At 43.0% G+C, this 144,179-nt stretch overlaps 3 protein-coding genes across 35 annotated transcripts in view; 2 read left to right on the plus strand and 1 right to left on the minus strand.

Moving 5' to 3' along the window:
- Positions 1-20,938: 20,938 nt before the first annotated feature.
- Positions 20,939-32,494, minus strand: SSR3 (signal sequence receptor subunit 3). Its single transcript, XM_068112371.2, has 5 exons — positions 32,104-32,494; positions 29,578-29,704; positions 25,315-25,413; positions 22,304-22,435; positions 20,939-21,500 (listed from the first exon to the last, which is right to left on the minus strand). Exons 1-5 carry the CDS (start codon positions 32,240-32,242, stop codon positions 21,434-21,436), a joined length of 564 nt encoding a protein of 187 aa, XP_067968472.1. The 5' UTR covers positions 32,243-32,494; the 3' UTR covers positions 20,939-21,433.
- A 683-nt stretch (positions 32,495-33,177) lies between these two features.
- Positions 33,178-85,488, plus strand: PM20D1 (peptidase M20 domain containing 1). 5 transcript variants are annotated; one of them, XM_068112376.2, is made up of 13 exons: positions 33,178-33,248; positions 42,173-42,514; positions 44,100-44,332; positions 44,936-45,022; positions 45,176-45,309; positions 58,455-58,574; positions 58,805-58,880; positions 62,231-62,292; positions 77,174-77,252; positions 77,389-77,460; positions 78,829-78,991; positions 80,758-80,857; positions 83,278-85,488. In XM_068112376.2, exons 2-13 carry the CDS (start codon positions 42,238-42,240, stop codon positions 83,405-83,407), a joined length of 1,533 nt encoding a protein of 510 aa, XP_067968477.2. In that variant the 5' UTR covers positions 33,178-33,248; positions 42,173-42,237; the 3' UTR covers positions 83,408-85,488. The 5 variants fall into 5 exon arrangements, with proteins under 5 accessions (XP_067968477.2, XP_067968476.2, XP_067968478.2 ...); XM_068112375.2 differs by lacking the exon at positions 33,178-33,248 and adding an exon at positions 33,416-33,575; XM_068112377.2 differs by lacking the exon at positions 33,178-33,248 and adding an exon at positions 33,547-33,662.
- Positions 85,489-98,133: 12,645 nt separating this feature from the next.
- GIGYF2 (GRB10 interacting GYF protein 2) overlaps positions 98,134-144,179 on the plus strand; it is a 333,184-nt gene continuing 287,138 nt past the window's right edge. For 20 of the 29 annotated variants that reach the window (XM_078775741.1, XM_078775746.1, XM_078775751.1 and 17 more), the window contains exons 1-5: positions 98,421-98,495; positions 99,234-99,301; positions 122,270-122,399; positions 126,274-126,369; positions 142,311-142,419. In XM_078775741.1, coding sequence (XP_078631867.1) covers positions 98,436-98,495; positions 99,234-99,301; positions 122,270-122,399; positions 126,274-126,369; positions 142,311-142,419 — 463 coding nt within the window. In that variant the 5' untranslated portion in view covers positions 98,421-98,435. Of the gene's footprint in view, positions 98,231-98,420; positions 98,496-99,233; positions 99,302-122,269; positions 122,400-126,273; positions 126,370-142,310; positions 142,420-144,179 lie in introns of those variants that run through there. The other 9 variants (XM_078775747.1, XM_078775759.1, XM_078775749.1 and 6 more) reach the window with 1 other exon arrangement.

The following is a 144,179-nucleotide window of genomic DNA, read 5'->3' on the forward strand; positions in this document are numbered from 1 at the left end:
TTAAAATCAATAAAAGATTATCACAAAATATTTTCATAATCAATTGGCTAATCGCATAACTAAACCACTAGTTCTTCATCCGAAGATGTATCTTTTAGAAATTTAATTAAATAAGTCATTTATAAAAAATTAAATAATTAATTGATTACTCAAAAAATAATTAATCGATTAATCAATAAATAATTAATAGATGAAATGATTAATCAATAAATCAAAAATATCCTTGATAGCCACATCACTTGGTCACTCATGTCCAAATATTAGCTTCCCAGCTCAAAAGGTGCCTGAGATATTGGCCAAATGAGAAAGAAAATAAATAATTGATTAATAATGAAAATAAATAAATAATAATCATAAAAAAATTAAATTATTAATCAATTTGGTCAGAGAACACATAAACTACCACTATTTCATCAGAATCTGTAACTTAAAAAAAAAAACATTTTTTGTCATTAATCGAATAATTAAATAATTCATCGATTAATTGATTAATTAATAAATCAAAAATATCCTTTGCAGCCAAATCACCTGGTCATTGGCATGTCCAAATATCAGCTTCCTAACTCAAAAGGTGCCTGAGTTAATGGTCAGAAGAGAAAGGAAATTTGATTAATTAAATAAGTACTTAATTAATCGCTAATAATTAAATAACTCCTCAATTTATTGATTAATCAAAAAAAAAAAAAAAACGTTTTTGACAAAGCACTTTCTCACTATTGTGCCAAAATTTCAGCTTCCTAGCTCAAAGGATGGCTGAGATATCGCCCGGACAAACAAACAAGAAAGAAAACAAACAAACAAGAAACCAGAGTGAAAACTGAGTACTCTCTTTCAGCGTGCGTCACTGCCGAGCCCCCTTTGGTGCCCGGCAATGACGATTTGCAATGCCTGGAGATGGCATAGGAAAGGAGCGGTGTACAATAAATAAATAATAATCATAAAAAAATTAAATTATTAATCAATTTGGTCAGAGAACACATAAACTACCACTATTTCATCAGAATCTGTAACTTAAAAAAAAAAAAAATTTTTGTCATTAATTGAATAATTAAATAATTAATCGATTAATTGATTAATTAATAAATCAAAAATAGCCTTTGCAGCCAAATCACCTGGTCATTGGCCTGTCCAAATATCAGCTTCCTAACTCAAAAGGTGCCCGAGTTAATGGTCAGAAGAGAAAGGAAATTTGATTAATTAAATAAGTACTTAATTAATTGCTAATAATTAAATAACTCCTCAATTTATTGATTAATCAAAAAAAAAAAACCGTTTTTGACAAAGGACTTGCTCACTATTGTGCCGAAATTTCAGCTTCCTAGCTCAAAGGATACCTGAGATATCGCCCGGACAAACAAGAAAGAAAACAAACAAGAAAGAAAACAAGAAAGAAAACAAACAAGAAAGAAAGAAACCAGAGTGAAAACTGAGTACTCTCTTTCAGCGTGCGTCACTGCCGAGCCCCCTTTGGTGCCCGGCAATGACGATTTGCAATGCCTGGAGATGGCATAGGAAAGGAGCGGTGTACAACAAGTACAGATACATTCAAAGTACACCGCCCCCATGCCAAATAATTATATATCCTACAGCGCGGCATTGCCGGGGCGCCTCTGGCGCCCGGCAATACCGCAGTGCGGCTCATTGAGGCTGCATTGGAAGGGAGAGGTGTACGCTAATTGATTGATTAATTGTATAATTAAAATCAATAAAAGATTATCACAAAATATTTTCATAATCAATTGGCTTATAGCATAACTAAACCACGAGTGCTTCATCCAAAGATGTATCTTTTAGAAATTTAATTAAATAAGTCATTAATAAAAAATTAAATAATTGATTGATTAATAAATAAATAATTAATCGATTAATCAATAAATAATTAATCGATTAAATGATTAATCAATAAATCAAAAATATCCTTGATAGCCACATCACTTGGTCACTCATGTCCAAATATTAGCTTCCCAGCTCAAAAGGTGCCTGAGATATTGGCCAAATGAGAAAGAAAATAAATAAATGATTAATAATGAAAATAAATAAATAATAATCATAAAAAATTAAATTATTAACCAATTTGGTCAGAGAACACATAAACTACCACTATTTCATCAGAATCTGTAACTTAAAAAAAAAAAATTTTTTTGTCATTAATCAAATAATTCAATAATTAATCGATTAATTGATTAATTAATAAATCAAAAATATCCTTTGCAGCCAAATCACCTGGTCATTGGCATGTCCAAATATCAGTTTCCTAACTCAAAAGGTGCCTGAGTTAATGGTCAGAAGAGAAAGGAAATTTGATTAATTAAATAAGTACTTAATTAATCGCTAATAATTAAATAACTCCTCAATTTATTGATTAATCAAAAAAAAAAAATACCGTTTTTGACAAAGGACTTGCTCACTATTGCGCCGAAATTTCAGCTTCCTAGCTCAAAGGATGGCTGAGATATCGCCCGGACAAACAAGAAAGAAAACAAACAAGAAAGAAAACAAGTACACATACATTCAAAGTACACCGCCCCATGCCAAATAATTAAATATGCTGCAGCGCGGCATTGCCGGGGCGCCTCCGGCGCCCGGCAATACCGCAGTGCAGCTCATTGAGGCTGCATTGGGAGGGAGAGGTGTACACTAATTGATTGATTAATTGTATAATTAAAATCAATAAAAGATTATCACAAAATATTTTCATAATCAATTGGCTAATCGCATAACTAAACCAGTAGTGCTTCATCCGAAGATGTATCTTTTAGAAATTTAATTAAATAAGTCATTTATAAAAAATTAAATAATTAATTGATTACTCAATAAATAATTAATCGATTAATCAATAAATACTTAATAGATGAAATGATTAATCAATAAATCAAAAATATCCTTGATAGCCACATCACTTGGTCACTCATGTCCAAATATTAGCTTCCCAGCTCAAAAGGTGCCTGAGATATTGGCCAAATGAGAAAGAAAATAAATAAATGATTAATAATGAAAATAAATAAATAATAATCATAAAAAAATTAAATTATTAATCAATTTGGTCAGAGAACACATAAACTACCACTATTTCATCAGAATCTGTAACTTAAAAAAAAAAAATTTTTTTGTCATTAATCGAATAATTAAATAATTAATCGATTAATTGATTAATTAATAAATCAAAAATATCCTTTGCAGCCAAATCACCTGGTCATTGGCATGTCCAAATATCAGCTTCCTAACTCAAAAGGTGCCTGAGTTAATAATGGTCAGAAGATAAATGAAATTTAATTAATTAAATAAGTACTTAATTAAACGCTAATAATTAAATAACTCCTCAATTAATTGATTATTCAAAAAACAAAAAATACCGTATTTGACAAAGGACTTGCTCACTACTGTGCCGAAATTTCAGCTTCCTAGCTCAAAGGATGGCTGAGATATCGTCCGGACAACCAAGAAAGAAAGAAAACAAGAAAACAACCAGAGTGAAAACTGAGTACTCTCTTTCAGCGTGCGTCACTGCCGAGCCCCCTTCGGTGCCCAGCAATGACGATTTGCAATGCCTGGAGATGGCATAGGAAAGGTGCGGTGTACAACAAGAAAGAAAACAAACAAGACAAGAAAGAAAACAAACAAGAAAGAAAGAAACCAGAGTGAAAACTGAGTACTCTCTTTCAGCGTGCGTCACTGCCGAGCCCCCTTTGGTGCCCGGCAATGACGATTTGCAATGCCTGGAGATGGCATAGGAAAGGAGCGGTGTACAACAACCAGAGTGAAAACTGAGTACTCTCTTTCAGCGCGCGTCACTGCCGAGCCCCCTTCGGTGCCCAGCAATGACGATTTGCAATGCCTGGAGATGGCATAGGAAAGGAGCGGTGTACAACAAGTACAAATACATTCAAAGTACACCGCCCCATGCCAAATAATTAAATATGCTGCAGCGCGGCATTGCCGGGGCGCCTCCGGCACCCGGCAATACCGCAGTGCAGCTCATTGAGGCTGCATTGGGAGGGAGAGGTGTACACTAATTGATTGATTAATTGTATAATTAAAATCAATAAAAGATGATCACAAAATATTTTCATAATCAATTGGCTAATCGCATAACTAAACCACTAGTGCTTCATCCGAAGATGTTTTTTTAGAAATTTAATTAAATAAGTCATTTATAAAAAATTAAATAATTAATTGATTACTCAATAAATAATTTATCGATTAATCAATAAATAATTAATAGATGAAATGATTAATCAATAAATCAAAAATATCCTTGATAACCACATCACTTGGTCACTCATGTCCAAATATTAGCTTCCCAGCTCAAAAGGTGCCTGAGATATTGGCCAAATGAGAAAGAAAATAAATAAATGATTAATAATGAAAATAAATAAATAATAATCATAAAAAAATTAAATTATTAATCAATTTGGTCAGAGAACACATAAACTACCACTATTTCATCAGAATCTGTAACTTAAAAAAAAAATTTTTTTTGTCATTAATCGAATAATTAAATAATTAATCGATTAATTGATTAATTAATAAATCAAAAATATCCTTCGCAGCCAAATCACCTGGTCATTGGCATGTCCAAATATCAGCTTCCGAACTCAAAAGGTGACTGAGTTAATGGTCAGAAGAGAAAGGAAATTTGATTAATTAAATAAGTACTTAATTCATCGCTAATAATTAAATAACTCCTCAATTTATTGATTAATCCAAAAAAAAAAATAGCGTTTTTGAGAAAGGACTTGCTCACTATTGTGCCGAAATTTCAGCTTCCTAGCTCAAAAGATGGCTGAGATATCGTCCGGACAAACAAACAAGAAAACAAACAAGTACACATACATTCAAAGTACACCGCCCCATGCCAAATAATTAAATATGCTGCAGCGCGGCATTGCCGGGGCGCCTCTGGCGCCCGGCAATACCGCAGTGCAGCTCATTAAGGCTGCATTGGGAGGGAGGGGTGTACACTAATTGATTGATTAATTGTATAATTAAAATCAATAAAAGATTATCACAAAATATTTTCATAATCAATTGGCTAATCGCATAACTAAACCACTAGTGCTTCATCCGAAGATGTATCTTTTAGAAATTTAATTAAATAAGTCATTTATAAAAAATTAAATAATTAATTGATTACTCAATAAATAAATAATCGATTAATCAATAAATAATTAATAGATGAAATGATTAATCAATAAATCAAAAATATCCTTGATAGCCACATCACTTGGTCACTCATGTCCAAATATTAGCTTTCCAGCTCAAAAGGTGCCTGAGATATTGGCCAAATGAGAAAGAAAATAAATAAATGATTAATAATGAAAATAAATAAATAATAATCATAAAAAAATTAAATTATTAATCAATTTGGTCAGAGAACACATAAACTACCACTATTTCATCAGAATCTGTAACTTTAAAAAAAAAATTTTTTTTGTCATTAATCGAATAATTAAATAATTAATCGATTAATTGATTAATTAATAAATCAAAAATATCCTTTGCAGCCAAATCACCTGGTCATTGGCATGTCCAAATATCAGCTTCCTAACTCAAAAGGTGCCTGAGTTAATAATGGTCAGAAGAGAAATGAAATTTAATTAATTAAATAAGTACTTAATTAAACGCTAATAATTAAATAACTCCTCAATTAATTGATTATTCAAAAAACAAAAAATACCGTATTTGACAAAGGACTTGCTCACTACTGTGCCGAAATTTCAGCTTCCTAGCTCAAAGGATGGCTGAGATATCGTCCGGACAACCAAGAAAGAAAACAAACAAGTACAAATACATTCAAAGTACACCGCCCCATGCCAAATAATTAAATATGCTGCAGCGCGGCATTGCCGGGGCGCCTCCGGCGCCCGGCAATACCGCAGTGCAGCTCATTAAGGCTGCATTGGGAGGGAGAGGTGTACACTAATTGATTGATTAATTGTATAATTAAAATCAATAAAAGATTATCACAAAATATTTTCATAATCAATTGGCTAATCGCATAACTAAACCACTGGTGCTTCATCCGAAGATGTATCTTTTAGAAATTTAATTAAATAAGTCATTTATAAAAAATTCATTGATTACTCAATAAATAATTAATCGATTAATCAATAAATAATTAATAGATGAAATGATTAATCAATAAATCAAAAATATCCTTGATAGCCACATCACTTGGTCACTCATGTCCAAATATTAGCTTCCCAGCTCAAAAGGTGCCTGAGATATTGGCCAAATGAGAAAGAAAATAAATAAATGATTAATAATGAATATAAATAAATAATAATCATAAAAAAATTAAATTATTAATCAATTTGGTCAGAGAACACATAAACTACCACTATTTCATCAGAATCTGTAACTTTAAAAAAAAAAAAATTTTTTGTCATTAATCGAATAATTAAATAATTAATCGATTAATTGATTAATTAATAAATCAAAAATATCATTTGCAGCCAAATCACCTGGTCATTGGCATGTCCAAATATCAGCTTCCTAACTCAAAAGGTGCCTGAGTTAATGGTCAGAAGAGAAAGGAAATTTAATTAATTAAATAAGAACTTAATTAATCGCTAATAATTAAATAACTCCTTAATTTATTGATTAATCAAAAAAAAAAAAATACCGTTTTTGACAAAGGACTTTCTCACTATTGTGCCAAAATTTCAGCTTCCTAGCTCAAAGGATGGCTGAGATATCGCCCGGACAACCAAGAAAGAAAACAAACAAACAAACAAACAAGAAAACAAACAAACAAACAAGAAACCAGAGTGAAAACTGAGTACTCTCTTTCAGCGTGCGTCACTGCCGAGCCCCCTTCGGTGCCCAGCAATGACGATTTGCAATGCCTGGAGATGGCATAGGAAAGGAGCGGTGTACAACAAACAAACAAACAAGAAACCAGAGTGAAAACTGAGTACTCTCTTTCAGCGTGCGTCACTGCCGAGCCCCCTTTGGTGCCCGGCAATGACGATTTGCAATGCCTGGAGATGGCATAGGAAAGGAGCGGTGTACAACAACCAAGAAACCAGAGTGAAAACTGAGTACTCTCTTTCAGCGTGCGTCACTGCCGAGCCCCCTTCGGTGCCCAGCAATGACGATTTGCAATGCCTGGAGATGGCATAGGAAAGGAGCGGTGTACAACAAGTACACATACATTCAAAGTACACCGCCCCATGCCAAATAATTAAATATGCTGCAGCGCGGCATTGCCGGGGCGCCTCTGGCGCCCGGCAATACCGCAGTGCAGATCATTGAGGCTCCATTGGGAGGGAGAGGTGTACACTAATTGATTGATTAATTGTATAATTAAAATCAATAAAAGATTATCACAAAATATTTTCATAATCAATTGGCCAATCGCATAACTAAACCACTAGTGCTTCATCCGAAGATGTATCTTTTAGAAATTTAATTAAATAAGTCATTTATAAAAAATTAAATAATTAATTTATTACTCAATAAATAATTAATCGATTAATCAATAAATAATTAATAGATGAAATGATTAATCAATAAATCAAAAATATCCTTGATAACCACATCACTTGGTCACTCATGTCCAAATATTAGCTTCCCAGCTCAAAAGGTGGGAAGATCCAATCAGATCAGAGATCAGAGATCCAATCAGAGATCTCGCGAGATCTCGGAGACGGTGGGAGGGATTTTCGAAGCTCCACACGGTCTCCACGTTTTTCGAAGTTAAGTCTGTTCACAATTGTATTTTGTCGAAACTGTATTTATCTTTCGGTGTGTGAAGTTATTGTGTGCAACTTTGGTTGTTTCTCGGTGTTTATCTTTCATAAATTGATCGTCTGTTTGCCGTGTCGTGTCTTGAGGCCTTGTACAGTGTGCACTGTACAACCTTGAGGCTTTGTTTTTCTCTCAGCGGTCCGTCGTTTGTGATCCAATAACTTTCGTTCTCTGTATTCCCAGGCTTTTCACCCATAGCCGACTTCCTTGTGTAAATCTCAACTCAAAAAAAAAAAAAAAAAAAAAAAAACAACAACAACATTTCCTTCTCTGTTCTCATTCGTTTATTCATTCTTATTCGTTCGTTCGTTCTTCGACCACGTGTTTCTCCCCCATTTCCCCAGATAGTTTTCACTCATTAACCTTCAATGTTTACACTTTCCCCTCAAGTTATGTATTCCGTCATATTTTATAACACCTTTTTCTTCTTCTTCTTTAAAAGGCTGCTTTCGACTTGCTCACCAAATCAATTCATCCCCAAAAAAATATCCATCTCCTATAGTGCCTTTTTTCTACATTCCCTAAACTCTCCTGCACTCCATCCTCCATCCAGCGTCCTTAAACGTATTTTTAACTCGAAGGTCACAAGAAACTCATTTTGCAATAAATGTTCGTTTCCCATAAATCGTACACTTTCAAAAATCCAATCTCACCCCTCCCCTCCAAATCTTCCCCATAACCCCTCCCCTCCAAATCTTCCCCATCACCCCTCCCCTCCAAATCTTCCCCATCACCCATCCCTTTCAAATCTCCCCCCTTGCCCCCTCCCTCCTAAACTACCCCCTCACCCCTCCCCGCCAAGACGCCCCCTCGCCCCTCCCCTCCTAGACTCCTGCCTCACCCCACCCCTCCAAATCTCCCCCATATCCCATCCCTTTCAAATCCCTCCCCTTGTCCCTTCCCTCCCAAACTCCCCCCTCACCCCTCCCCTTCAAATCTCCCCACCCTCATTGCTTCTCAATTTCCCCCCTCTCACTCCCCCTCCTCAAAGCGTCCTCCCCGCTTCTTCCCCCTTCAAACTCTCACCTCCATCTCCCCCAACCTTCTGCCTCGCTCTTCCCCCTCCTCAAATAACACCTCATTGTGGCTCACCCAATCACCATCAAACCTTTTGTCCGCCCCATCCTTCCCTTTCTCCGAGCTATTCTGAAATCTCTGACACACCTTCAACAGCTCTCCCTATCTCTTCCACCTCTTGCACATCTTACCCTACCCCTCCTCCCCCCTGTTCTGTATCTGATGCTCCCCCTTCCTCTTCATTAACGGTATGGACCTCAAACATCCGGGGCCTTCGTTCAAACTTAACTGATCTCTCCATACAGGTTGCTTCTGTCAAACCAGACGTGATCTGCTTAACAGAAACTTTCCTCCTTTATGATGTCTCTGATTCCATAGTATCTCTCCCGGGCTACTCCCTCCTCCGGTATGATAGACCTGAGCCTCGTCCTGGAGGCGGGGTTGCTATCTTTATCAAAAACTCTCTTCCTCACTCGCCCTGCACTGCACTCTCTCCACCTCACCCCCAGGAATACCTCTGGCTACGGCTTCCCCTTCGCTCCCACCTCTTGTTCATATGTGTGTTGTACCGTCCACCAAACAGTGATGACTCCATCTACATCTCGCTGTCTGATGATATGGACCAACTTCTATCTACTCATCCCAACTCTCTCTTCCTCATATGTGGTGATTTCAATTGTCACCATGCCAGTTGGCTGGGTGTGGGTACCTCTCTCACCAGCCATGGCTCTTCAGCAAAGGACTTCTGCGACTCACTGGGACTGACACAATCTGTCAATTTCCCGACCCGGATCTCAGTCAATGGAACATCTTCTCTTCTGGACTTGGTTATGACTAACTTCCCTGAAAATGTCTGCTGCTCTTCTTCTGCTCCGATCGGATCATCTGATCATGTCCTTGTTAAAGTGGACATCTCTCTGACCATCCTGAGGGAGCCTGCTCAGCGTCGACGAGTCTGGCATTTCACTCAGGCCAACTGGCACGGTCTTCAAGCAGCCATCAATCATCTGGACTGGTCTCCCATCTCTACCACCTCTGACATCAACTCATCCTGGGAATTCTTCCAAAGTAAATTGCTCTCTCTCATGCACAGATTTATCCCATCTCGTCTTCAGTTGTCATACCCTTCCTCCCGCCCATGGTACACGGAATCTTGTGGTGAGGCTGTTGCCCAGAAACAACTTGCCTTCGTCTCCTGGAAAGCAAATCCAACGGAAGGAAATCTCATTTCCTTTCACAAAGCCCGAAACAAGTGTGTGTCCACCCTCAGGAGAGCCAGGAAACAATATCTCTCCGTTCTCAAGACCGAACTCTCTTATCTGTCTCCCTCTTCCAAATCCTGGTGGCGTCTGGTCAAATCCGTTTCTGGTGTTTGTTCCCCCTCCATCCCCTCCCTTACCTCAAACGGCTACACAGCTGACTCCGCACGTGAAAAAGCTGAATGCCTCAACTCTGTGTTTGCCTCTAAATCTTGTGTCCCAAACCCATCCCTCTCTGTACCCACCATACCCAGTCGTACCCTGCTGCTCCTGGACTCCGTGTCCTTTCCTCCTGACAAGGTGGAAAAGTTTCTGTCAACCCTCGACTCTGATTCTGCAACTGGACCCGACGGCATCAGCCCACGGGTCCTAAAATCCTGCTCTGCTGCTCTATCTCACCCTCTCTCTGTTCTCTTCACCCTCTCTTTTGCTCAAGGTCAACTGCCATCTGCTTGGAAATCAGCCAACATCACCGCTTTGCACAAAAAAGGTGCAAAAACCTCCATCCTCCGTCGTGCGAAGTCCTTCCTCGGCACACCTGAGCTCCTCACCACATACAAGGCTTTCATCCGCAGCTCAATGGAATACTGTTCTCCCCTATGGGCCGGTGCTCCTGCCTCACACCTAGCTCGGCTTCACGCTGTTGAAACCAAAGCTTTCAGAATTATTGGAATCTCCCGCGATGAAGCTATCTCTGAGGGCCTTTCACTCACTCACCGCAGGCAGGTAGGTGGTCTTTCTGTCTTCTACCGACTCCTCTCCGGCCTTGCACCCCCAGCTCTCTCTGTGCTCTGTCCCCCAAATATTCCTACAGGTCGCACAAGATCTGCCAGCAACCCTCTGATGGTTAAACTGCCGAAATCTCGGCTCTCTGCTCACCTTCACTCTTTCATTCCTCTTTTCTCCCGCCTCTGGAACAAACTCCCTCACTCCCTTCAATCCCACTCCTCCCTCCAGGTCTTTAAAACAGCTGTTCACCACCATCTCTTATCTTCCCCCATCCAAAACCTTGATCTTTTCTACCCCCGCTAATTCACCCCAGATCCACCTTGTTTGAAATTCCAACTTCTTTCCTGGAAGTCCTGGCAGTGTCCATATGTTTTATACCTCTCCCACCGCCCCCTTCCCATGCCCCCCCCCAAAGCCCTCGCCCTCTCTCAGATCTCTCGATGTCTCCATGTCTCTTGGTCCCTGCTCTCAAATGTTGTGTTTGTGTCCTTCCCCCTCTCTCCCCATCTTGTCTACCGCTCCCGATGTTATATGTTTTATGTGTCGGTTTGTCTTTCTGTGTGATTAATGTTCGCTCTTTCACGAGCCTCGATCTTGTATACAACAACAACAACAAAAAAAAAAAAAAAAAAAAAAAAAAAAAGGTGCCTGAGATATTGGCCAAATGAGAAAGAAAATAAATAAATGATTAATAATGAAAATACATAAATAATAATCATAAAAAAATTAAATTATTAATCAATTTGGTCAGAGAACACATAAACTACCACTATTTCATCAGAATCTGTAACTTAAATTTTTTATATTTTTTTGTCATTAATCAAATAATTAAATAATTAATCGATTAATTGATTAATTAATAAATCAAAAATATCCTTTGCAGCCAAATCACCTGGTCATTGGCATGTCCAAATATCAGCTTCCTAACTCAAAAGGTGCCTGAGTTAATGGTCAGAAGAGAAAGGAAATTTGATTAATTAAATAAGTACTTAATTAATCGCTAATAATTAAATAACTCCTCAATTTATTGATTAATCAAAAAAAAAATACGTTATTGACAAAGGACTTGCTCACTATTGTGCCGAAATTTCAGCTTCCTAGCTCAAAGGATGGCTGAGATATCGTCCGGACAAACAAACAAGAAAGAAAACAAACAAGAAAGAAAACGAACAAGAAAGAAACCAGAGTGAAAACTGAGTACTCTCTTTCAGCGTGCGTCACTGCCGAGCCCCCTTTGGTGCCCGGCAATGACGATTTGCAATGCCTGGAGATGGCATAGGGAAGGAGCGGTGTACAACAAGAAACCAGAGTGAAAACTGAGTACTCTCTTTCAGCGTGCGTCACTGCCGAGCTCCCTTTGGTGCCCGGCAATGACGATTTGCAATGCCTGGAGATGGCATAGGAAAGGAGCGGTGTACAACAAACAAACAAGGAAACAACCAGAGTGAAAACTGAGTACTCTCTTTCAGCGTGCGTCACTGCCGAGCCCCCTTCGGTGCCCAGCAATGACGATTTGCAATGCCTGGAGATGGCATAGGAAAGGAGCGGTGTACAACAAGAAAACAACCAGAGTGAAAACTGAGTACTCTCTTTCAGCATGCGTCACTGCCGAGCCCCCTTCGGTGCCCAGCAATGACGATTTGCAATGCCTGGAGATGGCATAGGAAAGGAGCGGTGTACAACAAGTACACATACATTCAAAGTACACCGCCCCATGCCAAATAATTAAATATGCTGCAGCGCGGCATTGTCGGGGCGCCTCCGGCGCCCGGCAATACCGCAGTGCAGCTCATTGAGGCTGCATTGGGAGGGAGAGGTGTACACGAATTGATTGATTAATTGTATAATTAAAATCAATAAAAGATTATCACAAAATATTTTCATAATCAAATGGCTAATCGCATAACTAAACCACTAGTGCTTCATCCGAAGATGTATCTTTTAGAAATTTAATTAAATAAGTCATTTATAAAAAATTAAATAATTAATTGATTACTCAATAAATAATTAATCGATTAATCAATAAATAATTAATAGATGAAATGATTAATCAATAAATCAAAAATATCCTCGATAGCCACATCACTTGGTCACTCATGTCCAAATATTAGCTTCCCAGCTCTAAAGGTGCCTGAGATATTGGCCAAATGAGAAAGAAAATAAATAAATGATTAATAATGAAAATAAATAAATAATAATCATAAAAAAATAAAATTATTAATCAATTTGGTCAGAGAACACATAAACTACCACTATTTCATCAGAATCTGTAACTTAAAAAAAAATTTTTTTTTTGTCATTAATCGAATAATTAAATAATTAATCGATTAATTGATTAATTAATAAATCAAAAATAGCCTTTGCAGCCAAATCACTTGGTCATTGGCATGTCCAAATATCAGCTTCCTAACTCAAAAGGTGCCTGAGTTAATGGTCAGAAGAGAAAGGAAATTTGATTAATTAAATAAGTACTTAATTAATCGCTAATAATTAAATAACTCCTCAATTTATTGATTAATCAAAAAAAATAATACTGTTTTTGACAAAGGACTTGCTCACTATTGTGCCGAAATTTCAGCTTCCTAGCTCAAAGGATGGCTGAGATATCCCCCGGACAAACAAACAAGAAAGAAAACAAGAAAACAAACAAGAAAGAAACCAGAGTGAAAATTGAGTACTCTCTTTCAGCGTGCGTCACTGCCGAGCCCCCTTTGGTGCCCGGCAATGACGATTTGCAATGCCTGGAGATGGCATAGGAAAGGAGCGGTGTACAACAAACAAACAAACAACCAGAGTGAAAACTGAGTCCTCTCTTTCAGCGTGCGTCACTGCCGAGCCCCCTTCGGTGCCCGGCAATGACGATTTGCAATGCCTGGAGATGGCATAGGAAAGGAGCGGTGTACAACAAACAAACAAACAACCAGAGTGAAAACTGAGTACTCTCTTTCAGCGTGCGTCACTGCCGAGCCCCCTTCGGTGCCCGGCAATGACGATTTGCAATGCCTGGAGATGGCATAGGAAAGGAGCGGTGTACAACAAACAAACAACCAGAGTGAAAACTGAGTACTCTCTTTCAGCGTGCGTCACTGCCGAGCCCCCTTCGGTGCCCAGCAATGACGATTTGCAATGCCTGGAGATGGCATAGGAAAGGAGCGGTGTACAATAAATAAATGATTAATAATAAAAATAAATAAATAATAATCATAAAAAGTTAAATTATTAATCAATTCGGTCAGAGAACACAACCACCATTTCATCAGATTCTGTAACTAAAAAAAAATAAAAATTTTTTTGTCATTAATCGAATAATTAAATAATTAATCGATTAATTGATTAATTATTAAATCAAAAATAGCCTTTGCAGCCAAATCACCTGGTCATTGGCATGTCCAAATATCAGCTTCCTAACTCAAAAGGTGCCTGAGTTAATGGTCAGAAGAGAAAGGAAATTTAATTAATTAAATAAGGACTTAATTAATCGCTAATAATTAAATAACTCCTCAATTAATTGATTAATCAAAAAACAAAAAATACAGTTTTTGACAAAGCACTTGCTCACCATTGTGCCGAAATTTCAGCTTCCTTGCTCAAAGGATGGCTGAGATATCGCCCGGACAACCAAGAAAACAAGAAAACAAGAAAACAAACAACCAGAGTGAAAACTGAGTACTCCCTTTCAGCGTGCGCCACTGCCGAGCCCCCTTCGGTGCCCGGCAATGACGATTTGCAATGCCTGGAGATGGCATAGGAAAGGTGCGGTGTGCAACAAACAAACAAACAAACAAGAAAACAACTAGAGTGAAAACCGAGTACTCCCTTTCAGCGTGCGTCACTGCCGAGCCCCCTTCGGTGCCCAGTAATGACGATTTGCAATGCCTGGAGATGGCATAGGAAAGGTGCGGTGTACAACAAGAAAACAACCAGAGTGAAAACTGAGTACTCCCTTTCAGCGTGCGTCACTGCCGAGCCCCCTTCGGTGCTCAGCAATGACGATTTGCAATGCCTGGAGATGGCATAGGAAAGGTGCGGTGTACAACAAGAAAACAACCAGAGTGAAAACTGAGTACCCCGTTTCAGCGTGCGTCACTGCCGAGCCCCCTTCGGTGCCCAGCAATGACGATTTGCAATGCCTGGAGATGGCATAGGAAAGGTGCGGTGTACAACAAGAAAACAACCAGAGTGAAAACTGAGTACTCCCTTTCAGCGTGCGTCACTGCCGAGCCCCCTTCGGTGCCCAGCAATGACGATTTGCAATGCCTGGAAATGGCATAGGAAAGGTGCGGTGTACAATACATCCTGGCGAGGGTTTGCAATCTCCGATTGCTCTTTTTCTTGTTATTAAATGTTTTCGATAGCCCCTATCTTTTTGTGCAGTGGTAAAACGGGAGATATGCATTTACGAGGGCTATAACGATGTCTTCTTCTTCCTCCTTCCATTGCACTGCCACAAGCGACACCTCCCATAACCTGAAATCCACAGCCAATGTAGGTTGGTTTATTGCACATTGAAGACAGTATTTAATTTGGCCTCCGTATATTGTTACTGACACGGAGTTCAGGGTTTACCACAACGGGACTTCTCGGGCTCCTCACAACTACCAGTCACAGATAACTCCATAGTCCGGCGTGTTGCTAATCAACCACGAAAGCCAATCAGATGACCAAATCTCCCAGGATCCTCCGTCTGACACCGTTTACCTGGGGTGACGTGGGCCAACCTAACTGGGGAATCGTGCCCTCACTATGTACTGAACTTATCTCATTTAATCAGGTGCTGCTGAGCGAACTGCCCAGTATGTAGCAGCTAATGTGTGGGGCCATTAAATTGGGGAAAAACATCCCGGCTCACTCTAGTGCGGCCTATGCTAAACCACCAGAGGGAAAGACATCACAGACAACTTGGGAAAACATGTGTTGGGGGGGGGGGGGGGGCGGTTATTATTCATAAAAAGGGGTGGGGGTGAGGGTGAAGAAAATTATGTGGTACATTCAAAGCAATAAGGTTTATTCACAAGGTACAGCAGACATACATTTACTCGTGTTTTGCAGCAAAAGACAAACAATGGGGGAGTATTTGTGTGGTGCAGCAATGCACAGAGCAAAACGACACAGCGCAGTTCTTACCCTGTTAATAATCCCCTCAGACAATCTTACCTAAATTAACATGACATTGGCACCAAATCAGACATGTTTCCAAAGGGAAAAAAAAGTTGAGAGGGACAGAACAGGGCGAGGCTGGATCAACTTCAGGCTGAGGCTCACTGTGTGAGGACTGACGAGCCTGTCACTTCCTTCCACTGGGGGAAAGATAATGGGGAATATTTCTGGTTGAGCTCTCTTCGTATTGACTTTTTCCCTGGTTGGCGCTTCTTCCCCGTTCCTTGGGTAGGTTGAATGCCTCAGGTTGGCGCTTCTTCCCCGTTCCTTGGGTAGGTTGAATGCCTCAGGTTGGCGCCTTCGTCCTGGCACATCCTGCACTCCATCTGATTTCCGTCTGAACTCTCAAACTGTCGACTGTCTGACCCCGGGTTGTAGATTGTAGACTGTCTGTGTTCCACTGTCTAGACCGATGTGTAACTCCACCTTATATGCGTCTGGAGGTCGGTGGGGGTCCTGCCCTTTCTAGGTGTGGCCGCCAGGAGGAAAAGTCACGCGCCACCCTCTTCGGACCGGGCACGGCATGTCCATTGGCTCAGATGAGCCTCTGACGACATCTTCTCCGCGAGTTGGTCGATCCCGAATTGATTGCCTTCATTGATTTTTAGGATGGGCCACAGTCTGGAGCTCTTCACTTTACATTGGGCAGACTTGTGTCGCTCCTCGTTCGCTGCCCGAATGTCGAGAAGGGCCCGGATGGCATGGTAGGCAACTAGAAGGTTGTCGCTGATGATAGGGAACCATGGGAAGGCTAGTGCAAGTTTACCCGAGTCTTTTGCCATGGTGTCCTCGTGTAATGCAAGATGTTGTTTGCAGCGACGAGGAACAGGCAGGTGTTTGAAGCATTGCAGTGGTCAAATGGTTGATGTTATGTGGTAGTTGGATGGTAGTTGAGGCGACGTGGTTGAGCCATGGTTGAGAAAGCGTGGATGAATGGTGAGCAAATAAAATGCAATGGTGGATGTTGGTGTTTTTTTTTTTTTCTCGTATAGTACTCGTAGGTCAAGAATCGTATAGGAGCTAACACATAGACCATATAACAAAGGAAGCAGGAGACAATAAGGGGCGAGAGAGGGAAGCACAACAACAGTGGGGAGCAGGGACAGGGCTAGGGTGGAGGGTACATGGGATAAACAAGATGGCACTGTAAGGACTTTTAGGAAAGAAAACAGAATTTGTAGGAGGTGGGTTTGGGGTGTATTAACAAGAGTAGAAAGGATCAAGGTTTTGGATGGGGAATACATATGAGATGGTGGTGAACTGCTGTATAAATGCTTTTGCTGGTTTCCAGGCAACAGTCCAGCCATCTGTTGTGAAAAGCAAGCCCTATTACTTCCTGACATTCCCTAGCCCTCCAAACAAGATGGTTGTACATGAAGTGATGTGTAGGATTGTTGCAGCAGCAGAATGTAAGAGCCGCCCTTCATTCAGTTAGTTGGTGACCAACCTGCGTATGCCCTCATAGTGCAAATCAAGTATGAACACCCAGCACAATTCAGCATTATCTTGCCGTCTATGGGCCCTTTTCACTTACACTGCTTTCATTTCTGCAATGGATAAACGTTTCCATGGATCAGGACTTGCTGACATTCTTGTTGCAGCCGATGTCATTGCAAATGTCATTGTCAATCAAATCAAATCAAATCAAATGTCATTGGAAATCGGAACCTACAAATGTATATATATATAAATTGTTGATTTGTGGTGAAACAGTGAAATTTTGTTTAGAAATGAAGTAACTTTTAATTCTACATTATTTTAGTTGTTCTTTTTGAATTCCTTGACCTAAAAACATATATTTATGCACGAAAATCATCTTTCTAACTTAATTAGAAGTGGAAATATGGCCAAATCAGTATTATTGGTGGCCATCTTGGATTTCACCCTCTGGTGGAGTTAGCCCACACTTTTGCGAGGGGTCCCCCGGCTAAAAATTTTTAGTATTGCCTAATCATTCAAAATATGCCTTCAAACCATGGTCCTGAGAAAATGGTCGCGGAATCTATTAGCTGGTCCCCTACTATAATATTCTTAAAACACAAGACCTACCCTTTGTGGCATAGTTCCTTAAATGTTTCTTTTTGAAGGAATATTGTTATTAATTGCACACCCCACTGGAGGGCATTAGGGAGCCGACAACCAGTACTAAACATCTCCAGATCGAAGCATCTACCCAAGACAGGGCACTGTTCCATCCAGGTTGCTGCCAAAGCAGTCCTGAACCAGGACTGAAATGTGGAATATGACCGAGGTACTGGCACACAATTGCATACTCTTTTCAAAAGGTTCTGTGGGATATTAAAGTCGACAAATGAATGCTGGCAGATGGGATAGCCAAATGAAAGTCCCCTCCAAAAGGATGGTGTACTCATTACTGAAGTGCAATGTTCTGCCTCAGCATGAAGAATCGCCACAGTGAAAATCGTATTATAATAGTGCAAACGTATATGGTTATAGTCAGGTTGCCAAAATGTTGACCATGCAATGTTAACTACTGCGAACCTTTTTCACGGCAATGTGTTCTATATAGTTAGAAGAGTCAAATTAGCTTTGTTGCTACTTGTGCAACGTTGAGCATTTCTCAGAATTCAAGATGGCGGCCGCCGCCATCTTGGATGTTGGCCAATTTTCAACTTTTGATCTCGATGAACTAGAGGGTCGTGTAATACCTCTTTCTAGGGGTTTTAGAGTATGGGGAGTCCATTTCTGGGGTTATTTTTTGGATACTAGTGTTGCAGAACCACTTTCCGCACTTGTGCTGGCGTTGAAATCCACTTTCCGCACTTGTGTTAGTGTTGCAAAACCACTTTCCACACTTGTGCTGGCATTGAAAACTAGTTTTCGCACTTGGGTTAGTGTTGCAAAACCACTTTCCACACTTGTGATGGCATTGAAAACCAGTTTTTGCATTTGGGTTAGTGTTGAAAAGCACTTTTTGCTCGTGCTAGTGTTGAAAACCACTTTACGCGCTCTGGTTCCGTCATGTCTTATGAACAATAACAATACATTAAAGTTTCTTAGTTTCACCTTGACATTGACCCCATATCCAAAAAATAACTCCAGAAATGGACTCCCCGTACTCTAAAACACCTAGAAAGAGGGATTACACGACCCTCTCGGTCATCAAGATCAAAAGTTGAAAATTGGCCAATATCCAATATAGCGGTGGCCGCCATCTTGAATTCTGAGAAATGCTCAACATTGCACAAGTAGCAACCAAGCTAATATTTGACTCTCAACTATAAAGAACACATTTCCGTGAAAAACGTTCGCAGTAGTTAACATTGCAGGATCTCATAAAGGACATATAAGGGCGGCAACTAGACTATGTCGATATGTTTAAATATGCGACGAAAACGTCTTCTTCTTCAAATAATTACCACCTTCTCAATTACGCTTAGACTGCTGAGACCCCTCAGACCTTTGACGACGCTTTAATTCCCCCAAGACCCAAAAGACCATGAAGACCACAAAGACCCCGATGACCCAAAATACCACCATGACCCAAACGACCATGAAGACCCAAAAGACCACCAAGACCCAAAATACCCTTGAAGGCCCAGAGGCTAAAAAAGACCCTGAAGACCCACAATACCCTTTAAGGCCCTGAGGCTCAAAATACCCAGAAGACCCAAATGGCCCCGAAGACCCAAAATACACAAAAAGACCCCAATGACCCAAAAGACCACGAAGAACCAAAAAGACCACCAAGACCCAAAAGACCCAAAACACCCCAAATACCATTGAAGGCCCAGAGCCTAAAAAACACCCTGAAGACCCAAAATACCCTTGAAGGCCCTGAGGCTCAAAATACCCTGAAGACCCAAATGGGCCCGAAGACCCAAAACGCCCCGAAGACCCAAAACGCCCCGAAGACCCAAAACGCCCCGAAGACCCAAAACACCCCAAAGACCCAAAACACCCCAAAGACCCAAAACACCCCAAATACCCTTGAAAGCCCAGAAGCTAAAAAAGACCCTGAAGACCCAAAATACCCTTGAAGGCCCTGAGGCTCAAAATACCCTGAAGACCCAAATGGCCCCGAAGACCCCAAACACCCAAAATACCCTTGAAGGCCCAGAGGCTAAAAATACCCTGAAGACCCAAATGGCTCCAAAGACCCAAATGGCCCTGAAGACCCAAAACGCCCCAAAACACAAAACACCCCAAAGACTCAAAAGACCCCCAAAGAGCCAGAAAACCCCAAAGACCCAAAATACCCTTAAAGGCCCAGAGGATCCAAAAGACCCTGAATACCCAAAATGGTGCCGAAGACCCTTAAAGACCCAGAGGAACCAAAAGACCCTGAAGACATCAAAGACCCCAAAGACCGAAGCCCCAAAAGACCTGAAGATATTTGACGATGGGAACTGTTTATTTTTAAGTCTTAGATTTGGTGGAGGGTATTGAGAACACGTCAAACTTGGACAGAAAGCTGTTGATTACATATGCAAATTTTAATACAACACTCCATGTTCATAAGGATGGTCCGAAAAATGAAATTCCAAATTTTAATCTCGGCTGTAGTCGCCCGTTAGGTATTGCCCAATAACTATTTGTGCCAAATCTTAGCTTATTTCGGTAACATTTAGAGGTTGCACCACAAGTTGACTTTAAAATAACTGAACAAGATGTTGCTTTGTGCAACAGCCACGCTTCCTGTAAATTTTAGCTTTGTCTGAAGCAAATCGGCCGATAACTTTTGACACAAGGCTAAAACACTGATCACAACCCCAAGAACAATGCTTGCGATCCAAATTTGAAGGAAAAAAATATATTGTATAAAAAAAATAATCTGGTGTCACCTCCAAACTAACTCCGATCTCATTGCTTTTTGGGCTGTCAAATTATCTGATATAGAGGAACAAGGGTGCATACAGACAACAGAGGAATTTAGATTTTTTTTTTTAACACTTCATTTGGACCATCATAATGTTCATGCTCCCTCACCTCTGACCCTCCCCGTCCCTCGAGACATCTAGCTCTGACGGGCATCCCAGCTAGTAAGAAATAAAACCGACAAATGAAAGTCATTGTTTTATTGTTAGAAAATAAACTTGTACAGAACACTGAGCAAAACAAATTGGTCACAAACATATTTAAAGGGTCAATGCTAGGTTAAATTTCAATGCAAATGAATGGGTTCAATAAAGTTGACTCAAACAACGAGGCAACATTATCCTGACAATTTATTTTACGTCATCTAATATTTTGATAGACATTTCAGGATGATCCTATTCATGTGATTGGAGATGGAGACTTTCGACTATCCTTATTTCTTCATCGACAGCACAAATGTAACTCCATTTTTCATTTCTTCTTCACAGTATTATCATCCCTTATGTAATCCGTGAATGTTTATATGCATTGCAAAAATTTACTCTCGGAGAAACTCTTTAAACTGTGCATGTGCTTTCAGGAGACTGTCAAAGGATACACAGTTGCACCCACCCCCTGGACTCAGGAAGGCTCATGCAGAGAAGCTGCCACATGTTCTGCAGTGTCGTGAAGAGGCTACATCAACAACCACTGGTAGACAGGAGGGCAATCAGCCCGGCTGATAAACCCATGGAGAAAATGTAATTACTGGGTCAGTGCAAATTAAGGATAACACTGAAATAAAAAAGTCTGGAAATAAACAACAACAACAACAACAAAAATGCACTCGTTATTAAACAAAAGAAATCAAACCTAATGGAAGAGATGCATGAGAGAGGGTGGAGGGTCAAAAAAACAACCAATTTTTTTTTTAAATCACCGTCAAACAATTAGCGTAAAAAAAAAGAAATCTTTTTGCACGCAAATGTTTTAAAAAAAGAAAAAAGTTTAAATGACCATTGCCATGATGTCAGTGGGTGGGAAAGAGAAAATGGCCACTTTAAAGCAAAAAAAAGCTGAAATCTGCTTATTCATAAAAGTCGGTCAATAGTCTCTCTAACCCAATAAATGTTAAATGCGGTCAAGATGAGTAAGGGTTGGCCTATGTATACTCACCGATGAGCTGTTTAGCCTGGATTTGAATCTCGACCCAGCTATAAACTGTCAACCTCGTGTTTCTCGTGCAGGGCGAGGAATCAATGTGTGCCATTGCTCGGAGGGACGATAGACTGGGAGTCCCATTTGCTAGCAGACGTTAAAGATCCCACAGTGTACTTCGCAAAGAGTAGGCGAGCTATCCCGGCACAATGAACAAATTACAAATTCCTACCCTGGGGAATTGCATCAGCGGCACAACCGCACCCTCCCCGGCCAATGACGCCAATAATAGTCATGTGCTATAGTGTAATCTCCTGATTTGCAAACTTTCAATAGGGCAGCAAAACAAAATGCAAAATACTACACGTTCCATAATGGTGTGATAAAACAATATATATTTTTGAAAAGGATACATCATTGGATTGAAGTTCTTGAGAATGAAAAATGAGACGACAACAACCATAAGCAGGAAAAGTATGTTGTTGTAAAAGATTGAAAAAGCAGTCGCCTCAAAATCTGCAACCTCGTTCTTCTTCCACAGGATTCTGAAAAAGTTAAAAGTTCATCAATGTGCAGACACCAACACAAGATCAACAAAATATAACTCTTGCAACGTCATTTCCCAGCAATTTTGAGAGGGGAGTGGCCTGGGAAGGAGCCACGCGTTGTCATTTGGGGTTCCTGATCGGCTTTAAAATGTCACGCTTCACAGAAACTCGAGGGCGTCGGAAGGTAAGCCATAGCTACCTCCACAGAAATCACTGACAAACTCATTCACCTGCATTGGCTGCTTAACATTTGATAATGATCATAACTCACAATCCTCACTTTTAAAAATATGATATTCTTTAATTTCTTGAAAGTAATGCTTGCAAGTTATTAAAAACAAAAAACATTGACAAATACACAAGCTATGATCAGTTTAAAAACAGCAAAATGCTAAGTAATAAGACAGTGCAAGACGATCTAGAGATGCGTTTTTACAGAATTTAACCTTTCATTTTGGAATGCAATAGCAAAAATTGATTTGTCCAGCAAATCTAGGGTATTTGGTAGGATAAAAAAAAAGTTTGATTTTAATCAACACCAATGGGAAAGGGTCAAACCCAAAGCCATGAGGGGCCACCTTGTTGAAAATGCAAAGAAGGAAGATGCAAAAAATATATAGTAATTAAATGAGATACAGAGGCCCAGTCTTAAGTTTATAGAAGTCGGGAACATACTGCTAAGGAGGCTGTTTCAAAAAAGGTGTTGAAGGGGGAGGAGGGGGCGGCATGGCGATTAGAATGGAGGTGAGGGAGGGTAACACAGAAAGGGTGAAGAGTTGAAGTTAGACATATGGGAACAGATCGAATCAGAGGACAGAAACAGATTTTGACACTGACTGTGATAGATGTAGTAGCAGGAGAAGAGGCACAATGAAGAGACTGCTCGACAGTGGGCTAAAGGTTGGAGATTGCTGGACAGACTAAGTAGGATCGTTAATCAGTCAGCCAGCTTTGGCTTGGACATGATATAGAATACCGATGGTTGATGGAGGAGCGCCTCCCCAGACATGGGAGCAGTATGCCATCAATGATCCAACATGGAATTTGCAGAGGGTGAGAAGCTGATGGAAGTTGACATACTTGTAAGATGTGATGAAGAAAACAACTTTCATGTTGGCAGATTTGGTGAGGATACGAGTGTGCCAGGAGAGATTGCTGATGATGGTGACACCGAGTATATTAATAGAGGAGGACCACTGGAGTTGAGAGCTAGACACGAGTCGAGGATGGGTGGCTGTTGTGATCTTGAATATGAGGGTTTGAGTCTTGGAATTATTGAAAGAGAAAAGGATGTCAGAGCCCCATTGAGATAATGATTGATGGAGGCAAAAGTTGAGAGGATTTTACTTTTCCACAAAAGTTGAGAGCTGTGAGAAAACTGCGACAAAGGAGAGAGGAGAGCTTGTCAGAGGTTTTGCTGGAGGTGGCTTTGTCTGCGGAGATTATGTGGTTGCAGTTGTTGTGGAAAAGGAATGGGAGGAGGTATACCGAGATTTACAACTTTTGGAAGAATGAAGGGTGGTGTCATGGACAGAGTAGTTATTAGCTAGGAGGAGGCGTTGATTAAAAGAAGGAGTGAGAGTGAGATGACAGAGCCTTAAGGGACACTAGTATTAATGTGGTGGGTGGCGAGGGAGCCAGGGAGGGGAGAACTATATTGGAGAGAGCAGGATTGAGGTGGGTTAAATATTGTTTGTTGATGAGACTCCATGGTTTGAGACATTGGAGGTCAATGCCATTGGATAGGAATTGGAGGTATCAAACACGTTACCCTTCTTCTGGACATGCCAGACAAAGATGTGCTTCCAGGAGGTTGGGTAAATACTGGTACAGTAGAGGTTGAAACGTTTGGAGAAAATAAATAGCAAGTTGTGAGTGCAGCGTTTGACTGCAGCAGCAGGAATGCCATCCAGAATATTGGCGACAAGGGAAAGCTAGACACTTTGCTCTAGTTATTTTGATGGTTGCCTCAATGCAAGAAAAAAAAGATGAGAGCGAAGTCGATTGCATGCAATTGGAAACCCCACGCTTCCCACTTAAAGCAAAGTCGAAAGATTGCAAAAAACATTCCACCAGGAATGACCCAATATCAAATTTTGAGTTAAAAAATATTTCCCCTCTTTGACCAATCACCCTAAGTTCCGACCCCCGGAACATGAACCCAGGGGTCAAATGCAAGTAATCATTACATATTTCATGCGCCCCCTGATGTTGATTACATATACAAGACTAGAACGGCATTCAGTACAAAGCATACCTCCGCCTGGTTGGCCATATCATTCAATGGTGAAGAATCACTTTATAATTCTACTAGTTGGATCTGGACCTAGATCTTCACCAAAATTGAATCGATTCTTCATGTCACACACACAACCTGTCCAACAAGTTTAGTCCAAATTCATCCCCAACTTTTTGAGATATTTTGTACAAAAAAACGGACAGACAAACGGACAAACAGGGGTGAAAACACAACCTCCATCCACCTTTGGTGGTGGATGTAATTACATTTAAAAACGTTTTCAAATGTGTCCGTAATTGTGCGTTTTTCGGGACTTGACCTTTTCACCCTGCTACAGGGGGTGGGGCCAAAACCGATACTGCTCTTGCAACCTTCTTGCCATGTGAAGATCATAATTACCAAGTTTGATGAATTTCTGCGCAACCATTTAGGAGGAGATAGCGTGACAGACGGACGTACAGACACAGACAGACAATGTGAGGGGCTGCGTGGGACTTTGCAGATAAACAATGAGCATTCCAGATGACATCCACAGTGCAAACTTGTGGCCTCAGAAGGGCCATCCTGAAATCCCAACAAAATCAAATTATTCACTCAAACATTAACAGGAGGAAATAAAATGGGCAAATCAACATACCTTTCATCTTTCTCCTTCTTGTTCATCTTTTTGTTGTCCATTTCAGATAGCTTACGGAGCACTTCCTTTGAAATTGCATCCTCACGCTTTTGAGCAACTCTGCAGGGAAAAAATATTTATGCAAGTAATAACAACCCCACTGCATCCTGGTGAAGTACAGTCCAAAAACAAATTAGAGAGTTCATAGAACAATGTGGTGTGAGAATGGTGAAGGGTAGGCAGGGACAGAAATACAAGTTTGTGTGGCAAGGGTGCCCAGAGGGCATGAATGGTGTTGGTGTCCTGTTTTCTGCGGAGTTTGTAGACAGTGTGGTGAGTGTGACTAGAGTGAGTGATAGGTTGATGATGGTGAAAATGATGATTGGAAAGCTCTTGGTGAACGTCATCTCGGGATATGCTCCGCAGGTTGGTCGGAGTGATGAAGAGAAGGACAAGTTCTGGTGTGCGATAGAAAAGCTGATGGAAAACGTGAAAGATGAGGAAGTTGTTGTGGTAGGTGGAGACATAAATGGACATGTGGGAAGGAGTATGGACGGTTTTGAGGGAGTTCATGGGGGTTACGCATATGGTGTGAGAAATGGAGAAGGTGAAAGGATTTTGGAGTTTGCTAATGGAGCTGATTTGTTGATTTGTAACTCTCAGTTCCAGAAAGAGGATAGTAAGCTTGTTACATACACGTCAGGTGGGTCGACGACAACCGTTGACTACCTGATGGTGCGTAGGCGAGATAGGGGCCACCTCCGGGACACAAAGGTGATCCCGGGGGAGGAGGCTGCTTCACAGCACCACTTGGTTGTCTGCGACATAAGGTTGAAAGGTGCGAGGAGAGCTCGGCGGGTGAAGTACCATCCGAGAATTAAGGTGTGGAGGTTGAAAGAGGTGACAGTGAGGGAGGCATTAAAAGAGAGGCTGAATATGGTAAAGGATGATGTGGTTGAGCTTGAAAGTGGTTGGATGTCAATGAAAGAAAGTCTGTTGGGAGCCGTTGGTGAGGTATGTGGAATGTGGATGGACAAAAGGACCACCGAGGCACTCGGAAACATGGTGGTGTGATGATGAAGTTGGAAAGAAGATTGACGAGAAGAGGAAGAAGTTCAAGGAGTGGCAGAAGGCGAAGGGTACGGGGGCAGAAAAAGAAGAGCATGAAAGTTATAAGGCAGCCAAGAAGGCTGCAAAGAAAGAGGTAGCAAAGGCGCAGGAGGCATGTCGGAAAATGTTCGGAGAACGCTTGGATTTGGAAGAGGGTCAGAGAGCGGTATTCAGGATGGCAAAGCAGATAGCGAAAGAGAGGTGTGATGTGATGGGGGTGAGTTGCTTGAAGGATGAAGTGGGACAAATCGTTGTGGACCCAGATGGAATTAAAGGAATATGGAAGAGATATATGGAAATACTGTTGAATGCAGAGAATGAATGGGATGGCAACATAGAGAGTAACCCAGTTTTAGGACCGGCAGAGAAGATAACCGAGAAGGAAGTTGAGGAAGCGATTAAAGCAATGAAGAGTAGAAAAGCGGGAGGGCCGACGGGAATTGTGGGAGATATGTTGAAGGCAGCGGGAAATTGGGGTGTGAAGAGAATGACAGAGATCTGCAATCTGGTGGTGAAAGAAGGCCGCATTCCAGTGGTTTGGAAACTGAGTACCCTTGTCCCTCTATACAAGGGGAAAGGTGACCCTCTGGACTGTGGCTCGTATCGAGCGATAAAGTTATTGGAGCATGGAATGAAGGTATTGGAAAGGGTGTTGGAGAGGAGGATAAGGAAGAAAGTGAAGATTGACGAAATGCAGTTTGGATTGATGCCAGTAAGAGGAACGACAGACGCGCTTTTTATTGTGAGGCAGTTGCAGGAGAAGTACATGGAGAAGAGGAAGAAGTCGTTTCTTGGGTTTGTTGATCTGGAAAAAGCATTCGATATGGTTCCACGTGAAGTAGTGACATGGGCATTGAGGAAGTTAGAAGTGGAGGAATGGTTGATCAGAGTAGTGGTGGCAATGTACAAAAGAGCGTGCACAGCTTTAAGGATGAAGGACGGGAACAGTGGTGAGTTTGAGGTGAAGGTGGGAGTGCATCAGGGGTCGGTACTAAGTCCACTACTATTTGTAGCTGTGATGGAGGTGCTGGCTCAGAACATAAAGGAGGGTTTACCATGGGAGTTGTTGTATGCAGATGATCTGGTGTTGATTGCAGAAAGTATGGATGGACTGAAGGAGAAGATGAACAAGTGGAAGGAATGTATGGAGACGAAAGGTCTGAAGGTGAATATCGGAAAAACAAAGGTGATGGCAAGTGGTAAAGCATGTGGTGAGGTGGAAAGAACTGGGAAGTGGCCATGTGCTATGTGCAGGAAAGGTGTCGTAGTGAACTCGATTCAATGTACAATGTGCGCTGAGTGGGTTCATCAAAAATGTAGTGGTTTGAGAGGGTCATTAACCAGTGTGGCAGCTACATTCAAGTGTAAGGTGTGCACAGAGGGAGCTGCAGATGGAGAAAATGTTGAGTTGGATCTTGGAGACGGCATGAAGCTGGAAGGTGTGAAAACATTTTCTTACCTAGGAGACATGCTGAATGGAGAAGGTGGATCAGACTCGGCAACGGTTGCTAGAGTGAGATGCGCATGGAAGAAGTTTCAGGAACTGAGTGGCGTGCTGACGAGGAGGGGAGTGTCGTTGAAGCTGAAGGGAAAGGTGTATGCTGCATGTGTGAGAAGTGTTATGATTTATGGGAGCGAGACATGGGTAATGAACGTAGAGCAGCAACGAAGGCTGGAAAGGGTGGAAATGCGAATGGTTCGGTGGATGTGTGGAGTATCGTTGAGAGAGAGGAAGCCAAATGATGAATTGCGAAAGATGATGGGAATAGAGTCTGTGATGGATGCTGTGAAGAGAAACAGTTTGAGATGGTTTGGTCATGTGTTGAGGAAGGATGAAAGTGACCGGTTGAGAAGAGTGATGGAAATGAATGTGGAAGGAAGTAGAGGACGGGGAAGACCGAGAAAGACTTGGCTAAAGATGGCCAAAGAATAAATGCGGGCAGGGGGTTAACAAGGGGAGATGCAGAAAATAGGGCAAAATGGAGAACATTGTCATGGGGACCGCAAGGCTAACCGCCGCTCTTGCAGGGAAAATGGCCTTTTAAAATGCCAACATAGAACACCTTATCCCACGGAGTCTTGATAAACAAGGACATGGGTGGGGTCTGCCAGCACCAAATTTGATTTGTGGAGATGTAAAAAAAAAATACCGTAATATTTGGTCCAATTACTGCTAAATGAAAGGGTGTTGAAAGTGCCAAAATGGCGATTTGTGCTCCACATTGTTAAAGTATGAAATAAAATAAAGATTTTGAGGGTTGTAGGACATTTGTGTTGTTGTCGGACGTTTGTGTTGATGCAGTATGTATTACACCACCATATTTAACACATTAAATTAGTAATTCGTGCCTGTTATTTGTGTCTTCATGGCATCCCTAAACAGTAAATTTCCTGTTTAGAATAATTTTCCACTTTGTTTGACTACCAGACAGTCACACAGGATTTTTTTTTTCCAACTCGCTCCTCTGTGTGTGCGCATGATCAGGACAAGATTCCATACAATTTGCCACATTCAGAGCCAAATTACCGCGAAGCTGCAGGTCAGTGTTACAATTCATGTTCTGATTAATGTTCAAAATATAACATAAAATTTAAATGAAGTTGTTCCTCGATCATAAACTGATGTCTGTCGACAGACAGTGAACCAATATTGCTCAAGCCCACATTACGCTTAATGTGCGGGGTAATAACAATGACAAACAGTTTTCAAACATTGAATTGAGACAGCTCCACAAAGAGTGGAGGAGCTAAGTGCAAAACAAGCACAAGCTAATTTCAACTTGAAATTAAATACAGATCGCTGATGAAAACTTCACGTAATGAGGAAAACTGATGAAATTGATGAAAACTCCGGTTTTGGTAATAATTAATCCATGGCCTTCGATTTTAATTTTTTTTGCTCTGACGTAGCATCAGCTGGACCTTATATCCCATGGCGAGTAAATGCTCTTTATAAACTTGGTTGGTAACATCCATCGTTTATGTTATATGCCGAAACATATTGACACTTTGCTTCACAGAATAACATTCCATCAGTTCTGAATGAATTCCTCAAGATGTCATACTATTCACAAATTTTTTGGTTGAATGGTGGCACATATTCCAGAGCAAAGATAGTCTTTAAATAAAATACAACATACAGAAAAGACAGCCGAATAATAAACCGACACGTACTTGTGCTTAAGGATAAACTTGAGGTTTTTGTACGCCGTGCCAACAAGCCAGGTGCTGATCACAGTGACGAGGCTGAAGACCAGTGCAGACTGGATCAGGTCCATTTGCCATATGCGCCAGTAGAGCCCTGGCATAGGCAAACAAAAAGAACCGATGATGCCGCACACAATGAGTAGTGTCACACAGCACGGCCATTTTACTAAATACAACACCAAGCTGCCAATACACGGTGCTTGTACTCAGGATTACTATGGTATTCTGGCTAGATCCGGTGCTCGTACTCGGGATTACTATGGCAAGCTGGCTAGATCCGGTGCTCGTACTCGGGATTACTATGGCAAGCTGGCTAGATCCGGTGCTCGTACTCGGGATTACTTTGGCAAGCTGGCTAGACCCGGTGCTCTTACTCGGGATTACTATGGCAGGCTGGCTAGACCCGGTGCTCGTACTCGGGATTACTATGGCAAGCTGGCTAGACCCGGTGCTCGTACTCGGGATTACTATGGCAAGCTGGCTAGATCGGTGCTCTTACTCGGGATTACTATGGCAAGCTGGCTAGACCCGGTGCTCGTACTCGGGATTACTATGGCAAGCTGGCTAGACCCGGTGCTCGTACTCGGGATTACTATGACAAGCTGGCTAAACCCGGTGCTCGTACTCAGGATTACTAAGGCAAATTGGCTAGACCCGGTGCTCATACTCGGGATTACTATGGCAAGCTGGCTAGACCCGGTGCTCATACTCGGGATTACTATGGCAAATTGGCTAGACCCGGTGCTCATACTCGGGATTACTATGGCAAGTTGGCTAGACCCGGTGCTCGTACTCGGGATTACTATGGCAAGCTGGCTAGACCCGGTGCTCATACTCGGGATTACTATGGCAAATTGGCTAGACCCGGTGCTCGTACTCGGGATTACTAAGGCAAATTGGCTAGACCCGGTGCTCGTACTCGGGATTACTATGACAAGCTGGCTAAACCCGGTGCTCATACTCGGGATTACTATGGCAAATTGGCTAGACCCGGTGCTCATACTCGGGATTACTATGGCAAATTGGCTAAACCCGGTGCTCGTACTCAGGATTACTATGGCAAATTGGCTAGACCCGGTGCTCGTACTCAGGATTACTATGGCAAGCTGGCTAGACCCGGTGCTCGTACTCGGGATTACTATGGCAGGCTGGCTAGACCCGGTGCTCGTACTCAGGATTACTATGGCAAATTGGCTAAACCCGGTGCTCGTACTCAGGATTACTATGGCAAATTGGCTAAACCCGGTGCTCGTACTCAGGATTACTATGGCAAATTGGCTAAACCCGGTGCTCGTACTCAGGATTACTATGGCAAATTGGCTAAACCCGGTGCTCGTACTCAGGATTACTATGGCAAGCTGGCTAGACCCGGTGCTCGTACTCGGGATTACTATGACAAGCTGGCTAAACCCGGTGCTCATACTCGGGATTACTATGGCAAATTGGCTAGACCCGGTGCTCATACTCGGGATTACTATGGCAAATTGGCTAAACCCGGTGCTCGTACTCAGGATTACTATGGCAAGCTGGCTAGACCCGGTGCTCGTACTCAGGATTACTATGGCAAATTGGCTAAACCCGGTGCTCGTACTCAGGATTACTATGGCAAATTGGCTAGACCCGGTGCTCGTACTCAGGATTACTATGGCAAATTGGCTAGACCCGGTGCTCGTACTCAGGATTACTATGGCAAGCTGGCTAGACCCGGTGCTCGTACTCAGGATTACTATGGCAGGCTGGCTAGACCCGGTGCTCGTACTCAGGATTACTATGGCAAATTGGCTAAACCCGGTGCTCGTACTCAGGATTACTATGGCAAATTGGCTAGACCCGGTGCTCGTACTCAGGATTACTATGGCAAATTGGCTAAACCCGGTGCTCGTACTCAGGATTACTATGGCAAGCTGGCTAGACCCGGTGCTCGTACTCGGAATTACTATGGCAAATTGGCTAGACCCGGTGCTCGTACTCAGGATTACTATGGCAAATTGGCTAAACCCGGTGCTCGTACTCGGGATAATACTATGGCAAACTGGCTAGACCTGGTGCTCGTACTCGGAATTACTATGGCAAGCTGGCTAGACCCGGTGCTCGTACTCGGAATTACTATGTCAAGCTGGCTAGACCCGGTGCTCGTACTCGGGATTACTATGGCAGGCTGGCTAGACCCGATGCTCGTACTCGGGATTTAACTATGGCAGGCTGGCTAGACCCGGTGCTCGTACTCGGGAGAATACTATGGCAGGCTGGCTAGACCCGATGCTCGTACTCGGGATTACTATGGCAGGCTGGCTAGACCCGGTGCTCGTACTCGGGAGAATACTATGGCAGGCTGGCTAGACCCGATGCTCGTACTCGGGATTACTATGGCAGGCTGGCTAGACCCGGTGCTCGTACTCGGGAGAATACTATGGCAGGCTGGCTAGACCCGATGCTCGTACTCGGGATTACTACGTCAGGCTTTTAGACATCAGGCAGCCGCATTTCGCTCACATATAGGAATCGCCGACACGACAAAAGCGTTGCCGTAGAACAGTAACGCAGACTTGACTGATATGTTGCGGCTGAAGTCCTGCAGGAGAAGGTCTTCTTCGGAGCTTGGTTGCTTACTTCCAGTTTGCTTGGGAGCCATTGCTCAAAGAAGGTTGAGTTGAGTGGAACGGATGCTATCGCTGACGTGGCAAAGCTACACCACCCCCTTAAGTCTTAAGGTTGTTCCACAACGCACAAATACGTCACATTGTCGTCTGACAGTTGTTTAGCATTTTCTGAGTTTTCAAGGCGATCATAAAACCGCTAAAATTCACTTCCAGCAATCACGTTATCATTCGCTTTGCACAGTAACGATTAGATACTGAATGCGAGATATTGTGAAAAAGGTGTGGGGGGAACACAGCCATACTAGGCAATACTCTAATATACTTCTCCAAAGGTTCTGTGAAAAATTTAAAATTATTTATGATTTGAATCAATATTACACCTAAAGTATAAAATAAAGCAAATAAACAAACAAATATCGCAATTTAATCTAAACGATTTGAGATTCCAATAAGATTTAATACAACTAACCTTTGGAGAAGTATATTAGAGTATTGTCTAGTATGGCTGTGTTCCCTCCACGTCATTTTTAAAATACTGTACTCGCTATATAAATCAGGTATATACTTTTGAAGTAGTTACGTGATTTATATAGTTCCATTAGACCACTCAATGGGGGTTTAACGGGGTTAATGAATAATAATAATAATAATAATCTTTATTGTCCCATATCTAGGGAAATTCTTCCCATATCCCATATCCAGGGAATATGTTGTTAATGAAGCGGAGGCATGATAGGCTGAACGGTCTCTTGTGTTCAAACCACTGATCTCTAAACCAACTGGATCGGGTGCCAAACGTTTATTGATAGGGCGGTCCTAAAGCCAACGGAAGCGCTACGTCCGCCATATTGCTATTCCACACACAGAAAATTCCTATTTGCGTCAATAGGTGAGGGTGATACTACCGGAAGTAAGCTGTAACACGTGCCCTTTTGTGGTTGTTTTCAACGTATCCAATCACGTGACTGTTGTCGCGAAGGGTGCACTAACCGGAAGTGACGTAGTACCGTGGGCGCCGATACAAGTATTTGCTTCAAGGTGCATATTTCCTTCGAAAATTCCACCTTCCTACTTGATTTTTCTCCTTTCCCATTTTATTCCATTCCGATTTGCTTGTAGTCCATTCCCCGATTTAAAAAAAGCATTGTTATAGTATTTATGAAATACCATCTGTGTACCATTTATGAAATACCATAATGTATGCTGCTTACGAGAACTCAAGGGAGGGCAAAGATGGCGGACAGATGAGCAAATATGAGCTTCAAAAAAGAGCTTTTCCTCCAACCATTTAGTATAGAGATCAGTGATCTCAATACGTCATTAAAGCGAAGAAGAAGAACCTAAGAAGAGGAAGAAACTTCGACGGTAAGAATACATTTAGATTGGCGTGGGTCGTCCGGAGCACGCTCATTGGTGGATTCTAAGAGCTGAGGTTTTCGAAAGGTTGTTTAGGTGTGTTTATGGGCAAGATGCAACTCCATTACACCTTTATCTACTCTCGTTTCCTCACCTCTCCTCTCGATACCCACCCCACCGAAGGTAGCCGGAGGTTGTGTTTTCACCCATGCATATCTGTGTGTTTGTATGATATTGTTATTGATAGCATGATATCTCAAAAAGTTGTGGACATATTCGTGTGTGTGTGTGTGTGTGTGTGTGTGTGTGTGTGTGTGTGTGTGTGTGTGTGTGTGTGTGTGTGTGTGTGTGTGTGTGTGTGTGTGTGTGTGTGTGTGTGTGTGTGTGTGTGTGTGTGTGTAGGAAGAATCAATTCGATTTTGGTGAAAATTCGAATCCGTATACGAGAATTTCTAAGTGATTCTTCACCATTAAGAGGTAGGGCCAAATACGTGATTGGAAACGTTTTTTAAATTTTTTTATTTTATACATAGTCGAGGCTCGTGGAGGAGCTATTACTAGTAGTAGTACACTGAACGGGTCAGGATGCAACAGGACAAGAGGAACAGTAGTCGAGAGAGAGAGGAGGGGGTGGGGGGGCAGAGCAGAGTAAAAGGCCAAGATTGAGGCAGACTTGGACAAGCAATGGGTGTGGGGATGAATGGGAAGCAGGAGAGGATGTATGGAGGTGGATAAGATGGATCCAGAAGAAAACTCCCAGGAGCAGGGTTCTCGTGCCCAAGGCCAATTAGCTTGCGTTACCTTACTGGTGGTATGGTATTTCCAACTGAGGAACCACGCTCTCGACTCCACACCCTGTCTACTTCTTAAGTACGGCCGAGCGAACCCGTGGGTTGGAGTTTGCTATCTCAGAGCGAATTAGTAGGACACAACAGCCCATCTATTTATTATGTACACACTATATCGAAGGAAAAGGACAGCCAGGCAGGTTTGAAAGCAGTTGATAAAAAGTGAAGGGCATGTATTTACAGCAAGGCAATGATCACAAGCAAGTATTTACAAGCAGGAAAAGACACAAAGAAATGAATTACTCCTGGAATGTAAATATCCTTGTGGGGTTTAAGACACTCTTACTTGTCTACAGACAGGACAGGCGTGCCAGAATCACATGGGGAAAAGTAGAGAGGAAGAAATGAGAAGAAATAGTGCGAGGCTTGAGTGCGGCCTCACGCTCACCCCACAAAAGCAGTTGTGCTAGAGTGGAGGGCAGGGAAGGGAAGGAAGGGAATGTGGTGGTGTGTTGGTGCGATGTCTGCAGAGTTGTGTGTGTGTGTGTGTGTGTGTGTGTGTGTGTGTGTGTGTGTGTGTGTGTGTGTGTGTGTGTGTGTGTGTGTGTGTGTGTGTGTGTATAACTGCTGCTGCCATTTGCCCTTGGAGCCCTTTGGTCAGCACACTTGTTCAGGCAATAAAGGCAGACAGCTCGTGGAAGGCAAACAGTAGCGCAGCAGCTCCACGGACCTTGGTGGGCACTCTTTTTTTTTTTTTTTTTTTTTTTTTTTTTTTTTTTTTTTTTTTTTTTTTTTTTGTATACTGAATCGAGGCTCGTGAAAGAGCTAACATTTATTTCACAAACAAATCAACCAGACAAACAAAATATACAAAAAGAGGGAGCGGAAGACAAGATGGGGAGAGAAGGGGAAGCACACAACCACAACATTTGAGAGCAGGGAGAAGTGTGGGAGGGAGAGGGCTTGGGGGCAGGAGGCATGGGAAGGGGAGAGGGGGGGGGGGGGGGGGGAGAGGTATAAAACACAAGGGGACCGAAATTAGCGGGGGTAGAAAAGATCAAGGTTTTGGATGGGGGTTATACACACAGTTATACACACAGTTATACACACACACACACACACACACACACACACACACACACACACACACACACACACACACACACACAACTCTGCAGACATCGCACCAACACACCACCACATTCCCTTCCTTCCCTTCCCTGCCCTCCACTCCAGCACAACTGCTTTTGTGGGGTGAGCGTGAGGCCGCACTCAAGCCTCGCACTATTTCTTCTCATTTCTTCCTCTCTACTTTTCCCCATGTGATTCTGGCACGCCTGTCCTGTCTGTAGACAAGTAAGAGATGGTGGTGAACAGCTGTTTTAAAGACCTGGAGGGTGGAGTGGGATTGAAGAGAGTGAGGGAGTTTGTTCCAGAGGCGGGAGAAAAGAGGAATGAAGGAGTGAAGGTGAGCAGAAAGTCTTGATTTTGGCAGTTTAACCATAAGAGGGTTGCAGGCAAATCTTGTGCGACCTGTAGGAATATTTGGGGGACAGCCCAGAGAGGGCTGGGGGGGCAAGGCCAGAGAGGAGTCGGTAGGTTGTCTTCCAGAGAGCAAAGGATCATCGCTGCACTCTCATGTCACGTCTTCATTGACCTGCATGCAAAAGCCTAAGTAATCCTACGCAATGCATTTTTCCCCATCCTCTGTACAAAGGGCAGGGACCTGTCGAAGCACACATATTAATGAAATATCTAACTCAGGGTTCCCTACGTGTTGGATACAACTCCCCCGTGGGTGTGTTTTTCACCACCGCAATAATATAATACTTTTGGATTGGGGAAAGATCTGAGATGGTGGTGAACAGCTGTCTTGAAGACCTAGAGGGAAGGAGGAGATTGAAGAGAATGTGGAAGTTGATTCCACAGGCATGAAAAAAGAGGAACAAATGAATGGAGGTGAACAGTGATTCTGGATTTCGGTAGTTTCACCAGAATGGGTTGATGTTGCTCCGTGTGAGCCCTGCAGAAAACTAGGGGGCAAAGCAAAGAAAGAGCAGAGGGTGCAAGACCAGAAAGGAGGCAGTATAAGACAGAGAGACCAATGACTGTACACGAACCACGACCACCACCAAATGCAAGTCGCAACCCCTCCCCCCTTACCCTCAGGTCTCACTACCAAATGCAAGTTGAGAACCCCTCCACCCTTTTCCCCTCAATTACCTCTAACAAACCCTAATTATTCCCCTCAAGTCCCCTAATAATTAGCCCCTGTGGAACATAGTCTGAAACAGCATAGCCGGGTTGCATGATGGAGGGGAAGGGGTGGGAGGAGGGGTCCGGCGTTGCCCGCGATGCCGGGTACCTTTACTGGTCTAAAATATACCAAAAATATGCAGAAAAAAATATATAAAGACATCTCAAATATGTGGAAATAATTTAGACACCTAAAATGCAGGATTTCCCAAACCTGAGACTCGTGATTTCAAGAGCTAGAATAAAGAACAGAACACAAGGAAAGCGGGGATACGCAGTCACAGCAAGGTTGAGGGACACTTTAGGAAGAATGGGTGAGGGGAATGAGGGGAGGACGAAGCTGTATCTAAGCTCAAGCACAGCAAGAAAGGGGCTGATAGAACATGGGTGTGTTCCGTTAGCAAGCTGCTTGCTTCTTACCAAGCGGCTAGTTTGATTCAAAGCGCTCAAGTAAGCACTCCAACGGAAAACAGTATTCGGCCAAGGAGTATTCGGCACAGCTGAACAACATGGCGGCCTCCAATGTATACAATGCTATGGTACTCCTGCAAATGCTGTCGGGGCCATCGTTTTCAGTTTTAATCGATTCTCTTGTGGCAACCTCACCAAACAAATTTATTGTGTTAGCAGCGGCTGGAGAGTACGAGGAAGAGGGAAAGAAATATAAAGAATTTGAAAGTCAGAAGGAAGAGTCAAAAGATAGGTCCAAATGGTCTTAATAGGGTCTTCAGGATCAAGCGGTTTAAAGGGTTATAAAGGTCGAAAGGTTCTAAGGGGTCAAAAGGGTCTAAACAGTTCAAAGCGTGTAATGGTCTCCTGAATGTTATCAAAAGGGGGAAGATGGCAAAATACTGATATTGGAAGAGAGAGAAGACCTGGCAGTGTGGTGTTAGCTCATATTGAAGGATGGATGGAGGGGAAGAACAGTATTGGTCGTCCCACCATAACCTGGGTGGATAATTTCAAGTTTTGGGGTGTTGGTGGGCTCCCTATTTTAAGACACCGTGCTTTCTATCGCCAACGGCTGCCTTTAGTGGCTATGGTGTCAATAATACTAGTAAAGGTCCTCTGGTTATTTAAAGCTTAACTATGGGCCTACCACTGTGTATTTTTGGGAGGGGTTTTGCATGTTTGTAGATCTTGAAGAATTAGGATGAAAAGTAGAAGTAACAATAAAAGTATGAAATGCACGTTTCAGTAATACCAGCAGAGTTCCCACACTCTGAGTAGGTAGAGTTCGCACATTACTTGCTGAAAATAGTATTGTCTGTATAGTGCAAGAAGACTCATTTGATGCTTGCATGGTGTGTGTTTAAAGGGGTCTTCAGGGTTAAGTGGTGCAAATCGTACTCGGGGTCTATGGGGGTCTTAAGGGTTCTGAGGGTCTAAAGGGTATGTTCCAATCGGAGTTAGGGTCTAAAGGGGTCAAAGGAGTTTAGGTGTCTAAGGGGGTGTCTGTAGCAGGTAAAAGGTCCAAATAGTCAAAGGGTCTCAAGGGTCTGACAGAACTTTATGTTTATGTTTTTATGTGTTAGCTCTGCACGAGCCTCGACTTTGTATACAAAAACGGGGTCTAAATGATCTGCGAGTCTACAGGGTTTGAAGGTGTGAGTCTCAGTTGTCTAAAGGGGCCTTAGCAGTTCACAAGGGTGTAAAGATCTAATAGGGTATCAAGCGGTGTGAATGTCAAAGGGGCCTAAAGGATATAAATTCTTAAAAGCATCTAAAAGGACTGTCTAAACAGTCTTTAAAGGACTCAAGGGTCTGAAGGTTTAAAATATACGTACGTAATTAATAGACATAGTCATGGTGCAACTGATATTAGAACAGTATGTGATTAAGAGACATAAGTACGGAGTGTAACTTTTTCCATAGAATGGTATTATATAGTACTAGCAGAAGTACCCGGCATTGCCGGGCGGGGGGGGAGGGGGGAGGGGAAAGGGGGAGGGGAGGGTGTGGGGGTGCCCGGGGGAAGAATTTCAAACAAGGTGGATTTGGGGTGTATTTACGGGGGTAGAAAAGATGAAGGTTTTGGATGAGGAAAGATAACAGATGGTGGTGAACAGCTGTTTTAAAGACCTGGAGAGAGGAATGGGACTGAAGAGTCTGGTTCAGAGGTGGGAGTAGTTTGGTTCAGAGGTAGGAAAAAAGAGGAATGAAAGAGTGAAGGTGAGCAGAGAGTCTTAATTTTGGCAGTTTCATCAGAAGAAGGTTGCTGGCAGTTCTTGTGCGTCCTGCAGGAATATTTGGGGTACACAGCACAGACAGCTAGGGGAACGAGGCCAGAGAGGAGTCGGTAGAAGAGAGACCGACAACCAACCTGCCTGCGGTGACAGAGTGAAAGGCCCGCAGAATCAGCTTCATCATGGGAGATACCAATGATCCTGAAAGCTTTGGTTTCCACTGCGTGAAGCCGAGCTAGGTGTGAGGCAGGAGCACCAGCCCAGAGAAGAGCGCAGTATTCCATCAAGCTGTGGATGAAAGCTTTGTATGTGGTGAGGAGCTCAGAGGTGCCAAGGAAGGATTTCGCACGACGGAGGATGCCCAGTCGGCGACTGGTTTTGGAGGCCAGCTTGGAAATGTGGTTTTCCCAGGAAAGATCATGGCTGATAGTAAGACCCAAGAACGTGAGTGACAGAACTTCTTCAAGAGGATTGTTAAGAAAGTAGATGGGAGGGTTGTCCAGACGGTCTTTTCGGAGAGACATAGTGAGAGTGTGAGAGTGTGAGATTTGTCTGGATTGAAAGACAGGTTCCACTTGTTTGACCAGTTTCTGATTTTTTCCAGGTCTGCAGAGAGTGAAGAGCCTGCTGCCTGCCGCTCTAGGGGTTGAGATATGGAGCAGCAGAGAGTGGAGTCACCAGAAAAGAGATAGAGCAGATTTTCTGGAGTCGGAAAGATCATTTATGAATACCAAAAAAGGCACTGGGCCCAGAACACTGCCTTGAGGAACTCTAGCCTGGACAGGAAGGGGAGATGAGAGAATTTCATTCAAGGCCACATGTTGACAGCGACCGGAGAGCAAGTCCGCAAGCCATGTGTGGAGATTTCCATGGATACCATAGGAGGAGAGTTTGGTGAGCAGAGCGGGGTGCCAGACCGTGTCGAAGGCATGTGATATGTCAAGGGAGACAGCTCCAATTTCCTGTTTGACATTGAGGACATCCATCCATTGTTCAGACAGCAGAAGCAGCATGTCCAGAGTGGAATGACCTGGTCTGAATCCTAATTGATGATCAGAGATTAAGCCATTGGAGAAGAGGAAGGATTTAATATCAGAAACAATGATGGATTCCATGACCTTGCTGATGATTTGGAGCAGGCTGATCAGTCTGTAGTTGCAAAGATCTGTTGTTACACCTTTTTGTGTTGAGCAGTAATGTTGGCTGATTTCCAAGCAGATGGTAGATGACCTTGAGCAACAGAGAGAGTGAAGAGAACAGAGAGAGAGGGTGAGATAGAGTGGCAGAGCAGGATTTTAGGAACCGTCGGCTGATGCTGTCTGGTCCAGTTGCAGAATCAGAGTCGAGGTTTGACAGAAACTTCTCCACTTTGTCAGGAAAGAAGGATACAGAGTCCAGGAGCTGCTGCATATGACTGGGTAAGGTGGGTACAGAGAGTGATGGGTTTGGGACACACGATTCTGAGGCAAACACAGAGTTGAGGCATTCAGCGTTTTCACGTGCAGTGTTTGCTGTGTCGCCATTTGAGGTAAGGGAAGGGATGGAAGGGGAACAAACACCAGAAACAGATTTGACAAGACGCCGCCAGGATTTGGAGGAGGGAGGGATTTTTGAGAGTTCAGTCTTGAGAGTAGAGAAAGTGTGTTTCCTGGCTCTCCTGAGGGTAGACAAACACTTGTTCCGGGATTTGTGAAAGGAAATGAGATTGACTTCCGTTGGATTTGCCTTCCAGGAGGCGAAGGTAAGTTGTTTCAGGGCAACTGCCTCACACACAATTCTGTGTGCCATGGACTGGAGGAAGGGTATGACAACTGAAGACGAGATGGGGTAAATCTGTACATGAGAGAGAGCAATTTTCTTTGGAAGAATTCCCAGAGGCGGTAGAAATGGGAGACCAGTCCAGATGATTGATGGCTGCTTGAAGACCGTGCCAGTTGGCCTGAGTGAAATGCCAGACTCGTCGACACTGAGGAGGCTCTCTGAGAATGGCCAGAGAGATGTCCACTCTAACAAGCATATGGTCAGATGACCGATTGGAGCAGAAGAAGCACAGCAGACATTTGCAGGGATGTTTGTCATAACCAAGTCTAGAAGAGAAGATGCTTCATTGACTGATACCCAGGTCGGGAAATTGACAGATTGTGTCAGTCCCAATGAGTTGCAGAAGTCCTTTGCTGAGGTGCCTTGGCTGGTGTGCGAGGTACCTACACCCAGCCAGCTGGCATGATGACAGTTGAAGTCACCACGTATGAGGAGGAGAGAGTTGGGATGAGTGGATAGAAGTCCATGGCATTATGGAGATTCTCAAATCGACAATGACGAACGAAGTGTTTGACTTTGATTCGGTATTCTCTTAAATCACCTCACCCAAGTTTCATTGGGGTCATTGTTGACACTTTGCCTTTCCTGATTTATGTACGTTGTGCATTTTCAACCTCTCTTGTCCAAAATCAAATCGTCTCTTGTCCGGGGTCTAACCATATGGAATAGATGTTCACATAATGAGATGGATTATGAACACAGAGGATTGTGGTCAATGGTAGGATGTCAAAATGGAGACCAGTGATGTGTGAAATACAACAGGGCAGTGCCCTAGGCCCAGTACTATGTATCATATTTATCAATGACCTTCTAGCTGAGGTTGATGTTGACTCTGAGCTAAAACTGTTTGCAGATGCCACAAAGCTGTGTAGAGTTGGCGATACGCAAGCTGAAGCAGAAGCCCTCCAAAGAGAGATGTGAAAACAGTCATGGACTAGTCTTGAGAAATGTTAAGTGGTCCGTTACAGAAGGAGCAACCAAAAGTTTGCCGACACGCTGGAAGTTAACTTGCACAAATCCTAACATCAATTTGTTTTTTCAATAACTATAGATTTTATGGATTTCTGTACTCAGAATTTACCTGATCATCTCTTCATGGCAAAACCCGAGCACCATGATGACAGGCTGCTTTTGAAACATCTTTCCCAAGGTATCACGTGCACCCACTCCTGATTATCAGAGGAAACAGGAGGACCTCATTAACCATTTTTGGCTTGGAACCCGTGCTTTAAACTTTCATATTTTCCTCGTTGGCTGCCATACAACAAGTCTTCTTTGAACAGGCCGCCATGTTTTGGAAAGCGTTGAGCACTTTTTCTGGAATTTCTGACTGTATGCTGATATGACGGTGCAGCTAAGCAACACAGTGTTTCCTCCTCATTTGCTCTGGTCACTGAAATACCTTTGATCCTCAGAATTGGTATATATGGCATTTTGGAGATTCTTGGGGTTACCTGGATACTTTGTCTGGCCCTTTCACGTAATGTTTGATAAAAAAAAAAGTATTGTCTTCACCTTTATTGTTGTTTTTCTACAAGTGAGTTTGTCTCCCTAGGAAATGCTGAATTAAGCAAGAAAATTTCGAAGAAGAAGAAGCTCCATTTGGCAAGACATTGAACCATGCCACAGTGGCGCCATGCATGCGTGCTGTTGGCTGCTTTGACCTCCCTCTTCTTGGCCATCATCCTCATCAGAACCGTAACCCTTTCTACGCCAAAGTGCACAGTGCATGCCCTTTGGGAAAGAATCGGACTCCTTACACCGCCTGAGATGGATGAAGATGATTCAGAGTTCATTTCAACGCTGGTCCAGGCGGTGACCATCCCTACGGTGTCACATTCCAAAGATGTGTACAACACGACCGCCATGCGCGAGTTTACGGCATTTTTACGTAAATGTATGTTGTCTTCGCTGTTGATGCCATTCTTTAGAGTAATATGAAGACTGACCAAAACTTGAGGCGTGCAGATGGAATAGTCAGCTTAACCACAATGCTGCACCAACCCGAGACAGGCATTATGTCATCAGATATTTCCCCAACAAAATTAAACACCATATCAATATTGCCAAGTTCTGTTGAACAAAACAGTCCTCAAATGGGTGATGCTTACCATAATTAGCTATGTTTCTACACGTATCATAACATATGCCCATGTGTATTGCTTCTATCTTTAATTCATACCAAAGCAGCACATAGAGATCTGCATCATTTGTGGAGATGCGGCTATACTGCTAATGCAGTGCACCTACATCAGGTCACGAATCCTTACTTGAATTCATGGACCAGTGTTTGTTTGTGTGTTTGTTGCACTACTCCTATAGTTTTGGCCCGATTACGTCCAGCCTTGCTCAATATTATCAGCATGACCCCAATTATTGTATAGGGGTGTTTTATCTTTGCTGCTGACATTGGGGGTGTGGGGAGGGTGGGGGGCGGAAGGGAGGGTTGGGTGGGGAAGGAAGGGGAGATGCAAATTCTCTGTATAAATAGGTATCGTGTAGCGCCACTGCCAGTTGGGAGAGGGTACTACAAGTCTCCACTCTTTTCAGCCCAGTAATCCTGTCCCCACATTTTCCAGGGCAGTGAGGACTGAAGTGTTTTTTAATTATAAGCAGTCAGCATGTTTTTGCTTCATGCACATAACATGGGTTGTTTTTTTTTGGAGCGATTCAGGGAGCTGTCAGTTGTCTATACACTGCCCAAATAATGGTATGGGTGATCAAGAACGTGTTACATGTTTATGGAATAAGATCGCCCATTGGGTGGGTGCTCTGCTAGTCTTGTATAATTTGGCCAGGGTACCTGCACACAACACTCACCTCTAAGCCGTCTAGCCTGGGTTTGAATCCTGACCGAGCTGGGAGATTCATCAATGTGTGTGCTGTTCCTTGGATGGACCTTATACTGGGCGTCACATCTACCAGCATTAGTTGCTGGATGTTAAAGATCCCATGATGTCCTTCACAAAGAGTAGGCAAGCTATCCCAGTACCATGGACAAATTACAAATTCCTGCCCTAACTACTACTGGGAGAGGGATGACAACCCGCCTGCTGAGCATGACACTTGCCAAGAAACTGTTTCAGCAGAACGAAGACTCGATAACACAGAATACGGTACATCGGATCGGTCCTGCACACCAATACTTTCTCGTTTTGAATGCTACGGTAGGTTCTTTACCATTAAACAGCGATTGCCAGCAGACGAAACACCCAATTTTATGTCCCTCTGAAGGCTTGCATATTCATTTGTGCAAAGCCTTGTGTGTTGAGTTGCTCCTTTTTTCCCTTCCTATCCATTCTAGGTCTTTGCCTTTTTGGGCACCATTGCTTTGTGTATGATGCTCACCATTTGTTAACCCAAACATTTTAAACATCACCAGCATTTTCTCGATTGTGACATTTTCTGCTCTGTTACTGCAAGTATTGCAACATGACGTGTGTTGACAATGATAACGTTGTTATTTCTCCCTCACCCCGCAGCCTTTCCAACAATCTTTTCAAGCAATCTGGTTACTTATGAAACAGTGGCCGAATATAGTCACCTGTTTAAAGTCCAAGGTTTAGATTCCCAAAGGACTCCATACCTGCTTGCTGCTCACCTCGACGTCGTCCCAGCCTTGCCGGAAGGATGGGAATTTCCTCCTTTCTCTGGTGCGCTCCAAGGAGGATTCATTTATGGTAGAGGTACTTTGGATGACAAGCAATCCGTTGTGGTGAGTTTCAGATGTAGTTCACTTGACAAGTTGGTTTTCACTTTAGATTGGGTTCATGGCTAGAAGGTAATCGGGAATATTAGGTCATTCCTGATGGAACTTTTTGCCATCTTTCAACTTTGATTTTGGTGTGTCCCCATCCTCTGGGGTGGGGTCAAAATGTCAATTACTGTTCCAAAAAATACAATTATGGGCGCATTTTTAATGAAACTTGATAAATGCAATCAACATTGGGGGAAGCATGAAATATATAGCGATTCTTTGCAGTTGACCCGTGGTTCATGCTCCAGGGCGTGGGGACTTAGGGTCACAGGGGTCAAAACAAAAGATTTTTTCAAACTTAAAACCTGATATTAGATCATTCCTGGTGGAACGTTTTGCCATCTTTCAACTTTGCTTTAGGTGGGAAGTGTGGGGATTTGCGATGGTGCGCCATTGACTTCTCTCTAATTGGTCATTGGTATGACTGAAATGGTTCTATAGTAATTTGAGATTGCTCTTACCCTTGTTTAATAAGTCTAACACTTGTTGTCATACATAGTTAAATAAATCAATATGATTTGTGCATCTTGTTGAAGATATAATGCAGCTACATGTTTTAAGGGACTACTGCAAGCACTGGAAATGCTTTTGGACAAAGGCTTTAAACCCGAGAAGACATTCTACATTGCCATTGGTCATGATGAAGAGGTAAGTGATCTGACATTGCAAGATGAGAAATATAATGCTAGCAGTTATTATCACCTTGTGGGTGTGGCATTTTAATTTTAATATCGTTTTTTTTTTTGGAAGTTTCACATCTTTGTAAAGTTTTTTGCTGATGATACAAATTGTATTCTACAGGTTGGAGGTCTTGATGGTGCTAGAAGCATAGCAACGTTGCTCTCTAAGCGAAATATCTCTTTAGATTTTGTGCTTGACGAGGGCTCAATAATCCTTGAAGGTGGAATTCCTGGGCTCAAGAAGCCTGTAGCAATGTGAGCCTCCCCTCCCTGCCCCATGCCCCAACCGAGGATGGTGTCAGGTATTGATGCACTGAACAAGTATTTCAGATGTTGTCGGTCGATATACAGCTAAAGTATTCAGCATTTGATTTCTCAGCTTCTGGAACCTGATACAGTCCTAGGAGAATTGGAATGTCTCTATAATTCGCAATTTAAGAACAGAAACCCAGCTATTTGAGTGAAGAACTTGAGGGAAGAGATAATCTTCCTGCTTAAACTGGTCTGGCTTGCATGTGGTAGCAGCTCATCTATATTATAAAAGGAGCCGTGTCTGTCTGTTTGTCTGTCGTGTTATAACTTGAGAACGGATAAACGGATTTCAATAAATCCAACTACGGTGGATTCGCGTAACTCCTGGGAATGTTTGTTATCCAAAAAAAGGAAGTTTTCCTAATTTTTTTTTTATGGGTACATGGACACGCGTGTCAAAACTGCAAATGCAAACACGTGACATTGGTTATCCCTGCACGGAGAGCAGTATCTTCCAGGAATTCGTCTTTGGATTTGTGGAGATTCGTGGAGATTTGGAATCAATGTGGTGGATAAAACATCTTTGTAGGGAGAGAGATAAGTGGTTAGGTTTACTTCCTGAGAGTGGTTTCATTGAAATCCTATCTCAAGTTAACAAATCCTATCCCCCCCTTCAACCCCGTGTACCTCCTCAGACCGCAATTTTTCCAATGCCTTGAACAAATATTGGTGCATCACGGATGATGAAGGTTGTGGTGTGAAGTTTCATCAAAATCGTGTGTGTAGTTTCAGAGAAGAAAGCAAATATCTATTTTGGGGGGTCAAACCTGGACCCACTTTGACTTCCTCAGACTTCAATTTTCTTCGAGATGTGAACAATCTTCGGTACATCACAGGTGATGAAGGTTGTGGTAACGTTTCAGATAAATAGTGTGTGTAGTTTCAGAGGAAAAAGGCAAATTCCTATTTGGGGGGGGGGGGGGGGGGTCAAACCTGGACCCACTTTGACTCCCGGTAAACCCCCTTAGACCCAGAATTTTTTAATGCTGTGAACAAACGTTAGTCACAACATAACAAATACAATTTGTGCCAAATTTGGTCACAATCCCATCAGTGGTTTCGGAGAACTTTAAAGTGTTTACGGATGGACAGACAGACGGACGGATGGACGGACGGACGACACGCCATTGCATAAGCTCCCCTGAACTTCGTTCCAGATGAGCTAAAAAAAATTTAAAAAATATATATATTTGGATCACAAACATTCCCGGGATTTACCCGATTCCACCGTAATTGGATTTATTGAAATCCGTTAATCCATTCTCAAGTTATAACACGACAAACAGACAGACACGGCTCCTTTTATGATATATACTAGCAGAATACCCACCCTACGGGTGACCCTATGGGCCATCTTGTTCCAAGCGTACAACACATTTTCTGCCATCTCTTATTGAGGATATTTTCTGCTGATACAACTGCTTTGACTTGGATTTCTTGATGATTTCCTTTGGTAATATTGCTGGCTCTCTGTTCAACTTAGGTGGCCTTCGTTTTTGAGGCATCTTAATTTTCGAGAAAAAAAACCATCAACCATCACCCTAGCTAACAATACCCACGACATCCCTACAACACCCTCTTTCCTCCCCTCCACCATCTCCTCACAACCCCCCATCAACTGTCATCTTAGCTAACAATACTCACGACCACTCCACACCACCCCACGCCATCTCTCTGTTCAACTTAGGTGGCCTTGGTCTTTGAGGAATCCCAATTTTCCAAAAACAAAAAAACCATCAACCATCACCTGAGCTAACAGGACCCATGACCAACCTACACCCTCCTCTTCCCCCCACCCCCCTCCTCACCCCTCCACCATGCCCTCACAATCCCCCTACGACCGTCACCCTAGCCAACAATACTCACGACCACCCCACACCATCTCCCAACAACCATCACCCGAGCTAACAATACCCACGAGCAACCCACACACCCAGCCCCCTCCAACATCCCCAATCATTTTCGGAATCCGAGCTCGGAATGCACTGTCTCTATGTACTGTCACCGGCAGGATCACAGTGAGGTCACAATGTGATGTCATTGGCAAACTCGAAAATCGACACTCTAGGGCTTTTCGGCACTTTGTGATTTGCAAGTACAGTATTATAAAATAAAATTCCCTTCAAATTAGACTGTGATTAATGATTGTCAATGGTTTTCAGAAGAATTTTTTTTTTGCATTTTGGTTCCCCTTTCAGGGTCTTTTGGGTCTTTCCATGTTTTGGTCTTTTTGGTCTTCAGGGTGTTTTGGTCTTTTGGATGTTTTGGTCTTCAGGGTCTTTAAGGGTATTTGGAGTATTTTGGGTCTTCAGGGTATTTTGGGTCTTTGGGGTCCATTGGGTATCTGGGGTCTTTTTAACCTTTTGGGTCTATAAAGGGTATTTGGGGTCTTTTCATCTTTACAGTATTTTGGATATTCAAGGATATTCAAGGATATTTGGGGTCTTTTGGGTCTTCAGGGTCTTTTGGTTATCTTGGGTCTTCAGGATATTTAAGGGTCTTTGGGGTATTTTGGGTCTTCAGGGTCTTTTGGGTCTTCATAGTCTTTTGGATCTTTGGGGTCCTCATGGTGTTTTGGTTCCTCTAGGTCTTTTTGGTCTTTGGGGTCTTTTCAGGTATTTTGGGTCTTTAAGGGTCTTTGAGAGATTTTGGGTCTTCAGGATCTTTAAGGTCTTTTGTGTCTTTTGGGTCATCATGGTCTTTTGGATCTTCAGGGTATTTTGGGTGTTTGGGGTCCTTTGGGTCTTTGGCGTCTTTTCAGTCTTTGGGGTCTTTTCAGTCTTTGGGGTCTTTTCAGTATTTGGGGTCTTTTCAGTCTTTGGGGTCTTTTCAGTCTTCGGGGTCTTTTGAGTCTTCGGGGTATTTTGTGTCTTTGAGGTTCATTGGCTCTTGGGGGTATTTTGAGACTTTTTCGTCTTTGGGGTGTTTTTGGTCCTCGGGGTCTATAGGTTCCTCCGGGTCCTTTGGGTCCTCAGTGTCTTTTGGGGTATTTAGGGTCCTCAGTGTCCTTTGGGGTATTTATGATCTTCAGGGTATTTTAGGAGGGGGATCATTTGGGTCTTTTGAGTCCTTAGTGTTTTATTGGTCTTTTGGGTCCTCGGGGTCATTTGGGTATTTTGAGTCCTCAGTGTCTTATTGGTCTTTTGGGGTCCTTGGGAAGTTGGGGAGGGGGGTCTTTTGGGTTATCTGGGTACTTTAGATGAAGTATTTCAAGTTACAATTGTGGGTGGCATCAGGTCAGCTGTCCAACCAATGGGTGAAGACCGGACTTACATACTCGTACATACATACAAACACTTGCTCCATCATATATAGATTATTATTATTATTGTTGTTTATTATTATACATACAAACAATATTATTATTATACATACAAATACTTGCTCCATCATATATAGATTATTATTATTATTATTATTGTTATTATTATTATTATTATTATTACTAGGGCATGCCCGTACTATATATATATCTAAAATTATATCCCCCCCCTCTATTTACATGAAATGGTTTGGTCCAAAGCGAACGGCTTGCGAGTACGGTGACAATCCCCCCCCTCTATTTACATGAAATGGTTTGGTCCAAAGCGAACGGCTTGCGAGTACGGTGACAATCCCCCCCCCCCCCCCCTCTATTTACATGAAATGGTTTGGTCCAAAGCGAACGGCTTGCGGAGTTTGGTAAAGAAATCGCCATAGCGTGCACAAACGCGCAGGAAAGCGAAAGAATCGCAAATTAGTTTTAATTAGTTTTAAAACATAGTTTAACGCCAACATAGTTTGCCAACGTGAAATAAATGAATACGCTCTCAAATGTGCCGTCCGAGGCAGAGTCTGTTCGCCACGTTCGGCACACGTGATAGCTCGCTGCTCTCTGATTGGTTGAATCGTTTTTTGGACATAGCTCGCTAACTACTTGTCCGATTAATATGAAACCTTGAAAAGGCACATCCTCGGGTCCCCAGCAATATACCTGGCAAGTTTCAAGTATATCGGACCCGTGGTTGTCGAGAAACAGCGGTCACAGACATACAGACATACATACATACATACATACACACAGAGATTACTGGAATTATAGATAGACTAGGGCATGCCCGTACGTGGGTGCCCGTTCCTTGCCAAAAAAAAAAAAAAACGCTACCCGTACGCTCTACCCCGCCCGTACGCCCGTAAACAAAAAAAACAACGCTCTTCGCTTCCGCCCTTCGCTCTGACTGAATTGGGAGAAATAATGCGCATAAGAAATCGAGAAATTATTATTTTCTCCGGAAGAAATCGAATTACGAACCGTAATGGCGCACGCGCTCGGCTCGGCTCGCTCTCACATCGGCCACGCCTACGCAACAACGCGTTCTGTGATTGGCTGCCGGAAGTGCAGTCTTCACTGTCCGGAAGGTCGCATATCGCAGTTACGATGAATCGCAAATTAGTTTTAATTAGTTTTAAAACATAGTTGAACGCCAACATAGTTTGCCAACGTGAAATAAATGAATACGCTCTCAAATGTGCCGTCCGAGGCAGAGTCTGTTCGGCACGTTCGGCACACGTGATAGCTCGCTGCTCTCTGATTGGTTGAATCGTTTTTTGGACATAGCTCGGTAACTACTTCTCCGATTAATATGAAACCTTGAAAAGGCACATCCTCGGGTCCCCAGCAATATACCTGGCAAGTTTAAAGTATATCGGACCGGTAGTTGTCGAGAAACAGCGGTCACAGACAAACAGACATACATACATACATACATACATACATACATACATACATACATACATACACACAGAGATTACTGGAATTATAGATAGATTATTATTATAAGAAAAACTACGAAGTATTTTGGGTCATTTGGTTCCTCCTGGTCTTTTCTGTCTTCTGGGTCTTTTCATTATTGTGGGACTTTATGGGTCTTCATGTTTTTGGGGTCTTTGAGGTTTTTTCAATATTTAGGGTATTTAGGGTCTTTAAGGGTCTTCAGAGTCTTTTGGATCTTCAGCGTCTTTTGGTTCCTCACGGTCTTTTTGGTCTTCGGGGTCTTTTGGGGGTATTTTGGATCTTTGGGTCTTTTTGGTCTTTGGGGCCTTTTGGGTATTTCGGGGTCTTCAGGATATTTTGGGTCTTCAGGGAATTTCAAATTTGGGGTCTTTAAGGGTCTTCTGGGTGTTCGGGGTCTTTTGGGTCTTTTCAATCTTCGGGACCTATGGGTGACCCTACGGGCGATCTTGTTCCAAGCGTGCAACACATTTTTCTGCCATCGGATATTTTCTGCTCACACAACTACTTTGACTTGGATATCTTGCTGATTTCCTTCGGTAATATTGCTCTGGATGATTTCTGTTCAACTTGTGTGTCCTTGGTTTTTGAGGCATCTCAATTTTCCAGAAACAAGACCAAAAGTCTAACAGCGGCATAGCTGCTCTTGTAAAATATTAGAAACCACAAACACATATGTTTACCTTTTCAAACAGTCGCTAATGCTGTTTATAACATTAAACAAAGAAATTTGGAGGAATCCAGACATCCATGAGGTAAGTTTTACTTACAGAACTGAGGGAAGACCTACTGTAATCTATATACCCGACAAGGGTTGGAGGTGTGCTGATTTACCAAGCAGTTAGCTAGTGCTTGCCAAGCCAGCCGTTCCATAAGGGTTTTGAATGGAGTGCTTGCTCGAATGTTTAAACCACTTGACGATCTCTCCACAAGAAACTTGGTAAATTAACACACACCCAATGTTCTTGAGACCCGACCATAGATCGACTGTAATCTATATACCCCAAAGAGGTATGACCCTTCCTGCAGCTCCTGTAGTGAGCGGGTGTACTAGAAAATTAAAATGTCAGTCGGTGGAGTTAGCGTAATGACATAATAGACGTAATGACGTAATGGACACAAAACTGCCGCTACTTTAACATGTAGAAGATGATATATTTTAATTCCCAGTAAGTTTGCAGTCACTACAAAGGGATTAGTGTTATGATTATATTTATTATAATATTAACGTTACGTTATCATTATTTCAAAAATGATATTACTATACAAAAACCCCGAGGCTAATTCCTTTCTTTCATACTTTCGCGATTATTAATATTTGTGCCTGAACACCGCTCATCATTGATTCATGAACCATACACCGCTTCAATCCATTAACTTTCCATTCACGACATTGGGATTAAAGTGTTATGGTTATATTTACTTTATTATTATTATTACGAAAACAATACTACTGAAACTATACACAACTGAAACTATACACTACTGTATTAAGAAACCTGGGCTTAATTTGTCCGAAGCGGTCCGAAGGTAAGGCATAACGCCTAAGGCCTATACATACCGTACTGTATTGTTGGAAGAGCTGTAACGCCGATGCTTTTGTCGTGGATTTTAAGTTATTAAATAAATTGAATGTTAAAAAATCCAATGTCCCCACCAATCAGAAGATTTTTTACAGAGTTTAATACCCGGAGGATTTCACCTGGTACAGTCGAGATATACATCAAAGAAAACGTCATAAAGACACACCAAATACACCAGCATACACAGTATCAGTATCAGCATACAGTATCGACAGCCAAGCGAAATCCTCAATCCTGTAGACAAAGCAAGTCCCTTTCTACTGGTTGGAAACAAAATAAATAAAATTGGGAGGGGCAAGTAGTGGGAGGAGCAAAGATGGGATTGGTCGAATATGGAGTGAGGAGGGGTGAGAGCAGTGGGATTGGTTGAGTATGGAGTGAGGTGGGGGAGAGCAGTGTGATTGGTCGAGTGAAGTATGGAGTGGGAGGGATGCAAAGATCGAGGGATGCAGTGTGTTTGTTTGAGTGTGGAGTGAGTGGGGAAGGGGGGGGGGGGGGGGGAGGAGAGAGAGATTGGGGGCCTAGAGAAAAAGATAAGACCTGCATATGTGTTTTTTAAATGAGGGACATCTGTTTTTCTCATTGTCCACATCAGACTATGTGGAGCCTGAACTCTTTAAATACGCTTGAAGACTCAAGGGACATGGGAAGGTCAAGCTTAATTTACCATATCTCAATATACTGCATTTTTCAAAACTTTATTTTTGCACCTCACAAGTAATATCTTTTCTCATTATTTGCTCATTACTTTAGAACCACCTGTATGAGTTTTGCAAACATTCATTCATCTTTTAACTTTTAACATTATTGTTCACATTTCCCAGTGTGTACCCTGGTTAGAATAGGTACACCGTATCCCTGCGTCAGGAAGGGCATCCGGCCATCAAAAACATTACCTCAAAAGGGGACCATAACAATTACAACTACATATGGGCAGGGTACAGCCCGAAGTGGAGATCGGTTTCTGAGGTTTGGGACATGGAATGTAGGGACAATGACAGGGAGATCAGGAGAAGTGGTGGAAGTATTGATCAGAAGAAGAGTGGACATATGTTGTGTGCAAGAGACGAGATGGAAGGGAAGTGGTGTGAGAATGGTGAAGGGTAGGCAGGGACAGAAATACAAGTTTGTGTGGCAAGCGTGCCCGGAAGGCATGAATGGTGTTGGTGTCCTGTTTTCTGAGGAGTTTGTAGACAGTGTGGTGAGTGTGACTAGAGTGAGTGAAAGGTTGATGGTGAAAATGATGATTGGAAAGCTCTTGGTGAACGTCATTTCGGGATTAGTCAGGTTCACTATGTTTTTTCGTTCAAAATCATGGTAGATTAGCAAACCTATACATTTTTGGAAACGTTATTACATGGAAAATCAGAAAATCAATGTTTACATTTGCCAATTCCGACCAATTCGATTCGACCAATTCGACCAATCGACCAATTCCATTCGACCAATTCGACCATTCGACCATTCGACCAATCGCTTCGATCGACCATTCGACCAATTCGATCGATTCGATTCGATTCATCGAATTCGATTCGATCGACCATTCGACCAATTCGATTTGCCAATCAATTTGACCGACCTTTGCTTGTGTGGAACGGACTGTGAAAACGATGCGGACTATATTGTCGGATACGACACACAGGACAGTGATGACGAACTCTAAATGGCATATTCTGTAATCGTGTATGTTTGATGCCATTGACTGCCTGTGTATATTTTGTCATTGACTGCCTGTGTAGATGTGAAGTTATACTGACTGCATGTGTATATATGATTTTGCTGACTGCCTGTGTATGTTTGGTGATATGAATTATTGTGACACATTTTGATGTTATTAACTGCCTGTACAAAATGATAACATGTATTTGATTATGCAACTTATCGCGAATATAAAGACAGTATTTTGCAATTCAAAACCTTTGATTCGTGTCTTACCATTCCCCATAGCACTAATTTGATACTTTCATTGGATTCCTTGTACCTGAAAATATAGGTTTAGTATATTTTAAAAAGTTTTTAGGGTAATTCGAGGCAGAAATAGAACAAAATATGTATTTTACAGTGGCAATTTTGAAAATCCAAAATGGCCGCCATAAAGGTATCTCTCCAAATGTAAACATTGATTTTTAGTTTCCTTATGCTATAACCTTTCCAAAAATGTATAGGTTTGCTAATCTACCATGATTTTGAACGAAATATAATTTATTGACAGAGTGAACCTGACTAGATATGCTTCGCAGGTTGGTCGGAGCAATGAAGAGAAGGACAAGTTCTGGTGTGCGATAGAGAAGCTGATGGAAAACGTGAAAGATGAGGAAGTTGTTGTGGTAGGAGGAGACCTAAATGGACATGTGGGAAGGAGTATGGACGGTTTTGAGGGAGTTCATTGGGGTTACGGATATGGTGTGAGAAATGGAGAAGGTGAAAGGATTTTGGAGTTTGCTGATTTGTTGATTTGTAATACTCAGTTCCAGAAAGAGTATAATAAGCCTGTTACATACACGTCAGGTGGGTCGACGACAACCGTTGACTACCTGATGGTGCGTAGGCGAGATAGGAGGCACCTCCGGGACACAAAGGTGATCCTGGGGGAGGAGGCTGTTTCACAGCACCACTTGGTTGTCTGCGACATAAGGGTGAAAGGTGCGAGGAGAGCTCGGCGGGTGAAGTACCAACCGAGAATGAAGGTGTGGAGGTTGAAAGAGTTGACAGTAAGGGAGGCATTAAAAGAGGCTGAGTAGGGTAGAGGATGATGTGGTTGAGCTTGAACGTGGTTGGATGTCAATGAAAGATAGTCTGTTGGGAGCCGTTGGTGAGGTATGTGGATGGACAAAAGGACCACCGAGGCACTCGGAAACATGGTGGTGGGATGAGGAAGTTGGAAAGAGGATTGATGAGAAGAGGAAGAAGTTCAAGGAGAGGTAGAAGGCGAAAGGTACGGGAGCAGAAAAAGCAGAGCATGAAAGTTATAAGGCAGCCAAGAAGGCTGCAAAGAAAGAGGTAGCAAAGGCGCAGGAGGCATGAAGGAAAATGTTCGGAGAAAGCTTGGATTCAGAAGAGGGTCAGAGAGCGGTATTCAGGATTGCAAAGCAGATAGCGAAAGAGAGGTGTGATGTGATGGGGGTGAGATGCTTGAAGGATGAAGTGGGACAAATTGTTGTGGACCCAGATGGAATTAAAGGAAGATGGAAAAGATATATGGAAATGCTGTTGAATACAGAGAATGAATGGGATGGCAACATAGAGAGTAACCCAGTTGTAGGACCGGCACAGAAGATAACTGAGAAGGAAGTTGAGGAAGCGATAAAAGCAATGAAGAGTAGAAAAGCGGGAGGGCCGACGGGAGTTGTGGGACATATGTTGAAGGCAGCAGGAAGTTGGGGTGTGAAGAGAATGACAGAGATCTGTAATCTGGTGGTGAAAGAAGGCCGCATTCCAGTGGATTGGGAACTGAGTACCCTCGTCTCTCTATACAAGGGGAAAGGTGACCCTCTGGACTGTGGCTCGTATCGAGCGATAAAGTTATTGGAGCATGGAATGAAGGTATTGGAAAGGGTGTTGGAGAGGAGGATAAGGAAGAAGGTGAAGATCGATGAAATGCAGTTTGGATTTATGCCAGGAAGAGGAACGACAGACGCGCCCTTTATTGTGAGGCAGTTGCAGGAGAAGTACATGGAGAAGAGGAAGAAGTTGTTTCTTGGGTTTGTTGATCTGGAGAAAACATTCGATTGGGTTCCACGCAAAGTATTGACATGGGCATTGAGGAAGTTAGGAGTGGAGGAATGGTTGATCAGAGTAGTGATGGCAATGTACAAAAGAGCGCGCACAGCTGTAAGGACGAAGGACGGGAACAGTGGTGAGTTTGAGGTGAAGGTGGGAGTGCATCAGGGGTCGGTACTAAGTCCACTACTATTTGTAGCTGTGATGGAGGTGCTGGCTCAGAACGTAAAGGGGGGTTTACCGTGGGAGTTGTATGCAGATGATCTGGTGTTGATTGCGGAAAGTATGGATGGACTGAAGGAAAAGATGAACAAGTGGAAGGAATGTATGGAGACAAAAGGTCTGGAGGTGAATATAGGAAAGACGAAGGTGACGGCAAGTGGTAAAGCATGTGGTGAGGTGGAAATAACTGGGAAGTGGCCATGTGCTGTGTGCAGGAAGGGTGTCGGAGTGAACTCCATTCAATGTACAATGTGCGCTGAGTGGGTTCATCAAAAATGTAGTGGTCTGAGAGGGTCATTAACCAGTGTGGCAGCTACATTCAAATGTAAGGTGTGCACAGAGGGAGCTGCAGATGGAGGAAATGTTGAGTTGGATCTTGGAGACGGCGTGAAGCTGGAAGGTGTGAAAACATTTTGCTACCTCAGAGACATGCTGAATGGAGAAGGTGGATCAGACTCGGCAACGGTTGCAAGAGTGAGATGTGCATGGAAGAAGTTTCGGGAACTGAGTGGGGTGCTGATGAGGAGGGGAGTGTCGTTGAAGCTGAAGGGAAAGGTGTATGCTGCATGTGTGAGAAGTGTTATGATTTTTGGGAGCGAGACATGGGTAATGAACGTAGAGCAGCAACGAAGGCTGGAAAGGGTGGAAATGTGAATGGTTCGGTGGATGTGCGGAGTATCGTTGAGAGAGAGGAAGACAAATGATGAATTGCGAAAGATGATGGGAATAGAGCCTGTGGTTGATGCTGTGAAGAGGAACAGGTTGAGATGGTTTGGTCATGTGTTGAGGAAGGATGAAAGTGACTGGTTGAGAAGAGTGATGGAAATGAATGTAGAAGGAAGTAGAGGACGGGGAAGACCGAGAAAGACTTGGCTAAAGATGGTGGAAGAAGAAATGCGTGCAAGGGGGTAAACAAGGGGAGATGCAGAAAATAGGGCAAAATGGAGAAGATTGTCATGGGGACCGCAAGGCTAACCCCTGCTCTAGCAGGGAAAATGGCCTTAAAATGCATGTTGTTGTTGTTGTTGTTGTTGTTGTTGTTGTTGTTGTTGTTGTTTTAACATTATTGTTCACAGGATTTGAGCATTTTGCTAGATAACCATTAGGGGTTATATTATTTTGCAAATTCACACATATAGTAACATGAGAACTTAATAGGTAGTGATATAACTGCAATCAACCAAGATTCATGTTCACACTTCAAACTTACATGCCATTAAATAAGAAATATACTGGTGAGCTAAGCGAGGCAAATGTGGACTTTCCCTGCGGTTACGTAACAGACCCTAGTCAGTCGGCCGAGCGAAACCAATGTCACAGTACCACACCTGAGATTGAACTTGGATAACAAATCTGAGCAGGCCAAACGCCTCAGCAGTCTTATGTTGCCATCAAAATGGACAGAATAAGTCAAAACACGGCTTCTTGAGTTGGCTTTTATTGCCCGCAACAAGAAAAAGGCAAATATTTACAATGGCAGGCCAAGTAGGTATTTACAGGCAGACGACACAATGGCATGTATTTACAATAATTTCAACACTCATACATTCCCTTTATCACTATGCGAACATTCCTGCCCTTATTTGCAATGACTTAACACTTTACAGTACATATGCCGGCATCATGCATCCTATCTGGAAGGGTGATTTGCGACGAAGTTGGGCTGATAAACAAAGAAATAGGGTAAAAGACGGACCCCCTGCACATGGGAGGAGAAGATATAAGGGAAAGAGCAAAAGGACGGACCCGGAAGACGCAAGCAAAACCAAATGCCATTAAGAACCGCGCATGATAAATGACCGGTAAAACGTGAATGAGAAAGATATAAATAATGTGAGCGGACTGGCAGAGCAAAAGGAATGATAGAAGGAAGGACTCAGAAAAAGGAAACGTGAGAAAAGAGAATGACGAGAATAGACTCGTTGTGCAAGTAATATAAAAAAATTGAGCCCCGAACAAAGTCTGTGATTGCTTCAAGTGACAAAGCCTTTACCACGACATTTTCTCCTTCAGTCTCTCAGGTTCCCTCATGCAGCCCCTTTGTAACTCCTCGAATTCCTCCCACATTTATGGCGGGGCCGCTTTCTTGGCGCGATCTGCTTCGGGCAGCACTTGTGAAATGTGCACAATAACTGCCCTCAGGGCACTCGTGAGGAGAATTGGTTCTGAATATGTTATTATGGCGCAAACTTTTATCAGAGCCGCTTGTGAAATGGTTACGGGGGGCTACGGGAATAATGCATTTGTGACTGAGGAAAACTCGGCAATGCATGAAAATAGAACATTCGCATCTATGACCCTTCGGCCTTTCATGGGCCCATATCGTCGGGAGTTGTTGCAGAACGGACTCCAACATTTCAACTTTTTGGATGAGTTGATCAGGAAGTTCTCCCATTGTTTCGTTGTGCAGATGCACACCCCTTTCTCCCAGGAATGCTTACAAGTACATGCCTCAATCTACATGTTTTCAAGTACTTTCGGCTTCTTTAAAAGATTATTTAGTCGGTTCGTTCTACAATCCTTATTGGCTCGCATGAAATATGTCCAGGCTGCCCCGATTTACTTCCTCACTCGGGGTTTCTGCTCATCTGCCTCAAACAATCTGGGGCAGATTACTTCATTTTGAAAGTCGTGTTTTTCAAATTAAGGGCAATGTTTCTCTTAAACATCCTTTGTTTCATACATATTTTCATCATCCTTAATTCTTCATGTAAAATATACAATGTATTGGATTAGAATTTGCATTCTAGAAAAATTAATCTTTCTTTGCCTTTTTGTGTTCCTTACACCAGAATTGGGGTTACAGAAAAAGGGATGCTTATGATTAAACTTCGTGTGAACCAAAAACCGGGTCATTCTTCGATGCCTCCCAGAGAGACGAGTATTGGTATCTTGTCTCGTGCAGTATCCAGGTATAAGCTGCAGAAACTTTCAATGTTACATAAAATGCAAGCTGATATTGAAATGTTTTGCTTTATCAAGGAAAATATTATTTTGAATCAACCTTAATATCCAAGAGAAATGCGACTTTGAGTAATGCTTCATAACCAAATTGTTCATTCTCCCATTTGGTGACTGAGATACTTTGATACACAGTACCTGTCATTGTTACTTACGGTATGTACTTTTGTTTATCTCACAGGATTGAAGAACAACGCATGCCTTTGATGTTCGGATTGGGACCTGAAAAGGACCTGTTGGAGTACCTGGCTTCTGAGGTCCTGCACTGCATTCCAATTTTTCTTTTTTGTATACATGTTTGAGGCTTGTGGAAGAGCTGGAACAGAATTCAATGAATGAATAAATGAATGAATGAATGATCGTTTTTTTTTAAAGGCCATTATCCCCGCTAGGGCAGGGGTTAGCCTTGCAGGCCCCATGACAATCATGGTGCCCTGTTTGAGGCAATGTTTTTATGGCCGGATGCCCTTCCTGACGCCAACCCTTGGTCGCCTCTTACAATGCGCAGGGATACGGTGTGCCTATTCTAAATCGGGGTACACACCGGGATCATTCATCCCAGCAAGCTGGTACTCAATTTGCCGACCTCGGAAGGATGACAGGCTGAGTCAACCCCCCTGGCGTTAATTCAGTGATCGATCGGGATTCGATCGCAGGATCCTCGGATCCCAAGCCAGCACCCTAACCGCTAAGCCAACACCAGGCTATTTCTGGAACAGAATTGATTGGAACAAAATAGAAAGGGCGGCAATTCCAATAGTCGGTCTGGAGTAGCGTAGAGTATAGTGTGAGAGTGAGATCAAGGGGAGGGAGTGAAGGACGCATGGTGTGAACAAGCTGCACGCAAACTGAAACATAGCAGGAAGAAGAAGGGGAAAGCAGGGATGAAACATAAGTGGAATAAACCAACCAACCAACAAGCTAACAAACGAAAAGAGGTGAAGGAGGAGGGAAAAAAATCACAACTCGAGTAAAGTCGATGGCACATCATCGCAAATCCCCACACTTCCCACCAAAAGCAATTTTTTTTGTTGAAATGAAATGATTTTTTTGTTTTGTTGAAATATGGCAAAAGGTTCCACCAGGAATGAGCCAATTCCAAATTTTGAGTTAAAATGTTTTTACCCGTTTTGACCCCCTGTTGAGGAATGAACCAGGGGTCAAATCCCAACAATAGTTACATATTTCATGTCTCCCAATGTTGATTGCATATATGTTTCATTTTCAAATGTTTAAAATTTTGCCAGTAATTGCATTTTTGGGAATTTCACCTTTTGACCCTGGCCGGGACCAAAATAACACTGCTCTTGCACATTCTTGCCATTTGTTTGATCATAACTACCAAGTTTGGTGGATTGCTGCCCAACCGTTTAGAAGGAGATAGATGGAGCCGATTACAATATCTCCCCGTTTTTTTTTTTTTCTTTCAGAAATATGCCCCCATTAGCCACATTTTGGGTCTGCCCAAGTGGGGGCATGCATTTATTAACCTGGAAAAAGAGTACTTTGGAATGGGATCATTTGCAGTAAAATAGATCATGTCTTGAAGCTCTGGAGGGAAGAATGGGACTGAACAGACTGGGGAAGTCTCTCCCAGTCTCTCCCAATGATTCTGAAAAAAAAAAAGAAAAAAAAAAGTCGCTTCCACAGGTGAGACAAAATAGGAACAAATGAGAGGTGGGCAGTGAGCCTGGATTTGGGGAGTTCATCAAGACGGTTACTGGCAGACCATGTGCGTCCTGCATAAACCTGGGAGGGACATATCCAAGAGAGCAAAGGGTGCAAGACAAAAAGGAGGTAGTAGAATACAGAGAGGGCCAACAACCTGCCTGCGATGTGAAAATAAAACGCCTATAGACACTTAGCTTTGTCGTGGGAGATTCCAATGATTTTGAGGGCCTTGCTTTCCATGGCATCAAGAAGGGCACATGTGAGAAATGGGCACCAGCCCAACGGATAGAACAGTACTTTCAGAATGAAGGCCTTGTAGGTTGTCAGAAGTAAATATTAGCTGAGGAAAGACCTTGAGGTATTGTTGACGATATGGTCTGCCCAAGAAAGATCATAGCTTATGGTGAGGCCCAGCGATTGTAGTAACTTAACCTCTTAAAGACATGCATATGATCAGATGAGCCTTTTGGAGTAGAAGAAGAGCAGGAGATGTCAGTAGGAAAATCCGTCATTACCGCAGCCCAGAAAGGAGTACATACCATTGGGAGCAATCTGGGTTGGAATGTTCACTGATTGGGTGAAGCCCATGGATTCACACACGTCCTCTGTTGCAATGCCATGGCTGGTTGAAGAGGTACAAACACCCAGCGAATTGGCATGCTAACAGTTGAAATCACTGCATATGAGGAAGAAAGTTAAGATTGGTAGTTACAAGATGGTCCATGTTGGCAGAGAGGGAGGTGTAAATGGAATCATCCCTGTGAGGAGAACTGTACAGCACACAGACAAACAAGAGGTGAGGGGAAATCACAGCCAAAGGTATTCCTGAGGGTGAGGGGGTGCGGTAGTACACGCACAGTGGAAATGAAGTTCTTGACATAAAGTGCAACTTCTCCACCGGAACAGGGTTCAGGTCTGTCAAACCGGAAAAGACAATCCATGAGGGGAAACATTGAGGAATTGGGGACATCCTGGGAGAGGAAGGATTCTGTTAGTCCGATAATGTCAGGTATACCAGTGGCAGCTTGGATTAAAGATATACGTCAAACTGGAGTGAGGACCTTGGATGATGGAGGTCCCAAGAGTCAGGGGTGGGGTTGGAGGCACTGATGACAGGGAGTGGGAAAGAGGCGAGGTTGCGGGACACTGCAGAAGCAGAGAGTGGTAGATATGCTGTGTAAGTGGGAAGCAGGAGAGAGGATGGGATGCTAGAGAAGTGTGGAAGCAGACGGGATGCTGTTGAAGGGGGGTGGGGGGAGGGATGTGACGGAATTCTGGGGTGGGGGGGGGGCGCTGGGGAAGTGACAGGGCGCTGGGGAAGGGGATGGGATACTGGGGAGAGGGGGGAGGGAGGAGACGGGATGGTGGGGTAGGTGGGGACAATGCTGGGAAGGGACGTGGTGCTGGGGAACGGGAGAGGGGACGGGATGCTGGGGAGAGGGGGTGGGGGGAGGGAGGAGACTGGATGCTGGGGTAGGGGGGGCGGGACCCTGGGGAAGGGACAGGGCGCTGGGCAAGGGGAGAGGGGACGGGATGCTGGGGAGAGGCGGGGAGGGAGGAAATGGGATGCTGGGGTGGGGAGGGGCGGGACGCTGGGGAAGTGACAGGGCGCTGGGGAAGGGGAGAGGGGACGAGATGCTGTGTAAGGGGGGAGAGGACGGGATGCTGGGGAGAGGCGGGGAGGGAGGAAATGGGATGCTGGGGTAGGGGGGGGCGGGACGCTGGGGAAGTGACAGGGCGCTGGGGAAGGGGAGAGGGGACGAGATGCTGTGTAAGGGGGGAGAGGATGGGATGCCTGGGAAATTTTGAGGAATGGGTCACTACAAAAGGAATTGAGCTAATTATAACTGAGACATGCAGTTGAACATCATTTCAATTGATTAGCTAAAAATTGATGCCCATCTAAATGTTCTCAATTTGTTTGTTTTGATTGCAGTTTTCCTTTCCATTGGGGATAATAATGTCAAACCTGTGGCTTTTCTCTCCCCTGGTTGCCAGGTAAGTTTTCCTTCTCATGAGCCGTTTCTCTGTGACCCTGATAGCATGGTGCAGAGGTAGTACACTTATTTTAGCTTTCTAATTGTCAGAGGTCGATTCATGGCCCATTGGCCCAGCTATAAACAGTTGGATTGTTGCTTCATAGGTGAGGTGTTACATCACACAGTGTTCCTTGGATTGAGAATTTTGTCTCTTTAGAATCTTTAAAATTTTGTTAAAGATCCCAAGGCTGTCTTTCAATGAAGAGTAAGCATGTTATCGCTGTCACTGATCAAATTCGAAATTGTTAACATTACCTACAGGGTACACTGCATCGGTGCTTTGTTGCCCCCTTCACATAATTGTGTCCACAAATGAGAAATTACACAACCAGCAGATGGAATTCGTCGTTGAATCCTAGTAAAAGAAGTCACCGGATAGATTTGCCATAATAATAATAATAATAATAAAAAGGTTTAAAAGCCTTAAGAAGTTGTCTTTGTCGATGTCACATTTTACAGGAAAGTTAGGTTAGCCTGAATTTTAAAAAAACCACCTTTAGATCCTGAATATTTAGCCTGAATATTGGATGAAATCAACAGTACGTTGAATCAACAGCACAGATGGAATCAACATCAGCTTCGATTGCCACGCTTCCGACAGTGGTTAGCATACAGTGCCTTCAGAAAGTATTCACACCCCTTGACTTTTTTCACATTTAAGTGGATTTCACAATGGATTAAGTTGAGATTTTTTTTGTCACTGATATACACATAATGCCCCATATAATGTCAAAGTGGATATTTTTTTTGGAATTTTTTTCCAAAATAATTAAAACTGAAAAGCTGAAATGTCCTGAGTCAATAAGTATTCAACACCTTTGCTACGACACTCCAAATTGAGCTCAGGTGCATCCAATTTCCTTTGAACATCCTTGAGATGTTTCTACAACTTGTTTGGAATCAACTTGTGACCAATTCAATTGATTGAATAAGATTTAGAAAGAAACACACCTTTCTATATACAGTCACGTGAAAAAGTAAGTACACCCCATGTAAAGTTTTGACTTTTTCAACATATTTCAACATACAGCTATTTGATCTTCATTTCAACAATATTGATAGATAAAGGTGATATAATATAACAAATATCATGAAACATTTACATTTTGTAGTCCATTGTATAATTTGAAAAAACATAAATGTAAATTTCGCAAGTGGAAAAAGTAAGTACACCCTTGGCTCTAATAGGTGGTATTGCCCCCTTTGGCAGAAACAACCTCAAGTAGGCGTTTCTTATAACTGTCTACCAGTCTCTGACATCGACTGGGAGAAATTTTTGCCCACTCCTCCATGCAGAATTATTTCAGCTGTGCGATGTTTGAGGGGTTTCTTGCATGCACAGCTCGTTTCAAATCCCCCCACAACATCTCGATGGGATTTAGATCCGGGCTTTGACTTGGCCATTCCAGAACCCTCCATTTCTTTCTTTTCAGCCATTCCTTGGTGGATTTACTGGTATGTTTAGGGTCATTGTCATGTTGCAAGGTCCACCTGCGGTTGAGCTTCAACTTTCCGACAGATGCCCTCACATTATCCTCAAGCACCCTCTGGTACAATGAAGAATTCATAGTGGATTATATGATGGTGAGCTGCCCAGGCCCTGATGCAGCAAAGCTGCCCCAAACCATAATATTTCCACCACCATGCTTTACAGTTGGTATCAGGTTCTTGTGGTCAAATGCTGTCTTTGGTTTTCGCCAAACATGTCTTCTGGTACTGTGGCCAAATAGCTCTACCTTTGACTCATCTGTCCAGAGCACATTGTTCCAGAAGTGCTGGTCTTTGCCTCGGTGTTCATTGGCAAACTTTAGTCTTGCCCTGATGTTCTTTCTGGACAGCAAAGGTTTCCTCCTGGCACACCTCCCATGCAGATCAAATTTGTGCAGCCTCTTTCTAATGGTAGACTCGTGCACTTTGACATCAACAGTGGCAAAAGCTACCTGTAGGTCCCGTGATGACATTCTGGGGTTCTTAGAGACTTCTTTCAGCATCTTGCGGTCTGCTCTCAGGCTGAACTTGCTGGGGCGGCCTGGCCTGAACAAGTTGGCAGTTGTTTGGAATCTTCTCCACTTGTAGATGATCTTCCGGACAGTCGAATGATTGATTTTAAATTTTTTCGAGATCTTTTTAAGTCACTTCCCAGACTTATAGGCATCTATAACCTTCTTTCTGAAGGCCTCAGAGAGCTATTTTGATCTAGGCATAGTGACGCCGCACACTTCAACAACAAAGAGCAAACCAAACTAAATGTCTGAGGTTTAAATAAGACAGGTTCCTCCAAGATCCTCTCTAACGATGTTCTAATCATTTGCACCTGAGCTGGTGCACCTGATTCTAATTTTAGGTATTTGAAGTAGTGATAAATGTAGGGGTGTACTTACTTTTACCACATGCGAAATTTGCATTTATGTTTATTTAAATTATACAATGGACTACAAAATGTAAATGTTTCATGATATTTGTTATATTATATCACCTTTATCTATCAATATTGTTGAAATGAAGATCAAATAGCTGTATGTTGAAATATGTTGAAAAAGTCAAAACTTTACATCGGGTGTCCTTACTTTTTCACATGACTGTAAGGTCTCATAGTTGACAGTGCATGTCAGAGCATAAACTCCACCATGAAGTCCAAGGAACTGTCCATAGAACTCCGAGATATAATTGTGATGAGGCATAGATCTGGGTGAGGGTATGAAATACTTTCTAGAGTGTTGAAAGTTCCTAATAACACAGTAAGTAAGCGCCATCATTAGGAAATGGAAAGGATATGGAACTATCCAGACTCTTCCTAGAGCTGACCTTCTGACCAAACTGAGCAACCGGGCAAGAAGGATCTTGGTCAGGGAGGTGATCAAGAACCCAATGACCACTCTGACAGAACTAGAGAGTTCCTTGGCCGAGATGGGAGAACCTGCAAGAAGGCCAACACCAACAGTCTCTGCAACACTTCACAATTCGAGGCTTTATGGGAGAATGATCAAATGGAAGCCACTCCTGAGAAAAAGGCACATGACAGCACACATGGAGTTTGCAAAAAGGCACGTGAAAGACTTTGAGAGCATGAGGCAACAGATTTTTTTTTTTTTTTTTTTTTTTTTTTTTTTGGATACAAGTTTTATGTGTTCTGATAAGATGAAAATTGAACTCTTTGGCCTCAATGCAAAGTGCTGCATCTGGCAGAAACCGAGCACAATTCATCACCCATTTAACACCATCCATACAGTGAAGCATGGTGGTGGCAGCATCATGCTATGGGGATGCTTCTCAGTGGCAGGGACTGGGAGACTGGTAAGGATAGAGGGAACAATGAATGGAGACAAATAAAGGCAAATCCTTGAAGAGAACCTGCCTCAGAGTGCAAAATGCTTTAGACTGCGGTGAAGATTTACGTTCCAACAGGACAATGACCCCAAGCATACAGCCAAAGTAACACTGGAATGGCTTCAGAACAAGAATGTGAAAGTCCTTGAGTGGCCCAGGCAAAGCCCAGACTTGAATACCATTGAGAATCTGTGGAAAGACTTGAAGATTGCTGTTCACTGATGCTTCCCATTCAACTTGACAGAGCTAGAGAAAATCTGTAAGGAAAAATGAGAGAAACCACCCAAATCCAGGGATACAGACATGCAAAGCTGATACAGACATACCCAAGAAGACTCAAAGCTGTAATTGCTGTCAAAGGCGGTTCTACGAAGTATTGATTCAGGGGGTTCAATACTTATGTAGCGTAAATTACAATATCTATTTCTGTATTTCATTTTTAATTATTTTGGGGAAAGTTCTAAAAAAAAATTCACTTTGACATTTTCGGGTATTGTGTATAGACTAGGGCATGCCCGTACTATATATATATCTAAAATTATATCCCCCCCCCCCCCCTCTATTTACATGAAATGGTTTGGTCCAAAGCGAACGGCTTGCGAGTACGGTGACAATCCCCTCCCTCTATTTACATGAAATGGTTTGGTCCAAAGCGAACGGCTTGCGAGTACGGTGACAATCCCCCCCCCTCTATTTACATGAAATGGTTTGGTCCAAAGCGAACGGCTTGCGGAGTTTGGTAAAGAAATCGCCATAGCGTGCACAAACGCGCAGGAAAGCGAAAGAATCGCAAAGTAGTTTTAATTAGTTTTCAAACATAGTTTAACGCCAACATAGTTTGCCAACGTGAAATAAATGAATACGCTCTCAAATGTGCCGTCCGAGGCAGAGTCTGTTCGCCACGTTCGGCACACGTGATAGCTCGCTGCTCTCTGATTGGTTGAATCGTTTTTTGGACATAGCTCGGTAACTACTTCTCCGATTAATATGAAACCTTGAAAAGGCACATCCTCGGGTCCCCAGCAATATACCTGGCAAGTTTAAAGTATATCGGACCCGTGGTTGTCGAGAAACAGCGGTCACAGACATACAGAGATTACTGGAATTATAGATAGATGAGCGAAAAAAAAACATCAGAGTTTAATCCATTTTTAATTCAAGCCATAACAACAAAATGGGCAAAAGTCAAGGGGCCTGATTATTTTCTGAAGGCACGATAACTCGACTATTCTAGCTGGTGTCAATGATTTATAAATCAACTAGCAGAAGTACCTGGCATTGCCGGGCGGGGGAGGGGAGGGGGAAGAGGAGGGGAGGGGAACGGGGGGGGGGGGGGGGAGGGGAGGAGAGGGGGGGAGGGGAAAAGAGGGGGGGGAAGTACCTGGCATTCCATGTATAAACGTGAGGGAGAAGAGGGGGGAGGGGGAGAGGGGGGAGGGGAGGAGAGGAGAGGGGGGGAGGGGGACGGGGGACAGGGAGGGGGAGGGGAGGGGTGAGGGGGGAGGGTGGAGGGGGGAAGGGGGAGGAGAAGTGGGTGGGGGAAAAGGGAGGGGGAAGGGGAAAAGGGAGGGGGAGGGGATAAAGGGAGGGGGAGGGGGAAAAGGGAGGGGGAGGGGGAAAAGGGAAGGGGGAGGGGAGAAGGGGAGGGGGTAGGGTGGAGTGGGAAGGGAGGGGGAGGGGAGGGGGGAGGGGGAAGGGGGAGAGCCAGTCAACAATGACGTTGCAGTTCTCATGGTCGGAGAGCAGCACAACAATCGCGACATCGTCCTGAATCTTCGCAACAGCATGAAGCGGATTTTGGAGACTCGCCGATCCTGTGACGCCCTCCAGTACCGGCGTTGCCGTGTGGAGGAAGGGAGACCCGTACATTCCCAACCCGTACATTCGCCCTCTCGACTCAAGCTCACTCGGACAAAAGCCTCGCACAAATTACACCGTGAAGGCCCAATGGCCATGTCTATGCCACAAATCAAGTACGTGAGCGAGTCGGGCGCACTGAATTGAAAATATATAGAACGCTCATACTCCGTGAAAAGTGAAGCCAACTGGCGGCGGGGATGGAATAACTCACATTATTACAACCTGAGAGGTGTTTCACCTCGCTCCGGTGGATTTACCTGCTGATGCGCTTATTACTTGGATTTGTCCCAATGGAGCAAGGTGATTAAGAGGTCAAAGGATACCAGAGTCAACGACTCTGAAGTTCAGCTACATCTTAGCTCAGCCACAGCTAAATACAACACAAACTATACATGAATAGGCTAACAACGGCATGCTACTATCTATGCTAAATCATGCTAAATCATGCTAAATCATGCTAAATGCTAATCATGCTAAAATAAAATCTATGCTACTTGCTGGCGGCAAGGAACATCACGTGATCGCGTCACGAACATCATTCGTGATCACGTCATCACGTGATCGTGATCGTTATCAATGAGCGCGAATGAGCGAATCAGCGCGCTGCTCTGCCACCGATTCAGATTCGCTGATAAAAAATATGGATCTAAAGATGAAAGAAAAAAAACCTATGTGGTGTGAATGGCAATGTTCCTCGCTGAAATGTGAAAAAAGGCAATCGCTTTTCGCTCTGAAATACGTGCGAACGCGTAACTGAGTTAATGGCGGCAAGGAACATCACGTGATCGCTCTGAGCGAATCAGCGCGCTGCTCTGCCACCGGTCAGATTCCGTGCATAATATTCCTCGCTGAAATGCACTGAGGTAAAAATATGGAAAAAAAATATCATGAAATAAATTTTTAGGTCGGCCATGTTCTTCCCAGGCTCAATGGCCATGTCTGTGCCAAATATCAAGTACGTGAGCCTCTCCGTTTAGGAGTCTACCAGTAACATTACACACACACACACACACACACACACACACACACACACACACACACACACACACACACACACACACACACACACACACACACAAACTGTGTTTTATATATATAGATAGCAGAGGCGAATCCAGGGGGGGGTGGTTACTGGGTGCACGTGACTAGAGTCCCTTTATACAGAGAGTAACGACAACTGAGAATACGCCGCCATTTTGGGGCCAATTGTGCGGAACCACTGAACCGGCACATGCACAGTGCACTATGAGCTATGCGTGTATAATGCAATGCACCACTGCACAAACACGGGGCGGGTTAGGGAGTACGGTGAATGTTTTTATTTATTTATTTTATTGCATCGAGATGTCGGTCTATGAGTATTAGCTCCATTATGTTCCAGATTGCCTATAATGGGATATTAGTTTGTCTGAAAAAATGAGCGGTTGATGAGAAGTGACAAAATGGGTGATTTCTGAATCCTCATTATCGCGATGTTGGCAATAATAATTTGGGTTACTCACGATGCCTGGAGGGAATTTGAACATACTATGTGACAAGGTAGTCTTGTAACCTAAAATAATCTTTAACCTCTTCGATTAAGAGGATAGGAAAAGCGGGGTGGGGGGCCGGGGTGGGGCATTAAAACACACGTGTGTTTTGTCTGAAAGAAATGAATTTAATGTAAACATTATCAAACTGTAACAAATTTAATGCGTTTTCAGAGCCAATAAACTCAAACATACACACAAACATCAACACATTAAAACACACATACACACACACACACACACACACACACACACACACACACATATCCACACACACACATATCCACACACAGACACACACACACACACACACACACACATATCCACACACACACACACACACACACACACACACACACACACACACACACACACACACACACACACACACACACACACACACACACACAGGCTCTCGGTCAATGCACACATACTGTAAATTAACCTTTGCAGCTTTCTTTTCATCAGTTAACCACATTCAGCAACAGATCCAGGTACAATCAGAATAAATGAAATGTAGTCCAGCTGTCAAAATTGCAATATGTGATGATTTTTGTTTTTAGCATTTATCTCTACCATTTTGAAGAACGATACAAATTAGAGGTCTTGTGAGGGTTTGAGACCCCAATATGAATAGCAACTTCCTGCTTTTTATCTTTACAATCATTAAAATTTTCATTGCATTATGTGGAATTTTTTGAGAACTTGTGTTCCCCTGAAAAAAAAAAATGGCAAGACCAAATACAGGGTAAGTGGATATGCTACATGGGCAAGCTATTTCTTAAGATGCATGCACGAATACACAATAATGCCAAACAGAGACTTCTTTTTTTTTGTCCAGCCCTGTTGAATTTACAACATAACCATTCATAACCATTCTCTAGAAATGATTCCTAATACTAGCTATTATCAAACTGTTGGCATATTGTGAACTGAACGTTCTTTTTCTAAATAGAAATATAGAAAATACAGTGCAATGTACTGTCAAGCAAAGTATCCAATGTTTTCAAACAAAAAAATTAACGGTTTTCACTATGATACAATGACAGCTATTGACTACTTGTTGCGGGAATTACTTGTAGTCTCTATAAGGTGAAAGTTAAATAATTCACTTTACTTTCTTGGCCAGTTTCCTCATCGCCATACTCTTGCTCCCAAGCTCTCCTCCTTTCTTCTTTCTTTCGGCTTCCTTTTTCAATTCACTTGTTTTCTTCTTGCAATAAAAATGCAGTCGTGCAGTGATAAACTTATTAATCAGTTTTTCCTTGAGATTGTGACATACTGATAGAGAAATGTCAGAACACAATTCCTGTGCCTTTTCCATCAACATTTTCTTGACATTGTTCTTGTCCATGAGGTCATTCTCTACCTTATGAAACATAAGTTCAACTCTGTAGACCATGTCGAACACAGAATCAGATACCTTAATAAGGCTTCCTTCTTTGTATTCTTTTAGTTGGGTAAGCTTTGAGGCCTGGTGTGCTTTGTCATGTGAGTTTTTCATCACTGCCTGGATGCATGAGTCACACGTTTTTTCGTTTACCTTTACACTCCTTACACAGTATCCTGCCAAATTGTACAGGCTATCACGCTCAGCTTGGCCAAGTTCAGATACCCCTTCTTGGTCGACTGAGAAGTGGATGCTTTCAATGTTCGGTTCAGAAGGGACCCGCACATCTTGGTCGAGGAAGTCAGCGAGAAATTCTCCATCATCATCAAGAGTATCCAGAAATTCTCCTCAGATATCTCAGTGCACTACTACCTGTTCGCTTGAGACTGAGGAACTGTGCAGTGCTGATCAGTTTGAGTGCATACTTGAACTCCATTGGAGATGGTACTGGTTTCCTCAAGCGCACGATGGAGAACAGATTTTCCAGGCAATCCTGCATCAGCCTGGATGTCAGCAGGAATTTGTACCCAGCATCCAGTAACTCTTCCGCTATTTCGAGCACAGATGTTGTAGACAGGACAACCCCCGTCTGGATTGGTTTCCAGTCTCTGTGTCCAATTTTGACACCTTTGAATAGGCAGATCACAGTACGAAGACAGGTGACGGCCTCCTTGTACTTTTCTTCGTTGAGCCTGCTCAGTGCTAGTACTGGATGACGACTAGTCACCAGCTCCAACCATTTGCCTATGAGCTCGATGAACCATGCAGTGGTTAGGTAGCTCTCGTCACGCTTCTCTCTTTCCACCAGATATCTCAATGCACTACTAACGTCACGGCTCAGTACGCGTGTTGCATTCCCTACTTTCATTTTGTCAAAATGAGTAGGGGTCAGAGCTGCCTTTGTAAGCTTTGGCGCAAGCTTCAAGTCCAGGTCATCTTGATAGTCAACAAGGTCTTTCAGAGGCTCAATGTTTACATCATGCGATTTCAGCCCATGCTCCCTGACAAGACTGTCTGGCAACGTGAAGGTTTGGCCGTTCACGAGCGAAGCTTTAATGTTCTTGAAAACATGAGGAACATCGGCTAAAATGTAGAGCCACTTATCACTTGCTTGAGGATGAGGAATTCTACTGACAGTCTTGCAGTGCTTACTGCAAACAACTCCAAAGCTCCTCCACATAGCACGATTTGCACTACCCATGTCGCTAGTAACAGCTGCTACATGTAAACCAATGTTGTAGGCCCGTTGAATGATGTCCAAGACGATGTCATGAAAAACAGTGCCATCTGTGGAGCTGCCAGTAAAGTGGTAGGCAACTGTCTGCTTCCAGCGACTTGTGATGCCACCCAACATGAAAACAAGTGCGTGATCTGCGTTACCAGAGTGTTCAGGAAGAGTTATATTCCCAAGAAAATCACCACTGCCTAGATCGAATTCTACTTTTGACGTCAGCGACATTTCGTCAAGAGTAAGGCAACATGTACGCTCCTCTTCTTGCATACCTTTCACTTTTATTTGAAGAAAGTCAAATACCTGTGCCAAGACAGCTGGCTCAAAGGGCACATTCTCCATCCTTCTTTGTAGTGTCCTCTCTGTTGGGAGAGGGAAGTTCTGCTCAAGGAGAAGCTTGTAGCCTGAAGCACCACATCCAAATTTCAACTGAAGAGCTTTTTTCACAGTACTTGAAGTCCATTTACATCCTCTCATTCCACCTCTTGACAAGCTTTGAAGCTGGTCCTTCCCAAAGATTCTGGAGATTTTTGCTTCCTGTTTTACTTTTGCTTTAACAATTGCTTTGTACTTCTTTCTAGTTTGACGGAGCTCAGCTTTCAGTCCCTTGATTCGATCCCGCATCTTTGTCTGGCGTTTTGGTGTTCTGCAAATTCCACACGGCGCTGTGGTGTCTTCAGCTTCAGAAGCAGTGTCTTCACCTGCAAGAAAAGAAATGGGGGTGGGGAGAACAATCAGGAAGGATAATAGGCTATGATGATTACATGATTACATTAAAAGACGAAATTAGAGATAATAAAAAGTATTACGCCATATACCCTAGTACTCATAGTCTTCGACATATAAACATGAGCTGGCCATCCTAAATATTCTTTGAGTTACAGGGCAAAATTCATGACATCACAAATATGTCCCATTTCTCCCCGGTCTTTCCTATACAAACAGGGTTTGTGCGTTTTAACCTTTTTTTTTTCCAAAACAAAGGGTTTAAAACAAAATAAAGAAATACATGTATGTTAAAGTAATGAAATCATAAATAAAAGAAAACAAAGGAAATTCTTGTTGCCCTTTTACATAATTTGAATATTTCAACAACAAAAAATAGATTTAAAATGAAAGTAAGGAGAGATTTTCCTTATCTCTCTTTTATTATCATGACAGAGGCAAACTGTTTAAATTTAAATTCATACATGCATTACAAAAAAGTCTTAAACATTAAACAAAATTGTAAAACAAGATACTTCCAAGAACTTGACAATCTCTGAAGTTGTGGGTCAGCAGCATAGCTATGGTCTACAAGGAGAGATGTCTCATGTTGCTTGGGTGGACACATTTCTTTTGTAGGCTGGTCACGTTTTTTTGGAGACTTTCGTGACTTTGTGGTCCTTCGATGGCAAAAAAATGGTAGGCACTGCAGAATTCTTCAGCTTCATTTTCTGATCAGCACATCCACATTCAAACTGATGAGGATCAAAATGTGCCTGTTTATCAAGAAAGAAGAAGAAATAGAAAGACATATGTATTCAAGATTGTCTGGGCTGCATCCCATTACAGGTTAATAATTCAATTTGTTAACCCGTTCTCTACTTGAACCGAGTGCTCCCTGTGTTAAAGGAATACAATACATGGGACTGAACAGTAACTTGACCTACCTCGCAAAGCTTTGAAGACGAAGCCGGCTTCCACCCCACACGGCTGACTTTATTCTCCCATATTTTACGTCTATTGGGATCTGAAGGGAATCTGTACATCTTGAAACCCTTGTCATGTCTATTTGTGCATCCAAATGCACAACAATCCGGCATTTTCAGTGAACTAAGGCTTCCGTAGGTAGTCGAATCGATTGTACTTGCATAACACGCGCGAACGCGAGAAGTTAAGCGAACGCGAATTTGGCCCCAAAATGGCTCCCTGAGTCACGTGACCGTATTTTTCCGGATCGTCATGTCGTAACTCTCTGTATAAAGGGACTCTAGTCCCAACCACAGCAAGTCAGCATCAGAGGTCCCAAACACAGCAGCAAAAACCCTCAAACAGACAGACAAATCATTCTTCCCTAACATCATCTGCCTGATGTTTCTCTTCTGCACGATGCCCGTAACGTCATGGTGTGAGTGGTCTATTAGCGGACTGAGACGTCTTAAGACTCACATGAGGCCAACAATGCATGAAGATCGGATTAATGGGCTTCTACTAACACACATTCATTATGGTGTGGACTTAGATATGAATGGCATCATTTATGACTTTACATGGTGAAATCCACGAAGAATGGAGTTTCTGGACATCCTTTAGTAGAGCTATTCGACTACAAGAGCTAACGATGTACAAATAGGAAACATCCAGTAGGCCGGCTGGTACAAGCTTATCACTATATTTTTTCATCACTATACGTATATATATCATCACTATATATATATATTTTTTGTATACAAGATCGAGGCTCGTGAAAGAGCTAACATTAAACACATACAAAGTCAAACCGACACAAACCGACACATAAAACACAAAATAAGGGGAGCGGTTGACAAGATGGGGAGAGAGGGGGAAGGACACAAACACAACATTTGAGAGCAGGGACATCGAGAGAACTGTGGGAGGTAGAGGGCTTGGCGGAGGTGGGAGAGGTATAAAACATATGGACCCTGCAAGGACTTCCAGGAAAGAAGTTGGAATTTCGAAAAAGTGTATCTGGGGTGAATTAGTGGGGGTAGAAAAGATCAAGGTTTTGGATGGGGAAAGATAAGAGATGGTGGTGAACAGCTGTTTTAAAGACCTGGAGGGAGGAGTGGGATTGAAGGGAGTAGGGGAGTTTGTTCCAGAGGTGGGAGAAAAGGGGAATGAAAGAGTGAAGGTGAGCAGAGAGCCTAGATTTTGGCAGGTTAACCAGAAGAGGGTTGCTGGCAGATCTTGTGCGACCTGCAGGAATATTTGGGGGACAGAGCACAGAGGGAGCTGGGGGAGCAAGGCCTGAGAGGAATCTCTAGAAGACAGAAAGACCACCAATCTGCCTGTGGTGAGTGTGAAAGGCCCTCGGAGTTAGCTTCATCGCAGGAGATTCCAATGATTCTGAAAGCTTTGGCTTCAACAGCATGAAGCCGAGCTAGGTGTGAGGCAGGAGCACTGGCCCAGAGGGGGGAACAGTATTCCATTGAGCTGCAGATGAAAGCCTTGTATGTGGTGAGGAGGTCAGGTGTGCCAAGGAAGGACTTCGCATGATGGAGTATGCCCAGTCGGCGACTGGCTTTGGAGGCCAGCTTGGAAATGTGGTTTTCCCAAGAAAGATCATGGCAGATAGTGAGACCCAAAAGCTTGAGCGACAGACTTCTTGGAGAAGATTGTTGAGAAAGTAGATGGGAGGGTTTTCCAGTCGGTCTTTTCGGAGAGACATAGTAAGAGTGTGAGATTTGTCAGGATTGAAAGACATGTTCCACTTGTTTGACCAGTCTGTGAATTTGTCCAGGTCTGCAGAGAGTGAGGAGGCTGCAGGCTGCCGATCTGAGGGATGAGGAATGGAGCGGCAGAGAGTGGAGTCATCAGCAAAGAGATAGAGAGGATTTTCCAGAGAGTCGGAGAGATCATTGATGAAGACCAGATAAAGCACAGGGCTCAGAACACTACCTTGGGGAACACCAGCCAGAACAGGAAGGGGCGATGAGAGAAATCCATTCAGGGCCACACGTTGACTACGACCAGAGAGGAAGTCCGCAAGCCATGCGTGGAGATTTCCATGGATACCATAGGAGGAGAGTTTGGTGAGCAGAGCTGGGTGCCAGACCGTATCGAAGGCACGTGATATGTCGAGGGAGACCGCTCTGATTTCCTGTTTGGCATTGAGGACCTCCATCCATTGTTGAGACAGCAGAAGCAACATGTCCAGAGTAAAATGACGTGGTCTGAATCCAAATTGATGATCGGAGATCAAGCCATTAGAGAAGAGGAAGGATTTTATATCAGAAGCAATGATGGATTCCATGACTTTGCTGATAATTGGGAGCAGGCTGATTGGTCTGTAGTTGCAAGGATCTGTTTTTGCACATTTTTTGTGTAAAGCGGTAATGTTTGCTGATTTCCAAGATGCTGGCAGATGAGCTTGAGCAAAAGAGAGGGTGAAAAGAACAGAGAGAGGGTGAGATGGAGCAGCAGAGCAGGATTTTAGGACCCGTGGGCTGATGCTGTCTGGTCCAGTTGCAGAATCAGAGTTGTGGTTTGACAAAAACTCCTCCACCTTGTCAGGAGAGAAGGACACAGAGTCCAGGAGCAGTTGGGTTGGACTGGGTAAGGTGGGAACAGAGAGAGATGGGTTTGGGACACAAGATTTTGAGGCAAACACAGAGTTTAGGCTTCGGCTTTGTCATGTGCGGTGTCAACTGTGTAGCCATTTGAGGTGAGGGAGGAGATGGAGGGGGAACAAACACCAGAAACGGATTTGACCAGACGCCACCAGGATTTGGAGGAAGGAGACAGGTTTGAGAGTTCAATCTTGAGTGTGGAGAGATAGTGCTTCCTGGCACTCCTGAGGGTAGACACACTTGTTCCGAACTTGGTGGAAGGAACTGAGATTGCCTTCAGTTGGATTAGCCTTCCAAGAGGCAAAGGCAAGTTCTTTCAGGACAACTGCCTCACCACAAGATTCAGTGTACCATGGACGGGAGGAAAGGTAAGACAACTGAAGACGAGATGGGATAAATCTGTGCATGAGAGAGAGCAGTTTGCTTTGGAAGAATTCCCAGGAAGAATTGATGTCAGAGGCAGTAGAGATGGGAGACCAGTCCAGATGATTTATGGCTGCTTGCAGCCCGTGCCAGTCGGCCTGAGTGAAATGCCAGACTCGTCGACGCTGAGGAGGCTCTCTGAGAATGGCCAGAGAGATGTCCACTTTAACAAGCACATGATCAAGGACAATATCTCTCTCTATTCAGGACAATATCTCTATTGAGGACAATATCTCTCTTTTAGCTAAATATTTAGCTTTTAGCTAAAAATAAAAGACAAATACATTGAGTTGAATAAGGCTTAGTGGTAGATTTTGTGATCTGTGAACATTTTAACCTCAAGTGAACCCCCCCGAAAAAATTTCTGGATCCGCCCCTGAATAGCACTTACCAGTTATTATTGTGGAGTCTCTCTTTAGGGCCTCTCCTTCTTCTTTTTTCTCACATGCAGTGTGTAGCATCATTTGCTGAGGGTGTGGCTGTGCGGCTGATGCTTTTGCCAGATGTAGGGCGCCCCTTTCTATGAACTTTTCTCGAGCATTATGTCATTTGTGCAGACTTGTAAATGCTGTAATATTTATTGTAAATACTATCATGTATAATTAATTGGATTTATTTATGGGTATATGGCTTTGTTGGGAAATGGCCTCGTGGGTATATGGTTGTTTGGAGGATTCATCTGAAATGCAAATACTGAATCCATATTTGGACTATAATTACTAATCTCATCCACATTTATTTGCTTTCATGAAACTGGGACCATCATGAATGAAATGCATCAATTTCAGGTTCCTCGAGAGGACTCCTTCAGGCAACTCCCTTGTACGAACAACAACAGCTGTCACGGAATTCCATGCTGGCATGAAGGTTTCTCTTAACTTTTGTTGCGACTGAAACCTTCATTTGTTATGGATCATCACAATATTTATATTTTTGATTGCAGTCTCGTATATTGTACGTACTACATAATGCCTGCACCCTGTTTGCTAAATATGTGCCATAGTCGAATGTGTTGGCGCCTGTGGCTGAAGCTACCGTTAACTTCCGGATACATCCGGCGCAGACTGCGGACGAGGTGAGTGTTACAACACTCACTTACAGTGTGCCTCACACATCACTTCAAACAACAGCAGCCTTCGCAGAATAGCTTTAGTATTTCCTTGCATACTTGGGTTAGCTGACTTTCATTATTTAATTAATTGCATTATTTGTCCCCCGCCCTCTGACAAGGTTGGAGATGGGACATTAAAATGAGCTCCGTCCGACCAACCGACCATCCGTCCATGTTATTTTGTTGTATACGCGATATTTCAAAAACCGTTGAACATTTAGTTTTCAGATTGCATATATCTATTCCTCACGACGTTATCTCAGCCTGATTAGATCGCGGCTGTGATTGGCTGAATTATGTTGCCACGGCAACCATCTCGGTAATTTGGCTTGTGCACACTATTTCAAAAACTGTAGAACTAAAACATTTAGCTTTCATATTGCAGATATATATTCCTAATGACGTTATCTCAACTGATTAGATACCGGCTGTGATTGGCTGAATTATGTTTCCATGGTAACCATCTCGGGTAATTTGGCACGTGTACACTATTTCAAAACCTGTAGAACTAAAACATTTAGCTTTCACATTACACCGATCTATATTCCTCATACCACCAAAAGGTGGAGGACCTAAGTCCTCGAGTATCAGCTCTTTTGTTCAACTTCTTTGCTAGTATGGTTGGTATCGTAGTGTTCTTGCCGGAGTTATTACCCTCGCTGGAGGAGATGCCATCCCCAATTTCCACCTCGGGTTCATGCATGGTCTAACAGCACCTTCGACATAATGGTTTGGACTATCGTCATAATCTGAGGATTCTTGATCAGAAAATTATTCATCAAATTCACTTCCTGACGAGTCTGAAGTGAGTTGTGCGGCCATTAGTCTTTGTGTGCTGAGACAATCGTACTGGTGATGATGTCACAAAGATGCCGCAATAACAATTGAGCCTTTCTGGATTTTTTGGGACAGTACCAGCCAGATTGGCTTTTTAACTTTAGCACCTCAAAAAATTATTAAAATGAAAACATTGTTTTTTGGGATTGGGTTACATATTTAAGTGCATAAAATGTAGTTATGTATTATTGTAGTAAAGAATTGTTCTGTGGTGATTATCATCATCATCTGTGGTCAATTAATTCCTGTGTATTTGGATGCTTTGGAGCCAAAGTATTTCTGACTATTTGCTTGTTTTTTTGCAATTCAAGCACTCTACTACCTTGTAAAAATTTGGCCGCTTTGAATTCTGCTCCACATTTTTAGCAAATGTTTTGTTATTTTTGAGCAATTACCATGCATTTACGGTATGTGCTTGCTCTTTCAATCATTTATTGATGCTTTCATTCATGTCATTACTCCGCTATGTCTTTTGGGATGTGGGTTTAATTGCAGGTTCTCGAGCTGGTTAAACACATTATATCTGATGAGAGGGTGAACATCACTACGATCAGTTCCTCGGAGCCATTGCCTATTAGCCCTATTGGCACAGATGTTGGATACATCGCCATCACTGAAGCTATTCAGGAAACCTTCCCTGGGATGTTGGTGGCTCCAGGTAGTGTATGCAGGTGCATATGTGTTTTGCCATTTTGCAGGATATAATATTTGTTTTGCGTACTGGTAATATGAACTTTGTTTCTTGAAAAGAGAAAGCAGCTGCAAGCACTAATTTTAAAAGTACAAGCCCCCTCTTCACTTACCAACACTCTATTTTCAAGTGTTTTGTCAGTGATCTTAGCCTCTTGATTTAGTGGTAATTTAGGGTCTTGATCCCTTGGTAAAGACTTACCACCACTCTATTTTTCTTGCCACTGCGTGGGGGATGCGGTTTTGCGATCACTTGTGTGTGTGTGTGTGTGTGTGTGTGTGTGTGTGTGTGTGTGTGTGTGTGTGTGTGTGTGTGTGTGTGCATCAATGGTCAAGGTTGCATAAAATCATCAATTTTCATCCAATTGACTTGAAATTTGAGCAGTGTTTGCATATTGGGTCATTGAAGCCTATTGCTTTTGAGGTCAAAAGGTTTAGGTCGCCTAAAATCGTATATTCTTTTCTGTATTTTTTAAACTGTTTTTGTCGTGTTTAGCGTACGGAAGAATAAAAAAAAAAATTGTGTTACATAAGTTGTAGTCTTTGAATAAGAGGAGGAAGTGAAATAGAAAGTCAAGAAGTGTGAAAGGAGTACACATAGCATAAAAGAAAGATTACGTGTTAGACCTGTCTCATGAGGTACGATAAGTTTACAGGTTTTTTGCTCACACCTCCACAATGTTGTGTTAATGATTATAAACAATGTTTTAAAGATAGGTTACCAGGTTTTTTTTCCTCGCTAGATCAATCATTTGAGGCTCTCTTCCTTTGTAGTCAGGTTCACTATGTTTTTTCGTTCCAAATCATGGTAGATTAGCAAACCTATACATTTTTGGAAACGTTATTACATGGAAAATCTGAAAATCAATGTTTACATTTGCCAATTCCGACCAATTCGATTCGACCAATTCGACCAATCGACCAATTCCATTCGACCAATTCGACCATTCGACCAATCGCTTCGATCGACCATTCGACCAATTCGATCGATTCGATTCGATTCGATTCATCGAATTCGATTCGATCGACCATTCGACCAATTCGATTTGCCAATCAATTTGACCGACCTTTGCTTGTGTGGAACGGACTGTGAAAACGATGCGGACTATATTGTCGGATACGACACACAGGACAGTGATGACGAACTCTAAATGGCATATTCTGTAATCGTGTATGTTTGATGCCATTGACTGCCTGTGTATATTTTGTCATTGACTGCCTGTGTAGATGTGAAGTTATCTTGACTGCCTGTGTATATATGATTTTGCTGACTGCCTGTGTATGTTTGGTGATATGAATTATTGTGACACATTTTTATGTTATTAACTGCCTGTACAAAATGATAACATGTATTTGATTATGCAACTTATCGCGAATATAAAGACAGTATTTTGCAATTCAAAACCTTTGATTCGTGTCTTACCATTCCCCATAGCACTAATTTGATACTTTCATTGGATTCCTTGTCCCTGAAAATATAGGTGTAGTATATTTTAAAAAGTTTTTAGGGTAATTAGAGGCAGAAATAGAACAAAATATGTATTTTACAGTGGCCATTTTGAAAATCCAAAATGGCCGCCATACAGGTATCTCTCCAAATGTAAACATTGATTTTTAGTTTCCTTATGCTATAACCTTTCCAAAAATGTATATGTTTGCTAATCTACCATGATTTTGAACGAAATATAATTTATTGACATAGTGAACCTGACTATTGTGTCAATCTATTTCCAGGAATATGTATTGGAGCCACTGATACCAAACATTATAAAGGTCTTACTTCTGCTCTCTACCGCTTCAACCCAATTTGGAACCATCCAGCCGACCTGCTCAGGTACTCGCCCAGATAGTATGGTCGTTTCCCATTTGTGATGCTTCTGCTGGACATGTTAATGGTGTGCGTGCGTGTGTGTGTGTGTGTGTGTGTGTGTGTGTGTGTGTGTCATAATATTAGGCATGGTACAAACACAGAGGTCCATGTTCAGTCGTTTTTATGTTTGCAAATATCCGTGTCATCAAAATATTCATCCCAAATGTACACATCGTTGTGTTGTTATTCCGCCTTGTTATGCTGGCGGATGTTACTGTTATGTTATGCTGCCTTGTTATGCAATAACAATAACCGCTAACGTAACACCTTTTACTTTGCAATAACTGTAAAATGTCGTGTTCAAATTAATACCAGGTGGTTAATTTGTTGTTTTCGTTTTGTTGCAGAATTATATCATTATAAAAGCAATTATTAACTAGAGGGAGTTTATAGAACAGCTTACCTCACACTGTGTTTAAGTATATCATTCAATTGAAATAAACAATGATTTTAAAGGTTGTATAAAAAAAATATCAGAAGTTTAGCGCCGTTGATTCAGTCTGATACACCACCCTAGTCAACATATCCAAGTACTGCTAAAGGGAAGTAGTGTTCAAGCATACAACTCAGTGTAAATAAAATACAGATTGTAAAAGTCATACAAATTAATTCCATAATTTACCACCGTTGGCGCAGTCTTCTACACCACCCTATCTAGCACGTTACATTAATTAATTTGTGTTTGTTGTTTGTTTCCTTTATGTCGTCCTTAAAAACAGTAAGTTTCTTGTTTGGAATGATTTTCAGTTTTATCTGACTGCCAGGCAGGCAAACAGAGTAAAAAGGTTATCTCACTCCTCTTTGCACATTTGCAATCTGAACGAATTCACAGCCAAAGTTCTGTTAAATGTCCGATTAGTGCTCAAAATGAATGAATGATCGTTTTAAGGCCATTTTCCCCGCTAGAGCGCGGGTTAGCCTTGCGGGCCCCATGACAATCATGGTTCCCTGTTTGAGGCAATGTTTTTATGGCCGGATGCCCTTCCTGACGCCAACCCTTAGTCGCCTCTTACGATGTGCAGGGATACTGTGTACGTATTCTAAACCGGGGTACACACTGTGATCATTCATCCCAGCAAGCTGGTACTCAATTTGCCGACCTCGGAAGGATGACAGGCTGAGTCAACCCCCCTGGCGTTAATTCAGCGATCGACCGGGATTCGAACCCAGGATCCTCGGATCCTAAGCCGGCACCCTAACCACTAAGCCAACACCAGGGATATAACAAAATATAACATTCAATATAAAACAAACAAAAAATATAACAAAATAGAATATAACAATAAAAACCAAAACTCAACCAACCAAACCAACCAAACTCAAAATATAACATTCAATTGAAATGAAGTTGTCCCTCTATCATAAATTGAGGTTTGTAGACAAACATACGGACGGATAGACATACAGAAGTGAACCAATTGCTTCACCCCGTTTTTTGCTTTGTGGGCATTGAGTAACTAATATTAATTGCTGATGATCAGTTTGCCTTGACCACACCACCGAATGTTTTGTGAAGATCATCGGGAGGGTGAGATCATGGAGTGGTATTATATGTAATAGAGTGTAATAAACGGGTGTTGGCGGAAGTCTCTTCTGAGCCGCCATTGAGTGGACTCGACATGTCTGGCGTGTATCTCAAGATACCACAGCTGATTGCACAGTGCAAAGTGTCAAGCGTACCCTTCTCAAACAGATGTTGGATCTAAATCCCAAGAAACGCCAATTGTCATTGGGCTACAAACTGGCAAATTTTCAGATTATGCATCAGAATACCAAATTTGGCACAGTCGGTAGAACAGAAGTAATTTAAGCAGATGAGGAATGTCATGAAGGGAAAGAAGTTAAAGAATGAAGTACAGTATGAAGCTAAACCAGAATGTCAGAGTGAAAACTCATCACCATAAATAGTTGAAGTGGTTACCAAGAAGAGTTGTGAAAATTTGTGGGCCTCACACATTCTCGTATTTAGTCAATATCTTGGGAAGTGAGTGACAAGATTCGGTTTGTCCACATTGAGCATATCTTCCTGCGGATTTCCAATACAGAGCTGGTTTTACCCAAAGTGAGCCAATAAGGAAGTCAGAATTCAAATAGCACCCAGTCACACAAATGTACAGACTGAAGATATTGAGAGGTCAAATCGCCACAAATGGTTATTGTTGTTAGGAATGATAGTGCAAGGTTGTAACTCGGCTGTGAAATGTTCCTTATTTCTCAAACCTCCGATCAGTTGAGTCCAGGTTCCTCCTAATGATGACTCTATCTTTGCTCTTTGCGTATTCGGGTTTTTCTTCTGGACCCAAATTTGTGATGCAATTAACTGATGATAAGTTTTTGTTGAATTTTTTTAGAATGTCTTCTTATTCCTTTTTGTGTTCCTGCAGATACCATGGCATCAATGAAAGAATATCTGTGAAGAATTATCATCAGAATATCAAGTTTTACTTCAATTTGATTCAAATTGCTGGCCAACATGACTTTGCGCCTGTTCACTCACACTCAAGCGAATTGTGAAATTGATTTTGTACTGTTATTTCATCATCTATATGTCATCATCATTTCATTATGTTTCATTTCACCGCGGCACAAACTATTAACAGAACTAGACCCTGGTGTTGGGCTAGCGGCTAGGGTGCCAGCTTAGGATCCAAGGATCCTGGGTTCGAATCCCGGTCAATCGCTGAATTAACGCCAGGGGGGTTGACTCAGCCTGTCATCCTTCCGAGGTCGGCTAATTGAGCACCAGTTCACTGGTAATTCCCTGTGTGTCGTAAAAAGGCGACAAAAAGGGTTGGCGGCATGAAGGGCATCCGGCCGTAAAACATTGCTTCAAAAAGGGGACCAAAAAACAACAACAACCACGGTCCCCGAAAAAGGCCAACCCCCGCTTTGCGGGGAAAAATGGCCTCTAAACGGTGGTTTATTTCATCATCTAAAACGTGTGCCTAATTGATGTGATGAAATCTGAGTTTGCCAATCATTTCTCTTCATTTAAATTATTGTTGAGAAGAGGCCAGTGCCTTCCTATGTGTTTTATTCGTTCTCTGCCGTTTTGTTACCTTGATCGGCTCTTGTTTTGCTGAACATTGCAAGACAAACTGGTTTCTATTTGTTAATGTTTATATGAACCACCAGGCTGCTGGTTGCATCATTTATGTGGGTGTAATGAATGATTATGCAAGTAATGAATGATTAATTATAGCAGGAATATATAATTTAGCCAGGTCACATTGGCTTATTCATTGAGGCCCACCGTCCTATATAGGATAGGGGGAGGCGAATACCTGTTGTAGGGTTTGTTTATACAATTATTAGTGCCCTCACTTTTTAATGGTTAGCCCAGAGTTTCTTAGACCCCATAGGAGTACTAAACCACTATTTAGGTTTTTTTGAGAGGAGGGGGGTTTCTTCCTTTTTTTCGTCCAATTTCCGAGCTGTATCTCAGAGCCGGTTGGGACTTTCAGAATGAAATTTTTTCATCAATAATGGGATAAAAATGTATGTGGTGATGCCTTTTTTGATGTTGGCCTAATTTTAAGGTAACTCGATCATTGTAGAAATTTAAAGAATTTTTTTAAACCACAACTTCATTAATTTTTGTCCAATCGGAAGCCACATTTATGCTTAATTTACATCATAACCCTCCGAGTTAAAGGTCAAGGTCAAATGGCAGTTTGGGAAAAAATGCGTTTGTTTGTCATCGCTCAATTTAGCCAATGTGGAATCTCAAAGACCATTTGGCCTTCAAGATGTTCTTGCATTATAATAGTGTATCTGCACTGAAGTTGTGCACCTAATATTTAATTTGTGTCCTTGCCCTACTTTTTCGGATTGTGACCTACTTCACAAAAACTTGAGTAATTCTGGTGGTAAAATTCCGAATTTGATCATAACTTGAATAATTTTCCTCTGATTTTCCTGATGTTGAGTTTTATCGAATGCTTGTAGATGGGGACACATCTTACTATAATTCACCAAATGTCTGTCTGTCTGTCTGTCCGTTCGAAGGTACCGTAAAAACTGCTGAACCAATCGCAAAGATATTTTGGGTGGATAATCCTGAGATCTCCAGGAGTAAAATAGGCTATTTAGTTTCCCCAATTTCAGCTTTAGTCTCCAGCATTCTCAAGTTTGGACTCCCGCATAACATTCGCGTTCGCATGACGTTCATTGTTCTCATTGTGACGACGCACAAACGGCTGCACCCAGGAAAGCAACATGTCTCCATCGATCGCTAACAGATCACTGTCTCCATCGATCTTGCCAAGGCCGTAACAGCTATCGGCTCAAAATCCTTTTAACTGTTGATTTGGTACAGTTACACGTATCGGGAATTTGGTACACGTATCGGGAGTACATACGACATAGCGATTGTGAACACGATTATCGATCACGATTCACGATCACGATCATCACGATCATCGTGTATCGATCACGATTTGAAACACGATGAAATAATATTTACCGATATGAACAGTGATGTGGCTTTTATTGAAATTCTAAAGATACTGTTTACATTTTGATGATTTGCGTGTGATATGATTCAACGGATGTTTATATGAATCGTTTAAAATAAAACAACCTTCAATTTCTGATATTTTGCCTTTTCATTTTGGCCTCCCAATTGAAGCCCCGCCCATCGGGCGGGTACCGTTGCTAGTTTTCTTAATTTACAATCTATCTCTAAATGTTGAAGATGAAGGTCATGTGGTGGTCGGAAAAAAGTATGGGCATCATTGGATCGCGGGTGCTAGGAGAGATCGCTTGGCGATCACTTTGTGATCACAGATATTGTTTCAATAAATACAGTGTGATCTTTAATGTCCATAAGCAAATACTAGCAGATGGGACAGCTGGTTTAATATATCCTTATAAGGACTGCATACTCATTATTACAACATGCTGCCTCCAAAGATACAGAATGAAAGTTTCTACTTGGATTTAGAATCAAACTTGGAGGAAACAAATTGATTTAAGGTGAGTGCACTGCCTCTGAGTTATCATGTCAGCCTACTGGTTTGCACAGTCAGACATAGAAAGCAGAGGAATTTTTTTTAACTGCAAGCTCCTCGGTACGGTTTTTAATCCTTTTCTCCTGTCTTGTTGAAACAGCTTGGTTGTCTTCTACTTCAACAAGCATGTTGAAAATTTGTCTCAGAAAAATTCCTCTTTTTACGGAGAAGCCCATCGGGCAGAGCCGTCTAGAATAGTGTTTGTCCCTCCGTATGTACAGTCACGTGAAAAAGTAAGTACACCCCATGTAAAGTTTTGACTTTTTCAACATATTTCAACATACAGCTATTTGATCTTCATTTCAACAATATTGATAGATAAAGGTGATATAATATAACAAATATCATGAAACATTTACATTTTGTAGTCCATTGTATAATTTAAATAAACATAAATGCAAATTTTGCATGTGGAAAAAGTAAGTACACCCTTGGCTCCAATAGGTGGTATTGCCCCCTTTGGCAGAAACAACCTCAAGTAGGCATTTCTTATAACTGTCGACCAGTCTCTGACATCGACTGGGATAAATTTTTGCCCACTCCTCCATGCAGAATTCTTTCAGCTGTGCGATGTTTGAGGGGTTTCTTGCATGCACAGCACGTTTCAAATTCCCCCACAACATCCCAATGGGATTTCGATCCGGGCTTTGACTTGGCCATTCCAGAACCCTCAATTTCTTTCTTTTCAGCCATTCCTTGGTGGATTTACTGGTATATTTAGGGTCATTGTCATGTTGCAAGGTCCACCTTCGGTTGAGCTTCAACTTTCTGACAGATGGCCTCACATCATCCTCAAGCACCCTCTGGTTTCATAGTGGATTCTATGAAGGTGAGCTGCCCAGGCCCTGATGCAGCAAAGCTGCCCCAAACCATAATATTTTCACCACCATGCTTTACAGTTGGTGTCAGGTTCTTGTGGTCAAATGCTATCTTTGGTTTTCCCCAAACATGTGTTCTGGTACTTTGGCCAAATAGCTCTACCTTTGACTCATCTGTCCAGAGCACATTGTTCCAGAAGTGCTGGTCTTTGCCTAGGTCTTCATTGGCAAATTTTAGTCTTGCCCTGTTGTTCTTTCTGGACAGCAAAGGTTTCCTACTGGCACACCTCCCATGTAGATCAAATTTGTGCAGCCTCTTTCTAATGGCAGACTCGTGCACTTTGACATCAACAGTGGCAAGAGCTACCTGTAGGTCCCGTGATGACATTCTGGGGTTCTTCGAGACTTCTTTCAGCATCTTGCGGTCTGCTCTCGGGCTGAACTTGCTGGGGCGGCCTGGCTTGAACAAGTTGGCAGTTCTTTGGAATCTTCTCCACTTGTAGATGATCTTCCGGACAGTCGAATGATTGATTTCAAATTGTTTGGAGATCAAATTGTTTGACGCCGCACATTTCAACAACAAAGAGCAAACCAAACGAAATGTCTGAGGTGTAAATAAGGCAGGTTCCTCCAAGATCCTCTCCAACGATGTTCTAATCATTTGCACCTGAGCTGGTGCACCTGATTCTAATTTTCGGTATTTGAAGTAGTGATAAATGTAGGGGTGTACTTACTTTTTCCACATGCGAAATTTACATTTATGTTTATTTAAATTTTACAATGGACTACAAAATGTAAATGTTTCATGATATTTGTTATATTATATCACCTTTATCTATCAATATTGTTGAAATGAAGATCAAATAGCTGTATGTTGAAATATGTTGAAAAAGTCAAAACTTTAAATGCAGTGTACTTACTTTATGACGTGATTGTATGTACAGTATGTATGTATGTCCCCTCAAATGTATACCAATCAGAGCTGAGAATCTGGTCACATGACATGGTGATGTGATTACGTCTGATGTCTTCACGGTGGTGCGGCGGCTAACTCTCCACACTCTGCCATTTTGATTTATGTGGCGTTCTGGCCGAACATATCGTCGAACTTGTCATATATCACAATCGCCATGCTCTCCCTTTATGTTTGTCATTCAGTGTGAAACACAAACAAACCGATTGTTAAAATGACCATCAAATATCGAAAGCGTAGACGTTACGGCTCTTCCAACAATACGGTACGTATAGGCCATAGGCGTTATGACTCACCTTCCCTTTCGGACAAATTAAGCCCAGGTTTCTTAATACAGTGATATCGTTGCAGCAGTATCTGCAGCAGTATCTGAATGATCACGGTGTGTACCCCGATTTAGAATAGGTACACCATATCCCTGCGCATCGTAAGAGGCAACAAAGGGTTGGCGTCAGGAAGGGCATCCGGCCATAAAAACATTGCCTCAAACAGGGAACCATGATTGTCATGGGGCCCGCAAGGCTAACCCCCGCTCTAGCGGGGAAAATGGCCGTAAAACGATCATTCAATATATTAGTATCGTTTTTGTAATAATAATAATAATAATATCGTAAATATAACCAAAACACTTTAATCCCAATGTCGTGAATGGAAAGTTTATGGATTGAAGCGGTGTAACTGCGGAGGTAATAGGCTATCAGCTAGGGGGGTCAACCGGTACCAAATTGAGGGAGTAAGGCTAATAATGATTTTTGACAAGGTTTTTACCTCTAGAATAAGAAAATATGTGATAGCAAATTCAACGATGTAGCTAAATGTGTGTCATCACCCATTTTTAAAATGGCCACCAAATTTCTCAAAATATCAATGGTCAATGTAGTGTTTTTTTCACTATTCACCCTATACCCCAAATTTGGGTATCTTATACCTGGTTTTAGGGGTTAGAAATGATTTTACAACTTTCTAAATGTCAACTTATGTGGACTGCTGGCAATTCCATGAGACAGATTGCTAACCAATTGGGACATCACCATACCAGTATTAGTCGTTTGATAAGAAAGTATCAACAAACAAATGATGTGAAGGACAGGCAGGAATGTGTCACCCAATTTTGTTCTCTTCATTGCGTTCCAACATCTGGACAAAATGTTGCACAACATTACCCTACACCGCAACGAAAAGGTGCAAAAATTCATTGATACATTTCCACTATGTCGAAAATACGTGGTGGTGCGATACTTTTTTCCATGTGTATACTTGCAAATCTACTGAATGCCAGTCATTTTCGTGCATATTTTGTGCATAAAGTTGTTGCTATGATGGCAGCCATTTTGTGAAATTGGGCGCCATATTGGATTCTATCTTCTTGGATTAAAGTTCAGATGATGTATTTCATACTTTAAGAGAGTTGTAAAGTCTTAAACATCTCAAAACGCAATGCTATTTGTTACAAATTCCTACAATAATATGAAACATGGTGTTTTTAATAGAAAAACATGCATTTTGGCGGCCATTTTGAAAATGAGGTGATAACACCCATTTAGCTACATGGTTGAATTTGCTATCACATATTTTCATATTATAGGGGTAAAGACCTATCCAAAAATCAATATTAGGCTTACTCCCTCATTTTGGTACCAATGGACCCTATTTTGGGGGTCTGGCTGATGGCCGATAAGGAATTCACCTCGGTTTTTTAAAAAATAATATAATTTTCGTAACAATGACGTACCATTATTATTATCGTAAATGTAATCGTAACACTAATCCCTTTGTAGTGACTGCAACGTTACTGGAGGTTAAATGTATATCTTATATATATTAAAGTAGCGGCAGTTTTGTGTTTGACCGTCATGCTACGTCATTACGTATATGATGTCCTTACAGCGTAAACACCCGCTCACTTCGAGAGCAGCAGGAAAGGTCATTCCTCTTTGGGGTATATAGGTTATGGTCGATCTTTGGTCGGGTCTCAAGAACATTGGGTGTGTGTTCATTTACCAAGTTTCTTGTGGAGAGATCGCCAAGTGGTTTAAGCTTTCGAGCAAGCACAACATTCAAAACCGTTAAGTAATGGCTGGCTTGGCAAGCGTTAGCTAGCTGATTGGTAAATGAGCACACCTCCAACCCTTGTGGGGTATATAGGTTACAGTAGATCTTTGCTCAGTTCTGTAAGTAAAACTTATCTCATGGATGTCGGGATTCCTCCAAATGTATTTGTTTTATGTTATAAACAAAATTAGCGACTGTTTAAAAAGCTAAACATGTGTGTTTGTGGTTTATAATATTTTCCAAGCCCGGCTACACTGCTGTTTGACTTTTGGTCTTGTTTTTTTGTAATTCTCAAATGATTATATTGTACTTCTGCACTCGCTCAACCCTCCTTTTCATGCCTCTGCCCCTGAAGGTGGTCGAAGGCATTATGTATTCGGGTTGTCCGTCGTCCGTTCGTCCGGGCTAAACCTCGTTTTTCTCAGCAACCACTTGTTCGATTGAGATGGAACTTTCAGGGTCGGAACGACACCCATGTAGAATGTTATGATAATTATGACATCATAGGTCACATGGTATGGATTTCACCTAAAACCTTTTTTAAAAAACATCTCCCAAACCAACGAAGCAATTGACTCAAAACTTCACGTGCGTCATTGAATAGGCATGGCGATTAAAAGTTGATCACGAAAATGTCATCAGTCACATGGTGTGGCAGCCATATTGGATTGGAAAAATATTAAATAATATTATGTCAGAAACCGCTTACTCTATCTCTGCGAAGCTTTACAAATGCCATCTAACACCATTGCTGCATACAGTTTGAAAATGACGACATCGTAGGTCACGTGGCTTGGCAGCCATCTTGGATAGAAAAATGAACCTTATCCGATCAACACCAAACTTCACAACCGTGATCCTCCACCCATACATATGCAGAGTCTACATTTTTGATGTCATATGTCACGTTCTTTGGCAGCCATATTAGCTTGAAAGCCGATATTTAAAAAAAAAAACCCTTCTCCAAAACTGCTTCACCGATCGATGTGAAACCTGTCATGTCTGGTAAAAATGTGATACTTGGGAAAAGCTGAGGGGATTTAAATCAAGCTTGTTTATATTTAGGATAGTCAACAAGGGCATCCACCCATTGTCACTGGCAGGTGGCAGGGACTAAGCGGAGGCATTTTGGTGATGCAGTCAAATTGTTCTAGTTTATTCTTTTTTTTGTGTCTAGGGAATGCACTTCATTTCTTTTCATCCATGTTGTGAAAATGTCTGCACACTGTGACAATCCATTGATGCCTTAAACCATGTGCTATGTATCAGACTTCTGCTTTTTTCGTAGTCAATTCAATTGTGACAAAGAACACAATCCACAAGTGAAATTGGTTATTGCTCTAAGCCTAAGGAGTCAAAAATTAGATGTGGCAACAAAATCCCCCAAAGATTACAGTACCTAATGTGATCTCATGTTTAGGCTCACCATGGAAAGTCATGGTGCTGTCATTGTTGTGATAAATACAATCAAGTTGGTAAAATACGACGTAGGTGATCAACGTGTGCAAATATGATGTAGATGAGGTATTAGTACAGTATTGCACCAACAGCCTTCGTCAATTGTTACTGCACAATGTTTGCCAAAGAATACCCTGAAATATTGTCGCGTGATTCCCCAGGTGAGCACCACAGGGATCACGAATAGCGAAAGCAAGCTTTAACTCCGAGGCGACAATCAAATGTGGACTTTATATATATGCGCCGGAGGAAGAAAGGGGAGGGGAGGAAGCTGAAGATCTTAGCTGTAGTCCTGCCGGCGGTTCCCGAACCTGCGGAAAATAACTCAAACACAACGGTTTTATAAATGTACAGAAAATAACGAAAGGGTTTATTAAATGAAAAATACCGATAACATGAAAATGCGCGCTAACTATAATCCTAAACGGGACGACCCCCACACCAGACTTACACACAGACAAAGGATGAACATAAACTGGAAAATAAAACACGTGTGGGTTATCGTGCACTTAGCTCAAATAGTACTTGGTGTTGTGTCATTGTAGTGCAAAATTTCCTACACGAGTGGAACCAATGTTTTTTGGAATCCTTATACCCTAAGCAACAAGACCTGAGTTGTTTCCATTTTTTTCAATGTGTCTTTGGCGGCCATTTTTTGCAATTTTGTATGTATCTTTTCACAGAAAACACTTTGATTCACCATTTTTTCTGGCATTTTTGTCATTCCTTATGCAGAAAATCCACCAGAACACTTATATCCAGTTAACAGACGTTTTTTGAGAAATATACCAACAAACTGGTATACCGTCTGATGTCTCTTCATGGTGCCTCTGTGAATACCGTGAAAGTAGCCATGCAAAGTCTTGCTGTGTTGCATTAACAACTTTATCTTGATACTGACCAAGTTTAAAGTTTTCATAGCATGGACTTCTACTTGGCTTGGGTTTACCAGTAATTGTACAGTCAGACATTTCAGTCACAGTTGGCAGGATGTTCTCAAGTTTTGTTGAGGTGTTGTCATGCAGCTTCAGTGGTTCAGCTACAGTCTCGTATTCTGATACATCTGGGGGAACTCGTTGATAGACAGCAAGAGCAGTCCCATGGAATGTGTTCCGTCCATCAGCTGTGTCGACCTTGGCATCTATGTTATCAGCTGAGCATCTGATTGGCAGATTTTTCAACAGTCCTGGAGGCACGTAAACGCCATTGAATTCATTCATATTCTCTTGGACTGTGGTGGCAATCTTTGAAGTGATCTCCTTTACACGTTGATATGAAACACCAACGCCACTCTGGTACAACATGTCTACGTCTCTGCGACTGCGGTGTGCATGATGGCTATGGAGTGAAAGTCCAACCCCTAATGGCGTTTCAGTTGTGAACCTGAAGGTTGAAGTTGAGGACTTTGGCTGATATTGCACCTGCCGATCAGATTTGAACTCCTGGATGATGTGCTGTCCAATAAGTGTACATGTTCCATTTATCTTTTCATTGCGTGATTGTGTTTTGGTGGTGGCTGCTCCCTGGATGATCCATCTTATCATACAGAACAGTTGTTCCGGTATTCCAACTTCAATACTGTCCTTTAGCGACCCCTCAAATTTCCAAGGATTTTGCCTCGCCTGTGTTATTGCATTTCTTATCATCTTTCCACTTTGAAAGAGAATTTTGCTTTGCTTGCATATCCTTTTGTTCAGCAGAAGCTGCCCGAATAGCTGCAGCACCAGCATCACTGGAATGAACTGTTGATAGTTTTCCAGATATGCCTGTGATTTCGACATTATCCAGTTTGTTCTTCAGTTTCTGGTTTAAGTATAGCCTCTTGTTGGGATCAAAACCAGGAATGTTGTGGTTCTGGAAGATATCTTTATACAGAAGGTGCACATCAGGCATGGGGATGAACTCTCCTTCATCAATCCTTTGCTGTATGATGCTTGTAAACCCTACTTCAGCTGCTATGGATTTCAGGTTCTCTTCCTGTTTGGCTTCAAAGGACAACTCACCACCCTTACGATGTGGACGTTGAACATATTTTTCCCAGTTACGAGTGTAACAAAGGTGATGGTACACAATATCTCTAGCAAGTAAATCACCAGAAGTTATCACATCACCTAGGTTTACCTGCCAAGTCTTGTTTCCACTCTTATTGACAATATCTGTGAAATGCGAGCCTCTACTATAACTAGTACAAGGATGGAGAACCTCATTAGTATCTTTCTGGCAAAAGAAACATTTATCTCTGAAGAATGAGTCACTTTTGCTTTGAGATCTTGTAACTGTTGACAAAGTTGTTGCTGAAGTTGACGGTGCTGCTCGGTTTTGAGGATTCGACGGTCGTCCCCTCTTGCGGTTCGTCAGATTTGAAATATTCTTTGATTCACAAGATTTACAAAAGTTCACTTCATCACGTTTGATATGAGCACGATTTGTCACTGCCTTGTAACATTGCTTGTGCCATGTAGCCTTTTTTTCTTTAAGTACTACTGAAGAAACATCACATAGTCTCTTACTAGCTGACGCAAAGCTTAAGTTGCCAAGTTGCACTCTTTTGTGTAAGCTGCTAAGAAATGTTTCATATGAAGCACATTTGAAATTGGCATGAGCAACGTCAACCAAATGTTCAGGAGTTCTCTCTTGGCAGAATACACAAAGTTCGTAACTTGTGCATTGCTTCTTCGAAGGCGGCTCTTCAAACGATGACATAATGCGGCGGTGAAGCTGAAATCCAACTTGTCTATGAATACCTGTAAGATAAAAAAGAATAAAGCAAATGTTCATATTTCTTTCATTATTGTAATTATAGTTATCTATGTGTAGTTTAAGACTGTAGAAATTAGAATACATACAAAATTGCAAAAAACGGCGGCCATTTTGAAATTCAAAATGGCCGCCGAAGACGGCATTGAAAAAAATGGAACCAACTCAGGTCTTGTTGTCAAGGGTATGTAGATGCAAAAAAACATTGGTTCCACTAGTGTAGCAAATTTTGCACTTACATATAATAATTCTACATAACACCATGTACTAAAACGGCTGTCCCGGCACCTCGTCAAGACCCGTCTCAGGTCCCTGTTCCTGCACGGGAATCCGGACGCAGTCCCTGCCTTGGTGGGAAATAGGCCGCAGTCCGCCTCGCTCGCGCACTGCTAGGCCTCACCGGGCGTCTCGCTCACCCCGGCCTCGTGGTTTTCCAGCGGCAAGCCACCCTCGTCCACGCAGAGAACCGCAGTTCTCTGGCCGCAGCTCTTCCTGCTGCCTCTGCATGTCTCCCGATGGCGTCTCTGAACTCGGTCGGTCCGATCGCTTCCTGGAGCCCATCGCCCACGCACAATCGCTCGCAAGGTCCGGAACGTGAACAGGTACAAGAGCGCGAGGGAGAAGAAGCAAGTGAGCAAGAGGTCGTCAAAGGCAATAGGCAAGAGAGAAAATGTCGGTCCGAGAGTTCTTTTATTGACCGTCTCGTGATGTCATCTGTGCCTCTCCACCAATGCCGCAGGCCACCACTACATTGCCCAGCTCTCCACCAATCAGCACGCCACTTCTTGCTCGACCTTCTCTCTGCCAATCAGTGAGTGCCTTCTTACTCCGCCCTGGCCAATCACGGCTCCTCGGGGCGTGTCTTTGGCCTGCTCGACCTCGATGTGTGCTTTCCAATGGTGTAATTAGTGGCAGCGCTCAATGTCCTGGCTTCCTGGTGGTTTTTATTGCTATTTAGTGAGTTAAAATGTGGGCGATTGTGTGGCATGTGTATGTATGTGTGTATGTATGTGTGTATGGATGTATGTATGCATGTATGTGTGTATGTATGTATGTGTGTGTATGTATATGTATGCATGTGTATGTGTGTGTGTGTGACCCCGGTTAGAATAGGTACACCGTATCCCTGCGTGTCGTAAGAGGCGACTAAGAGGGTTGGCGTCAGGAAGGGCATCCGGCCATAAAAACATTGCCTCAAAAAGAGAACCATGACAATTACAATTACATATGGGCGGGGTACACCCCTAAGTTGAGATCGGTTTCTGAGGTTTGGGACATGGAATGTAGGGACAATGACAGGGAGATCAGGAGAAATGGTGGAAGTATTGGTCAGAAGAAGAGTGGACATATGTTGTGTGCAACAGACGAGATGGAAGGGAAGTGGTGTGAGAATGGTAAAGGGTAGGCAGGGACAGAAATACAAGTTTGTGTGGCAAGGATGCCCGGAGGGTGTGAATGGTGTTGGTGTCCTGTTTTCTGAGGAGTTTGTAGACAGTGTGGTGAGTGTGACTAGAGTGAGTGATAGGTTGATGATGGTGAAAATGATGATTGGAAAGCTCTTGGTGAACGTCATCTCGATGGTATATTTCGAGTGCCGTCTCCAAATGTACAAATGACGTACATTTGGTACATCAATTGATTGTGCTCTTCCTCTGGAAGAAACTTGTTATGTGGATTGTCACATTCTTCAAGTTGGCACGGTCCACAGGCAGTAGTACATGGTAGTCCATATCGTCTACAAGAGCAGCGGAGTGTCTTGCAGGCAGTGGAGCAGTTACAATGAATGACCTTCAAGAGACTGGAGCAGTGTTCATTCTTGATTTTGTTTATGCATACATGTACCAAATAATATACTTATTCCTTTTGAGATGAAAATAAATTGTTTGTCAGATTTTTCAGTCCCCCCCCCCCCCCCCCCCTCCCCAATATAAAATAGTCTGTCCCTTGCCATAACCTGTCAAGCTTTGTACAAACCTTTGTCTGTAATGATCACTGAATACTGTGGACTGGAGTCACAGGTGGCAGTAGTGTAGACACATTACACTCTTATCTCCAATTTGAAACACACACTTGGTTCATTAGCTGGTGAGTCGGAGGATGACGATGAATAGCGACTAACTGTGTAAGACAACAAATGCCTAATGGGCTGGTAAACCTGGCTTACTGGATTACCTGATTACTTTGTGCTTATTTAAGTAATTTTGATGATTTCCTGGGTGCCTTAAACCTAAGTATACACACTGAAAATATCTCTCTAGGTTGACTACTATTCGACAGAGCCATTTTAGTGGATCAGGATGTCACCGTGGGATGCCATCTTGGACTTGTCAATAAATAATTAACTGATGGTAATTTTATTGATTCAATTGGATTCCTTGGGCCCTAAAACCTAGGGTTAGACACCAAAACCACCTTTCTAGGTTGAATAATAATTGAGATATGGCCATTTTAAGCTCCCGGCAGCCATCTTGGACGCCATCTTGAAAATGACCCCTTTCCGGAAGTCAGATGTTACTAGAGTTTTAGTATGTTATTTAGCATGCCAAATGGTACCAGAATCCATTGAAAAACCTTTTGTATCAATTGTTTTGGGGTTCAACCATATATTGACCCCTCTACATTGGGAATGTTCTTGGTTCACTCACTTGGAGCACAGTGAGTTATATGTTACGAAACTGATGGTACCATCATAGGACACATATTGATTGTACTTTTGATTACTATTATTTTTGTACTGTTATTCTTGTGTGATCTTAATACAATACTTGTTTGTTTGTAACAATTGGTGTGGCTTCACCATTGATCTTTGACATACAGAATAACACATTTTTCTGCCGTGACTCCTCTCGGGGCTCGGAGGTACACCGTGACCAGGGGGTTGGGGAGGAGCACGTAACAATGTATGTGTTTGTGTGTATGTGTGTATGTGTGTGTGTGTGTGTATGCGTGTGTGTGTGTGTGTGTGTGTGTGTGTGTGTGTGTGTATGTGTGTATGTGTGTATGTATGTATGTGCATATGTATGTGTATGTATGTATGTATGTATGTATGTATGTATGTATGTGTGTGTGTGTAGGTGTATGTATGTATGTATTTATGTATGTATGTATGTATATATGCATGTATGTGTATGTGTTTGTGTGTATGTGTATGTATGTGTGTGTATGTGTGTGTATATGTGTGCATGTATGTGTGTATGTATGTATGTATGTATGTGTGTGTGTGTGTGTGTGTGTGTGTGTGTGTGTGTGTGTGTGTAGGTGTATGTATGTATGTATGTATGTATGTATGTGTGTTTGTGTATGTGTGTGTGTATGTGTGTATGTATGTATGTGCGTATGTATGTGTATGTCTGTGCGTATGTATGTGTATGTCTGTGCGTATGTATGTATGTATGTATGTATGTATGTATGTATGTATGTGTATGTATGTGTGTGTGTGTAGGTGTATGTATGTATGTATGTATGTATGTATATATGCATGTATGTGTATGTGTTTGTGTGTATGTGTATGTATGTGTGTGTATGTGTGTGTATATGTGTGCGTGCATGTGTGTATGTATGTATGTATGTATTTGTGTGTGTGTGTGTGTGTGTGTGTGTGTGTGTGTGTGTGTGTGTGTGTGTGTGTGTGTGTGTGTGTAGGTGTATGTATGTAAGTATGTATGTATGTATGTATGTATGTGTGTTTGTGTATGTGTGTGTGTATGTGTGTATGTATGTATGTGCGTATGTATGTGTATGTCTGTGCGTATGTATGTGTATGTCTGTGCGTATGTATGTATGTATGTATGTGTTTATGTTTGGGGATGTTGGAGTTTGTCAATGTTGGGTTGATTTTAAGTTTTTAAACAGACTAAGACTTTGATCAAAGTTGTCCATGTAATATTTTAAGTGTAAAAACATTTGAAGTGAGCGCTGTTGAGAACTTTATTTATTAAAAAAGAAAATTCTTGCTGGTGTTGCTTGTAATTTTATTAACCTGACGGCTTATTTAACATGTGGGAATCCGAGTGTATTTTATGGAAGTGCGGTGGAATTGAAACGGAATCGAAAGCGTTTCCTACATCAGTTTTGGCCAACGTACCTCTCCCGAGGAAACCCTTCTCGGGGGGATCTGCTCGGACTCGGAGATGGAGCTACTCACCCAGATATATACAAACGAGGAAGAAGAGTCGCAATCACGTGACCCACACAAACTCGCCATCTTGCTCGTGGACAGGTTGAACTCTCCGGTGCTTTTCTATACATCTCCCCCATCGCCCTTCAGGTGTGCCCCACAAGTCAACATTGTCCGTCGTGGCCTCGCAATGTTTTTTTATACCACGAACGCGGCCGACGCGGCTTCATGAACAAGTGACGGTTGAGGCGCGAGTTGTACGTTTTCCGGAGAGGGACGCGAGCTAATGGCTTGGGCCTGCTGCTCGTTCCTAAACGACGGTTGAGAGAGCAGTTTGGTTTCAGCTCCATGGACAATGGCCCAGATGTCTGACCGGGGCCTGTGCCGTCCAGAGCTGAGCAACACTAACTGGAAGGTCCATTTGTGTCGTGATTGTCGTTGAAGGAATTCTTAATGGCGTTTATCGCGATGGTTTCACGTTCATTGGTGTTATTGTTTGTGTTGCTGTCACTAGTTGCGAGTCTTGCTCGAACGTCTCAACCGTTGCTGTATCGCAGCCATCGCTGAGCCGTGCTTACGTACGTTAAGGCCGTACACCCGCCGCCGTAAGCTCGGTAACAGGATGTAGACATGAAAATGTTCTTCTTGCTCGATGCGTACGTAATATATAGACGTTGTGTTTGTCGTGAAGCAAATTTGTATTTGGGGCTCTTTTACCGGTCCATTAACCGGTCTTCCCCATGTACTTTCGATCGAGTCATCGTGTGCGCAAAGGTGATGTACCACTGTCCATTATACGGAGTCTTCCTCTTCCCATAGTTCTTCTTTCTCATCCTATAGGTCTTCTTCTTCCTCTTCATATAGGTCTTCTTCTTCATCCTCCATTGCAAACATTTTCCTTCCACCTCCATTACATCGATCTTCATGCTGCTCGATTTTGTTTGCTGGACAGTTGGTCAGATCTTTTGGGTGTTGCTATTTGCTCTCGATGATTGCTCCTTGAAGTTTAATATCTGCCTTGTTTTATTTATTTGTTTTGCATTTTATTTGTGTCCCTAACTTTGCTGGATGGATGTAAGCAGCTGCTCTGATCATGATGTTGCATTTGTTAATCAAATCCTTTTCTGTTTTTTTTTTTGTTTGTTTTATATAGTTTTATCACCAGTTCTTAAAAAGTGAAATGGCTGCGGAGACTCAGACTCTCAACTTTGGTCCTGAATGGTGAGTGTGCTATGTAGTTTATTTTAAAGCTGTAAAAAAGTTTCCTTTATTTTGTCACACATCAAAAGTTTCCAAAGAAGGAATGACATAAACTATTGTTTACACATTTTATGCAAATTATGAAGGTAGTTGGGTTTTTTCTCGAGTGATTTGACATTTCAAGAGAACTCTGTCAGACAACTTTGTACTACGACTACTCCTACCACCACTACCACCACTACTACCACTACGACCATTTTCCTATATTAAGGGATTGGTTGGCTGATGACCCCTCTCTACTTATTCCTGTCTGAAGCATCATCCCCCATTAACCCCAACAACTGCATGTCTCTCCTGATCGCATCCTTCCGGGTCTTTTGGCCTAACTCTTGGTCTTTTCCACTCGACTACGAAACTAATGATGTTCTTGACACTCATCTTCTCTCTTTCTCACCACATGCCAAACCACCTTGGTCTTCTCTTCTTCAGTCCGATTCGCTTCAAACCTCTTTATTTTGTTCACACGACTCCACTTATCAAGGCTGGTGTTGGCTGAGCCGTTCGGGTGCCGGCTTGGGGTCCTAGGATCCTGGGTATGAATCCCGGTCGATCACTGATTAAAGCCAGGGGGGTTGACTCAGCCTGTCATCCTTCCGAGGTCGGCAAATTGAGTACCAGCTCACTGGTAATTCCCTGTGTGTCGCAAGAGGCGACTAACAGGGTTGGCGGCAGGAAGGGCATCCGGCCATAAAACATTGCTTCAAAAAAGGGACCACGGTGCCCAAAAAAGGCCAACCTTTGTAGGGAAAAATGCCTCTAAAGGCGGTTCTACTCTACATATCCTTCCGTGTTACCCCACACATCCATCTAATCATCCATCGCTGTGTCCTCTATTCTTCTCTCATCTCTTATCATCATTACTGTGGCCACCAAAGGTGGACGGAGGTTATGTTTTCACCACTGTCTGTCTGTTTTGTTTGCCTGTCTGTTTGTTTGTTTGTGAGCAAGATATCTCAAGTTATGGGCAGATTCAGACGAGACTATTAGACAGGTTAGGTGTGATGTGGACAAATTGATTAGATTTTGGTAACGATCCAGATCTGGATACTACAATTGTAATTTTTAAAGTGATTCTTCACCTTTGAGAGTGTAGGGCCAAAATGATATGTAACAACAACAACAACAACATGCATTTTAAGGCCATTTTCCCTGCAAGAGCCGGGGTTAGCCTTCAAAATGATATGTAACATGATATTAAAAAAAGTTGTTTATGAGTTTTGACTAAACTAGGTGGATAAGTTGGTTAGGTGACGAGAACGAGCCCATTCGATTTTGGTTCAGGTCCGGATACCAGATCCGGCCTATCTGTGGGATACAAAATGTAGACTGTTCAGCCTGGCGGAGGTATTTGCTCTACCGAGTGACGTTCTAGTTTACCATGTCTGACAACCACACATCAAAACTGGTGTAATACAGGCTACATATACAGTACTCTACCTTTTACTTCTCTTGGGATATCTCTGTGTGTTGAAATGCCTCTTAACTCACTCCACCTATCCTATGCTACCCTTATCCCAGTCCTTCACAACCGGCATCTAACAAATCTTCCAAGTAACAGAAGCTCTTAACCTTTTCCAGCTTAGCTTCAAATCCATAGCCACACGACCTCCATGTTCTCTGCGTCTTCATTTCCACCCATGCACCTTTTACATCTGAAACTACCAGCCACTATACCCAAACTTTGCTTAACTGCACTTCCCAAGACGCACACTGAATACAATTTGACCCTACCCCTTCAGCACAAGTCACCCAGGGCCATGCCACACTCTCCTTCTTTACCATGAACCATCAATTTAGTGTTATCTAGATTTACCCTCAATTCCTTACACTTCGCCATTTTCCTTCCAAATATGAAATATCTTCTTTGCTTCAAATTTCGTTTTTGTTATCTAGACTAGGTCATCTGCATATAATAATTTCCATGGAAATCCTACCCTCACCACTCTCAGATGCTCTTCTCGTAGAACTAGTACACAGATGGAAGGGGCTGGAAACACTGATCCTGGAAGTAAACCTAGTTTCACTTAAATTGACTATATTCATCCTCTACAAGTTCCTACTGATGTTCTTGGCCTCTTGCATGTTCACATAACTACCCTCACCAATTCCCCTGTTACTCCCTGTCTCCTAACTGCCCATTCCACAACTACCCTTGGTACTCCACATTCGGTTAATGCAATTAAATGATTTTTTTTTAAAATTATGTAAGCCTTTTGCCTGTCTGACTTTTGTTGCGACTGAAACCTTCATTTGTTATGGATCATCATAATATTTTTATTTTTGACTGGGGCCTGTGTAGTCCAAACACCCCAGCCTGGTGTTGGCTTAATGGTTAAGGTGGCTGGCTTGAGATCTCAGGGTCCTGCGTTAAAGCCCCTGTCATGCCGTTGAATTAACACCAGGTGGGTTGACTCAGCTTGTCATCCTTCCGTGGTTGTCAAAATGAGTACCAGCTTACTGGGAAGAATGAGCCATTCCGAGGATCCTGAGTCGGAGTGGGGACCCGTCCAGGATTGTGCCTAATAAATAGCCTAGAAAACTGCTTCGGCAGCACTATGCTTCTGAAGATGCAGAAGATGAGTGGTCTTCTTCTTCTTATGCCTGACCTAGACAATTGATTGTGCTCTATAACTGTTGCTTTCCTCGACTTTGTTGTGGTTTCTTGAAAACCTGATTTGGGTGACGTACATTCCTCAGCTGGCACCTGAAACAATAGCATTGATGTGCGGAAATTTTTACATTAAAAATGGATCATATTGTCGAGAATCCTGCCTTCGTGGTTTTTGTTTTTTGCACGTGTCTTATGTCTTTTTGTAAATTTATGTTTCAGGTCTGCACATGAAACAATGTTTACGCAGTATTTGCTGTCTGATTTAATACATGTACAGTTTCAATGTTTACTTAATACTGTACAAGGAAATTTTACCCATTGCTTTGCCGATGGGTTTAATCAAAAGATGGAACGCTCTACTTCACAACCATTCTGCTCCATTCTCTATATAATTTGCCCGAGATCATCTTCCATCTGGTCGGAAGTCAGCTTACATCACCTTCATCTACCTTCCTTTGTTGTTTATATATGGCATGAGTAAAAATGACCTGCTTTGCGGGCGAGGCTCAGTGTTGTTTGCTTTGGTTTGAACCTTCGCTTAAAATGAGTGAAATGAAGCATTTTGAAAATTTGGAATTGTTCTCACTTGGTGAGACCCTGGTGTTGGCTTAGCGGTTAGGGCGCAGGCTAGGGATCCCAGGATCCTGGTTTCGAATCCCGGTCGATCGCTGAATTAACGCCAGGGGGGTTGACTCAGCCTGTCATCCTTCCGAGGTCGGCAAATTGAGTACCAGCTTCATGGGATGAATGATCACGGTGTGTACCCAAATTTCGAATAGGTACACCGTATCCCTGCGCATCGTAAGAGGCGACCAAGGGTTGGTGTCAGGAAGGGCATCCGACCATAAAAACATTGCCTCAAATAGGGAACCATGATTGTCAATGGCTAACCCCCGCTCTAGCGGGGAAAATGGCCTTAAAACGATCATTCATTCATTCATTCATTCTCACTCAGATTTCAACATCACTATTTTGGTGTTTTACCCTCAACTAACCGTATGCGTTATCAAGTTTGCTTATCATATTATCAATATTATTGATCAATATTTATCGGATGCTTCAGAGAAGGTGGATCAGACTCGGCAACGGTTGCTCGAGTGAGATGTGCATGGAAGAAGTTTCGGGAACTGAGTGGCATGCTGATGAGGAGGAGAGTGTCGCTGAAGCTGAAGGGAAAGGTGTATGCTGCATGTGTGAGAAGTGTTATGATTTATGGGAGCGAGACATGGGTAATGAACGTAGAGCAGCAACGAAGGTTGGAAAGGGTGGAAATGTGAATGGTTCGATGGATGTGCGGAGTATCGTTGAGAGAGAGGAAGACAGATGATGAATTGCGAAAGATGATGGGAATATTGCCGGTGATTGATGCTGTGAAGAGGAACAGGCTGAGATGGTTTGGTCAAGTGTTGAGGAAGGATGAAAGTGACTGGTTGAGAAGAGTGATGGAAATTGATGTAGAAGGAAGTAGAGGACGGGGAAGACCGAGAAAGACTTGGCTAAAGATGGTGGAAGAAGAAATGCGGGCAAGGGGGTTAACAAGGAGAGATGCAGAAAATAGGGCAAAATGGAGAAGATTGTCATGGGGACCGCAAGGCTAACCCCCGCTCCAGCAGGGAAAATGGCCTTAAAATGCATGTTGTTGTTGTTTATTATCGTATAATCAAGTTGTTTAAGTTCCCTTTATATAAGACGATTATATGTATTACTGTCTACCACCAGGCGGCGCTATATGATAAACGTTTACAGAGATAATTGCGATTTCTCCTTCCTCCCTTCCCCCCCCTCCCCCCCCCGTCGGCAACGCGATTTCTCCTTCCTCCCCTCCCCCCCGTCGCAACGCCTCTCCCCTCCCCTCCCGTCACCACCCTTTCCCCCCCCTCCCGTCACCACCCTTTCCCCCCCCCTCCCGTCACCACCCTTTCCCCCCCCCTCCCATCACCACCCTTTCCCCCCCCCCCCCTCCCGACACCACCCTTTCCCCCCACCCTCCCCAGATATGCGACCCCGATATAAACCATACTTGTGGGTACTCTTTAGACAACATGCAAAATTTGGCTCTATTTGGTTCAGTATTTTATTTTCGTTTTTGAAGCATATAGACAAATAAACAAAAACAAATACAGTATATAAATTCACTTTTCTAGTAAAGATGAAATCGCCAATACAAGGATGGAACATTTTCTTTGCCCTTGCGATTTATATATGTGCATCCTGACTTGCTGCTCACTAGATTGTCGAATGGATACAATGCTTAACAGGCCATGCTATATATTATATGTGCATAATTAAGAAACAGTGGTGTGATACAAGTAGAGAATCGTAAACAAATAATAATAACTAGCCGAAACCCGTGGAACATCCACGGAAGGGAGGATGTGGTGTAAGGATAGAGTGTACCATTATGGATGGCATAGGGGATTTGCTTGTCCGAGTAAGAGTTAGGAAGAAAGATGAGAATGAAGAGTGCGTATATGAACAACGTATTTATTGCAATCAACTTAAATGACAACGCTACGATATACTTTTGAAAATATCACGTACTGTCTCGAAGTCAATGCCATCCTTTTATCTCTTCGTATACAACTCGCTGATTTCTACCTTATCGTGAACAGGGTAAAGCCTACTTTGATAATCATGAACGGTGGCAGATGCAGGAGTTGGTGAAACGAAAGGGGGGGGAAGGGGGGGAGGGCTGATCATGACCTACCCGACGCCTCATGACCTATCCGACGCCACATGGCCTACGCCATTTGTTGAGATCATGGCCACAACGGAAACGCAACTGGATAGGTAGGGCCTAGGCCTACGCCTACGTCTACGTTTCGTCACTCGGCGAAGTACACTTTGTTTTAAGCTTTCAGAAGCTGAAGCCTTGTTATTTATTGCTTTATATGATACTGATGGGCTGCTGATCGGTTTCACTTCGTTGTTATCACAGTATATGGAAGAAATTATGGTAAACCCACCTGATGAGGTTAGCGAACACCGCGATCGATGACACCGGCACAAATGGCGGAATGCATGCTCTGGATTGTCCACTCAGTGGACGGCTTGCTGTCGCCGTCGACTGTCCAATCAGCGGACGGCTTGCTGCGCCTTCGCCCAGCAGACGCCAATACGATGGCGTCGTAAGATGGCGTCGTATCGGCCATTAATCGGATGCTTTTGGGCCCCAATGTCGGCTAATTCAGATTTTTCGAGTATGGCTGTACGTGATAAACAAAGAGCGCGGTTCGTAGATCGTAAATCCATTAGTGCCGTGGGCATCGGGTCACTGGGTGCGGCGTAAAAGGGATAACAACGTCGAGTCCTTACGCTATTATTATATAGATGATCATTTTATTTACATAACCCCTTTTGTCCATGGATACAAGGCACTGAACGAAAGAGAGGGGAGATGGGTGAGGGGTTGGTGATGAAAGAGCAAATGGAGGAGCTGCATGTGATGGGCTCGATCTACAAACTGCCTTTGATTCTGGATTTTTGGCATTTGACAACCTCCAGAGATTGTGCATTGTGGTTTTATCTTTGAAGATTGCTTGTTGGTCCACGTGTTGGAAAGTATTGCCTCCTATTCTTTTTGTCCACAACCGGTAACGATATTTGAAGGATGCAAAGTGCAGGTGGTGCATTAGTTCTTTCCACCACTGCGTGCGAAGTTTTGTGATTCTGACAGGAGATATCTCAGTGCTATGTTAGTCAAGATGGCAGAATATGTTGCCAGTGCTGTGAAACGTGCACTGCTGGAGGTGAGGGTTGGGATGACTGACTGGAGATGAGGGTTGGGATGACTGACTGGAGATGAGGGTTGGGATGACTGACTGGAGATGAGGGTTGGGATGACTGACTGGAGATGAGGGTTGGGATGACTGACTGGAGATGAGGGATGGGGTGACTGACTGGAGATGAGGGTTGGGCCGGGGTGACTGGCTGGAGATGAGGGATGGGGTGACTGACTGGAGATGAGGGTTGGGATGACTGACTGGAGATGAGGGTTGGGGTGACTGACTGGAGATGAGGGTTGGGGTGACTGACTGGAGATGAGGGTTGGGGTGACTGACTGGAGATGAGGGTTGGGGTGACTAACTGGAGATGAGGGTTGGGGTGACTGACTGGAGATGAGGATCGGGGTGACTGACTGGAGATGAGGGATGGGGTGACTGACTGGAGATGAGGGTTGGGATGACTGGAGATGAGGGTTGGGATGACTGACTGGAGATGAGGGTTGGGATGACTGACTGGAGATGAGGGTTGGGATGACTGACTGGAGATGAGGGTTGGGATGACTGACTGGAGATGAGGGTTGGGATGACTGACTGGAGATGAGGGTTGGGATGACTGACTGGAGATGAGGTTTGGGATGACTGACTGGAGATGAGGTTTGGGATGACTGACTGGAGATGAGGTTTGGGATGGCTTGCTGGAGATGAGGTTTGGGGTGACTGACTGGAGATGAGGTTTGGGGTGACTGACTGGAGATGAGGGATGGGTGACTGACTGGACATGAGGGTTGGGGTGACTGGAGATGAGGGTTGGGATGACTGACTGGAGATGAGGGTTGGGATGACTGACTGGAGATGAGGTTTGGGATGACTGACGAGATGAGGTTTGGGGTGACTGACTGGAGATGAGGGATGGGGTGACTGATTGGAGATGAGGTTTGGGATGACTGACTGGAGATGAGGTTTGGGATGGCTTGCTGGAGATGAGGATTGGGGTGACTGACTGGAGATGAGGGATGGGGTGACTGACTGGAGATGAGGGTTGGGATGACTGACTGGAGATGAGGGTTGGGATGACTGACTGGAGATGAGGTTTGGGATGGCTTGCTGGAGGTGAGAGTTGGGTGCACCATTACGATCCTGAGAGTAAGAGATAGAGAACCCCCCACCCTCCTCCGCAAGGGAGAAAAAGAAGAGGAGGCATTAATTTTCAACCCACCTCATACATATGATGTATGCATGAAAGAGCACGTTTTATAAAGGGCAGAACTTTGTTGTTCCTTTCCTGAGTTTTCTTTTAGAAGCCTGCTGCCTGGGGTCCGTCGGTATCGATTTTTTCCGATATCACTATATCGGTGAGCTCATAGCGGTATATATCGGTATCAAAAAAAAAAAAAAAAAAAAAAAATATTACAAGCAGGTTGCAAAAATACGTAATGGTCAAATGGTCCAGTACTTGTTCATATATGGCGTATACATCATTGACACTGTAATCCATTGCACACATCATGCGCTCGATCTTTACAAATGACGGCAATTGTACAATAGAGAATTTGGTTGATAAAGACTAAAAAGGGGTGTTCAGTTTTGTCCTTCGTTTGAATTATTCTTGAAGGATAATTTATAAAGACAAAATACAATTGTCGATTCCATTAACTTCATTAAGCATTAATCGTAGGTAGCAGGCAAGTGCTCGGCTAGATAGCTCAGTAAATATTATAGCTCAATAAAAAGCTAGCTGTGCCCGATATTGGCACATGATGCCACGTACAGTATTCAATATCTATCAGCAATTGGCACAGACAGGCACATAACGCCAGTTTTTTTGAGATATACTGCTCACAGACAAACAAACAGACAAGCAAACGGGGATGAAATATGGCAGAGGTGCTGTAAAATTTAAATATCCTGACAAAATATTTGTCAGCATGTGAAAAGTATTGTAGGATGTTGGTTGATGATTATAATTGATTGGGACATTGTGCAAGGAAAACTAAAACCCTTTTAAAATCAATGTAATATACAGTGAAACTTTGACTTACGAGTGCACCAACTTACGAGTTTTCCGAGATACGAGCCGTCGCTCGGGCGGTTTTTTGCTTTGTGATGCGAGCCGAGATCTGAGTTACGAGCTTACGCCACCCGCCACCAGGTGGGCCAACGAGCGTTCAGGTCACGTGGTTATCTTGCCGTGCAAGCATCTCTGCCGTATATCGCTGCTGCTTTGTTTTCGCATGTTGGTTATTTTGGAAAATTTCTTAGTTTTAACCATGGGTCCTAAGAAATTGAGTGCCAAGGGCAGTGCTGAGAAGAAGAAGAAGATGATGTGCTTGGATATAAAACACGCAATCGTCGAAAAACATGAGCGAGGTGTGCGTGTTGTCGACTTGGCGAGGCAGTACGATCGTAGTACTTCTACGATATGTACGATTTTGAAACAGAAGGAGTCGTTAAAGGCTATAACGCCAGCCAAGGGCGTTACGATTATTTCAAAGCTCCGGACCTCTGTCCATGAAGAGATGGAGAAGTTGTTGTTTGTGTGGTTGACGGAGAAGCAGCTCGCAGGAGATACCGTGACCGAGAGCATCATGTGTGAGAAGGCACGAGACATTTATGGGGATTTGGTGCAGCAGACGGCGGGAACATCAACGGACGAGGCATCGGAAGAGTCATTCAAAGCCAGTCGGGGATGGTTTGATAATTTTAAGAAGAGGACCGGCATTCACTCCGTCGTCAGGCATGGTGAGGCAGCAAGCTCGGATGTGAAGGCAGCTGAAGATTTCATTATAACTTTTGCCGAACTGATAGAAGCCGAACGATACATCCCCCAGCAAATCTTCAACTGTGACGAGACAGGGCTCTTCTGGAAAAAGATGCCGAGGAGGACGTATATAACGGCAGAGGAGAAGAGCATGCCAGGCCACAACTTGTTCAGAGTGCCGGCGATAGCTCGCCTTCTCTTTGTGGAAGACACGGTGAGATCCTTAACATCCAACAACTAATGGGACGCAAACGGGGCGCCCAGTTTAGCGGTACACACATTGATGAATCACCCTGCCTGTGAAACACCGACATGACAGGTTATAGCTGGGTCGGGATTCAAACCCAGGCTGGACAGTTTAGAGTCAAGTGTGCGTACCTCCAGTCCAGGCCATCCTGCCAACTTGTATGCTGCATACAGGTGAAATATAAAGCGCGAGATATTTTTATATATATTGTATATTTCAAAAAAAATTGGTGTGGTTTTTGGGGGGCTGGAACGGATTAATAGCATTTCAATTCATTTTAATGGGGAAATTTAATTTGCGAAACGAGCAAATTGAGTTACGAGCTCGGTCACAGAACGAATTAAACTCATAAGTCAAGGTTTCACTGTATATATTTTTAGCAAAGTTAAATGCATTGACAGTGATGCAAAGTCCAGGGACCAGAATGTGTGTGTCTAAGTAAAGTACATGGACTCCAATCTTGCCAATTTATTCTTCTGTTCTCAAGTCAATGACTGCTGTATAATAGTAAGACAACCAGTATTTTTCTTGAGGACAACCTTCAATAAGTGATCGAGGTTAAAAGCTGTTCAATAATCGAATTTGTGCAAGAAAGACAAAAAGTTGCCTTCAATGGATACCTCATGGTAACTGAATTTTAAGCTTAACTACAGCGAACTCGATGACACACAATCGCAAATCACAATTTTTCCCTCCTAAATCGAAATTGAAAGATTGCAAAAAGTTTCACCAGGAATGATCCAATATCAAATTTTGAGTTAATTTTTTTTCCATTTTGACCCCTTTGGTCCCAAGTCCCCACTCCCTTGGGACATGCACCAGGGTTCAAATCCAAAATAACGTTACATATTTCATGTGCCCCTAATGCTGATTGCATCTACAAAGATGAATTTAAAAAAACTAGTGTACCCGTTCCCTTCAGGAGCGAGACGAAGGGTCATTCTTCTCTGGGATATATAGATTACAGTAGATCTAGGGTCGGGCCTCAAGAACATTATGGGTGTGTTTATTTACCAAGTTTATTGTAGAGTGTTCGCCAAGTGGTTTAAGCATTCGAGTAAGCACTCCATTCAAAACCGTAAATAAGGAACGGCAGGCTTGGCAAGCGCTAGCTAGCTAGCTGCTTAGTAACTGAATATACTCCGGGTTTTCTCCCTTTCAGTTTAGTGTTAAACAGCAGGAGCGACTGCTTCAAAAGTCAATTATACGTGCTTGTCGTTTATATTTTTACTTCTGGTAGGGGTTGCTCCATGAAACGGCACAATAAGCTATTTATACGTTAACACGGCGTTTGTTCAAGGAGGAGAAACCCCTTTCAGAGAGGGGATATTATTAGGTTTACTCTCCATGAAATGGAGAGTAACCTATTATTACTGCTAGAGTTTTTCTTATTATTCTTCCGCCCTATTTTGCACCTCCGAAAACTTCATAATTAAAGTTCTCAGCAACCGCTGGTCGGATTGACAGGAAATTTTCATCAAATGATCGTCTTGGCTCCTAGAATTTTTTAATGCTAATTATGACGTCATAGGTCACGTGGTATGGGCGCCATCTGGCAAAACACATTCAACTTTGCCCCTCTGTATCTCCGAAACGGCTCAATGGAAAAATTTGACGAATGGCTCATTCTAAAGAACTCTTCAATGGGAACAAAAGACATGTGTATCGAGTATATTAAAAATGCTAACGTTAAGAGGTTAGAATTCATCAAACAAAAAATTTTCTCCCCCGAAAATGGGATTTTTTCCCCAGATGCTATTAAAAAAACTCAGAATGATTTTTTTTTTCGAAGTCATACGTCACATGGTTCGGCCGCCATCTTGTTTTTCATGAAAAAACACAAAAAACCCTTTTTCTCCGTAACGGCTGAACGGATCGAGCCCAAACTTGGCATGCATATTCGCATACCCATGACGAACAAAAAAGTCAGCGAGCACGACGTTATCCGACACATGGTTTCAGAGTTATGACGTTTTAAAGCTCAAACTAGAAATGGTATCACCTCCATAATTTGTGGAGATATCGAGTGGAAGCTTTACAAAAATGTTCCTCATGGGGGGGATGTTTCAATGTTACTTGAGACGTTTTGAAAAGTCACATGGTTTGGCCGCAATAAATAATGGAAGTTAAATTTTAAAAAGCTTGTAACTCTTGAACCACTGCATGGATCGACTTGAATTTTTAATGCAATGTAGCTCTCTTCAAGCAAAAGAAGTCTGCAAAATTTCAAGATGATTGGATGTACGGTCTCGAAGCTATAAGTCTTTATTGTTGAAAGAAGAAGAAACCTACCGTTTGTCCTTCCAGAACGTGATCACGATAACGCGATCTCCCGCGGTCATTTGAACCTCAAATAAAATTCCAATTGCAGATTTCTCAATAGATGAGGTCTATTAACAGACGAATGAAACAGATTTGCTCAAATTCTGACTTTTTTAAAATCGATTGCATTTCACCCAAAGTTTGAGGTACTAAAGAAGAATAACGCATCCTTTTGTCCCCCAGGACGTGGTCACGATAACGCGATCTCCCGCGGTCATTTGAACCTCAAATAAAATTCCAATTGCAGATTTCTCAATAGATGAGGTCTATTAACAGACGAATGAAACAGATTTGCTCAAATTCTGACTTTTTTTAACATGATCGTATTCGACATAAAGTTGTGAGCTACTAAAGAAGAAGAAGAATCGTTTAGCTTCTCAGATAAAATAAATAATTCTGTCTCTGCAATTTCAGGTTAAGTTTCTTTTTAAAATGGCTTTTTCTGCAATCAGTGCATGGATTGACATGTGTGGATGTGGATGTGTGTGTGGGTGTGGTGGGGTGGGGGGGGGGGGGGGGGGGGTCTGGGGATGTGTGTATGTGTGTGTGTGTTTGTGTGTGTATGCATGTGGGGATGTGTTTGTGTGTGGATGTGCATGTGTGTGGATGTGTGTGGGGGGGTGGGGGGGGGGGGGGGTGGATATGGGTGTGGGGTGGGGGGGGGTGCGTGTGGATGAAGGGGGGTTGGGTGTGTGTGTGTGTGTGTATGGAGGGGGGGGTGCGTGTGGGGGGATGGGGAATGTGTGTGTGTGTGGATGTCGATGTGTGTGTGTGTGTGTGTGTGTGTGTGTGTGTGTGTGGATGTCTGTGTGTGTGTGTGGGTGGGGTGGGGGGGGGGGGGGAGTGGATATATGTGTGTGTGGGTGGGGTGGGGGGGGGGGGGAGTGGATATATGTGTGTGTGTGTGTGTGTGGGGGGGGGGGGGAGTTGGGGTGTGCATATGGAGGGGGGCAGATGTGTGTGTGTGGAGGTGGGGTGTGTGTGTGTGTGGGGGGGGGGGGGGGAGTTGGGGTGTGCATATGGAGGGGGGGGGCAGATGTGTGTGTGTGGAGGTGGGGTGTGTGTGTGTGTGTGTGGTGGGGGGAGGGTGTGTGTGTGTGTGTGTGTGTGTGTGTGTGTGTGTGTGTGTGTGTGTGTGTGTGTGTGTGTGAGGGGGGGGGTGGTCTGGGGATGTGTGTAAGTGTGGAGGGGTGTGTGTGTGTGTGTGTGTGACGGGGGTGGGGGTTTGGGGTATGTGTGCTTGTGTTTGGGTGTGTGGGTGTGGGGGGGGGGGGTGGATATGTGTTGTGTATGTTTGGGGGGGGGGGGTTGGGGTGTGCGTGTGGAGGCGGGGGGGGGGGTGGGGAGGGGGGGTTGGGTGTGCGTGTGGAGGTGGAGGTGGGGGGGGGGGGGGTTGGATGTGTGTGTGTGTGTGTATGCGTGGAGGGGGTGTGTGTGTGTGTGTGTGTGTGTGGGGGGGGGGAGGGGGTGTGGGGGGGGGGGTGTTTGGAGGGGTGTGCGTGTGGGGGGAGTGGTGTGGGTGGGGGTAGGGGGGATGTGTGTGTGTGTGTGTGTGTGTGTGTGTGTGTGTGTGTGTGTGTGTGTGTGTGTGTGTGTGTGTGTGTGTGTGTGTGTGTGTGTGTTTGTTTGTTTGTTTGTTTGTGTGTGTGTCAGTCAGGGTTGTATCCAAGGGGGTTGTGTCAAAGCATGTCCAATGAAAGTGGGGTTGTATCAAAAGTGGGGTTGCAGCAAAAGTGGGGTTGTATCACAAGTGGGGTTGTATCAAAAGTGGGTTGTATCAAAAGTGGGGTTGTATCAAAAGTGGGTGCGAGTAAACCGGTCATCACTGCCAGCAGTTTTAAAGTGGCAGTTCTAGTTAGTATTAATATTGTTTTGTAATAATATTAATATTATGCTATTATATTGGCATTGTTATTAGAAGAACTTAACACGATAAAGCTATCTTAACACGGATATACACCTCAACATGCAACCCCATTGGGCGAGAAAACCCCCTTGGGGAGGGGGCAAATTATTTCGCTGCATCCTTCATTGTGTGACCCTTCGTCCTCCTGTCAAGTTTGAGATTGGATAAGTAACGACCGAATGTATTGCGGTCATAAATTGTCAGACAAATAGACAGACGGACACCAAATTGCATATTTGAGAACATGATGTTTAAAAATGTGCTTGTGATTGCATTTTTTGGTATTCGTCCTTTTGACCCCGCACCAAAAATAGTACTTCTCTTGCATCTTCGTGCCATGTGGTGATCATAACTACTAAGTTTGGGGAATTTCTGCACAACTGTTTAAGAGGACATAGATTGAGGGATGCACGGATGGACAGACTATATCCCTAAATGTTGGAGGTCAAGGTCATATGGTGGCCCGAAAAGAATATAGCCATCGTTATATCGCGGGGAGGTTTCCCATGTTAGCAAAGGGAGGCTTACCGGTGGCGATCGCTTTGCGATCACAGATATCTCGTTGTTATCATTATTAGTCCTCTACCCAGAGAGGACTCTAGGTTTGCTCTCCTTCTATCTGTCTGTCTGTCCCACCTGTGGTTTTCTGCACTTATTTCCATACCCTTTAACATAATAAACTGAAACTTGGTACATGGTTTTATACAGAAATAGTTTGAGTTTTGGAGCATTTCACCAGTTTTTCATGGAATTTTCCCCTTTTTGTTTGGAACGAATTTTCAATTCTACATTTGTTGAATACTGTTCACACCTAAATGTATTACCAGTCCAGTCAATCTATGGTTTGACCTCAAATAAATTGCAAAACAATGAATGGCAGTTTGCTGTAACTAACCCTCCTAAATAACATTAACACATCAAAAATGTAGATAAATATCTATCTTGGGCAAAATAGATAATTGCATAAATCCAAGAGACCACCCAGTGCGATCGTTATCTGCTAATATGGCTGTTTAATACTATGTTTTGGGAATAATTGTTCAAATTATACCAAGGGGAAAAATTCACTTGTATTTTCACATTCCTGTTTTTGTTAATGTCTCGGACATCTAAATATCCAGGATCACTGCTATTGCTAAAAGTGGATTACTAGAGAGTTTATAGAACAGTTGCTGCTGTTATTGCTAAAAGTTACTCCACAAATGTCCATTTACAACGCAAGCGTTTTTTGTATCCCCCCCCCAAAAAAAAACGTGCATGTATGAATCCGATGTGAATGATCTGTCTCTATTTATATATATATATACAGACTTGGCATTTAATATGGAATATTTTTTTTGTGGGGGTGAACTTACTTTTCAAGATGACTTAGAACCAAAAGTTAATTGGAATTATGTTGAAATTATCCTAGATTTTGTTAATGTGACCTTTAAAAGAAACAAAAACCACATTTGACATTTCGAAACAAATAAATTGATCCTTGAAAGTGATGTAAACTGATATCGAACTCAATTCACGGACAGTACTGTGTTAAACTTCTGTACGTTTTCCAGAAGTATCTCTTTATTTTGCACATTAGCCAAATTTTTTTTCAACAAAAACAAAAGTTAAATTATGACTGGGATTACGGACAGTAAAATTACAGTTCAGTACTTCGTGTAACCCCCCACGAGCATTCAGGGGAGCACGTACACGTCTTGGCATGCTGTTCACGAGATTTGCCAAGGTTTGGACAGGAATCGCTTGCCATGCAGTTACAATAGTCTGCTGCAATTCACGCACAGAGGCAGGCTGCTGGTCCAAGTTGTCGATTTGACGCGTTAATTCTGCCCACAAGTTCTCTATCGGATTCATATCCGGGGACATGGCAGGCCACTCCATATGCTCTACACCATGGTCAGCAAGAAAGTGTTGGATCATGCGAGCACGATGAGGCCGTGCATTGTCATCTTGGAAGACAAAGTTTCCTCGAAAGGCTGCACGAGCAAATGGAAGCAATGTTTCTTCCAGAATGACCCTGTACTTGAACTGGTTCAGGTTTCCATTCAGAACAACCAGGTCAGTTTTGCCCCCTGCATGAAAAGCAGCCCAATCGGTCACACCACCACCTCCAGCTTGGACTCTTGGCACTATAAAATCTTCGTTGTGGGCTTCATGCACTTGTCTGCGCACTCGGACGCGGCCATCTTGAAGATAGACCAGAAATCTAGACTCGTCACTGAAGGTCACGTGATTCCAGTGTCCTGGCTGCCATTGACGGTGCTCTCTGGCCCACTGCAATCGGCACTGGCTGTGTTGTCTGGTCAGGCGTGGCTTTCTCAGGGGACGCCTGGCACGATAGCCTGCTTGAACCAGTCGTTGGTTGACTCGCCTTCTGGATACAGGCACATTTGTCAGTTGCTGCTACTCAGCCCTAAGCCGATTAGCTGATTTGGTACGGCCATTGCAGACTAACCGGTGCAGCTGGCGATCATCTCTCCTTGTGGTTCTGCGTGGACGTCCTGGCCTTAGTATTGGAGTAGGGACACCCCTCTGAGCATTTCGTTTCAGGATCTTTGACACCTGACCTTGAGTGATGCCATACTGCCGAGCAATAGCAAGCTGTTTCATGCCAGAATTTCGTAAAGCCACCACTCAATGACAAACAGCATTGTCAAGTTGACGGACCATCTCCAGAGGAAGCGGCAATAACTTTTGTAGACGTGCAGCAGTTGTTTTCCACTAATACAGAACGCAACAACCCTTATATACCCGATTGTGAAGCCAATCGTCAAATATACCTGTCCTTACATTTTGTGACGCCACCTGTGATATAATCCTGTTATTGACTTCTTGCTGCGAAAGACAATCAGTGACATGGTTCTTTCAACAAAGACATCACTGAAGGGTAAAAGAAACTCACCAGATTGATGTACTGAGTTCAGAAAGTAAACCCGTCAAGAAAAAAAAAATTCCATATTAAATGCCAAGTCTGTATATGGTTTGACTATGCTACCGAGGGAAGACCAAAGAGGTTAAAGTTCTGTGTGTCCAATTTCCTCCCTCATCTGTGCTTTCCTTGGAATGCAAGGATGAATTTGTGCAGCTGACGCCCTGTACTTACCACGTGCAACTGAGCATTCTTGTTCCATGCTTTTTGCATGTGCAACTTTGTATATCACAATCAGTTTTGCATTTACATTTGATGATCCATCTTAGAAATTCTGGAGCTTTTGGCAAATCCGTTGTTTGTGGCTCATCTATGTTTGTGGCTATATTTCACTCGAAGCTATCCACACAGATTTCTCCATCCACTGCTACATTTGGAAATACACATGGAAAGGAGATAACAGGCAGCTACTGCCGATGTGTGGGGAGGGAAGGGGCTCCTAACGCAATGCACCCGAACCCTTACCAAGACGCCATCTAAATAAACAAGTGAGAGCCTTCTCACCAGCAGAGATGATGTCATTCTGAGAATCTTCACTGGAGAACACCTCAGCTTACTTCTTGAAACCAGACTCGCTTCTTACTTTACAGAGAGCCACTCACTTCCCAAAGCCAAACTGGTGTGACGTGGTGTCGCATCCAGCAATTTCATGCATGGATGGCAACCAGTTACATATCTCTGAACCCAACACATTCTGCAGCGAGGTAATGTTCCAAATCAGTAACTTATTTTTGCTCTGTCTTCCTTCTGACCTGAAGAATAGGGCAAATGATCTGGGATCAGCAGGGAAGCACTGTAGCATTAAGAAATCCGTGTCTTCTCCTATGACAGTAGTGGCACATTTAGAAGCAGAATCTACCGCTGTCTCAATCAGTAGGTCGGCAATGCTTTCTGTATGGATTGTTGTACACCCATTTATTTTCGGCTTCTCACTCAGCAAGAAGATGAAATTATGCTTGTTTGTAACTGTTGGCCAATAAATGTTCTTTCTTTGTCTCGATTGGCATGCCTCCAACAAGGTCCACTTGGGCACCTACAACACAATTTGATCGCTGAATATGTGTGGTATCTTTTGTAAATAGCCCTGCGTCCATTGTGTCCATCAAAAACAAAGGTGGGGCTGCTGTATTTACGATGCATGTAATCAACATAGCTGTTGTAAACTAGTCACAACTGTTGCATCATGCTTCCATGGCAGTCGTTGAACAAGTGAGCCACCATGAGCACATAACACATTCCATCGTTGTGTGGTGCGGAAATCTCAATCCCTCGTTCCACGTTCCAAATTGCATCAGTAAGTAATGGCTTATCAAAGAAGTACATTTGAATCAAACAGATGATGGATGGCTGCAGAGCTCAAAGTTGATTATTTCTTCCTCACTATGAAACATTTTCCAGTAACATTGCCTGCAATCGTTCACAAATGCTGAAAGAACTGGATACACATGGAGTGACTCATCATCACCTTTTGCATAAAACCTTTTGGCTCATTGAGACTACCTGCTTCTTTTTCTTGAATTTGTAGTTCAGAAAATTGTTCCCAAGATGGTTTTAAGAATGTTACCAACTTCGTTTGTTTTAAGAGCAGTCACAGTGTCATCAGCTGTAACACCGGTGACAATGATTTGGCATACAAGTCATGGCCGGCAGCAGCAAAATATGGCAACATTTCTTGGAGTGACTATAGATGAAGACTGTCCGTTCTCCTTTGATAAACTTGCGGAGCAGACCAACCATTTCTATATACTGCATCCATGAACCTGTAGTTGGGTGACTGACTGGCCATTGTAGTTTTTTGTTCCTTCAGTTTTTGATTGACTGCAGAATTCTGCAAAAATTTTAGCAGCCCTAAGCTTGTCATATAGTTGGAATGTATTCTGGAGGTCTGCTGGAATACCAGCATGTGAGGAACATCTTTATTACTTGCAAAATCGAAGATTTTTCAAGTATATTGGTCGGTTGCATTTATTACCTGGCCAAATTTTTTTTAATGGCGTAGCCCATCGGGCAAAGCCGTCTAGAACAGTGTTTTTCCGTCCGTCCGTCCATATGTATGTATGTATGTATGTATGTATGTATGTATGTATGTATGTCCCCTCAAACGTATACCAATCAGAGCTAGGATGTGGTCATATGACAGGGTGATGTGATTACGTCTGATGTTATTACGGCGTGCAACGGCTGACTCTCCACACACCGCCATTTTGATTTATATGCCGTTCATGCCAAACATATCGTCGAACCTGTTATATATCACAATCGCCATGCTCTACCTTGACGTTTTTCATTCAGTGTGAAACACAAACAAACCGATTGTTAAAATGACCATCAAATATCGAAAGCATTGGCATTAAGTCTCTTGCAACAAAACAGTATGTATAGGCCTTAGGCATTATGCCTCATCTTTGGATCGCTTCAAAACAAATTAAGCCCAGGTTTCTTAATTCAGCAGTGTATCGTTTCAGTAGTATCGTTTTTGTAATAATAATAATAATATAGTAAATATAACCATCACACTTTAATCCCAATGTCATGAATACAAAGTTAATGGATTGAAGCGGTGTATGGTTCATGAATCAGTGATAAGCGGTGTTCGGCACTAATATTAATAATCGCAGAAGTAAGGAATTAGCCTCGGTCTTTTATGGTAATATCATTTTCGAAATATAACGTTAATATTACAGTAAATCTAATCGTAACACTAATCCCTTCATTGTGATTGCAAACGTACGGGAAGTTAAAATATATAATCTTCTACATATTAAAGTTGCGGCAGTTTTGTGTCCGTCACGGCATTACGACGGCTGACTCTACCGACTGACATTTTTATTTACTTGTCGGCCAACACCCGCTCACCACGGGAGCTGCAGAAAGGGTCATTCCTCTTTGGGATATATAGATTACAGTCGATCTATGGTCGGGTCTGAAGAACATTGGGTGTGTTCATTTAACAAGTTTCTTGTGGAGAGATTGCCAAGTGGTTTAAGGATTTGAGCAAGCACTCCATTCAAAACCGTTAAGGAACGGCTAGCTTAGCAAGCGCTAGCTAGCTGCTTGGTAAATGAGCACACCTCCAACCCTTGTGTGGTATATAGATTACAGTAGATCTTCGCTCATTTCTTCAAGTAAAACTTACCTCATGGATATTGGGATTCCTCCAAATTTCTTTGTTTAATGTTATAAGCAGCATTAGCGACTTAAAAAAGCTAATCATATGTGTTTGTGGTTTATAATATTTTACAAGCCCAGCTGCACCGCTGTTCAACCAGCAACTATTTTTGAGGTCAACATAGGCCAAAGGTCAACCACTTCATTCTATAATCCTCAATTTTCATCCGATTGATTTGAAATTTGAATAGGATTTTCATAATAGCTTACTGAAACGAACCACCAACTATTTTTGAGGTCAGCATAGGCCAAAAGGTCAACTTAGGCCGAATTTCTATAATTGTCAATTTACATACGATTTACTTAAACTTTTAAGACGATTTGCATATCAGGTCATTGAATTCAACCACTAATTATTTTTGAGATCAAAAGGATGCTCTACTGAGTGCCATGCTACTTTGTTCTGTTTTGCCAAGTGTCACTCACTCTATGAGTGATTTTTGTATTCTGTCTGTCTGTTTGTCTGTTTGTTACTTGCGAATATCGAAGATTTTTCAAGTATATTGATTGGTCTTGTGCGTTATTTTGTCTGTCTGTTTGTCTGTTTGTCTATGTCCATCGTCTACAGGTCACAATTTTCAACCGATCTTCACGAAACATCACCAAAGGGTAGAGTTTGTCATAAGCAAGGAAGCTTATTGCTTTTGGGGTCAAAAGGTCAATAGGTCAACATAGACAGTCAAATTTCTAAAATCCTCAATTTTCATCCAATTGACTTGAAATTTGAAGAGGATTTGCATATCTGGTCACTGAATTCATCCACCAAGTATTTTTGAGGTCAACATAGGCCAAAAGGTCAACATAGGCCGAATTTCTAAAATTGTCAATTTACATCCGATTTACTTAGACTTTTAAGACTATTTGCATATCTGGTCACTGAATTCATTCAAGTATTTTTGAAGTCAACATAGGCGAGGATTTTTGAGGTCAACAACTCCATTTATATACATTTTTTACCGCATACATGTGAAGCAAAAAGCGGAGTTGAGGAATTGATTCACTTCGTCTGTCTTTCGATCTGTCTGTCTATAAACGTCGGTTTATGATCGAGGAAGTACTTAATTACAATTGAATGTTATATTTTGAACACGAATTGGAACGTCAATTGGAAAATGAACCTGCCGTTTAACAGTACTTTGGGTTTGAATTTGTTCCTAGTGCACATGTGCAGAGAGGAGTGAGAAAACGTTGTTACTCTGTCTGCCTGTCTGGTAGTGAAACAAAATTGAAAATAATTCCAAACAGGAAACATATTGTTTTGAAGGACGTCATAAAGGACAAACAACAGGCACGAAGAACTAATACTAACGTAACGTGTTGAAAGAGATGGTGTAAAAGAAGCTGAATCAATGGCGGTGAACTGCCGAATTTTATTTCTTCAACCTTTAAAATCTTTATTTCAGTTGAATTATACACTTGAACACTGTGGAACACAAATCACTCTTTTGGCACTTTTAAAATCCTTCATTTAACAGTAAGTACTTGGGCAAAAAATAATGGCATTTTACATCATTATGACCAATCAACGTTGCTGCACATAGACCCTGCCCATATGCCTGGTGTTGGCTTAACGGTTGGGGTGCTGGCTTGGGATTCTAGGGTCCTGAGTTCAAATCCCAGTCTGTTGTTGAAACACCAGGTGGGTGGTGTTTACCCAGCTTGTCATTCTTCTGAGGTCGGCAAAATGAGTACCAGCTTACTGGGATGAATGAGCCATTCAAGTGTCCTGTGTAGGAGTGATGCCCTGACCAGTATTGTGCCAAATAGTCAAGAAACTGCTTCGGCAGCCATATGCATCTGAAGATGCAGGAGTGGTCATCATCATCATCATCATCATCATCATCATCAGACCCCACTCATGTCCTTGTTTCTCTGGGCTTCGTAGTGTAATTTTCTAACAACTCTCTAGTAATCTAGTTGATATATTATTCAGGAGGGATTTGGGAATAATATCCCACAAATGTCGGTTCTTTTGCAATTTATTCCAGGTTTAGCAAAAAAAAATATGAGAGATTGACTGGGCATTACTTGAATGTAGAAGCTATAAAGCCAAATGGAATAACTGGCTATTTTTTACAGATAGTTTGTCACTTAATTGTCAAAGCCATTGTTTATCTACATTTGATGACTTCAAAGTAATTTTATACATTTTATTTGTTTTGGCGGTGGCCAGATGCATTGCTGTCCTCGGTAAATGGATGAAAAAACAAAAAACAAAAAAACCCACCTTTAGAGGCCATTTTTCCCCGCAAAGCGGGGGTTGGCCTTTTTCGGGAACCATGGTTGTTGTTGTTTTTTGGCCCCCTTTTTGAAGCAATGTTTTACGGCCGGATGCCCTTCCTGCTGCCAACCCTTTTTGTCGCCTTGTTGATGGGAATAGAGCCTGTGATTGATGCTGTGAAGAGGAACAGGTTGAGATGGTTTGGTCATGTGTTGAGGAAGGATGAAAGTGACTGGTTGAGAAGAGTGATGGAAATGAATGTAGAAGGAAGTAGAAGACGGGGAAGACCGAGAAAGACTTGGCTAAAGATGGTGGAAGAAGAAATGCGGGCAAGGGGGTTAGGTTAACAAGGAGAGATGCAGAAAATAGGGCAAAATGGAGAAGATTGTCATGGGGACCGCAAGGCTAACCCCCGCTCTAGCAGGGAAAATGGCCTTTTTAAAATGCATGTTGTTGTGTTGTTGTTACGACAAGCAGGGAATTACCAGTGAACTGGTACTCAATTAGCCGACCTCGGAAGGATGACAGGCTGAGTCAACCCCCCTGGCGTTAATTCAGCGATCGACCGGGATTCGAACCCAGGATCCTAGGATCCTAAGCTGGCACCCTAGCCGCTAGCCCAACACCAGGGATAAATGATGGACAAGGAATATTTATTTTATTTTCAAAGTGAATGTTTAAGCTTTAGGGAGAGGAGAGGTGAGTGACTGAGGTCTTGTGGGAAGCAGCTTATGCACAAACTAAAGGGAAAGCAAGATAAATATTTTGCTGTATTCTTATATTTTCCTTTTCACTAAGCACATTCCAGTGATCGACTTAGTTGGAGTCGGTGAGGGTTAGGGAGACTATGTATGTATATATATATATATATATATACATGTATGTATGTATATATATATATATATATGGGTATATATATATATATATATATATACACACACACTCGATCGAAAGCAATCTTTTTTAATATGTGCCAATTTGAATTGTATGAAGTATTTTGGGTGTGTATAGAATTTTTTTTCTCTTTTTTTCGACTGTGCAGGCTCCGTACGCTCTCGAGTGGTGGCAGTGTTGCCTCCCCTCCCCCATCCCCTGCGTTGCCAAAATACAAACTTGCTGACCATCGGTATGGTCGGGAAGAAATGCTTGCACTTTATATTAAGGACCACAAGGTGAGTGTTTTGTAAAAGTTTGTCTTTTATCACCATTTATTTATTTATTTTAATTTTAAACCATAATGATTAACTTGCGATGAGCATTCATTCTTAAACCGCATAATGTTTTTGTGCTCAATGAACATCTGAATGAAGTTTGACATTGGATTGTTTTATTTTTGCAATTTGTATTATATCCAAATATCACCTCTTAACTGTTACGGAGCCAAGAACTCATGTGCTTAGGCACATTAGCATTTGTTGCAAAGGTCATAATCAACAGGGGGCGTTTGCCATGCACCCACCCTGTTTAAGCCTCCATTATACAATGCAAGCTGCGGAATGCTGCCTATCTTTTTTGATTGCTGTCCACAAGTGTGATCATGTCTCTTCTTGTCAAGTGCCTTCAGAAACTGTGTGCTCAGTACTGTCCTGGCTTCATGACTCCAATTGATTTGGTTTTTTCTGTACAATGGGACACATTCAGTACTGCGTGGAAGAGGCGATGGGTGCCGTAGACACAGTAACTTCATACCCTGGAGAAGCCTTGCATCTCAGTGTGGTTCTCGGGTGACCTTGCCCACCTCCCTGTAGGTGGTTCCTGACTTCATCACAGCGATGGCAAACATCAGAGACTCCTACGCAACTCAAACTAGGTTATTGGATGTTTCGTCTGCTGTGTTCACAAATAAAGTCCCATTCAGAGCAACTCCATTATGTCCACATGAATTGCACCTCCATCCACAAGGAGTCGCATATCTGAGATGCTTGACATGTAACCTCATTGACTGATGTGCAGCACGACTTGGGAAAGCCTAGATAGTCGAGCAGAGGAGGGATAACATTACCGCACCACACAGGCCTCATGACCAAGTCTGTCTGTGGCATTAGTAGCTCCAGTCCAGGTCAAATCATCCTGCAGCAATATTCAACACTAACCCCGCTTAACCTGTAGGCAATGCACATCCCATCTATTACTTAGGGAGTGAAAACCTTGATCAGCATGCTCTCATCTTTAACCCTTTGCAGAGCTTTAAGCTCAGAGAGAAGTAAATATTTTGGACTATTATAAAATTACTTTGTTTGAAAATTAATAACTTATAATTTGACTTTATAGCTTTAACCAGTTGTTGCTTAAAATCCAAATGACCTCTACAGAGACATAAAAGCAACACAATTTGATGACCTGCATATCTAAGACCAAATTATCTTGTAAACTAGAATTTTACGTTTTCTTTTGTTTTGTTGCTGTTGTTGTTAATGAGGTTTTTACGGCGTAGCCCAGCGGGCAGAGCCGTCGAGAACAGTGTTTGTCCGTCTGTATGTATGTATGTTTGTCCCCTCAAACGTATACCAATCAGAGCTGAGAATCTGGTCACATGACAGGGTGATGTGATTACGTCTGACGTCATTACGGCGGTGCTTCGGTTGACTCTCCACGCACCGCCATTTTGATTTATATGCCGTTCATGCTGAACATATTGTCGAACCTGTCATCTATCACAATCGCGATGCTCTACCTTTACATTTTTCATTCAGTGTGAAACACAAAAAAAACAATTGTTAAAATGTTCATCAAATATCGAAAGCATCGGCGTTACCTCTTTTCCAACAATATGGTACGTATAGGCCTTAGGCGTTATGACTCACCGTCAGCTTCGGACAAATTAAACCCAGGTTTCTTAATACAGTTGTATCGTTTCAATAGAATCGTTTTCATAGTAATAATCATATTATAGTAAATATAACCATAACACTTTAATCCCAATGTCGTGAATGGAAAGTTGATGGATTGAAGCGGTGTAAAAGCGGAAGTAAGGAATTCACCTCGGTTTTTTAAAATAATATAATTTTTGTAACAATAACGTAACGTTATTGTTATAGTAAATCTAATCGTAACACTAAACCCTTTGTAGTGACTGCAAACGTACTGGGGGTTAAATATATATCTTGTATATATTAAAGTAGCGGCAGTTTTGTGTCCGGCTGTCATGCTACGTCATTACGTATATGATGTCATTACAGCGTAAACACCCGCTCACTTCGCGAGCTGCAGGAAAGGTCATTCCTCTTTGGGGTATATAGGTTACGGTCGATCTATGGTCGGGTCCCAAGAACATTGGGTGTGTGTTCATTTCCCAAGTTTCTTGTGGAGAGATCGCCAAGTGGTTAAAGTACTCGAACAAGCACTCTATTCAAAACCCTTAAGGAATGGCTGACTTGGCAAGCGCTAGCTAACTGCTTGGTAAATCAGCACACCTCCAACCCTTGTGGGGTATATCGATTACAGTAGATCTTCGCTCAGTTCTGTAAGTAAAACTTACCTCATGGAAGTCTGGATTCCTCCAAATTTCTTTGTTTAATGTTATAAACAGCATTAGTGACTGTTTGAAAAGCTAAACATGTGTGTTTGTGGTTTATAATATTTTACAAACCTGGCTACGCTGCTGTTAGACTTTTGGTCTTGTTTTTCTTTTATTGGTTTAAATTTGGTCAAAAATTGAGGTTCTAAAAACGAACTTATGATAATTTGGCATTAAACAGGGAATTGGTTCTGCGCTTGTTTAAGGGCAGTGTGTATTGTATCTTTCCTCATTGGAATGACGGCCTACGACTTGTATGAAACGATGTTGTATTAGGGTGCCTCTTCCTTTCTAAATGGTTCCTCAGATGGTGAAGTTGGCTGATAAATGCCTTGTGTTTATAAGAATGAGCATGTTTTTTTTCTACACAAGTTGAGGTTCATGGAGGAGCTAAATGACAGGGTTAGTGTAGCAGCATAGCAAACCTGTTGTGCATTTTGTGATACAAGCACCAAATTTGGTACACTAGTAGACTATCATATTATGAAAAGATCTGGATATTGGGCCATCTCAGATTCAGAGATTTGATTTTTGCAAGATTTCGATTCGATTGGGATCGAAGAGAACACCTTCTTCGTCTTCTGTACAGTGAAGTTGCCAGCCCTGAATTATCTGGCTACATCTGGGTGCTTCATTGGGAGTGCAACCGTGTCCCTCAGGTGAACAGGGACCCACCTGGCATAGTGTGTGTGGTCTAAGGCATGGAACCATGGGACCAGTTCCGTCAGGGCATCAAGGTACGTCGTGAATGAAGCCTGCCGCAGAGAACGCACGTAGACCAGTACCAACATCTCTAGTTCCAGCACAGTTGCCCAGTACTGAAAGTTGGGAATGTCTTCTCCTCTCTGGTGACACCAGTCTTCGAACTCAGGCAGGTCTTCTGCATCATCAGCATATGTCATACAGTGGCGTTCATACGCACGGTGTTGCAGGATGTGCAGTGCCGCTGCAGTGATTTGATGAGCTCTTCTTGTGCGGGTGACGTGGGCAGCTCGTAGGAAGGAGTCGGCCGTCCCTGGCGTTGCAAACTCAGCTTGCAAAATCTGCAAATCTTGCAAAAATCAAATCTCTGAATCTGAGATGGCCCAATATCCAGATCTTTTCATAATATGATAGTCTACTAGTGTGCCAAATTTGGTGCTTGTATCATAAAATGCACAATTCTTTTGAATATTTGGGCTAAGCCGCCCCACTAGGTGGCGGGTTGACAGGGGAAGAGGTGGACAAAAAAACCCAGCAACATCAACAACACAAACAATTACAATATGAGAAGGGAAGTGAAAAGGAGGAAAAGTGGTGTGGGGGTTAGGGAGAGCAAAAGCCATTGATGGGTGAAGGAGAAACCGTGAGGTGATGATGAGCATCAGTGTTGAATGGCTGCCTGGAGGGAAGAGAAAACAGTCATGAGACAAAAGATGTGGATAGTGAGTTTCACAGAATAATAGAGTTCATAAAATGCAGTTTGTTTGTGCTCATAACTTGAATCTAGTTTTTAAAGTGCAGCTGAGTTTTTTTTGTTTTTTTTTCAGGTCCCAGAAGAACTTGAAGATAAAGAGTTCCTCCCCATCCTCAGTGAGGAGCCTTTATTGCCTTTGGCTCTTGTACCATTCACTGAGGAGGAGCAGGTAATGGTGTAATTTTAGCTTCATCACCTTGTACGCTTTGTGATGGTTATGATTTGCTTGGTCATGCAGTCCCCACAGTATTGTGTCGACATAGAGCACCTCTACCTTTGAACTATTTAGTTTGGGCTCATTTATCGGCCTGACAATATAACTGTCGGATTTGTGCTTCACAGGTAAGGCGTTGCATTACAGAGTGTGCTGCCCCTCATATGGATGTTTAGCTGGGTCACCTGACTGCTAGCATTAATTGGTGAATGTTAAATATCACATCATGTCTTTTGCGGAGAGTAAGCGAGTTATCGGCAGCACCCTGAACAAATTCCAAATTTCTGTCCAAATTGGTTCTTGTTGACCATTGTGTTTGACCAGTTGGTTTGTGAGAAGACCTGGGCCAAAACCTCTCCCATGGCCGACACTACAAGAGGGTGGGATTCAGTGGCTGTTAAAGGTGAGGCAGTGATAGTAGTAGTTGTAGTTTGCGTCTCATATTGTACTTGATGTTTTCCTGTATTGTTTTCATATCGAGATCGTGATCAATAAATTTAAATACACAGCATACCTCTGTTCTATTTTGTGATTAACTTGAGTTTTTCATTTTTGTTTTTGGAGATATTAAGTTCGCATTTGGCAGTTGTGCCATTCACGCATGATATGGTTGGCACTATTTGACATAAATGCCCGTAACAAGGAGAACTGAGGTAGACCGAAGATACAGTTGATTGTCCTATCTTTGAAGAGAGTTTCCAGGCTTGATGAAATTGTCAAAAATTTGAATTGGTGAGATTTATTTCGATACCTATTCATTCGTTTGTTTATTCCATTGATTTACAGTCACGTGAAAAAGTAAGTACACCCCATGTAAAGTTTTGACTTTTTCAACATATTTCAACATACAGCTATTTGATCCTCATTTCAACAATATTGATAGATAAAGGTGATATAATATAACAAATATCATGAAACATTTACATTTTGTAGTCCATTATATTGTTGTGGTTTTTAGAACCCTCCACTTTGTAAATGTTTGTAATATTCCCTTATAAATAATCCCCTGTAAATATTCCCATTTTTGGTGTAAAAGGTCAAAGGTCGCACCCGAGTTAGGTCACGAGCAACACGTAGCACACCATAGGCTTCTTCTTTAGTTATTTCATTAATATGTGTTTCAGGTAAGGATCTGTTCCCAGTAGTTGAATCTGCGTTGTATTAATTAAATAAGAGTAGGCCCCCTTGTCAATTCATATTGCGGCGTAGCCTTCCTCCAAACTGTGTTCCTGGGCTTGCCAGTAGCGTTCGCTGCCTGGCTCAGCCGCCATTGAACACGAGGTCAGGCTTGGAGAAGAAGGGGGCGGGGCGGCAAGAACGAGGTGTGGCCACGTCAACTCACCACCAGGGCGTGGCCGGTAAGCCCCCACCAGCCAACCAGGGCTGAGGTGAGCTCGTTAATAGGCGTGGCTCGATGAAGCGCGGCTTGATTTCTAAGCGGGTTATAAAAGCGCAAGTGCCAAGCCCTCTAAGAGAGATGCGCGAGGGGAGGCCATTGATTAAGGACTGCGCCGGGGGATGCTGATTGTGAACGAACTGCGCGGGGAGCGCTCAATTGATTGTCACGTTGTTTGAGCGACCTGCGCGAGGGTACCCTCTAAGACGAACGTTGGGCGAGAGAGAGTTGGCCCGAAGATTACGTTTGCGGCATCCCAGTCCCCCGCATAATTAGAAGGTCCGGTCGCACGCCAACGACACGCGAAGCTGCCTGCCATTCTTCGCGGCGGACCCGGAGCCTGGAACCATCTGCTTGGACCCTTCTCTTCCTTCCCACCACCACCACCCCATTCGTGTAAGTGTGTTTGTATGGTCCTGGGCGTGTGATAATATAAGACTGTTTAAGGCTGCCCTGTGTCACTGCTTCTTCTTCTTCTTGCATATTCCCTTCTTTCATTTCCTCTTCGGGTTTCTTGTACATAATTAATAAATTATATTTGTTCTTCCTTTACTTTGGTTCCTCTCATCTGGTCGCTTGCATCCTGTCCCCAATTGAATATCGGTGGCACGATATAGGAACCGCTCAGAATCGGGTTAGTCTTTCTGCTAACGGCTCGAGCTTCGGATTGCTAAACCATTCGGCAAAATTCCATCTTGTCCGTGGCTCGGGCAGAAGTAGCGCCCTGCTTTGCGGCGAGGTTGGCGAAGGTATCTGGGAACCCATTGACCAGTCACCCTGGTCAATCTCAACCCCGCAAAGGAGCGCAATATCTTCTAGGACTCGGGACGGCCAGCTTAATAGACGAGGGGATTAAACCCCCCTCGGTAAGGGGAGCGCCGTAATTCGAGATCAGCAACAATATAATTTAAATAAACATAAATGCAAATTTCGCATGTGGAAAAAGTAAGTACACCCTTGGCTCCAATAGGTGGTATTGCCCCTTTTGGCAGAAACAACCTCAAGTAGGCGTTTCTTATAACTCTCGACCAGTCTCTGACCGACTGGGAGAAAATTTTGTCCACTCCTCCATGCAGTATTCTTTCAGCTGTACAATGTTTGAGGGGTTTCTTGCATGCACAGCTCGTTTCAAATCCCCCCACAACATCTCGATGGGATTTAGATCCGGGCTTTGACTTGGCCATTCCCGAACCCTCCATTTCTTTCTTTTCAGCCATTCCTTGGTGGATTTACTGGTATGTTTAGGGTCATTGTCATGTTGCAAGGTCCACCTTCGGTTCAGCTTCAACTTTCCGACAGATGGCCTCACATTATCCTCAAGCACCCTCTGGCACAATGAAGAATTCATAGTGGATTATATGATGGTGAGTTGCCCAGGCCTTGATGCAGCAAAGCTGCCACAAACCATAATATTTCCACCACCATGCTTTACAGTTGGTATCACGATCTTGTGATCAAATGCTGTCTTTGGTTTTCGCCAAACATGTCTTCTGGTACGTGTTACGTGTTCCTCCCCGACCCCCTGGTCACGGTGTACCTCCGAGCCCCGAGAGGAGTCATGGCAGAAAAATGTGTTATTCTGTATGTCAAAGATCAATGGAGAAGCCACCCCAATTGTTACTCACAAACAAATATTGTCTTAAGATCACACAAGAATAACAGTACAACAACAATAGTATTCAAAAGTACAATCAATATGTCCTATGATGGTACCATCAGTTTTGTAATATATAACTCACTGTGCTCCAAGTGAGTGAAACAAGAACATTCCCCAATGTCTCTTATTCCCGGCTTCAAGACGAAGTTGATTCGCTCCAGCGATCGCTAGAACGATGTCCAATCGAGACCAGAATCCCGTTCAGCTGACGGGCCCCGTCACGCCGCCAAAACTGCACAAAGGCGTACGCGGCTAAAGCAGCGCAAAGTCACGCGGCCCAAAGCTGCGTAAAAAGCGCACTCAAGGTGACTTGGAAAGCCAATGGCGCCCTCCAGGTATGAACTTTCACGGCTCACAGTCGGCGAGCCGCAAATTAATCCTCAAAAGCCACGGTGGGCACACACACATTCGAAGGTCGAAGTCCGAATCTCGGTCTCCAGTCGATATCCGAAGCGCGTACAGTTGGCCTTGGAGTTCGCCCCGCCAAACTGTACAAAGGCGCCCTCCAGAGGCACACCTTCACCGCTCACTCAGCAAACCGCAACGTAATTGGAGATGAAGCGATCGCACACACACATCCCCGACAGACGGTAGGATGTTGGGGTGAAGATGACACAAACCAAAACCTTCATAGGTGTCCGAAGCGCGGGTGTTCAAAATGGCCGACGGCTCCTGCTTGAGACGAGGCGAGGATTCGTCGGAATCACAGCGCCCAAATCTGACTACGCAGACTTCTCCCCTCCGGCGATAATTCCTATCGCCGGATGTCCTTTCAAGGAACTCAAACTCCCCTCGGAACTGTCGGTAGACCTTGCTCGTTATGGAGCGCTGACGTCACGCGTCTTCTCCGACTTTGCTCGCGCCGCTTCTTCCTCCTCCTTTTTCTTCCGGTTCGGTTTCCTGTATCATTTTACGTTAGCCTTTTAAACTTTAGATAGCTGTTCCTGAATAATACACCTTTTGAGAATAATAATAATACATAAAGAAACATGTCAAGTGGGTGAAAACCACAACAGCGGAAGTGACGAATCCGTAACACTTCCCCCCCTCAAGAAAGAAAGTTTGAACACAGCGAAAACTTTCTTTGCATGCAAACTCTTTGAACAAACAAAAATAAACTCACAACCCAAATCACCATTTCCCGTGAGCAACAATTATCAACATCTCAAAAATAAAGCAACAAAACTTCAAACAACCTACAGAGATTTCCAAAGTTAGTTCAGTCTGGACAAAGCATGAGCAACGACATTGTCCCTGCCCTTTACATGCTCAATTTCCAAGTTGAACTCCTGCAAAGCCAAACTCCATCTCCTCAACCTCTGATTTTTATTTTTCATTTTTTTTTTAATGAAGGTTAAGGGGTTGTGATCAAAAATCCAAAGTCAAGGAAATCTACAGCACTTTTTTAAGCAGGCCGAGCTGAGAGCCAGGTTTCATGGTGGTTGGGTGGTGAGGCCTGGAAGTATTCACTACATGGACGCCTTTAGGAACGTGGAGTTCATGGTTAATCCGTGTAGGAACCTGGGCTCGGCTGCTCCGCAGCATTCAGTGCTTCAAACTCTTCCTAACTTTCATAATAATCACGGTTGGAGCGCTTGTCGTTGTAGTCACGTACATAGCGGTCTCCTTCTCGGCCACTACCAAAACTACTACTTCCACCCCGGGAGCCATAGCCACCCCTGAAACTACCTCCACATTTTCCTCCTCTGTAGCCCCCTCGACGCCCACGGCCTGCCTTCTCTACTATTAAGGTCCGACCATCCAAATCCTTGCCATTCAAATCCTTTTCTGCATCTTTGGCATCCTTTGTGTTTTCAAACGTGACAAAGACAAACCCTCGACTTTTGCGTGTCCCTGTCTTTTATCAGCCGCACTTCCAAGAGTGGTCCATATTGGCCGAAGACAGAGTCCAGAACAACTTCCCTGGTTTTGAAGTTCAGTCCACCCACAAAGAGCTTGCCAACATTGCCTCCATCCCTGACTTGTGTGTGCTGACACTTAGTTTTTGGGTACCTGACAAGACGTGCCTGTGCAAAGCGTGACGTCAGTACCTTGCTCTTCTCTTCAGAGCGCTTCCTACCCATAGCATGAGTCGCGGCACAGGATGGAAAGATACCCGGAATTTCCTGCTCTAACTGTGCGGTGTTATTTTCCATACTGGGCTTTTCAACCAACATTGGATTACCAGAAACTCGACCACTGGCCAAATCATTCCCGATAATAAAAGAGATTCCCTCTACAGGAAGAGTGGCTTGTAAACCTACGGTGACCGGTCCTGACACCAAATCAGACTTTAAATGGATGACATGAAGTGGAGCTTTAACATAGCCACCAACCCCCTGTAAAAGAACACTAACACCAGTTGCCGTCTTCTCTGACAATGGCAAAATGCCTTCAAGCATCAAAGATTGATGTGCTCCTGTGTTCCTCAATACCCTAACAGGTCTCTGGTTAGTCAAGTCTCCATCCAGTGACACAAACCCCTCTGAAATAAAAGGTTTGTAACCCTCTTGAACAAGGTCGTTCTGTGATGCCGTAACTTTGGCATGGGAACCTTCACAAGGCACTGTCCGCCAAGGACGATTTCTCGCATTTGCCAATGCATTCGGAGTTCTACTATTCTGACTCCGCTCCTGATTTTTCCTTTTCAGGGCATAGCATTGGGACAATGGGACATCAAATGTCCAGGTTTCTTGCAGAAAGCGCAAGTAGGCCCAGACGAAAAACTCGTGGTCTGCCTCAAGCCCCCCGGAAGATAATCTGTCTTGGAACTGTCGTCTTCTGATCCCTACAAGTCATGGTATCAGATTTGTACTCATAGTCATCTCTAGGTCGCCTCCATGAATTTTTTTTCTCCGCACCTGATTTACCATAACTCCCCATGCGAACTCTAGGCGGGAAGTTAGGTTTGTGGAACCCCATCCTGTGTGTCAAGGCATAGTCATCTGCCACGGTTGCTGCCTCATACAACTCTGGTACCTTCTTTTCCTCCAGATGTACTTTAATGTAAAATAAATGCATTATTATTATTATTATTAATGTCCTCGTGGACACTGTTTGAATTCCTCCACTAAGATCAATTGTCGCAACAGTTCGAAGTCTTTCCCAATCCCCTTCGAGTCGCACCACCGATCAAACATGGTTTCCTTCATTCTGGCAAACTCCACATGGGTCTTACTCTCCCTCTTCCTGGCATTCCGGAATTTTTGCCGGTAAGCTTCAGGGACCAATTCATAGGCTTTGAGGATGGCTTTCTTCACTTCCTCATAATCTGTACATTTGTCAATCGGTAAAGCCGAAAATATATCTTGAGCTTTACGCACCAAAACACTTTTCACTAACATAGTCCAGGACCCCACAGGCCATTTTAGCATTTGAGCCACTTTCTCAAAGTGTAAAAAAACTTGGCTACCTCTTTTTCATTGAAGGGTGGAACCAGCCTCACATGTTTACCAACATCCCAGGTGTTCTGACTAGTTGTCGAACCAGCCGGCATGGATGCTACCTCTCCCCGTTCTCCCATTTTTTTGCAGCTCCTTGAGTTTAAGTTCCCTCTGATAATCCATGTCACGTTCCTTTAACTCCCTTTTGGCTCTCCTCTCCTCTGCTCTTTCCTTTTCTCTTCTTTCTTTGAGTTCCCTTTCAGTTCTCCTTTCCTCTGCTCTTCTCTCCTCGAGTTCTCTTGCAGCTCTCCTTTCCTCTGTTTTTTCCTCTGCTCTTCTCTTCTCGAGTTCTCGTTCCTGTTCTACTCTTCTTTCCTCAAGTTCTCTTGCAGCTCTCCTTTCCTCTGCTTTTAACCTTTCCTGACTCTGTAGTTGCATCTCCGTTTTCCGGAGCTCCACATTTTCTTTTTCCTCGGGTAACCAATCCAAGGCTACCTCTGTCCATGTTCCCTGTCCCACCAGAGATTCTACCACCAATGTCTGCATCTCTGCTTTCTTCATATTAACTCGGACCTCCAAGTTAAAATGTCTGGCCAATATCAAGAGTTCCGATTTTTTTTAACGCTTGGAACTGTGCCTCATTAGGGGATGCCGCAAACTGTTCTGCATCAAACACCATGGTGACTATCAGTTAACACCTGTTAACCTTCACACAAAAATTTTCCAATGTTTTTTGAAAAATTTGGGAATTTTGGGAATGTTAGGGAATTCTATCCCGGACGAATGCTATTAGGGAATTTAATCCCGGACGAAGACCCAATTTCGAGCCTCCGAGACAATTGGACGAGCCCCCAATTTCTGTTACGTGCTCCTCCCCGACCCCCTGGTCACGGTGTACCTCCGAGCCCCGAGAGAAGTCACGGCAGAAAAATGTGATATTCTTTATGTCAAAGATCAATGGAGAAGCCACCCCAATTGTTACTCACAAACAAATATTGTATTAAGAACACACAAGAATAACAGTACAACAACAATAGTATTCAAAAGTACAATCAATATGTCCTATGATGGTACCATCAGTTTTGTAATATATAACTCGCTGTGCTCCAAGTGAGTGAAACAAGAACATTCCCCAATGTCTCTTATTCCCGGCTTCAAGACGAAGTTGATTCGCTCCAGCGATCGCCAGAACGATGTCCAACCGAGACCAGAATCCTGTTTAGCTGACGGGCCCCGTCACGCTGCCAAAACTGCACAAAGGCGTACGCGGCTAAAGCAGCACAAAGAGTCACGCGGCCCAAAGCTGCGTATAAGGCGCCCTCCAGGTACGAACTTTCACGGCTCACAGTTGGCGAGCCGCAAATTAATCCTCAAAAGCCACGGTGCACACACACACACACATCAGATACGTCCGAAAGCAGTGGAAACGGCTGACGAAGCAACGAAACCTTGCTCGACGCGCAAAGCGTGCGATTCAAAATGGCCGACGGCCCGTTCTCGGGTCGAAACGACACGGCGATGATTCCTCGGAATTCAACGCCAAACCTGACACGCAGGTTGATCAGTTACCGCGAGAACAACTCTGTCGCAGGATTTCCTTTCCCAGGAACCCCGAAAGTTCGCTCGTGACTCTTGCTCGCCAACGTTCGGTTCAGAACTCGGCGCGACTCGGCTTTCTTGTCTGACTCACACACTCCGCCATTTTTTCCCTCTGCTTCCTCTTCGTAGTCCGGTTCCTGATCCGGTTTCCTGTTTCTTTTAACATAAACTTTTAACTTTTGAAAATAGAAATATCTGTTCCCTTTAAATCACAACAATAATAATACATGGAATCAGAAATATTTACAGTGGATGCAAACCACCACAATGGAAGTGACGAATCCGTAACATACTGTGGCCAAATAGCTCTACTTTTGACTCATCTGTCCAGAGCACATCGTTCCAGAAGTGCTGGTCTTTGGTAAACTTTAGGCTTGCTCTGATGTTCTTTCTGGACAGCAAACGTTTCCTCCTGGCACACCTCCCATGAAGATCAAATTTGTGCAGCCTCTTTCTAATGGTAGACTCGTGCACTTTGACATCAACAGTGGCAAGAGCTACCTGTAGGTCCCGTGATGACATTCTGGGGTTCTTAGAGACTTCTTTCAGCATCTTGCGGTCTGCTCTCAGGCTGAACTTGCTGGGGCGGCCTGGCCTGAACAAGTTGGCAGTTGTTTGGAATCTTCTCCACTTGTAGATGATCTTCCGGACAGTCGAATGATTGATTTCAAATTGTTTGGAGATCTTTTTAAATCCCTTCCCAGACTCGTAGGTATCTATAACCTTCTTTCTGAAGGCCTCAGAGAGCTCTTTTGATCTAGGCATGGTGACACCACACACTTCAACAACAAAGAGCAAACCAAACCAAATGTCTCAGGTTTAAATAAGACAGGTTCCACCAAGATCCTCTCTAACGATGTTCTAATTATTTGCACCTGAGCTGGTGCACCTGATTCTAATTTTAGGTATTTGAAGTAGTGATAAATGTAGGAGTGTACTTACTTTTTCCACATGTGAAATTTGCATTTATGTTTATTTAAATTATACAATGGACTACAAAATGGAAATGTTTCATGATATTTGTTATATTATATCACCTTTATCTATCAATATTGTTGAAATGAAGATCAAATAGCTGTATGTTGAAATATGTTGAAAAAGTCAAAACTTTACATGGGGTGTACTTACCTTTTCACGTGACTGTATGTGCTCTTGTTAATCCAGACTCCTTTGTTCCCAGTTCCCAATGTCGGATTAGCAAAATTGTCAGATAAATTATTTTGCGAATTAGAGGGATAAAATGAATGTTCTGTCATTCTGTCAAAATGTCTGTCAAATGGAAATCTGTTCTATGGATGCTTTGTTCGGATAGCGAGATTTCCGGATTAAACGGGGTCGGATTAACAAGGGTTGACTCCATCTCTCTATCGTTAAAAGCTTTGTACATACTTTACAGGTGTACTCGCTTTATAGAAGCACTCACATTTTAATTGTACATACTTTACAGGTGTACTCGCTTTATAGAAGCACTTACATTTTAATTGTACATACTTTACAGGTGTGCTCGCTTTATCGAAGCACTCACATTTTAATTGTACATACTTTACAGGTGTGCTCGCTTTATCGAAGCACTCACATTTTAATGGTTCATACTTTATAGGTGTGTCCCTGGTGTTGTTTATATAGGTTTATAGCCTGTCATCCTTCCGAGGTCGGCTAATTGAGTACCAGTTCACTGGTAATTCCCTGCTTGTCGTAAAAGGCGACAAAAAGGGTTGGCGGCAGGAAGGGCATCCGGCCGTAATACACACTTTATAGGTGTGTCCCTGTTTAGTCCCTGGTGTTGGGCTAGCGGCTAGGGTGCCGGCTTAGGATCCTAGGATCCTGGGTTCGAATCCCGGTCAATCGCTGAATTAACGCCAGGGGGGTTGACTCAGCCTGTCATCCTTCCGAGGTCGGCTAATTGAGTACCAGTTCACTGGTAATTCCCTGCTTGTCGTTAAAGAAAAGGGTTGGCATCAGGAAGGGCATCCGGCCGTAAAACATTGCTTCAAAAAGGGGACCGAAAAACAACAACAACCACAGTTCCCGAAAAAGGCCAACCCCCGCTTGCGGGGAAAAATGGCCTCTAAAGGTGGTTTTTATACTTTATAGGTGTAATCGATTGAAAAACAGATAAAATGTAATACTGACTACCACCAGATGGCGTTTGTGTCGTATGTTCTTTATAAATACACTCGTGTTCTTAAAACACATTTTATAGACATACTTGCGTTCTAATTGGACACCAGTTATAACAAAAGCATTTGAAAAATTGCAAAAGGATATAGGGATGGGCACAAATTATCATGTGAAACCATCCCGACATGTTTCTTTGACTAATGCTTGTTCCCTGTCCATCCCCCAATTCTTCACAATAATAGTGCATGTTCATCGTTTCCATTAATTAATCTGACCAATGAAATGTTAAACAGTTAATACACACATACACACACACACACACACACACACACACACACACACACACACACACACACACACACACACACACACACACACACACGATTGTTGTTTCCCTCCTCTCTCAACTGTTCTTTTTGTCCTGATGTGTTCAGTGTCGTAATATGAGTGAGCTCTTACACGAGCCTCGACTTTGTATACAAAAAAAAAAAAAAAAAAAAAAAACCACACACACACACACACACACACACACACACGGTTGTGGTGGTGATTGTGAACCCAAATGAAGAGAGAGGTGTATTGTGTCATTTGCAGGCACAACCATTTTTTCGAAGAAAGATGTAGGGATGGTTTCACATGATAATTTCTTATTTTCATCCCTTCCTTGTTTCCATACTTTTTGACAAACAATCCCTACATCCTTTTACCTTTTCTTAAATGTTTTTAAAATATTGTTTTCCGGTTGTCCGTGTGTTCATTCGTCCATCAGTTTGTTTTTTTTACCGCTAACCTTTACCGGGAGGGGGTGGGGGGCAACATCCATCTATGCTTTACAACATGCAACATTACAAAACAAACAACTAAATCTCACATTCGAAGCCAGCGATCCACAGAGAAAAAACAGTCAAAACCTGTCGGTTGCAGTCAAGCAGCAGGGCTAAATGGTTGCCCCGCGAACGGAAGGACTGAATAGTTGCCGTGTGAGCAGGCACGAAGCCACTCAACACCTGGAAACCAACGACATCACACCGTTGAGTCACCATCCCCACCAGCCACATCGGGTTGGAGGGGAAAGGTTGAAGGGGGATGGCGTCTAGCAATGTCTGATTGATGCCACACATCCCCACCGGCTGAGGCCAAAGCGCTCAATGGTGTAAGGCAGATCACGGGGCAAACCAATGGGGGAGCAACCAGATCATGGGGTTTCCGCCCAACCCAAAACATGGCTTATAAAAACCCAGACGGAAGTGCAGAGGTTGGTGATGCATCTGGGAAATCTGCAAGAACAGACAGAACCAGCAAGGAAGAACAAGCTGGTGATCACAGTGCAGCGGAGGGCTAGTGAACGCACCGAGTGGCTGAGATTTCCTTGATGTGGTGGCCACGACACACTGATTTACACTATCTTTCTCTTGCTTTCCCTAAATCTAATTTGTTTCCTTTGACCACAAGCCTGGTGTTGGGCTAGCGGCGAGGGTGCCAGCTTAGGATCCTGGGTTCGAATCCCGGTCGATCGCTGAATTAACGTCAGGGGAGTTGACTCAGCCTGTCATCCTTCCGAGGTCGGCTAATTGAGTACCAGTTCACTGGTAATTCCCTGCTTGTCGTAAAAGGCGACAAAAAGGGTTGGCGGCAGGAAGGGCATCCGGCCGTAAAACATTGCTTCAAAAAGGGGACCGAAAAACGACAACAACCACGGTCCCCGAAAAAGGCCAACCCCCGCTTTGCGGGGAAAAATGGCCTCTAAAGGTGTTTTTTTTTTTTTTTTTTTTACCACAAAGAGCATCAACTGTTCTGGGAAAGCCCTTGTCCTTCTTCGGGCTGGCTTCCTGACTCGCACTTCATGCTTTCCTCTAAGCACCTCTCCTTACACTTCACATTGGACTCTCTACCCTACTCTTCTTTCTGCCCCTCCCCTCTTTTGTTGGGGCCAACGTGTGCCCACTGGCTTACGTCCAGTGAGTGAGAGGCTGACCCTACACCTCAAACGAATCTCTCCTTCTCTTTGTACCTCTTCCTTACCTCGTTTACCCAGAATGACTGATGCAACTGTGTTGTAGAACCTGTGGCTAAGTGACTGACGAAGACTGAGCTTCTGTTCTCGGGGTAATAGCTTTCTTCTGTGACACTGTTTGTAAATACATGCTTATTGTGGAACTATTTAAATCATTTCCCAAACTGCCCGATTGTCTTTTTCCATTGGTTCGACCAAAGTGTGTAACTAGTGGCAAGAGTTCTGCCTCGCTGATTCGTTGTGGTCAGCCAAGCTGAAGCTGGCAAGGCCCTGTTGCCATTGAGGCCCAGGGCCAGGTGTTAGTGGGTGGATCATGCCACACTAAAGGGCACATACTCTCCCCCTCCATGCAGCCTGATAAAGTGGCAGAGGGTGCGGCGACTCTGTGTACGGATAGAGTGGAGTTGTTGGCAATTGAACTAATATGGAACAGAGGCAGTGGGTGCAACGACCGTCAGAGCGAGTTAGTTAATTTGCACGTTGCTGCTCTTGTATACACGTCCTGCTTCCATGTTTGATTGATGTTCCTGCCAGTGTCTGCCTGCAGGCTGTAGGATGCAAGTCACTGCAAGAACCAGGCCATGTAGCGTGTTATTCCATCCAACAGGCCCGGTGTCATTGCCCTTTCATCCGCAATCCTTAACCCCCAGGTTCTTCATGTTATTTTGCTTTTGCTCTTAATCTTTTCTTTTGCATTTACTGTCATCCTTTCCTCATCTTCGTATGCTGTTTTGGAATGTGGCCTTAATAGAGTTATGTACATGTTGCATTGTTGCTATTACATGTTTATATGTATGTCATGCGTCTGGTGTTGGGATTTCATTGTATTTGTGTTAAATGAGTTGTATTTGTGCTAAATAAACTACTGTCATTTATTTATTGACACTTTTCACGTTGTATTATTCAAAAATCATTTAAAATCATACATGGGTAGGTGCTTTATTGTCCAACTTTGACTAATTTAAAATGGACACAAATGTATGAACGTGAAACTTCTGCATGTGTTATACTCTACTGTGCCACTCTGGGTGTGTAAGAACCACCCTCATCCTCGTCGTGCTGTTCCTGGGTATAGAATTAATGCTTAGTGTGCCTCACAAGCTTAAACAGCATATTGGTGAAAGTAACAATTTTTACTTTGGGTTATTTGAAAAACAAATTTGGATGGTGTTTTGTCCTGACTTGATTATGCATTTCATTTAACATCGTTTTTTTTTATTACGGGCTTCTTCCAATTGAATTTTTTGCATACAATATCCAGCCTCAAGGAAGAAAGATTTTTTTTTTTTTTAAGTACAGGGTGACCACAAAAAACGGCCCAATTCAGTTTCCTGCTTCAACATGGTACGTTGTGATTTGGAGCGGTTGTGCCAGGCAACTGATTCAGGCACTCCGAACATATTCCCGGGCCTGTTTGCTGTGTGACAGTGCTCAGGTGGAACGCCTGAGCCAGTCGGGAGACGTGCTGATGTGGACCGTGTGCCCCATTACCCAAATTAGCGACCCGAAGGTGGCCGCTCAGATGCAGCTACGTTTTGTACTGGGTGCTAGCCACGACTAAACCCAATCTGTCCTTTAATGGACGTTTATAGCCAATTGAGTCATTCTGAGACCAAAGTAATTTATGAAAGTGTATTGTTGAGGCAAAGCATGGGAATACAAGAAGCAATACATTTATTCATCATAAATAAACCCCTACGCACCCTGAGTAATGGACAAGTGGTAGTCATTCATGATTATGTCCTTAAGCCTCAGACATTCCACAGAAGAAAGACCAGTGGGAATTTGGCAGGACAGAAATACTGCTGCTTCATTCGATGGGACACAGCGAGACCAAAGGGTGAATTTGGCCCCAGTGGGAAAACAGTTCGTGCCGCAAGCACTAGCCAGCATAATGGAAGGTAGGGTCCGGCACCATGTGAGGTGGAAGCTGGTGGAAGGTTGTAGGCAGAGTGCATCTTGTGCAAAACTCACGGAGATTGTGTGCAGCTTTTGGTGCCGGGTCCTGGAGCATTCTCCCTGCCCCTGTGGTTCACGCCGCCCTTTATTGTCTCAGCCCCCACCCTGCTCAGCTGTCATTGCCTTGCGGCCCAGTCCGTGGGCGGGGTATCCTGCTATGACCTCTCACCGAGATTGGTGGTGCAGGTGTTTGTCGTGGTTGCTTTTTCTACTTGAACTCCTGCCAGTGGCCTGTCTGATCGTTTAAAGTAACATGCAAGACAAATCACAGAGGGATAAAACACTCAAGAGGTTTAAAAGGAAGGCTGTTTTACACACACACACACACACACACACACAAACATACACACAAACATACACACAAACATACACACAAACATACACACAAACATACACACAAGCATACACACAAGCAATCAAGCATACACATACACACATACACACACACACAGCTGACAACAGCTTTCTTTATGAATAATGACGCATAATCCTATATCACAATTAAATTACCTCACGTTTATCCTAATACATGCAATAAGGGACATAACTATCATAAAATATGCAAAGTTATCCCCTGGAAGGCATTCCCACAACAATATCCAATACCTTACACAGGTGTACAAAGTATAGTTCACGTATAGTCAGTATTTTGTCAAGCGAGCCCCATTTTTACCTCAGCAACAGAGGGTGAACGGAAGTTATGTTTTCACCACTGTCTGTTTGTTGCAAAAAGCAGGATATCTCAAAATGTTAATTGACAGATTCGGTTGAAACTTTGTAGACAGATTGGGTGTGTGACAAACACGTAATGATTTGATTTTGTTGACGATCCATATCCGGTTCTGGATACGATAATTTTTAAAGTGATTCTTCACCATTGACAAATAGGGCCAAAAATGACATACAGTATAGCATGATATCTCAAAAAGTTATGGACGGATTAGGACGAAACTTGATTAGACATGTTGGGTGTGTAACAAAGACACATTGATTCGACTTTCGTGAAGATCCGGATACGATATTTTTTTTTTCATTTCAGTGATTCTTCACCATTCAGAGATAAGGCCAAAAACGATATCTAGCATGATATTTGTTGATGGAGAATGACAAAACTTGGGAGATTAGTCAGTTAGGTGACAAGAACAATCTGATTATATTTTAGTTCAGGCCTGGATGCAGATCAGGCCCATCGGTGGAATACAAGCACATAAACTGTTCGGCCTGGTTGAAGTACGCGCTCTACCGAGTGCCATTATAGTTTCAACATGGAGTGGACAACTAAAGAAAAATAGTTTTCAGTCAAAATCTATTCTTTTTCCCATCGAATCCAAGTGTGCATGCAGTGTAGAGACATCTGGAGAATGTGCTCTAACCTGCATCAAATCGATGACATTAAAGATATCCATCTGAAGCTTTCCCTAGTGATCATACATCATGTGAAGTAAGTGTGTCCCAAGGAACGTGTGATTTAAAATAAATAAGGTTTATCAAATTGTATGGGTATGTTGTTGTTTTTTGTTCACATTGTAGACTAACTTATTTTTTGATTCGAGATCAGGATATTTATTTTCAATGGAAAAAAAAAAGCTTGTGTCCGAAATAAACTTTTGATATTGCTTTGTTGTGGTTCTTTTGAAGTTGGTATTTTGTCAGGTTCAAAAACCGTTTGAGAGGAGGTTACGGTTTGTAGATAAAGTTCAAAGCAAATATTATTTTGTCAGTTTCTTAGCAGGTAATTACATTTACGGTTCCTCCTTTCATCCTCAGCGAAATTTTTCAATGTCGGTGAATAGTGCAGCTGTGCTGCGTCTCATGGGTCGAGGAGCGGGACCCCCAGCAGCGGCTGCCCGTGGACGCGGAACCGCAAGGGGGCGAGGTGAGTCTGCTGACCGTGCTTGCCTTAACGGACTGCTTCGGTGCTTCTACGATTCTCAGTCAGGAATGCAAACGAGTTATCTTTGTGTTGTAAGCTACCTGAGGGAAGGGGAATGTAGGGGAACAAGGGATAAGGTGGGGTGTATTTTTATTTATAAAAAGCTGAGGCTCGTGGAGAAGCGAGACAGGAAGGACTGAAGCAGAGAAGCAGGATTTCAGGGATGCACTGGAGAGGATGATGGTAGTATTAAGCTCTCGGTGATGCTGCTCATTGCAGGAGACTTTAATGCACGTGGGAATAGCGGAGCCAGGTGAAGAGGAAGGAACGGGGAACGAGGAATAGAGAGGGTCAAGAACTGGTAGAGCTGGTGGCGAGGAATGGGATGGCTATTTCTGGTTCATTCATCCAGAAGTGAGACACTCAAAATATTATTTACAGGAGTGGACAGCGCAAAGTAGAACTGGATTTATTGGTTGTTAGGAAGAAACCGTTTTGGAGGATCAAGGGCCAATGCAGTGGCAGGAGAGCATGCCAGCACACATCACATCACGTCTGTCTGTGTGTGCGGCTGTATGCACATCTGTCTGTCTATGTGCTAGCTGCGTGCAGGTCTGTGTTTTCAACTGCGTCCGCCTGGCTGTGTTTACCATTTTGGAATGCGATTTGTTGGTTGGCATGTATCTGCAGTCTCTTGTAATGCTGTCTTTTTGTTACGGATTTGTGACTTCCGTTATTGTGGTTTTCACCCACTGGACATGTTTCTGATATTTTGTATTATTATTAGTTTCACAAGGTTTATTATTCACGAACGGTTATCAAAAGTTAAAAAGGATAACTGTAAGGGAAACAGGAAACCGAAAGAGGAAGACAATGAGGTGAAGAGGAAGAAGCGGCGCAAAAAGGAGTCGGAGAAGAAAGCCGAGTTGCTCCGGGTTCTGAAGCGAATGTTGGCGAGCCAAGTCACTAGCGAACTTTGGGTTTCCGGGAGAGGAATTCCTACAATGGAGTTGTCGTCGCTGTGACCGGTCAACCTGCATGTCAGGTCTTGCGGTCGATTCAGGAAAGAATCATCGCCGTGCCGTGTGCCACGAGACCGGGTCGTCAGCCGTTTTGACTCGCGCAGGATTCGTGCTTCGCTCGCGGTTTCGTTTCTTTTCAACAATTCTCACCGCATTCAGACGTCGATCTGGTGTGTGCGTGTGACGCGGATTTTTGAAGGCTACTTTGTCCATACCCGAGGGTGCGATTTCTCGGTCGCCTGTAGGGCGCCTTTGGAGTTCCCAGTCGCCCTAAGGGCGCCTTTGCACAGCTTCGGCTGTGTGACTGCCCTGGCCATCCGCACGGGGTTCTGGTCGTTTGGACCTCGTTCTAACGACCGCTGGAGCGAATCAACCTCGCCTTGGAGAAGGTTACAGAGACATTGACTTTGAGGAGTGTCCGTTCATTTGCTGGCAGAGCCGTGAGTCACTTGACTTTATATAAGATATATATAGAGTGCACTCTTAATGGCCATTTGCCTGACCGTATTACCTGTGTGTGATTTATAATACAAGTTTGTTCATTTGTAATCATTGGTGTGGTTTCACTATTGATTTTCAACACAGGGTAATATATTTTTCTGCCGGGGTTCCTCTCGGGGTTTGGAGGTTACCGAGACCAGGAGATTGTAGAGGACTCCATAACAGAAATTGGGGGCTCGTCCAATTGAAACTCGGCTCGAAATTGGGTCTTCGTCCGGGATATAAAATTCCTTAAATCGT

Source organism: Myxine glutinosa, chromosome 4 (genome assembly GCF_964187855.1).
Source record: "Myxine glutinosa chromosome 4, kmMyxGlut1.1, whole genome shotgun sequence".
In the NCBI taxonomy this organism is placed as follows: Eukaryota; Metazoa; Chordata; class Myxini; order Myxiniformes; family Myxinidae; genus Myxine; species Myxine glutinosa.

Excerpts from the sequence above, each read along its gene's own strand:
- SSR3 (XM_068112371.2), bottom strand. The coding sequence starts at position 32,242 with ATGGCTCCCAAGCAAACTGGAAGTAAGCAACCAAGCTCCGAAGAAGAC. Across the intron at positions 29,705-32,103 it reads CGTGTCGGCGATTCCTATAT|GGCTCTACTGGCGCATATGG; the intron begins GTGAGCGAAATG and ends TGCCTATGCCAG. Across the intron at positions 21,501-22,303 it reads AAGAACTTCAATCCAATGAT|TAATTACATTTTCTCCATGG; the intron begins GTATCCTTTTCA and ends GCACTGACCCAG.
- PM20D1 (XM_068112376.2), top strand. The coding sequence starts at position 42,238 with ATGCCACAGTGGCGCCATGCATGCGTGCTGTTGGCTGCTTTGACCTCC. Across the intron at positions 42,515-44,099 it reads TACGGCATTTTTACGTAAAT|CCTTTCCAACAATCTTTTCA; the intron begins GTATGTTGTCTT and ends CTCACCCCGCAG. Across the intron at positions 58,575-58,804 it reads TTGTCTCGTGCAGTATCCAG|GATTGAAGAACAACGCATGC; the intron begins GTATAAGCTGCA and ends TTTATCTCACAG.